Source organism: Phacochoerus africanus, chromosome 5 (genome assembly GCF_016906955.1).
Source record: "Phacochoerus africanus isolate WHEZ1 chromosome 5, ROS_Pafr_v1, whole genome shotgun sequence".
NCBI lineage: Eukaryota > Metazoa > Chordata > Mammalia > Artiodactyla > Suidae > Phacochoerus > Phacochoerus africanus.
In genome coordinates this window covers 112032486-112176664 of record NC_062548.1, presented here as the reverse complement: position 1 = coordinate 112176664, position 144179 = coordinate 112032486, and the positions used below count along the sequence as shown (strand labels likewise).

The 144179-nt window shown below is 37.8% G+C and overlaps 3 protein-coding genes and 1 long non-coding RNA gene across 6 annotated transcripts in view; 1 reads left to right on the top strand and 3 right to left on the bottom strand.

The window, feature by feature from the left end:
• Positions 1-22605: 22605 nt before the first annotated feature.
• Positions 22606-24058, bottom strand: LOC125126857 (uncharacterized). Its single transcript, XR_007134808.1, has 2 exons — positions 23782-24058; positions 22606-22979 (listed from the first exon to the last, which is right to left on the bottom strand). It is a non-coding gene; the product is annotated as an uncharacterized LOC125126857 (long non-coding RNA).
• Positions 24059-26232: 2174 nt separating this feature from the next.
• On the bottom strand, positions 26233-135861 carry MEMO1 (mediator of cell motility 1). Of its 2 annotated transcripts, XM_047782335.1 has the most exons (10): positions 135799-135861; positions 135028-135105; positions 95259-95340; positions 82601-82669; positions 73025-73137; positions 69324-69435; positions 46715-46857; positions 37977-38053; positions 27948-28052; positions 26233-26901 (listed from the first exon to the last, which is right to left on the bottom strand). In XM_047782335.1, exons 2-10 carry the CDS (start codon positions 135086-135088, stop codon positions 26770-26772), a joined length of 894 nt encoding a protein of 297 aa, XP_047638291.1. In that variant the 5' UTR covers positions 135089-135105; positions 135799-135861; the 3' UTR covers positions 26233-26769. The 2 variants fall into 2 exon arrangements, with proteins under 2 accessions (XP_047638291.1, XP_047638293.1); XM_047782337.1 differs by lacking the exons at positions 69324-69435; positions 73025-73137; positions 135799-135861 and having other exon boundaries at positions 135028-135239.
• Positions 135121-136063, top strand: LOC125128487 (proline-rich protein HaeIII subfamily 1-like). Its single transcript, XM_047782816.1, has 2 exons — positions 135121-135235; positions 135294-136063. Exons 1-2 carry the CDS (start codon positions 135121-135123, stop codon positions 136061-136063), a joined length of 885 nt encoding a protein of 294 aa, XP_047638772.1.
• An 8070-nt stretch (positions 136064-144133) lies between these two features.
• DPY30 (dpy-30 histone methyltransferase complex regulatory subunit) overlaps positions 144134-144179 on the bottom strand; it is a 12734-nt gene continuing 12688 nt past the window's right edge. For both annotated transcript variants that reach the window (XM_047782334.1, XM_047782333.1), the window contains exon 5: positions 144134-144179. This exon is cut by the window's right edge and continues 291 nt beyond it. The gene's annotated coding sequence lies outside the window, so the exon portion shown is untranslated.

Below are 144179 nucleotides of genomic sequence, written 5' to 3'. Positions count from 1 at the left end.
CTCTGGGATATAATGTATACCATGGTGACTATAGTTAATAGTAGTATGTTATATACTTAAAAGGTGCTAAGGAATTAGATCCTAAATGTTCTCACCAGCCTACGCCACAGTCGCAGCAGCACAGAATCTGAGCAACCTCCACCATGGTTCATGGCAATGCCAGATCTTTAACCCACTGAGCAAGGCCAGGGATCAAATCCAAGCCCTCAGGGACACCAGTTGGGTTCGTTGCCGCTGAGCCACAACAGGAACGCCTCCTTTTTGTTTCATCATAGACAGTCTTGTCTATAAGCTAGTGTTTAATCTGATGTTAACCCCATTTAGTGTATTTTTCATTTCAGATACTGTTTTTCATTTCTAGAAGTTCCGGTTTGGTCTTTTTTGTATCTCCCACTTCACTCATCATGCTGTTTCCTCTGCCGCCTTGACCACATGGAGCATTATTTCTGAGCAGTTTTAATGAACTTGTCTGCTAGCTCTAACGCCTCTGGTATTCTGGGTCTCTTATTGACTGATTTGTCCTACCTGGTGATGGATCATATTTTCCTGCCTCTTTGCATACCTGATTTTATTGGAATGTTGAAAATTCCAAATCTTGCATTAGTGGATACTGGATTTTATTTAATTACTTTAAATATAATTGAATTTTATTCTGGCATGGTTATCTGGGGTCAGGTGGACTCTTTGAGTCTTGCTCTTAAACATTTTAAGGACAGGTACAGAGCAGAGCTCTAACCTAGGGCTAATTTACCTTTCTGAGGATTCTTCCCACATAATGTCTTTCTACTCTGTCTGATTACTCCCAGTCCAGTCAGCTCTGGAAACCATTACGCCTACTCTTTTACAGTCTTTCTTTTCCTAGCCTCAGATCTTTTCCTTTCAAGCCTGCACAGGTTAGTGCTTCCCTGAAGACCAGTGGGACCCCTCTACAGATCAAGTCTTTTGGGCTTTCTGAAAACTCTCTTGTTTCCCCAAACTCTTCCTCATCTATTGTGTTGTCTGAGTTACCTTCACAACGCTGAGACTTGGAAAGTGACTCCAGGCAGGAATCTGGCCCAATATTTTGGTTGAACTTGTTTGTTTCCCTGAACTTATGAGACCTGGTTCTGCGTTGTTGTTCAATATATGTTATTATATTTTATCCAGTTTCCTAGCTGTTTAAAGTATAAGGGGAAAGCCAGTCCCTACGACTCTTCTTCACTGGAAGAGGAAGTCAGGATAGTAATTTTGGTTTTTTCTGTTTTGTTTTGTTTTTTCGTCTTTTTGCCATTTCTTGGGCCACTCCCACAGCATATGGAGGTTCCCAGGCTAGGGGTCGAATCGGAGCTGTAGCCACCGGCCTACACCAGAGCCACAGCAACGCGGGATCTGAGCCGCATCTGCGACCTACACCACAGCTCACGGCAATGCCGGATCATTAACCCACTGAGCAAGAGCAGGAATCGGACCCGCAACCTCATGGTTCCTAGTCAGATTCGTTAACCACTGAGCCACGATGGGAACTCCCAGGATAGTAGTTTTGAAGGAGGCCCTTGACTATCATAGAGGACTAGAATTTTCCATGTATCATTCAATATATGTAGTAAAAATATTCCAAGAACTTAACAACTTGGAAACATGGTGACTATCGGTAACAGTGTTGTACTGTATATTCACAAGCTGCTATGAAAGTAGAGCTTTAATGTCCTCAACATAACAAAAAATAAAATGTGAGGTGGAAGGTCACGTTAACTAACCTTCCTGTGATAAACACTCTGCACTATATACATGTATCAAATCACCACACACTGTACACCTTAAACTTACAGTGTTTTACGTCAATTATATCTCAATAAAGCTGTAGGGGAAAAACCCTGAAACGGTTAATTCCATTTCTAAAAATCTGTCCCAAGGAATAAACCAGAGGTGGCGACGTCTATGTAAAGGGATCAAAGCACTGTTAAGACACTGAAAAAAGGAAACCACCTAAATATCCAATAGGAAAAGTGTTAACTTACGACACTTCATATGATCCATAATGAAAGATGAAATATTATCTAATGTATCTTCTTCCCCTTTTACTTGCCTGGCAGAACAAAGACAAACAAAACAAGAGCATCATCATGAACTTCCTGGCTATTTAATTCAAAAGCCATAATTTAGACACAAAAGAGGAAATATCTGGAAGATGTAATCAGGTAGAACCTATGTCCCCAATCCAGTGGCTAGATAAATTCCTTCAGAATGGGGAAGAGGAGAGAGGCAGAATTGTAAACGGGAAACACAGCAGGTGGGTCAGACACAGACATGAGGAAGGCAGGTCAGTACCATGCAACACTACCCCTCACTCCCTCAGACCTATCCCTAGTGGAAGCTATAAAATACCTTTATAAGCTTGGGGTTCCTCAAATAGAGCGAGCATTAGTTTGTTTTCCTAAGAAAAGTAAGTTATGGAGAGAAGCCCCCATGTCCAGCATAGTGCCAAGGAAATGGACTAGGCATCCAGATACAGAAGCTCACCCAATTCAGTGCAGTAAGGCATGAGCAGAAGCTGACTTAGAGCTGGCAGTTAATCCAAGGTCCAAAAAGATATAGAGGAATGTGCAACATATATAAATGACAATCTAAATGCAGCAGATGGAAAGACAAATATCTCAGCAGAGGTCTGCAGAAAGGAGTGATAGCCAATGTCCAGCTAGGGGACACACAAGGAACCAGACATACTCATGTCAAGCTATCGTGTAAGTTGCAATTATACTCATACACTAAATAGGATGAAGAATAAAAGGGAAAAACTGAGTTGATGGAAAATTTCCTTAAGTTGCCTAAAAAAACTTGGAATTGACTGTTTTTCAATCATAAGCTGATATCAAGATACCCCAGATTGAAACTGAGTTATAAAAAATGGTTATAGCTCAGACATAAAAAGGAATGAAGTAACGGCATTTGCAGCAACATGGATGGACCTAGAAATTATCATGCTAGGTTAGTCAGACAGTGAGACACAAAGGTCATATGCTGTCACTTATATGTATGTGGAATCTCAAAAAAAGGATACAATGAACTTCTTTACAGAACAGAAACTGACTTCAAAGACTGAAAAACCTGTGGTTATCAAAGGAGACAGGACATGTCGGGGAGGGGACGGGCTAGGCCTTTGGGTTGTGATGATGGTTGTACAACTATAAATGTAATAAAATCCATTGAGTTAAAAAAAATGGTAGGAGGAGTTCCCGTCGTGGCGCAGTGGTTAACGAATCCGACTAGGAACCATGAGGTTGCGGGTTTGGTACCTGCCCTTGCTCAGTGGGTTAATGATCCGGCGTTGCCATGAGCTGTGGTGTAGGTTGCAGATGCGGCTCGGATCCTGCGTCGCTGTGGCTGTGGCGTAGGCCGGTGGCTACAGCTCCGATTCGACCCCTAGCCTGGGAACCTCCATATGCCGCAGGAGCGGCCCAAGAAATAGCAAAAAGACCCCCCCCAAAAAAAAATGGTAGGAGTTCCCATCATGGCCAGCAGCTACAGGTTCGATTCAACCCCTAGCCTGGGAACCTCCATATGCCACAGGTATAGCCCCAAAAAACCAAAAAACAAAACCAAGGAAAGTTACAACATGGTATTCTCATACCATGGTATTCTCCTCCTTATATATTCAATGAAATATTATACAGCTATAAACACATGTGGCTGTTGCACAGGCTTCAGCTGCAGCTCCAATTAGACCCCTAGCCTGGGAATTTCCATATGCTGAAGGTTCGGCCATAAAAAGGAAAAAAAAAATGAGAATGTTTATTTACTTTGTAAATGATTACTTTGGGGAATAACTCTTGCAGCTTGTCAGTATACTGTAGCAAATATTAAGATTTGTAAAGGGTATATGACACAAACTAATGAGGAAAAGAGAATCAGGAAGGTGAAACCAATTTTAAGATAACACTTGAGAAAAAGGCAGAGGTCAAAAAATAGGTTCTCTTAACTATGATCATAGGAAGAAAAAAAAAGAGGCAAAGACCTTCAGTCTGAAAAATATGCTTTATATTTAGTATACATTATGTAACATAGTTATAATTTACATATTTAGATTATATACTTAGATATATGACTGTATGTGTACTATTTAATTTAATGCATACACACACACACACCTATACCTATATATCTATACCTAGTTTTCTAAATCTTTTCTAAGTGCCAGAGTCTCTTTTTCTCAAAAGAAGGCTGTTCAAACTAAAGGGTACACCAAACATTATAGAAAAGGCACTGAAGAAAATCTGAATTACAAGGAAACATCCTGCTGATTTACTGTGGGCAGTTTTGGTGAAAAGGAAAAAATGACATGTTATCAGACCCTGGTCCCTGCAACACAATTCTTCACCAGGAATGCCTCTGAGATAAGACAGACAAGGCAAAGAACATGTAACAGGTGCAGAGAAGATTTTCCAGACATCATAAATGGCAGATGTAAAGTCACAGAAGCACTGAAGCGCAACTCTGGACAGTTAGAAGATGGAAGAAGCTACAGATTAGGCTGAACAACAAAGTTTTGAAGGGTTTTTTTTGGGGGGGGTTGTTTTTTGTTTGTTTGTTTGTTGTTGTTGTTGTTTTGCTTTTTAAGGACACACACTCACAATATATGGAAGTTCCCAGTCAAATTGGAACTACAGCTGCTGGGCTACACCACAGCCACAATGCAGGATCTGAGCTGTGTCTTCAACCTACGCCACAGCTCATGGCAACACCGAAATCCTTAACCCACTGAGCAAGGCCAGGGATTGAACCCAAGTCCCCATGGATATTAGCCAGTTTCTTTACCAATGAGCCATGACAGGAACTCCTCAACAACAAAGTTCTTTAAGAGCTTTGTAAAAGGATTTAGATTTTATCCCACAGATAATGACATAGCATTTCAAATTTTAAACAGTGGAGAAGCATAATCAAATTCTCCTATTAGATAATTCTAATGCTAGTGGAAATTAAGAGACTGGGGATAGGAAGAGACCCAGGTAGGGAAAATACCACAGAGGTCTTATCTATAAAATGTGGATAATAATAACTGCCTTGCCTTTTTCACTTAGGGTATTGTAAGATGATTAAATGAGAATAAGTGTGAAAGTGGTTTGAAAACATTTAAGTATTAAACAAATAGCTATTATATGGGTGAACAGTACATAAGATCTGATAGTTTGTACTGTTTCTAAAGAATCAGAGAAAGCAACAGAGATGACAAAAGGCCAGAAATACTCTTCGATTTTTCAAAAGTAGAAAAAGGTGCATTTCCAGAAATTTAGGACTGGTAAACCTGACCTCAGGCCCCATTCCTACTGAGAATCATCCCTGATTTTTTAAGACATTCACAGACATGGGATGGTCCAGGTTCTTCCAGCACAATTAAGTCTATTTAGTGGTTAATAAAAGGACACACCTTAAACGCTATGTGGAAGGCATCCTCTTATATGATCCACAATGATCTCTGCTTCTTAGTATTATGATGTTGTACATTCCCTTCCCCCTGAGTAACTTGCTTCTACCAACATTGAGAGGGTATTACTTCCATGATTAGATTACAAAAGATGCTGACTTTGTCTTGCTAGTAAACTTTCTCCCTTGCTGGCTTTGAAGTTGCCATGTTGGGAAAGCCCAAATGACAAGGAACTTCTGGCCTACAACTAGCTAGAGATCTGAGGCTTTGGTCCAACAACTCAAAAGGAATTTAATTCTGCCAACAAGCACATAAGTGAGCTTGGAAGCAGACCCTTCCTCAGACAAGCCCTCAGGTAAGATTCCAGCCCTGGTTGACACTATGAAGCCATGTGAGACACCCATGAGGCAGGTAACCAGCTAAGTTGTGCCCAGATATTCTAACTACTCAGAAACTGTGTGGCTTTAATTCACTACTTTTGTTGTAGTTTGTTATGCAGCAATAGGTAACCAATACATATTTACTAATATGTAGAACATTCAATTGAGCCAATGTTTTCCCAAAAAACAGCAACTGACTATAAGCCAGAATATTCTAGCAGTCTCTTGGGAAGACAAGTATTACGGTATGGTCATGGCAACATGATAAAGTGGCCTTATTTTAGGAGGCAAAAGATGAAAGCAGCTTGGCCCAGGACTTTATTATAATGTCAGGTTCCCATTATCAAAGGATGAAAAAGAATCAACCCACAAGGATCCAGCATTGCCCTGAGCTGTGGTGTAAGTCGCAGACATGGCTCAGATCTGGCACTGCTGTGGCTGTGGCATAGGCCGGTGGCTACAGCTCAAATTCGACCCCTAGCCTGGGAACCTCCATATGCCTCGGGTGCAGCCCTAAAAAGACAAAAATAAATAAAAATAAACAAACAAAAATAAGTTATTCTCCATAACTCAGTCAAGCTCTGTGCCTCAAGAATTAATTTAAAACACCACAAATCAATGATATCATAAGTTTACTCTGACTTGGCAAAAATATGGGAAGCAGCACTGAACAAGTACAGTGACATGCCCTGATGCTAATATAGAGAATATGGGCTAGCAAATGTAGGCATGCCTACCCAGAGGAGTATTAACTACTACTTTGACTATTGCTGGTATAATCTTTGGTTGCTTCACATATCTTAGAAAAATCAACGAATAGCATATACAGATTTAATATAAATTTAAATAGCACCCTCACGTTAACTTTACCAGAAAAGTACTAAAGGAAACTTGGGAATAAATAGTCACCACTCAACACTTTACTGTATCACTTCAAAGGGGTATGAAATATACTATGCCAGCAAAAATAAACTCAAAATGGCTGAAAGACTTAAATATAAGACAAGACACCATCAAACTCCTAGAAGAGAACATAGGCAAAACACTCTCTGACATCAACATCAGGAATATTTTCTCAGGTCAGTCTCCCAAAGCAACAGAAATAAGAGCAAAAATAAACCCATGGGACCTAATCAAACTGAAAAGCTTTTACACAGCAAAGGAAACCAAAAAGAAAACAAAAAGACAACTTGCAGAATGGGAGAAAATAGTTTCAAATGATGCAACAGACAAGGGCTTCATCTCTAGAATATACAAGCAACTTATACAACCCAACAGCAAAAAAGCCAATCAATCAATGGAAAAATGGGCAAAAGACCTGAATAGACTGTTCTCCAAAGAAGATATACAGATGGCCAACAAACACATGAAAAAATGCTCAACATCACTCATTATAAGAGAAATGCAAATCAAAACTACCATGAGATACCACTTCACACCAGTCAGAACGGCCATCATTAATAAGTCCACAAATAACAAATGCTGGAGGGGGTGTGGAGAAAAGGGAACCCTCCTGCACTGTTGGTGGGAATGTAAGCTGGTACAGCCACTATGAAGAACAGTATGGAGGTACCTTAGAAATCTATACATAGAACCACCATATGACCCAGCAGTCCCACTCTTGGGCATACACACACACACACACACACACACACATATATATATGGACAAAACTTTCCTTAAAAAAGATACATGCCCCTGCATGCTCATTGCAGCACTATTCACAACAGCCACGACATGGAAACAACCCAAATGTCCATCAACAGATGATTGGATTAGGAAGATGTAGTATATATACACAATGGAATACTATTCAGCCATAAAAAAGAACATAATGCCATTTGCAGTAACATGGATGGAACTAGAGACTCTCATCCTGAGTGAAATAAGTCAGAAAGAGAAAGACAAATACCGTATGATATCACTCATAACTGGAATCTAATATAGAGCCCAAGTGAATCTTTCCACAGAAAAAATCATGGACTTGGAGAATAGACTTGTGGCTTCCCCGGGGGGAGAAGGAGGGAGTGGGAGTGATCGGGAGCTTGGGGTTAATGGATGAAAACTATTGCTCTTGGAATGGGTTTACAATGAGATCCTGCTGTATAGCATTGAGAACTATGTCTAGATACTTACATTGCAACATGACAATGGGAGGAAAAAGTATGTATACATGTATGTGTAACTTGGTCCCCATGCTGTACAGTGGAAAAAAATTTTAAAAAAAAGAAATATAGTGTGCCAGGATACCAACAAATTATTACCGTATTAACCACATAACTGCACCAAATCATACCACTACAACGAGAACATGAAGAACCAGAATTTGACTTTTTACAAGAAGACTGAAGAACAGAAGGAAAAAAAAGCAGAAGCAAATACAACAGTGAAGTTGGATTCTTTAGTTTTTTACATTGTCTGGTTCCAGATAACACTTTTATTCCAGTTATGTCTCACAAAAAGAACTTTAACTCTTCAGAGTTCTGAGTAAATGAATAAAGAAAATAACTCTACAAGGTTTTTTAAATCTGTTCTTTTTTCTAGCCAGTTACCCCTTGGATAAGTTTTGACATAAAAGTGCCCTATGGGAGTTGACAAGTTGTCAGCAAGATGACAAAATAGGAAGCCCTGGCCCTTCCTTCCCCAACAAACACATCAACTCAACGACAACTCATGGATAACTTCCCTTGGTGAAAAATCCCAAACTAGTTAAGTAAGCTAAAATTCAAAACAGTGACAACACCAAATGCTGGGGAGGACATGGAGCAATTAGAGCTCTCGTTAGTTGCTGCTAAAAATGCAGAATAGTACAGCTGCTTTGGAAAACAGTTTGGCAATTTCTTACAAAACTAAACATACTCTTACCACACAACCCAAAAATCGCACTACTTGGTATTTACCCAAATGAGCTGATAACATATGTCCAGACAGAAACCTGCACAAAAATGTTTACAGCAGTTTTATTCCTAATTGCTGAAACTTAGAAACAACCAAAATGTCCTTCAGTAGGTGAATGAATGAGTGTACCCAGACGATGGAAATTTAGTGTGAAAAATAACTGAGTTATAAAGCCATAAAATGAGATGAAGGAATCTTAAATCCTTATCAGCAAGTCAAAGAAGCCAATCTGAAAATGTTACAGCAGCATTTGATCCCAAATATGATCCCAACTTTCTGGAAGAGGCAAAACTATGGAGACAGTAAGAAGATCAGTGGTTGCCAGGAGTATGGAGGGTGGTAGGATGAACAGGCAGGAGCACAGAAGATTTTTAGAGCAATGAAACTATTCTGTATGACACTACAATGGTGAATACATATCATTACAAATGTATAAAAACTCATATAAGGAACAATATGTAACGTTGTAAACTGTGGAGTTTGGGTGATAATGTGTCAGTGCAGGTTCATGAATTTTAACAAACACAGCACCTGGGTTTGTGCCACAACAGTGGGAACAGCTGTGCACATGTCAGGGAAGGGGATATATGGGAACTCTGTACTTTCTGCTCAATCTTTCAGTGAACCTAAAACTGCTCTTTAAAAAGTCTATTTTTAAAAAATCAAAGTAAACTAAACTTCAGAGGTACAGGTGATCCGACAAAAACCTAATTTCTTAAACATCCCAACATGCTTCCTGCCCTTCTTAAGGCTTAAAGTGATTATTGAGAATAACCAAAAAGAACATCTGGCAAGTTGCGAAGATAGTTATACAAAGAGCCAAAGTGTTGATAGGTGGTCAGCTACCCAAAGATACTGCCACAAGACACTGTCTTTATACATAAACTCTGGTAAATTGGTAGAAAAGTCTCTTTAATTGAAAGGCATCTCTTATACAAGAGGATCATCAGAGTATCCAAATCCTCTTTTACTGAAAATCTACTGTGTGTATACTGTTTAAATTATGTCATTATGCAGATTTTATCATGAACAGTACTTTCTGTAATGAAATTTGATCTATAATGTAGCCTCAAATTGGGTGAATATTACAAGGTTATGTATCATTTTCAATTGCTAGGTGTATCACATACTCATAATGCTCATCAAATGCTTTTACCAAAAGAAGAAAAAAAGATGTTAAATGTTATGTGACATTTTAAAAGAAATTTGAACAGTATGGCCATGAAAGAAAAATCATGTAAGCACATCACTATTTAAAAAGCAGTCAACAGTTTTTAAAATGACACAATTTCCCTGAGAATCAAAGTCCCAGATGCCTTGATTTATGTGCCAAATTAAAGACCCTCAGTTCATCACCGAAAAGTAAAACTGAAGGACTTTAATACAAACCTCTTAAATTTTTTTTTTTCTTTTTGTCCTTTTGTCTTTTCTAAGGCCGCACCCGCAGCATATGGAGGTTCCCAGGCTAGGGGTCAAATCAGAGTTGCTGCTGCAGGCCTATGCCACAGCCACAGCAATGCCAGATCCGAGCAGTGTCTGTGACCTACACCACAGCTCACGGCAACTCTGGATCCTTAACCCACTGAGCAAGGTCAGGGATCGAACCCGCAACCTCATGGTTCCTAGTCAGATTTGTTTCCACTGCACCATGACAGGAACTCCACATCTTTAAATTTTAATGAAGTTTTTTCTATATCTAAATCTCTAATTCAGAATTCCCCATTTTCACAGTGGTTCTAAGGGATTCTAATTTTTAACAACAACAAAAAAACCTTTAAACTTCTACATTTTCGATAACTGTATTTCCATATCACTTATCAATTTCCACTGAAATGTTTATGGGTTTCACATACATAACGTCTAAATATTTGAATAATTTCGGTTACGTTATATGGCCTAAAGACCATCCATCAAGTTTTGTTTTTTTTTACAGCTACACCTGAGGTATATGAAAGTTCCCAGGCCAAGGACCGAATCCAAGCCTCAGGTGCAGCAACGCCAGATCCTTTAACCCACTGTACCTGGACGGAAATCGAACCCATACCTCAGTAGTCAGATTATTAACCCACTTGGGCACTATGGTGGGAATGCATATGTTAAAATCTTGACTATCCTCATTGTAGAAGTAGATTTAAGGTAAAGCACTGATTTGAAAACTTTTGTTTTCATATATATTCTTTCTTGCTTCTTCTCATCCTACATTATAAGCCACACAAGAAGGCTTGTGACATTACCCTTAATAATGAATTCTACACTCTCTTCTTGAACTTAAAGAAATTTCACTTAATCTTTGAAACTTTGCCTGGGCAGAACCTTAACTAAAATCATTCTTGATGAAGTTACGTTCCCTCTTCTTCATCAAATCTTCTTACGATTGTATGCTCTGTTAGGCACCTGAAGCCACACAAGTTTTTCCCAGGGTCCAGTCTGATTTATGACTGTTTAAAACTAGTTATTAACTGAAATGCAGCTCATAATTCAGAACATGTTCCCAAAGATACAGTCAATCCCGACCTCTCTATTTACTATTCAAACATTAATTCTTCCTCCTAATCTATTTCTTCGAACTATGTGTGCCACTTACTCTAAATTTCTTTCTCTTTTTTCATGTGTCAAGTCCACAATCAAGCACAAAACTCTTAAAAATGTTGAGCAATGTGTAAAGACTTTGTAAAACACTGTTAGGATGGCCATTTTTCTCCCATGGTACGTATGATGCCATAAGTGGGCAGCAATAAGCAAAGTTTCTATTTCCCAAAGTTTTTGTTTCTCTTTTTCAATGGTTTTTATGAATGACAGTATATCATTGTCAGAGATAATCAACAAATCATTAGTATGTCAATGGTTTAGTAAATGCTGTTGGTCAACCAATCTAGACATCCAAATCATCCAAAAATAACATTTAGAAACCAATGAGGTGTTCCCATAGTGGCTCAGCAGAAACAAATCTGACTGGCATCCATAAGAACACAGGTTCAATCCCCCTGGCCTCGCTCAGTGGGTTAAGGATCCTGTGTTGCCATGGCTGTAGTGTAGGCCAGTGGCTACATCTCCAATTCAACCCCTAACCTAGGAACCTCCGTATGCCACAGGTGCAGCCCCAAAAAGACCAAAAAAAAAAAAAAAGAGAGAGAGAGGCAGTTCAAGTTCCTGAACTTACCTCCTCCCTTGAACACACTGAAACCACAGATACATAAGGAACAATTTCCTCTGAAGAAGACCTGAAAACTAGCCAAGCAATTCCCTCACATCAGGCAAATGAGAAAAAGGCCACATGGAAGTAGGCAGGAGATGCCAAGACCTAGTCTTACCATAAAGCCCACTGCCAGTGGGGCAACCCACAACTGGGAGCTGCCAAGCCTAGAGCTTCTTCATACCCCACACAAGGCACCTCAACTTTTATTTATTTATTTATTTTATTTTTGGTCGTTTTGTCTTTTCTAGGGCCGCACCTGAGGCATGTGGAGCTTCCCAGGCTAGGCGTCTAATCGGAGCTGTAGCCACCGGCCTACGCCATAGCCACGCCATCGCCAGATCCAAGCCGAGTCTGCAACCTACACCACAGCTCATGGCAACGCCAGATCCTCAACCCAATGAGCAAGGCCAGGGATCGAACCCGCAACCTCACGGCTTAACCACTGAGCCACAACAGAAACTCCATGCTTTTAAGACTTGTAACTGAAAGACAAACCTCTAAAACTTCTGGCTTTGAAAACCAATGGCTTGCAGCCAAAAACCCAAAGGGCTGTGGCAAACTGAGAAATGGCTTATTACAGGGCCCACAAGGCAAACTCACTCACCTCAGGGACCAGCGCAGAAAGAGCCTTTTAAAAGTGCCCAACTTCATGTGTTAATCTTAAAGCACTGGCTGGAGAGGTAGGGGCCTGCTGGGATACTCTGCTGGATGGAGACTGGCAAGCACCATCTTTGCTTACTATTGCACCTCACGTCTATTAGAATGGCTATTATCAAAAAGACAATAATTAGGAGTTCCCACTGTGGCAAAATAGAATCAGCAGTGTCTTGGGAGCACTTGGATGTAGGTTCGATCCCTGGCCCAGCACAGCAGGTTAAGGATCCACCATTGCAGCAGATGCTGCTTAGGTCACAACTGCCACTCAGATCTGATCCCTGGCTAGTAAGTGGTGAAAAGGCCCTGGAGAAAGGAGAACACGTGGGCACTATTGGTGGGAATGTAAATTGGTATAGGCACAATGGAAAACTGTGTGGAGATTCCTCAAAAAGTTTAAAACAGAACTACCAAATAATCCAATGATTTCACATTTGAGTATTCATCTAAAGAAAATGAAAAACACAAATTCAAAAAGATATATGCGCTTCCATGTTCATTGCAGCATTACTTAAAACAGCCAAGATATGAAAATAATCTAAGTGTCAACCAATGAAGAAAATGTGATCACATATGGATACACAATAGAATATTATTCAATCAGTATAAAATCTTACCATTTGCAACAATGTGGATGGATGCTGAGGACATTAAGCTAAGTGAAATAAGCCAGAGAAAGACAAATACCATATGATGTTACTTATACTTTATCTATCTTAAAAAAAAAAAAAAAACACAAACAAAATGAGGTTCACAGATACAGAGAACAGATCGGTGATTGTTAGAGGCAGGCAATAATGGGTGGATGAAATGGGTCAAATGGTACAAACTTCCAGTTATAAAATAAACAAATCACAGGGATGTAAGGTAAAGCATGATGACTACAGTTAATAACACTGTACTGCATATTTGAAAGTTGCTAAGAGAACAGATCTCAAATGACCTCATCACAAGGAAAAAAAATTGTATAACTATATGGTAACATGTTAATCAAACTTATTGTGGTGAACATTTTGCAATATATATTAATAAAATTATAATGTCAATTATGCTTTAATTTTTAAAAAAGAAAAATGACATTTTCATAGGTAAAGAAGAAAAAGAGACACTGGATGAAAAATGACCAAAAAAATAGAAAAAGCTGTATCCCTGCTGATGTCATGTGATAAACTCAGACTTCAGTGTTGTTTTAGGCTTGCAGAATTTGCCCCATACACACAAAGGAAGCCCATTCAAGAAATAACTAAAAAAAATCCACTTTTATTAATGATTTTTTAAGGTAACAAAAACAACATATTTACACACATGTTAACAAGTATTTGCATAAAATGATTTTTTTGTTGTTTTAAAGGATTTTTTTGCATCTGGCAAAAGATTAAAAAATTATTTACCATAAGCAATGAAACCTAGTAACTTTATAAATGGTTATTTCTTCCCTTCACCCTTTTCCTTATATTCAAAACATTTAAAGGCTACCTAAATTGACACTGACATTTAGAAGGACAATGAACCTAAAGCAGCATAAGGAATGGGAAGACTGCTCTGTTAGGAAATTAGGCTAAAGTTATAAGTGCTAATTAAGAATATGAAACATAGTAACTGCATACTTACAGGGTCTTAGTTTCCTTGATGTGTTTTAATGAAGGAAGAAGGCAAAACAGAAGAGTGAGAGGGAAGGGGGGCAAGAGGGAGACTGTTGGTGGAGGGTGGAAAGGTCCTTGGAGGGACTATAAAAAAGCAGTCAAGATCACTACCACAAGGGAGAATATGCCCACCACCACTCCTGCGTGCAAACATGGGGCTGCTAGGTATTATCTCCTGAGCTCCAGTTTCCATTAAAAAGTCACGGCTAAGGATACAAGAGAATGAATGGATCACTTACTATCAGAAGCCACAGGTCTTGAGCTATCTTGAAAAAGTTTCTCCCAAGTAAAAGCAGCCTTTTCAAGATTATAAAAATAGGCTGTTGTTGAGGTTGCTGCTGTTGTTAATGTATAAGTAAAAAATACAATAAAGAGGAAAGGAGGATGGACACAGATCACTATCTCTTCATACAGCATCTTTTATCTCAGAGCAATGTCTTTGTAAATGTTAGGAAATAATAAGCATTATAGAATTAAACCCGTAATATTACTATGGAATTACTTGTGTCAATTAAATAAAAGGGGGAAGAGAAGCAGATAAAATCTTGGCATTTACTTTTTTTTAAATTTTATGTCTGCACCTGCAGCATATGGAAATTTCTGGGCCAGAGATTAAATCTGAGCCTCGGTGGCAAACTACTCCACAGCTGCAGCCAAGACCAGATCCTTTAACCCACTATACCTGGCCAGGGATTGATCCCGCACCTCCACAAAGCCACTGAGGTCAGATTCTTAACCCATTGCACCATGATGGGAACTCCAATCTTGGCATTTACTTCTTTAGCTCCCAAAAACATAAAAGATAATTAAAACATACAGTATGCTTTTCGTAGGAATAACCAATTTAGTTTTCCAAAAAGAGTTTAGTTTATGTTTTCCATTTATAAACCTCACGGTCTTTATCTGAAAGACTATTATTTTTCAATGAACATGACAAAATCCCCATGCTCACTAATCTCAATATCCCTGTTTTGTTACACAATCCATTTGTTGCTTTCTTGAGGGTACTCCTAGGCTGATGTGCAAATGAGTACAAAATTTGATAAAGGTTCATTTTTTAAGAATACTAAGTGCTGGAGTTCCCATTGTGGCTCAGTGGTTAACAAATACGACTAGGAACCATGAGGTTGCGGGTTCGATCCCTGCCCTTGCTCAGTGGGTTAAGGATCCGGCGTTGCCGTGAGCTGTGGTGTAGGTTGCAGACGTGGCTCGGATCCCGAGTTGCTGTGGCTCTGGCGTAGGTCGGTGGCTACAGCTCCAATTCAACCCCTAGCCTGGGAACCTCCATATGCTGTGGGATCGGCCCTAGAAATGGCAAAAAGACAAAAAGACAAAAAAAAGAATACTAAGTGCTATAAACTCTGACAAGAAAAGGAAGTAAACTGTATCCCAGTATCACAGTACTGCCCATCTTGGACAGAAAGACTAAAACTCAGTGAAAGTAACTCCAACTTCAAAGAGCTAGTTCTTCTAAAATTGTAGAGCAGACACTGGCAACGTAGACATTTAAAAAAAAAAAAAAAAGAGGGGGAAATCGGATAGAAACTAGCAAGAAAGGCCAGTCTAACCAGATAACTTTTTGTTAACATACAGCATTGAAATTACTATAAAATTTTTGCTAAAAATCATTTTTTAATTCATTTTATATCGAGTAACTTCAACCATATATGAGTTGATCACAGAAATCTGAAGCTATTATGGACAGACATCACTTCAGTTGGTAAAATTTTAAGGAAAAACAAAGGAACGTGTAGTTGTACCACATAAGAGCTGTTATCACAGGTGTTCCCAATGTGGCGAGCAGAAATGAATCCGACTAGGAACCACGAGGTTGCAGGTTCAATCCCTGGCCTTGCTCAGTGGGTTAAGGATCCGGTGTTGCCGTGAGCTGTCGTGTAGGTCGCAGACACAGCTGGGATCTGGTGTTGCTATGGCTCTGGCATAGGCCAGTGGCTACGGCTCCAATTAGACCCCTAGCCTGGGAACCTCCCTCCATATGCCCCGGGTGCAGCCCTAAAAAGACAAGAGACAAAAAAAAAAAAAAAAAAAAAGCTGTTATCTCACACTGAACCATAAAGTTCCTTTCAAGTAATAAACCAGTAATTATTTATTTATTTATTTATTTTTGCTTTTTAGGGACAAACTCATGGCATATGGAGGTTCCCAGGCTAGAGGTCTAATCAAAGAAGCTACAGCTGCCAGCCTACGCCACAGCCACGCCAGATCCGAGCCCTGTTTGCGACCTCACAGCAACGCCACATCTTTAACCCACTGAGGGAGGCCAGGGACCGAACCTCCCAACTCATGGTTCCTAGTCAGACTTGTTTCCACCGTGCCATGACAGGAACTCCTAAACTAGTAATAATTTAAGTACTTCATACTTACTTATATTTCCATTATCTAGAAAAACTTTAATCTCCATTTTTAAAAGCCTTGATGAAGGTGGAAATTTAAAACAATACTTACTAATAATGCAGAATTGCCATTACATTTAAAAAGTAAACTGCAATCAAGCAATTTTGAATTTAATGCTAATTCTAACATCAATACCTGAGTAGAAACTGATAACCTCCAGATATTCAATCACAAACTCTATGCAAAACACCAGACCTAAATTTCAGCCTGTTGTAATACTAACAATTGGATCAATTTTCCTCATTCAGTAATGTGAACATTTTAGTTTAAAACTACTTCTGTTAAGAGATAATAAATGCGAAGTTTTTTTAACAGCAAAAAAAACAAATCAGGTACCACAAGGTACAATATTTTCCTACCACAAAAACAACTAATGGGAACTAGTAATTACAAAATTATCAGTGGCAATTATGGAGATCTGCTTTTTAAATAGAAATTTTAGAATATTTTAACTGTTAAAATATGCATCATTGTTTCAACTGAAGTTAATTTTCACTGACAACTGCAGCAAGTAAAACTTTCAGGAACAGACTAACCCTATAAAGACTCATCAAATTAACAAGCATCCATGAATATAATAACATTGTTACATACAAGTACTTAACATTAAGCAGGGAGTACTTTTCAAACCTTAAAAAGACCAGGCTGTACTTCAATATTTTGTAAGTACAGAGGTATTCCGTACGTAGCCTCCTGGTGATGGAAGATAAGTACACTTCTACAAGAGACAATCTTTCAAGCTTGTTTTACATCAAGTGATCATGAGATTGTTCATATTTAGCACAAGGAATGAGTTCCTAGCAAAGGCTGTAAAAAGATACTCCACATCATTAATCTAACATTCCTTACAGAAGGTATTTAGACTTCAGGCAACGGGACAGCCTTCTCTACCACATCGAGATATCTGAAGTACCAAATGTCTTGCTTGGATCTGATAATAAATTAAGTAGTTGTAACATGTCTAAAAGGTAAGAGTAATTTTTTGAAGTAACAGAACTTATATCTACACATGAACAGTTAAATAGACCATAATCTTATTCCAGTATGCCGCTGCAGAGATTTTGAGACATTTTCCACTTTTAGAGCAGCTTGATGTGTCCCAGGAGAAAGCCAGACTTATCCCTTTGTAACTATTTTCCCCTTAAAAAATATTATCCAATTTAATCACCCAGCTGACCTTTGAACATATCTAACAGACAAATGAAACCCCCAAGGTCAATAAATGCCCTTCCATAGATTGAAAAGAACATGGCAGAATCTGAAGGTACCACAGGTAAGTACATTAAAGGAAAATACTCTGTATACACTCTCTGGTATTTTTGTCTTTAAAAATACAGAAGTTTAAAGATGTTATTTTATAATAATTAAAATATATTCTTTAAATGTTTTATTTTTCCTATGGGAAACTATCTGTGCATGCTAATCTTAGGATGGCCTTACAAACAGAACTATAACTTGGTTAAATCCACGTATGTTTCATCACATAAACCAAATCAATAAAGAATACATTTCAGGAGTTCTCTTAGTGGCTCAGCAGTTAACAAACCCGAATAGGATCCATGAGGATGCGGGTTCAATCCCTGGCCTCGTTCAGTGGGTTAAGGATCCAGCATTGCCGTGAGCTGTGGTATAGGTTGCAGACACAGCTCGGATCTGATGTTGCTGTTGCTGTGGCCAGCAGCTGTAGCTCCCTAGCCTGGGAACCTCCATGTGCAGTGGGTGTGGTCCTAAAGTGGCAAAAAAAAAAAAAAAAAAAAGATAAGCAGGCCCTGATAAGAGACAAAGTTGGATCCGAGTAGAAAATAACCTTTACTTCTGGTTGAACCAAATTCCATGTTAATTCAATTTCTACCAAAATAGATAATCCATCATGTCCTTCTAAAGCATATGGCCTCCATATATATATATATATATATATTTTTTTTTTTTTTTTTTAAAGGACAAATAGAGCTGGTAGAAAGATTTCCTCTGAAGGTATTTATCCTGAATTTCTACTTTAGAGCTTTATCTTTGAATCTTTTCCTTTCTTAAGAAATGAAGCTAAGAAAAGTAATTTAAACATGGATGTGATTATGAGACTAACCAAAAGAATTAGGATATTAAAATACTTTCAATCTTGTTCAAAAACTGCTCTTAAAAAAAAATCTTTTGGAGTTCCCATCGTGACTCAGCGGAAATGAATCTAACTAGCATCTATGAGGACGCAGATTCAATCCCCGGCCTTGCTCAGTGGGTTAAGGATCCAGCATTACTGTGAGCTGTGGTGTAGGTCAGACATGGCTTGGGTCCTGCATTCCTGTGTCTGTGGTGTAGGCCAGGGGCTATAGCTCCAATTCAACCCCTAGCCCAGGAACCTCCATATGTCTAAAAAGACAAAAAAAAAATCTTTCATATCTAATAAGAACACTAGTAATGACTTATTTCTCAAATCAAACATGATTCAGTTTATCCCAGAAATAAACTCTGAAACCGGATTCAAAGATAAGAATCTCATTTGGGAGGTAATGTCAGGAAACACTGATAAGAAGTGGGAAGTGAGACAAAGAAGAGGAAGAAAATAAAGAACATATATTTAACAGTCTTCTGTTGCGGGCAATGAGGTCCAGTTCCACTGGAAACTCTAGGAAACAATATGAAACATGCCTCAGTATTACCAGAATGGCAAGGATTCTCATCAATCACAGGCTGAGGGATGTTCGCAGGGCATTATCTTCCTAGCATACTTCCAATCTGCCCTGTGTGCATGTGAGAAAATCCAAGGCAAAGTCACAGGTACTTGCGGGACACTTTTAATGCATGTTCTGGAATGGTGAGAGTCAAGTGTCTGCTGCAAAGTCTCACCATCAAAAAGATTCACAGATAACTTAAACTTCATTTTTTGTCTCTGTCTCACTAAAAATTAGTGCATTTTTAATGATACAAACAATAGAACAGAATTTTAAGGTTCAAAAGCAAATAACTAAGCAAAGAAAATAGAAGTCTGCAGTTATCAGGAGTATTTTAATCCACCAAAAGAAATCCAATTTTGCCTAAATTAATCAAGTAGACATTTACAGGAATGATTCTCATTTTTACTGAAGTTGTAAAACTTATTACTGTTTGAATACAGTATGATTATCTCAAAAAGCCAGCACCAAAAATAAAACATAGAATAATATGGTATAACATTTGTAACACACAGGAATGAAAATTAGAAGAGCCAAATTCTTGTGCTAGCTCTTGAAACTAACTAGCCATGTAAACTTATGTATGTCATGTTATTTGTATGGGCTTCAGACTCTCTTTCAGTAAAAACATAGTAATGTCTGAATTATGTGTTGTTGAGATTGAGAGGAAATAGAAAGTTACGAAACATTTTAAAATTAAAAGTACAATATTATTCAATATTATTTAATGGGGTACTTTTATCATTGTCATAAAAACTCAAAAGTGGAAAGGTCCTTATTCTATTTAGCTCTAGCACACATTAATAAAGAAATAAACTCCTCTCTAGGAAAGGGCAGTGATTTGTGCCAGCAAATCAGTAGCAATTCACTGGCAAAGCTGAAAATGGATTCTGGTTCAAAGCTTCTAGCATTCCATAGTATTTTTCTACTTGAGAGTTGGCTGGACATGTCACTGGGCAAAAAGCTAAAGCATATTTTAATTAATTGTTTTTAAAGCTTTACAACACTTTTAAATAATAGTAAACACCTTAGAGTATTGTAAAATATGAGCTAAGAATCATGGGCCAATGGTTTCAAATTTACCAAATCACTTTTATTACCATTTATTTCATTTAGCATCACGTGGAGCCTAGGCATATTATATTCTACCATCTTTTAAAATTAATAAGGAAGCTGGTTTCCACAATCAAAAACTGAAAATGGAAAAAGCGAATTAAAAATTGCTTCCAGTTAAAAGGTTTATGTTTTCCTGTCCTTTAGAAAACGCTTCATTTAAAGACCTCCTGTTGTTCTCCTTGCTTTAAAATTCATCAAAATTAAACAAACATCAACTGAAGTCTGCTATGTGCTAAACTCAAATGGATAAATTTTAAATGGGAAAAAAAAAACTTCTTAGAAAAAACTGCCATTTATAAAACTGTTAAAGGTAAACATACTTTTATTAAATCTAGTTCAACAGTCTTTTAAAACTCACAAAACTCAAGTCTGTCATTTATATGATGCCACTCATATATCATTCTAGTTTTGTTAGTTTTCATCTTGTTTTAAGAAATGTACTTAAATGTATATAACATCCCATTCAGTAAGTAATTCAGAGAATACTGTGGTCAAAAAAAAAAATAACTTCCAAAGTTTACATTACCAGACTTAAAGACCAGCATCAGGTCTTGCTCTAGTTGAATATACTTGGCGTTCAATAGCTTCTTAATAATGGTACTTATATTCTCTTTGGTTTCCTTATTGGGCAGACAGAAAATAAAGAGGACTATATCTAGGAAAGTTACAAACCTCACTTTACACAGTATGAAATATGTATTTAAATGTAATTTACAATTTATAATGAAAAACAAATTGTATTTTATTATGGCTTTCAAAATCAGAAGAGCTGGCTTTAAATTTTTTCCCACTGTTATTATAAGGTGATAGCCAATAGAATTAAATACACGCAAACACTGAAAATGTGATATGCCCTGGGTACGAATCACTCTGCGACCACTGGAGAACCCCTGAACAAATGACAAATCTAAAACTCTAAAGAGAACATAACAACAAACTCGCAGGCAAACTCCATCCACAACAGTGAATTTACAAAGGCAGAGGTCCAGTTAGCAGCATTAATTTTACCAAATGTATATATGTTGCATCATCAATGTGATAATGTGACATGATATTCAGCTATATTTACAGGGTTAGGAAAAGAATAAAAGGGCAGAAGAAACTTATCTGCCAGCTTCTCTTGGTACCCTGCCCAATATTTTGACATTGAAATAGCATAAAAAGAGCAAGCTCCATCAATACTCTTTTCTGCTATTGATATGGCTCTTTTTTTAAAGATTATTTTTTTTCTATTACATTTGTTTTACAATGTTCTCTCAATTTCTGCTGTACAGCAAAGTGACCCAGTCATACATACATTTATACATTCTTTTTCTCACATTATCCCCCATTGTGTTCCATCACAGATGACTAGATACAGTTCCCTGTGCTATACAGCAGGATCTCACTGCTTATCCACTCTAAATGCAATACTTTGCATTTACTAACCCCAAACTCCCAGTCCGTCCCACTCTCTCCCCCTCCCTCTTGACAACCACCAGTCTGTTCTCCAAGTCCATGAATTTGTTTCTTTTCTGTAGATAGGTTCATCTATGCCATATATTAGATTCCAGATATAAGTGACATCATATGGTATGGCTCTATTTTAGATTCAAGAAGCACCTCTGTTCAGCAAAGTGGTCACTTTCACTAACAATTAAGTAACCATCGTCAATTTATAATTTCTGTTGAAAGTATTAAATGATCAAAAGCAGTTTTTATTTTTAAATGATCTTTAAAAATTTTATACAAATGAAGTAAGTGCCATCTTATTTGCATTAATTCTATCAGCTTTTTCAGCGTGGTGATCCAAAATTTTAGATCTACCCAGGTAATACACCCAAGTGATGCTGATGCTGATAGTACAGGGATCCCACTTTGAGAACCACTAATCTGGCTTTTGTTAGAATACTCCCAATGATTTTATGAGGACAGAGCTGACTTTCATTTAGAAATTCTCATACAGAACATTATATGTGGAACCAGAAACTTCCATTTCTTATAGTTAACTTTCCCACCTAGAACAAGACAGAACAATTATATTCCTTCTTACACATGGCAGTCCTCAAATATCTGAAGAAAATTCCCTCTCTTTAAATTTATTTTCTGCAAAATAAGTATCACCAATTTCTTTGCATCCTACTCTTCATACCACTCAGGCCTTCAGCATTCCGGCTGCCTCCAAGAGACACATGGTTCATAATACCCCTCTTGATGTTTAACACAACGAACAAATAAATATAAAATTTTAGATTGAATATCAGAATGCATGCTGTTTATTACATCTGCTAATCAACAATAATTTTATAACTACATTAGGTCTTTGAACAACTGTATCACAGCACTTTCCATCGGCCAGTCTATGGACTGGTACTGTTCCTTCATGAAGTTTTCAGTGATCCAGAGCAAATGAGAAAAGAACAGTGTAGTACTTTTTCCATCAATTTTAAGGTCATTCAAGTTAAGTAACTCTCTTTTATTCTAAGTTATGTCCTTCCTAAGTTTGGGGGGAGCTTGAGGGGATCTAAAATAAAGTGATGGTGACGGAAGATGGTAGTTTTTCCAGAAGTCATTCTTTACATGGCCAAATAAAGTCTTACATTTCACAACTTCTCTTAAATCTGGTCTCGTGTCCTAGAATACATTCAGGTAAAAAGGCTCACTTCTTCCATCCTCTACTACCATTTAGGTAGCCAAGTGCTTAAAGTAATTTATATAATTTGCAAAAACCAGTAACAACCTCCACTCATCACTCTTGATTGATTTATAGCTACAAAGCAAACCTCCCAAAAGACTCCAGCAAATAAAAGGGCTTCAAAATGCTTTAACACTAGGTTTCCAAGAGTTTCTAATTTCCCTTGCCCACTTCCCACTTACCTTTATAATCCTAAATAACACTCGAACTCAGCCAAATAGACTATGTCAAGTTAAGAGAGGTTGGGATGGCAAAAACTGATAACCACTTGTTGCAATTTAAATTACTAGCCAGTAATGTGAACTAAGAGTGAATTATACCATCTAAGGACAGGGGACAGCAAATTATGGCCTGTGGACCAAATCCAGCTGGCCAATTTTTTGTGTAAATAATGTGTGAATGAAATACAGCCACACTCACTCATTTACACATTGTCTATTGCTGCTTTTGTGTTACAATGGCAAAGGTGAATGGCTGGGGAGAGACCATTTGCCCTAAAACACCCAAAATATTTACTATCTGGACCTTTTTACAAAACATTTACCAACCTCTAATCTAGGATAATGAGCTATTTACTATAAAGAAAAATTTGAGATCTGCAATAATAACGATTAACTATCTCAGGACAGCTACAATCTGTATTGGAATATCTAAATATAAACACTGCAATCTGAACAGTCCTTTATCCCTTACTCTGTATAAAGATCTGTTGCCCACCCAAGACAGAGAGCATTTACTTACCTGCTCACTGAGCTAATCTTTAACTTAGATTTCTCAAGGACTCACTAGCAGAATAGTGAAGAATCCATGAATATAATGCTCTGTGCAATCTAAGGTTAAAAAAAAAAGTTGCTGCAAATTACTCAAAAAGTATATCATAAAAGAGAAACTGTGCAGAACTACATAAAATTTCCTTTACATTTTATATTCCAAATAAAAACACTGTTAAAGGCACTTAAAGTAGGAAAGCTTAAGTTCAACAATTTAGGTAATATTAACTGCATTAGGTAATGCAAATTAATTTTCCTTTTGTGTTCAAAAAATTGACTTTCATGTATATAGAATGAAATAAAAATACTTCTAATCTAATTCAATCATGTAATTTTTTAAACATAAGGGACATCAAAATCTCTAAAGAGCTAAGTCACAACATCAAAGTACTTTGAAACTGAAAAGTGTTTAAGAGGGTACCTCTATGTTTTATAGTTAAAGGCTCAATACAACATGAAATATTTATAGTGCAACAACTAATTAGTGGCAGAAGCAGAACCAGAACCCAACACTTAACCATCAGTTTGGAATTCATTCTACTTTATGACTGAGTAAGAAAGATATGTTCATATTCCAGGAAAGGGTGGAGTGATGCTGAAGCACATTAGAGCTTTAAATGTACAGCAAACATCCTCAGAGGGCTAAAACCCACTCAAACCTACGCAACCCTCTTATGCTTTTTATTAATCAACCAACTATAAAATAACAGAAGAGAAAAAATAATTCACTGTTAAGCCACTCTAACAACAACCAAGTATTTGTTAACATTCAACAATTAGAAAAAATAATAATAGTGGAAAAGGGGCAGTATGATGACTATTAATATACTGCTAATTTGGAACAATCTTTCTGAAGGGTAACTTGGTCATATTTTAAAAAGCTTAAAAAACTCTCACCACCTAAACCAATTATCCCATTCCCATGAATATAACCTAAGAAATTAGTCTAATATAGAATTAAAATTTCACATACAAAGATGTCCATCCCACTATTATTTATAATTGTGAAATATTAGAAATAATCTAATATCCAAAGAGAGAACTGGTTCAATTATGGTATATTCATACAACAGAGTATTAGGCAGCCATTTTAAAAAATCACATTTTTCAAAGACATGGGGAAATACTTATGATGGTAAGTTATAAAAAAGTAGGGTATACAACTATATGGTCAGTATAATCTCAATTTTGTTATAATGCACACACACAAACACATGTACACACTCATACATATAAATAGCATAGACAAAGATTGAAAGGAAATACAAAAAATATTAACAGTGTTATCTCTGAATAGTGAGACTGCAGATGATTTTTTTCTCCTGTTTATATGTATCAGTATCTTCTAAATTTTCTATAATAGTCATGTATTAGTTTTATACCCAGAAAACATTAAAAATCCACTTTGTAGTCAATTTTGAAATTTTTATAAGTCTATATAATAAATAAGGAATAAATATTTACAGTACTCAAAAGCTTATCTGAATGATGGGAAATAAATCACTAATATGTAAGAATATAATTTCCACACATATATACAGGTGGGTAATACTAAATTCAAAAGATTACATAATTTATCTCAGTTCTTGAGTATATAAAGTTGGTATTTAGTGAATAAAATGTAAATTTTTAAATAAAATTGGTGCAAGGCATCTAAAAATTGTGCTATTTTGGCATAACACTGAAGATATAAATGTTCTCCAATGTAATATAAATACCCAGTGTTAGATTAAAATAGGTATAATCTAGTACATACATGATGGCCAAAAATTAACTAGTTGAATTACTTTTTTTTTTTTTTGCCAAAGTGACTAGAATTAGTCTATACTAAAGAAAGAAATACAACACCATACCATTATTTTAGTTGGAAGAGCCGCACCAAAAATCATGACAAAAAAACCCCCACAGAACTGTAGGAAAATCCAGTGGTTTTTTTTGTTGTTACTGTTAATGATTTCTTGCTAAAAATTCAAGTAAGAGAGTCAAATTGCTTAGAGCACTAAAAAAGCATAGCAGCAGTGTATGGTCTGCAATGATCTGAAAAACACTAAGAACGTTCTTCAATGTTTCCTCATTTGCAGACTACTGCCTATCAAACACCATCTCTGAATTTTACAGGACTACGTCTATGTTCTTGTTACCAATCTTGAATTTATATTGTATTATAATACAGTAATGACACAAAGTGATGTCACACACAAAAAGGCAAACTACGTAATTTTAAAAGCTAACTTTAAAATATGATTCTAATATCTGTGATTAAAAAAATCACATAAATATGTAAAATATAAAAATACATCCTTAACATACTTTAACATAAGAGCTAAAGTTTACCACTTCTTAACATAAAAATTCTGAAATGGAATTAATAAAAAAAACAATTTTCATATGTACCACAGAGCAATAAGTTTAAATCAGACTATTTTGAGTTGTGTAGCCCTTTATTAGCAACTAAAATAGAAGGTATCTGTTGTACAACATGGGTAGTAATTGACTATAACTGGAGATTTATTATTTTCTAATACAGATCATTTATAAATGCAATTTCTTTATTAAAAAGCTTCCACCCTTTTTGTTTGTGTACAATTTTGCAAAACTATTCTGAAAGCGGAGTATATGTGCACAAGTCTGCAAAGAGTGCAAATTTAGGATATGGTAAATGCTTTACAAGTTACTTTCAAAAAACTGACTGCCACAACTGGGCCTTTACATTGCCTCTTTTTTTGATCGAAATATTTTGATGCCAGCCTTCCTTCCACTGCTCTAAACTATAAAGCATTTTTTTAATGAGTTGAAATTAAGGAAGGACTACACCTACTAAAAAAGAAGAGAAGAAAGTTCTATTAGTTTGAGGTTTCGGAATCCCCCCAAACCAGGACCAGTATCTTGGTAAGGGTTAGGCTGGGACCCTGGACAGAGTATGAGTATGTGCAGGTGGCATCCCTGAGGATTCAGAGCTTCAGTGAACCGTGAGTGCTCCAGCTGCATAACTCACTGAACTGTCTTGCCAGTTTCTACACTGGCTTGACTGGGCATAATTCAAAAAGGAAAAGCTCATGTTCATTCCATTCTTCTGTAGCTCTGTGATAGCCTAGAAAAAGAAAAAACTGGTTATAATAAGCCGCTGCAGTGACAACAATAGATCCTTAACCCACTGTATCACAAAAGAACTCCCAGGATTTTTACTTTGTGAATTGGTTCATCATTTTACTAAAATTTTATTTGATCCAATTCAAACTTCAGTAAATTAGTATAGCTTATGCTAGTTTAAATTTCAGAAATCAGTGTAAGTCCTTAACAGGCTTTTCTTCCAGTCAATCGATAGTGCTCAAAAGAAAATCTTTCCTAATAATCTATAATATATTATCTTTTAATCTCAATAAAGTAATACTGGACCTTTAGGTTCCAACCCTGGACTATTCTAGACTACATTACCATCTCCAGTATTTCTCTGCCTCTCCAAGCAAAAAACCCATTATTACTTCCTCCTTCCATTCCTAAGTATACAGTTTCTTCTTTTTTAAAGAGTCTTGCATTTTCTTTCAATGTCAGGGTTTTTTTAAACTAGTGGGAAAATTAATGCTATTATCTTTTTAGAAAATACAGCTAACCAAAACTTCTGCCCCTTTACCAGTCTTTAAATGAAGTATTATTGTTTTTGCTGTAAGGAGAAAAACATATACTTGTCATCTACTTTGCTTTATTAAATTACAAATACCTAAAATTCATGATCATAATCTTCCATTTGAGAGGTTTACTTTGGTTTTTATTTGTAAAAAGCATATTGGAATTGGCTCAGAGTGAAAGAAGAATGAGTTTCTATTCTGAATAACTTTCTATATTTAAAACAAAGTATTGACCTAACAGTGACAAATAACTTTGTTTTAAATATAGACAGTTATTCATATTTAAAGTTGTACTTAAAATTATTTATATTTAAGTTATAAAGTATAAAAGTACAGTGAGAAATAACTTTAAGTAACCAAAACAATAGAAATTTAAATTATATTAAAGGTACTAGAAAATTATATATACCTAAAACCAAGCTAATAAACTATCACAGATGATAACAATTAAGATATTTTGAAACATCATAGGATCAAATATTAAAAATCAAGACTTACTAAGGATACTCACATTTAATAACACCCCAATGGGATGTCTTCCACATATAGTATTATGGTATTTCTTCAAGTAATTGCTAAAAGATACAGGGTCTAATTGTTCTATAATACTCATACCCTAAAAAAAAAAAAAGAGGAAGAAGAGAAAAATAAAAGAAAAAGAAAAAAGGACAATTTATTACTTCCTAATTACATTTTTAAAGCTGTTACTTAGAGCTAATGATCATAATTTTTCAACTAAGGAGAAGTAAAGAAAAAACATCAAACTTTGTGAAATATCAAGCTCATTCATCAAAGGTAATCTCATTGTAATACATACACTTTATTAATAAAAACATTTAATCCCAAGTTCAGTTCTCTCTGACCTCCTAGTATGTTTCTACACCACCTTCCCCAGTTGTTACTTAGCTCACTATCCTCAAACATTTCACGATTTCATATTTTCACATGTATGAAAATGAAAAAATATAAAACTGTAAAATGAGTATATGTATTTTAAAAAGTAAACCTGTCATGAAAAGTTTTATATGAAATATAAAATTAAATTCGATATATGGCTCTTTTTCCCATTCCCATTATATTTCTCATATCATTGGCAAAAACAATCAAGAGCTGGTTATAATTTAATTATTTCTGTAATATATACTTAAATATCAACAGTGTGCAAGACATTTTGAATTATCAGTAATTATTTAAGTATGTGGTAAAAAGATACCACAAACTAAGAAAATAGTTAATGTATTTTTAATCGATTTAAAGCTCATAAAAGACAGATAAAAGCTTAAGCAAAATAAGTCCTTACAAACAAATTTTAAAAATAAACTTTCAATCTCTTTATACTTTAAACAAGAATGCTTTACTTTTCAAGATTTTAATCAAGGATCAAAATGTTTAGAATACTATTGAAACAACCACTATGACATTTGTTTACACTTATGCTTTACCCTACAAAGGCACTCAAATGATGTGTTCATCATATATTAATACAGAGCAACTTTAACTCATCTAAATCAAGCAGATAAATTAATGATTCTAACTCATCCATTAGCCAACTACCTTACCTTGTTTTCTTATTCATGTAAAATACTTCACATTTGCGTTCAACAAACTGATTTATTACCCTCTGGGAGAAATATAAATGGTGTTTTACCTAAGGGATTAGCTGATATATTTTGTATGTGGTTTTTTAAATTGTATTCCAACATGTTTTAACAAGCAGAGTGTAAAAACACCTATAATAATCACATAAACACTTATTTAAGAAAATGATGGCAATCAGTATGTGACATAGTACAAATTTCAGTGGCAGCATCAAAATTTTATTGTATAAAGAAACTTTCTTCAGAATATCCAAGTGTTTCATAAACATTATATTTTTCTACAAATAGCTAAGGATATGTGAGTATAGTCAACTTTCAATTGCCTGCACATCAGTTAGCCACTCTCAGATTAATGCACAACCAGTGTTTAATGCTAAGTTGGTTTTCTCCTGCCAACTAGGAGGCTTCCAGGTCAACATTCTCCACTGACATCTGGTGCAAATCCAGAGAAACATGAACTAATTTAAAAGTTAAACCTAAGATAAACAATTAGTATTATAATTTTGGTCATAGAAAATCACTCGAAATATTTCTATAACAAGTAGTAATGCAGAAATAGATATAAATCTCTTTCATAAACATGGATAATCAAGGCATAACTCTCTAAAGATGAAGAAACAAAGGCATAAAAAAAGTTCAAAAAATTTCTAATCCTAGACTCCTTATTGACTTTGTTTCATGTAATGAGACACACCAACAATCCTTTAATATTCTCACATAGCTACAATTGGTGTTCGTACTGTAAAAGAACTTCTGATGCTCCTGGATAAAGCCTAGGACAGCTTATCTCAAACAGAATTCCACTCACTAATAAATTATACAACACTGAGGTCCCAATGTGTGTATTAATATTAAATCTCAAAGCACAATGGCAAATATGCTTTTGAATATATTTATGTTTTCATGCTAACAATTTTGAAATGACTATTATCAAAAATTCAAGATGAAAATGCAGCTTGATACTACTGCCCAAATTCTAAGAAGATGAAATACAAAAGTGCTTCCCAAATATGCCTAAATAACTTTTATATTCCTTAAAACACTGGAAGATATGATCAGTAAATCTAAAGTCCAAACAATGGAAAGCTTGCCTGGAGCCTGGTATATTGAGAATCTGAACACATGAACTTAACCTAACAGGAAGCAGTGAAGTGGGTCACTACCCATTCAGCTCTAAGATACAAAGCAGAATTATAAACACCATCGTGGTTTCTGAGGAATTTAGCAGCTTCAGCAAAAAATCCTCAGAATGAAAGTCAACTCCCTACCTTGAGAACAAGAGTGAAGGGACTCTATCATTGTGCTGACTCTCCAAGGAATGACTGCAGCTCATAGTGTCAAATCCTAAGTGGCAATACTAAACTGAATAGGTAATTTAAACTGGCAGAGCTACAAATTCAGGATTCCAAAAAGGAACAAAAATCTTTCCTTCTAAAAATTTTAACTATCTATACAATTATGTAATTTAAATTGTATTTAATTTTAAATATCACCATTTAGAAATAATCTCCCACTAAAGTAACAAACAAAAAAAGAGTAACAAAAAATTTTTAGAAACCTTTGAGAAATAAGAGCTAGAATCATGTTGTTCAATTATGAACACATAATCAATAACACACTATCAAATCATTAGGACTGTGGTCTTGTTTTTTAAAGTAAGGACATACATTTATATTGAAGAGATGAGTACACATTTAAAGAGATGAGGTAGAAAAAAGGAAATATTCTAGTTTCTTTAAGGGGCATCAAGATACATCTTGTAATGAAAGAAATTTTATGGAAAAAAAACCATCCTAAATACAGCCGTGCCAAGAATTAATGTACCAATAAATAGATATTTTAAAGATGATGCTGTAAAACCTATTAAAAAGATGACTACAGAAACTACTGGCCTAAGTTCAAGAGAAAGTATGAATGTAAAAAAAAAAAATGTGAACAATTTCACTTTCAAAAGAAAAAAAGGAAGAAAAGTAGCTGAAATTCAAAGTAAATGAAGTGACTGCTAATAACTCTGGAAAGAAAAGAAGTTACAAAGATGACTACAATGTTTTCAGATTCTCTCTGCCAAATCATAAATAACATACCAATGGCCATAAGGAAACACTGGTCTACATCAAAAGTGGTACAGAAAAAAAAAAGCTATGATCGTGTAATATACATAAAATACATACAAAATGGCTAATCTTTCAAGTATGTAATCTAAAAGGCTCATGAAAATTAGTCTTAAAATACGTTCTGCTTTGGTCACTGTAATGACTGAAATTGCAGAGTACTAATTACCAAAATACATGGCCAGTAGTCAATATTATAAGACTTTCAGAATCAACATCTCTTACAACTAGTTACTCCCCTGCCCACAAAACTACAACATTTGGAAGATCCAGTTTATTTTCCTATTAATTTTTCTTCCTTATGTTTTCCTCACATAATTAATTTCTAAGATATCCAAATGCTAAACATAAAAAATTTGCAAAACAAAAAATTAGAAATTTTTTTTTTGTTTATGGAACCTAAAGTTTATTTCCTAGCAATTTAATAAGACTTTTCTGATAACAAAAAGGACTTAACACAATAATCTTCAAAATATTAAATATAAAATTTTATACTTAAAAATAATCTTTTCACTCTATCAATCCTTCCAAAAGTATAATTACTGCAATTCAGAACTGCTAACCTTTTTGCAATACTTGTATAGAGAAGCAAGCATCCTACTACCTTTTGCTTGAAGAGATTGTACATGAAACAAAGATATTAATTCTGAAATGGAAGAAATTATTTACAACATAAAATGACATTTGAGAAAAGAAATATAAAGGAGTTCCTGCTGTGGCTCAGCAGTAATGAACCCAACTAGTATTCATGAGGATGCAGGTTGGATTTCTGGCCCTGCTAAGTGGGTTAAGGATCCAGCTGTGGTGTCGAGTGCATACACAGCTCGGATCCTGCGTTGCTGTGGCTGTGGCCTAGGCTGACATCTGCAGCTCCAATTAGATCCCTAACCTGGGAACTTCCACATGCTATGGGAGTGGCCCTAAAAAAGATGAAAGGAAGGAAAGAAAGAAAGGAGAGGAGAAGAGGGGAGGGGAGGGGAGAGGAGAGGAGAGGAGAGGAATATACAGTGGGATATTCACCATCTGGTTATATAAATTAAGAAAACATTGTATAAGAGTCTAACAATGAGTATACTTATATACATATATGTGTAAAGTTATACATAAATGAGTATATGTATAGAGCTAACCACTATTTTAATTCATTTATTCTAACTCCCAGAATTGACTTAAAAATTGAATTAAAAGCATGCTAATAAAAGAACAGAACACTTAAGAGCCCTTTAAAAATTCTGTATAAGTAGGAATATTTCAGTAAATGGACCACAAAAATCAAGTCCAAGTCAAATGTTAAATTCTAGCATATTAACATGAAGAAAATACTCACTATTTATTCTGAAACTGTATTCTAGCCTATTTAAATAAAATTTTTAAAGTTAAGCTCTGGTAATTTCAGACATGTAAGTAAATCAGATGCAGATTTAGAAGTCAACCTAAAGCTTACTGGTTATACTTAGAATTTCTGAACAAAAATTTCTAGTTTCAAAGCCTTAGAACTAAGCAGAAGAGGCAAAAATTCCAGAAGTAATGAGAATCATGCCAATGGATAAACGCTACTCCTTCTGCTCTGCCTCAAAGTAAGAAATGAAGGTCTATATACCAACTGATCATATACATCAAGAAAGACAAATAAAGCTAGTCCTTTTAATATAACCTAACAAAACACAGTTAGAAGGTTAAAAGAATTATTAAGTATGGATTTTTACACATAACACACACAGAATAACAAATAATATTATTTAAACGTGTCCACAATTTTAGGAAGTTCCAAGGGATGCTATTATGTTCAGTAACTTCAGATCACCAGGTAAACCAATGTTTTGGGGAAACATTTCCCTTGTGCTAAAAGTATTATCAATTCATCGATTTACAAATTCTTACATTTGCAAAATTAACTGTTGCTTAATTAAAGTTTACAAATGATTTAAAGAGCTGAAGAGAAAACAAGGGGGAAAAGATGAATAGGAAATTTCGTTCAACAGATCAGAGGCCACAGTAGGCCAGTTCATACTCACCTACAAAGCTAGTTTAGGAATAAAGTCATTGGGACTTTCAAATTACTGAAAGAGGATCTCCTGGGGTGGGTATGGGCAAGTTTATTTTGAAAAAGTTCCACAAATGATTTTGGTTGTAAACATGGGGTTGAGGATCACTAAAGTAGACAATCTTATCTCTGCCCTGGCTTTCATTACTATCTACATTTTGAGAACTCCCAAATTTAGTCCAGGCCTATTCTCTGAGCTCCAAACCAATACAGTCAACTCATTAGCAAACCTTTGCTGACTATGAGATCTCAAACCTATGAACTTCTTTTTTTCCATCTCCACAAACACCACCCCAGTCCAAATTACTAACATCCCTCCCTTAAACTCCTGCCAATGCCCACTGTTACTGTTCCTGGCTCTCTTGTAGTATCCATTCTCTTCACAACCACCAGACTGACCTTTAAAATAATCATTCCACTTCTCACTTTATTCACATAAACTTCTTACCCTGCAATATAAAGCCTTACATTATCTGATCCCTACTTGGCTCTCCTACCACAGCTATACAACTCTTTCCCCTACCTACTATACTCCCACAACCTCAGCCTTTTCTCTTTTCTTCTAACACATTAGCCTCTTTCCTATCATAATGTTTTTTTTTTCCAGTTACACATGTAAAATATTTAATGGTTTCTTTATCATCAAATTAAAGTCAGTGTTAAAATAAACTTTGTGGAATACAGATACAGTTGGGTCCACACATTGCAATTAACTGCAGCCCATTGCCATCTGTCCTATCTAAGGTCTTTGCAATGGTAGTTCTGTCTATCTAGAATGCTCTGCCTGCTGATCTTTACTTGGTTTACTTCTTCTTACCATTTATATCTCAGTTTAATATCCTCCCCAGGGAGTCTTTCTCCAACCACTCAATCTAAAGCATCCTAGAATTATATACTATTTCAAAACCCTTTCGATATTTTCTGTATCACACACATCACTGTTAGAAATGAATTTACACACTACATCCTTAACTTTAAAAAAATGTGTACCTTCTCTCATTAGAGTAAAATTTCTGTGAAAGACAGTCAGCTTGTTTACTGCCATACCTCTACCAGTTCCTAGAACTGTAAATGCACTCAAAAATAAATAGTGAAGAATTACTGCTGTGGCATAGTGGGTTAAGAATCTGACTGCAGCAGCTCAGGTCATTGCAGAGGTGCAGAATTTGATCCTGGCCTGGGGCAGTGGGTTAAAGGACCCAGTACTGCTGCTGCACTAGGCTTCGAATTAGTCCCTGGCCCAGGAACTTCTATATGCTGCAGGGCAGCCAAAAAAGAAAAACCTGGTAAAATAAAAACCCAAATGCTTACTCAGTTGACATCTCCAGTTGGATTCCTTAAAGGCAACTGCAAATATAACATTTGTCTAATAGGATTTATGATCACCCTATGTCCTAAAAAATCAAGTCCTATCTTCTTATGCTAAGTGATCAGAACCAAGACCTAACCAGCAACATAAGCCAGGTATTCAGGAAGTATCTTTTTTCTTTTTTTAAAAATGTATTTTTAAATACAACTTTTAAAGGCTACATTCCATTTTACAAGTATTACAAAATACTGGCTATACCTCACGTTGTACAATACACCCTTGTAGCCCACCTTATACCCAAGAGTTTGTGTCTGCCACTCCATCCCATGCTGCCCTACACACACACACACACACACAGAGGTAACCACTAGCTTGTTCTCTATATCTGTGAGTCTGTTTCTTTTTTGTTACATTCACTAGTTTGCTGCATTTTTTAGAAGTAATCATTCCTGATACTTCTTTCTCCTCCAAGTTCAATGGATATCCAAGTTCTATCACTAATTTGTCTCTATAAAATACACTGGACACATCCACTCCATCCCTCTCTTCCACCATCACCAATCCATCCACTGTCTAAGTTACCATTTCTTGCCTGGATTACCAAAGTAGTCTACTCATTTCTCCTCTAGGTCCCCTCCAACCCACTTGCTGCACTGCAGCTCTATGATCTTTTCAAATACAATCTAATTTTATCATTTTCCAATTTGGAATCCTTTAAACAGACTATTCTAGATTCTTTATCTCACTTTTCACCATTCCCCCATGCATTCATCCACGGATTCAACAAACAGAAATACTGAGTACCACTGACAGGCTGATACAAAATGGACAAAGATCTTGATCTTATACAGCTTATAATCTAACAGAGGAAGTTACTATCAACAAATCAACAAATACTAAGTCACACAGTAATAGGTACTAACAAGAAAAATAAAGCAGGATAAGGTCATAGAATAACTGTTCACCACAGAGGCACAATGTAAAATTATGGGCACATTTCTAGGTCGTCCCAATAACTAAAGGCTATTGGGAGATTTAGTGGGTGGAATCCAAGAATGCTGACTGTCCTGCAATACAGGACAGTCCCACACTCAAAGAGCTGTTCTTATCCTATAACACTTTCGCATGCCCATGTATGTGGAAAAACATGCTTAAAATTATCTATACCCCAACTCCATTCTACATATAAACACAAATAAGTTTTGCATGATTTTAATATACAGATTTCCCAGAAACAGAATTATCATATAAAGTAAGGAAAGGAGTTCCTGCTGTGGAGCAGCGGGATCAGCAGTGTCTCCGCAGCACCAGGACTTAGGTTCAATCACTGGTCCAGCACAGTGGGTTAAAGGATCTGGTGTTGCTGCACTTGCAGCATAGGCTGCAACTGCGGCTCAAATATGACCCCTGGCCCAGGAATTCCACATGCCATCGAGCAACCAAAAGGGTGATAGGGGCAAGGAGGGAAGACTGTATTTTGTTTAGTTTTCAACTTTGATAAGAACTATTAACCATTTTGGAAAATCAGGCCACCCAGCAATGTAACTTGGTAATGAGTCATAAACAGAAAATAACTATTTAAGTTTGTATGTTGCTATTACATTAATGAGACTATGTCTAAGCATTTAACTACTTCGCCTCTTCTAACATAGTTGGGGCTTGGGTACTTACATTATTAAATATATCTTAATTTCTTATGAATTACTTTCCTTGTATTTCTTTCTCAGATTACAATTAGGGTATTCATTTAATTTAATTATGTATACAGGAAGATTATATTCACTAATTCATTTATTTGAAAAGTATTTGCTTAGTACCTACTTATGTTCCAATTGCTATTCTAAGCACTCTGGATACATTAGTGAACAAAACAAATATCTTCATCTAACGAATAAGTTAGAAAAGAAAAAGTGGAACACTGTAGGGTAATGTGAATTAGGAATGCTGAAAAGATGAAGTGTAAGATGTAAAAGTAAATAAAGTGGTCAGTAGGCCTCACTGGGAAGGTGAAAACTGACCAAAGCCATAAAGTGAGCCAGTCTGGGGCAAAAAGGGCAAAAGCCCTAAGCTAGGCACAAATATGGCATATCAAGGAACAGTAAGAAGACCAGTGTGTCCACGCTGCCTCCTAAACATCTCACATCTCTGCACTGTAATAGCTTCTTTCTAAGTCTGTTCAATCTATAAGATCCATTAAGTCAGAGACCATGTTTCTCTTCTTAGTATCTTCAGCACTTCACGGTATCAGACACACAGTAGATATTCATTAATCATCTGCTATATGAAGAAAATAAATGATACAGAATCAAAAAAGTTTTCTGAGACAACTGAGAACTAAACCTCAGAAAAACAAGATTAGAAATAGTGGCCAGAAAAGAAATCAATTGATTGAAAATGACAACACAACAAAACCAAAGGAAAAGTTAGCGAATTAAAACCCAAACAAAATTCTGAAGGTAAAAGTACTAGGCCATAATTAAATTTAAAGTAACAAGATAAATTTAAATATGATAAAATCTCCTAGGTATCTAAATTTGCATTCATTCCATTTGGCTTTCAATAAAATATGCTACTCAATATAATTTACTTATAGTTTCAGATCCAGATGCCTTACTAAAATTTTTTATCTGTTTTAAACCAAAAACTCTCACACTAAAACATATAAACCTTTTCACACTGGTAAAGTTGACTTTGACAGATCACAGACTTAAACGCTGACAGTTTAAAGACAATTTAGAGATCAAGTTTCTCCAAATTTCTTATCTCAGAGGTGACAAATAGAGGATAAGAAAATTGAAATGACTGGTTAAAGATCAGAGCAAGTTAGCGATATATCTGCTAGATTTAATATTCTGTTTATAAGTAGATTCCAAAATTATTTGTATGGCCTTAAAATATTAAACATTACTTAAAATATTAAATAGTAAATATCAAAAGAGGTAGTGACTACCATACTACCTCAAGGAATATGACAGCAGAATCCATGTCTACTGTACTCCTGGGCTACTTAAGAATACAATCATATTTTTAAATTCTTATTTAAAACTAATTCAAATTCCATTTAAGAAAAATCCAAATGGCCAAAAAATAGAATTAAATAATAAAATAAACTAGGAATTTGCTATGGTTGTTTCTGCTTAACTGTAACTAATGACATTAGTATCTTGTTGTCCTAAAGCTAAGAAGACATTCTCCCACATGGTATCTAAAATGTGTATCTAATTATTCAAAGTATAATTAATCAAATAAAATTAAGATGAAGGAAATTTCTACTAATAGAACAGGGATTATTTTTATTATCAATATTCATGATTACTTTTATATGTATAAAAAAAGCATTTCAAACATTTAGTTAAAGATAGGGAAAGAGGGATATTATTAGCCCATTATATATGTCAACATATTGTCTTGAATCACTAATCTGAAATTAAAGGAAAAAAATCTTAGAGCATTAAAACCCCACACCTGAAGGACTTACCATTTTATCTAGATGTTCAATGGATCTATAAATCTCCCCCTGGGATTCATCATAGTAACTGTAACGGAACCTTTGACCTTGAAACAAATATCATGTACAAAATAAAATAGGGAAAAATTAGAAGCTAAAAAGAAAGCAAGCGCTTACCAAATAATTTCAGTTCTCATGGAAGGCAAAGCACAGCTTAAGCCTCTGAGAAAATCATTCCCAAGAGCCCTCATACATGAAAATAAAAGGCATATTTGGGAAGGTAGTAATAAAGAAATGATTTATCATCAGTGTTTTATGATGTTAAAAATTATTTCAAACTGTAAAACCTTAAAGTCACAAGCAATACAAAAGACTAAGGAAACAAAACAGCTTAAAAGTTAGAAGCATTGTTAAACATATTATATCTGTCTATAATGGAAAGTAACCCAAAGAATATGATCCAAGAAAATCTGGCTTTAGGAAATGATCTCAATGTAACAAATCAATGAAAGCTTAGCTTCTGTTGCACAAGTGCAAAGATTTAATCTCTACTACAGAAAAAAACAAAACAAAACATGTAGATCAGAGATATATGTGGCTTCTATGATTTTTATGACCTTGATAAAAAATTTAACTGATTTTTGCACAACTTTCTACTTGGAAAAGGATCCACACAAGTGCCTTTAAGTAGGATACACAAAAGTATAAATACAACAAACATTCCAACTCTGACAATATCTCAATAAAGATACAAGCACAGAACATTCAATGTTTAGCTATTCTCTGAAGAACAGAGAAGGTAAAATGGAAGAAGCTTAAAAAGAGGTAGAAAACAAAAGGCTCAGGAAATAAATTTTGCTTCCTACCATAGTCATATAAAAGCCAGAAGTTAAATATATTCACAATTAATTGCAGGTTATTATTCAACTGACTATGTTGTATTTCAAATATATCTAAAACCTATTTTTCAGGAATGCCTTTATTTCCGAGAACTCATTAGTTTAATAGACCTTAAAGATTCACCAAAACACAATTCTAAAGGTATCAGAGTACATTAATCGTGTACATACACACTATGCATCTTGTACTTCAATTTTAGAGCAAAGTGCACATATCCAATTATTATCCTCACACCTGAGGACAAAGGTTTCTTTGGCTGGACAATTATGGTTTGTAAGTTTTCTATTTACCTTTACTAAAAAATATTATCTTATAAATAATGAGCCATGCAACATTATAAACCCTTTTGATGTTCTTTTTCAGAAAAACCACACATCATAGTTCTTAACATTTCATTAACTTGTTGATGCTAATCATCTCTGATGGTCACTTTTCTACAATTTACCATATTTCCTTAACTTTCACATGTTAATATTTTTTACATACACTATTAATGCGGCAGCTTATTCCCCCCCCAAGCTATTATTATATCAATGTCACATCTTGATATGATACCCTGGAATCAAGCAATAGGGTACTGAGACAATTACCTGCATTCTGAAAAATAACAAGCTTTTTATGTAAACATTGAAGATTACTATATGTTGCCATAACTATGAGATACATTACAGTCCTTGCACTAAAAAAATTCTTAAATAATAAAATTTCTGACCAGACCAAAAGTTGTAAAGGATGTACTGTGACCAGAATGCAGCTGGTATACACTCTGGAAAATAGTTTGATATTATGTAATAATGTTCAAGATACAGATAAAAAGTTCTTAACCAGTGACGATTCATCACTCAGCGCCCCTATATTAAATAATTCACCAGACACTTCTTTCAAAATTTAGAGTTAGGTATAGTTTTTCCTTAAAGTATGTACTTCCTCCTACCTAACAATGAGAATTATGTAATTCACCCTAGTTTTCCTATTTGCCAGGTGGCTATCAGAAGGCTCAAAGCCATATCACAATAACTTAGTCAATTCACTGGTACTAAACTTCTATTTCAAAGTTCCTTTGATAAAGCTGCCCAAAATCTTCTGTGAAATAATCTTGGGCAAGAAAATTCAAACTCACTGTCACTGTAGTTAAGAATAATACCCTTGGAAGAAATCAGGACGAATATTCTTAAACTTGAAATGCCTCACGTTTATACTAAGACATTCTTTTTTTCTTGCTTCTGGTGATAACTGCTAGTTTTAGTTGTCAATAATCTCTGTGACTACAACATACTTGTCGTATCTGAAGACTACTACTCTCAGGTGTAGAGCAAAATCCACGTACTTTGTGATATTTGCTACTCAAAAGTCTTTTCTACTTATTTCCAAGTTCAGAAAAGCTATTTCAAATGGCTAAAGTAGGTCAAACCTGCCTTAAACATAAGTCAAAAGTATACCTATATTTTAAAATGCTGTCTTGTTCATATGGACCATTTTCAATATAACTTTCACTTAAAAACTACTTATGAAGTAAGAGAGAAGTACACAGAATGTTTAAAATACTGAATGTGATTTAATAAAAATGACAAAATACACAGAAAATCAATAAGCAGATGTTTAATATTTTGCTATCTACTTTTTAATATTTTGCTATCTACTTTTTACTTTTTACTATCTACTTTTTAGTTGCCACCTCGCATTTAGTAGCTGAAGAAATGAGTAGAAATATCTGGTACAGTCTAAAGAATGTATCAGTTAAGAAGCTATTTCCGTACTCATATAGCTATAAAACTGAAAAAATGTAACAGCTCAAATTGCCCCACAATTTTTTTTAATTATAGAAGTATTTCAAAATTACTTGAGTAATTCATTCTGGTCCCTTATACTTAAAGAAAGCATCTAATTTAAATAGTTACCATCATCCTAGCCTAAATGTATATACATATGTATGAATATGTGTGTGTGCACATGAGTACACACACACAAAAAAAAGTTCAGTTAAACATTACTTTGAATTTGAGTTCAAAAAATCTTTTTTGTTTCCAATTATGAAAAAAATAAAAAATAGTTTTAATAAAGATTTTATTTAATAAGAAATAAAAGAAATGACAACAAACACAATATACTGATCATAAATGCACCTTTAAATAGTTATTGTTCATTTAAAATATATGATTATTTCATGTATCTCATGAGCAGACATATTTTGTTTTACAATATTTCTAACATTCAGTAAAGTGTATGCATCTAAACTGAACAGATACAGTTGCCTGTGTACCTGGAGAACTGGACTTTTATACGTATGAAAAAAGCATATCACATAGTAAGAGAAAATTACTTACCTGAAACTTATCCTTTCAGAAGGTACACTGGGAAAATGGATTCTTTGAGCCCCTGTTTCAACTCCAAGTATGAGCTTTCTAGCTTTAAGAGCCATTGACACTGCCCTTAGGGGCAGGCACAAGCTTTGGAACTCCCCTAGTGAGTATGTCAGTAGTTTCTTCAGGTGCCTTCCCTCAGTTCTTTTCAAATTCAAAAGATGAGAGGAAAAATAACCCAAGAACAAAAAATCCTGTAAAGCAGAAACCTTACTCTTTGAGGGAAGGAGGGTAGCTCATTTGTGAATCCATTCCAGAGCACGCTTTCTGAGAAAAAGAAATACAGGTAAGTAATTTTCCCATCTCCAAAGGTGACTGGTGATTAATGAGTGGATTCACAGAGTGTGGAGAATAAGCTCCAGGGATGTCTGTTTAACACACAACAATCAACTAATGAGGACAAACGTAACAAATGAATGGTACAAGAACCAACACTACTTTCGAAATACCAAAAAAAAGGGGAAAAAATTAGATACCTCAACATTAAGCTATATACTAGCTAGCAGAAATAAACAATAGCTTGGAAAGTTGTTCTATAAAGCCCCCAAAAGATCAGTAAGGCAGACTCTTGAGATGTAATGTCCAGTAACAATTGTACTGTTATACATTTTATCACTTTATGTTTACATGTTAAAATGTTTTCAAATATTTGAGTTAAACCTCACAACAAACTGTGAGATAAATTATCAGGCCACTCTGCACTAAGGACCTAAACTGGGGAACATTCATTATTGAAATCACTACCAAGGAATGAATAAATGTATTTCATTTTAAAAATTATCTAAGAAGCATAAAATATGAGTCATTTTTATAAGCAAAATACTATAGTCCTTTCATTCTCAAGTCTTAGTTCTATTGGCTTTATCTCAAACTTGCAAAAGATCAAAAACCTAAAGATGTAAAATCAGCATGTACCAATATTTGACAAATACGAAAGCCTGAATAAGATATATTTTAGGAATGAGCTAATTTACACTCAAACTGATTTAAATATGTAGAAAATAGTTATACCCTCATACTCAAGAGACTAACAACAGAAAGGAAGAAGAGTATGCATGAATAATCATTTATTAATATATATTAACTAGAAATCTGAATAAAGATATAAATTGTGTAAGTATTAAAGGAGAATGCCAATTTTAATAGTGGCACATATTTATAAAAGGAAATTATGTAAACCCAGACAAATGTTAAAGTTTATAGATAAAAATCCAAAATTGCTGAATTGACTGTAGTATAAACTTTATACATATTTTAACAAACTAATATATCATTAACGTTTACCAAATAAATGTATCAAAACTGTCTGGAACTCAAAATCACCATTTAAAAGGATAATTTAAAAGAAGCCTGATCCACTTTTAAAGAATTAATTTCTGTTAGATCCAGTTTCATTTAGAAACTTCTCAGAAGTTAACTGAAAATTATATTAATGAAAGTTGTCAATAATCTAAATTTGAAAGTAAAATTTCAGAGAGCTAAGGAAAATACAAATATTAACGGTATATATGGAGAAGGGCAAAAATGAAATACAGGAAATAGAATCAAAATTTTACTAATCAGAAAAACTAAAATAGGCCCAGACAAAATTTTCTTCTATGAATCTATCCTATAGGATGTGGAACTTGGTAAGTACACAAAGAATATGGACATTACTTAACCATCGTAAAACTCAAACACTCGCAGTAAACGTCCTTTTCACTTATGTCACTCTTCCTGATAAAGCAGCAAAGATGAAAAGAGGTAGGATCATAAAAACATTACCAAGAAAACATCATTTAACTTGGGGAGAGGCACAATAAAATCCAGGCTCCTAACTCTCCCTTTGCTTATCCCACTCAAAAAGAGAAACTGAGTGTTTTAAACTTTCTATTTTTTACCTCTAATATCTCCTTCAAGTCTAAATAAGAGCTCAATAGGATCTGAAAGATGAGTATCTTTAAAACAAAATATTCTTAAAAAAAAAAGTCATCATTCTTATAATGGACATGGGTTAATAATAATAATCTTGACAAGGCAAGATTCTTCCAATAACGCACGTATAAATCTCCCAACTGTCTCTATTACCAAGTTTCTCCCTTCATTCTTCACAGAAGCTGGATATTATATAAAAAGAAACAACCACTAGAAATGAAAGATGTCAATACTGTCAGTATTCTATATTATCCAACAAAACCAAAAGAAAATTCCACTGTATATATCTGAGTAATTTGTCAACTGTACCATAATCACTTAAGTGATTTTTCTTCAAAACCCAGCTATTCAGAAATGTGGGATGTGTTAAGAACCTAACTCAATAAAACTTTTAAGATCTCCAAGTACTTGAGAAATTGAAACCTTCCTGTGAAATGATTTAGAATTCAGTGTTATCATTACTTTGGCATGGTAAAATCAAAACAAGTATAGCATCTTTAAAACAAGAAGAAACTACTAAGCATCATCTTCGTGAGAAAAAGCTAGACTTCTGAGATGGAAATATAGCACTCATTAATTTAGAAAAGATGATCAACGTCACGAGAGCATGAATTTGAAAAATATGAAACAATTTCTTTCTTTTTTTTTTTTGTCTTTTTGCCTTTTTGCCTTTTCTAGGGCTGCTTCCTGCAGCATATGGAGGTTCCCAGGCTAGGGGTAGAATTGGAGCTGTAGCCACCGGCCTACACCAGAGCCATAGCAACTCAGGATCCGAGCTGCACGTCTGCGACCTACACCACACCTCATGGCAACGCCAGATCCTTAACCCACTGAGCAAGGCCAGGGATCGAACCTGCAACCTCATGGTTCCTAGTCGAATTCGTTAACCACTGAGCCACGACGGGGAACTCCTGAAACAATTTCTAAGTAAAGACAGTTTAACCTATAACTAGCCAATGATTCATAATATTTCAATAGGAATGTAAAATAGAAAATGAAGCTTACTTTATTTACAAGAATGACAGTTACTATTACTATTGTAGAAAGAAGTCTACCAGTTTAGAAATAGTGTCTGTGTAACTCTTTCCACTTACCCCCAAACTTCCATCCAATTTCCTAACAAGAATTAGTAGAGCACTTTCCTTAAGTACAATGTAAGCACTTAAATGAGTATTGCTAGTGATACTGATACTTAAAATTAAACACTTGGGAAAGTTCTATTACTTAACCAAAAAACATAAATGTAAATATGTTTTAGTCCCTAAATGATTCCCATAACTAATATTTATCAACCTTTGGATTTTTTTTTTTTTTTTTGGTCTTTTTGCCTTTTCTAGGGCCGCTCCTGTGGCATACGGAAGTTCCCAGGCTGGAGATCTAATCAGAGCTGTAACCACCGGCTCACGCCAGAGCCACAGCAATGCGGTATCTGAGCTGCGTCTGCAACCTACATCACAGCTCACAGCAACTCCAGATCCTTAACCCACTGAGCAAGGCCAGGGATCGAACCCACAACCTTATAGTTCCTAGTTGGAATCGTTAACCACTGAGCCATGATGGGAACGCCAACCTTTGGAAATTTTGAGTTCTTTTTTGTAATTATTACCAAAAAAATCCTATCTTGCTATTTAAATTTTAAAATTTTCAAGAAATCAGGAGATCAAATGGCCTAAATCTCTGAGGATCTAGCTAGACTATGAAGTAAAATATATTTTTCTCTTTCAACACTGTACTTATATAGTAGTGGAAGAGGATTTGTTTGCTTTATAACCATCAATGAGGTAAAACGCAAAAGTCCACATAAAAGAGCAATATTAAAACATCTCATGTTTTATGTAGATTTATGTTGTGGTTGCACATGATGCCAACCTAAAAGAAGAGTCTAGACCCTGAGAACAATATCAGAAGAATAAATTATTTAAATTATAAAGTGATTTCAAATGATTCATAAGAGCCTTAAAAGTGACGAGGGGACACATGCTTCAAGACATGTTTTTCTAAAACATATGGACATGCTTTATTAGCAACACACATTCATAATACTAAGAAAAATAGATTTTTCCCAATAATGATACTCCCTAGTTTTATTACTAAACTTCAAAATTCCCAAGAAAAGAACTTTTCAAGAACCTACCTACCCAGATCTAAATAATACATTTACATACATAAAAAATAATTTCTACCAAAGGTAGCGAACCAACTAGCAAATGAAATTTTTTATTAAAGACCTCTGAGAGCCTCGTAAGGAGTTTGGCAAGGTAGCACAGCTACCTGCATGCCCTAAATCAGGGCTTCCGAACCCAAGCACTATTGACATTTTGGGCAGGGTAACTCTTTGATGTGGGAGGCTGACCTGTACATTGTAGGATGCTTATTTTACAGCTTTCCTGGACTCTACTCATCAGATGCCAATAACATCCCCACCTCCTGCTCCACCCCAGCTGTGATGACCAAAAAATGTCTCCAGGCATTTCCAAATGTCTCCTGGGGGACAGTGAGCCCCAAATGAGAAATTGGTGCCTTAGACAGAAATTCTTACCTACACCATTAGGGGGGATGTTATTTGGAACTGAAGTTTCAAGTCCATACATAGCACGGCATGAGGTAAGAGAAGAAGAAACCAGACTAATCAGGCCTGATAAATGTTGAATCAACTCTGGCAATCACTAAGACATGTAAAAGCCAGGGTTTCCTATATCTCATTAAGGATGTTTTTCTGGCCATCCTAGCAATGTTATCTTAAAATTTATGGTCTTATGCCTTATGTTTTCACTATAATCAAAGAAATAACTAAAGAATGAATAGATACGGGTTGGCAACCTTAAACCAGTAAATAAATGAGTCAAAGAGATGTCCTAAAAAGAACAGAGTTCAGAAATATTCTACAACAGTCATGGATAAATGAGAGCAAATTGTATCCAAAGAATTAAAAAAAAAAAAAAAGGTAAAAGAAGGATCCATACATGTCTCACTTCCTTTATGATCTATGCACTGTGAAGCTTCCTTATTCTTTTAATTCACAATGATAAGAAAAATCTCTTAGAAGTCCTTATCCTTATAAACCATTGCCAATGAAGATTACGATACTAATAGCTAACACGTTACAACCTTTGGAGGGTAGCTCTAAACTGACGGCAACTGTGGGCAAAAATTAAGCACCAAAGGAAAAAAAGAAAGAAAGATAGGAAATGTGGAAAAGGACTGGCATAGCACACAGTGCTCTTCTACATTCTAAAGAACATTTGTTTTACCCACCAAAAAAACTAACTCATAGACTCTATCACACCCCTCTACCTGGAACTGGGATTAAAAGATCTTAACTCCCACTAGCCTAAGTGTCTAAGCAAGGATGCCCTCACAGTGTGAATCCAATTATACCAGTCGCCTTTGGAAATGTATCCATAATCCTCTATTACAATCTCATCCTTTTTCAATGATCAAAAGACTTTTTTATTCACCTTTAAACACTGCTGCTAAAAGTAAAACTTTCCGAGGAAAGTGATAAAGAACTGAAAATCAGAACTTAGAATGAAAAGATACCTTTAACCACAAGTATATAATATCTACCATGATATGTTAAAATCTAAAACTTACCCCAATGGCAGAAATCAGAAGAAACCACAAAGAGATTACTAGGATCCGCTAGATATTTACTGAAGAGTTTTCCGAATTCCTGTTCTTTTGACTCACTCAGAGCTCCAACCAATACAGGAATAATGGTAAACTCATCCTTATGGCTTAAAGAAAACAGAAAAAAAAAAAGAAGAAGTCATTTAAGAAGTATAAGAATAAGAATAGTTTTCCAATGTGTTGGCACTAAAAAGTGGAACATTTATTAATAGTGATATGGATAATACACACATAATATTCGTGAATTCTTAAAAATCTATAAACTAATGTTTAAAGAATACCATTTAAAAATATGACAGGTACAGAATACTAAAAATATCTATTTAAATTACAGAAATGTACAACACATCTTTAGGTAAACAAAGCTATGTTTTACTACCAGGCATAACAATATCCTCAAATATAAAAATAAGCCCATCAGATTAACACCAAGTCAAGTCTTCTTAACTACCTATAAAAGCTGCAATTATCTGCCCAATGCTTTGCAATTTTAAGAGAGCATTAAATTCTTCCTCACTTATTTTAATTCTATCCCATTATAAATACCACCATTTCTGGCACTTGTTCTATAAACCTGCCAAGTGAGACCTACAAAGCTTATCTAGACTCCCATAAGATTCACCAAGTACACCTTACACCTGTACTAATAAACAGATACAGGACGCTCTGGAGATACAACTCAAATTTCACTGGCATCTAAGGTGGTCATAGAATTCAAGAAAAGTAGGTATTAATTTCTAGCAGCAAGAAAAAGACACCACGCCCATCCACAATGTTTATGGCATATCCACAAGTCCCTTTTTCACTCTACAGATTGAAAGATTTATGGAAAAGGAACAGAGCAGATTAATTAAGAATAACTGTGACGGGCTAAATAAACAGACTTATTAAATGTTTCATTGTAGTAAAATTTTACTTACATATATTCAGTATTATTTATATTCTAAATGATCCCACATTTGGAATTTTAGAAGCATGAATCATGTTTGTCTCAGTTGCTCTGAACAGGACTTTTTAAAAAAAAATCACCATTTTAATAAATGCTTTCTAACATCATAAATTGATGTAGGACAAACAAAATTCATAAAGGGTCTTTAAAAATACGAAATTTAAGTTATACCAAAATAAATGTTAGCCCAGCTTCAGAAAGCTAAATTCAGGGCACCCAAGCGCCTCCCCCAAAAAGGCCCCCTTACCCTTGTCAATTGCGAAATAAACAGATCTTACAGATCTCCAGTCCCTCTGCAATGCAGGGGCTTCTTGGGCAGAATCTGCATCTATGGAGTAAGAAAAAAAGAGGAAGCTGGCAGAGGAAGCTGCCGTGGGATATCTCTTTCTCTGATTCTTACCAGTTTGCTTAACAACTGCATGAATGAATAGGGGCTCTTCAATAAGTTAAGAGTGATTATCATTTGAAAGAAAAGAATTTGAGCTCTAGTAAAAATGCTAGAAGTCGGTTATGAACTGTTCTAACTTCAGGTACCACCTACAAAAATAAATACACTAAGATTATCAAAGAGTCTGAAAGTAATTGTGACCACAGTAGAGAAGCAATTATCCAAAGTATAAAAAACAAGAGTCAGAAGAAATAGGGTCAAGTACTATATCACATACAAATAAATGTTGGGAGCATGGGTAAGTCACTAACCTAAAAATGTATTTCCTTATTTGTAAAATGATCACAATTTAACACCTATTTTATAAAACTGTTATGAAGTGAGGAATACTATAAAAAAGTACTTTGTCAACAATAGTTGGTTACTCTAAAAAAAATAACACATCTACTCTTCACAAAAGCCACCAAATCACTCAATTAACCTCAGTTTGAGCTATCTACACACATGTAAAAGTCTTATATTACTTAGAAATCTAAGCTTTGAAACAAGATTCGTCCAACCACTTCTTTTTTAGAAATTACTTGTTGTTCTCTATCCCCAAAAGAACAAATTACAGATTGGCTCTGAAATGTAATATTCCTAAATTTCAGAATCCAAGCTGTGAAGGAGTTGTTACTTGGTAAAGGAATATAAAATCTTGCCCTCGAAAAACAATTCTAAAACTGGATAAAGCTGTTCAAAAAACAAACATTTTGTGTTCTGGAAATCAACCAAAGGTAAAAAACACAATGAGGAGAGTTTATTCATGAAAAAGAAATTGAACTTCTTGGGAAAAACAGTGGAAGCCTGGCATCTTACCAGAAACTGCCTCTATCCCCTCCCCCTGCTCCACCAATGTTATGGTACAAGCAAGGTAAGGTCAGCTGTGATAATCAGCAGATTCACTCCTAAAGGGAGCTGACTTTAATTTGGAGCAGTGAGCAGAATACCCACACCCATCAGGAAACAGAAAATCTTAAAGATTTTGTAGCTTCAGATTACCATACCAACTGAGGCAAGCCACAAACCTGAGGACTCCCTAGAAATATAACAAGATCTTGAAAAGGAGAAAGCCATAAGGGATTTGATAAATTCACATATTCTGATGAGGGGACTGATGCCCTCCATATAACCTGGGCTGACTAGGAGGCAGCGCATATGTATAGGGGAGGTCCACAAGGCCCTAAGCTCCCCCAAAATGCCAGGTGACTGGCACGGTGACAGCAAGCACAAGGAAAAGTAGAGACCTGAAAGATAGCAAGCTCTCAAACATCCCCAGCTAACTGGAACCCTGCACACATGCACAAGGAGACCAGAGAAGACCTAATAGAAAGTAAAGGAAGCAAACTTAATAACAGCCTCAACTTTGAATGTGCTCACCAAATGCACACAATTTACTAGCAGGGTAAAAGCTTTACTGTCTCAAGGTGTCTAAGCACAACCTCCAGATAACCATTAGCTAAGCACTAAGCAATAGACACAGGAGTGAACTCTAGTAAGCCAGGGTAAAAATATATATGAATTTTAAAAGCTGAGGAGATACATCAATAGCCATAAACTCTGGCAAAGACAAATTCTGCAGAAAGAGTCCACAAAAGTTACTTTACAAAAGATTGAATGGGGGTTCCCTGGTGGCAAAGTGGTTAAAGAGCCAGCATTGTCACTCTTGTGGCTCAAGTTCAATCCCTGGCCCAGGAATTTCTGCATGCCATAGGGATGGCCAAAAAAAAAAAAAAAAGAATGAATGAAACAACTACCACTACCACCCCTGCAGAAAAATTAATAAAATTAGAATATACTTGCTATACTATGTAAAATGTTCACAATCAAAAAAAAATTGTCTGGAGTTCCCATCATGGCTCAGTGGTTAACAAATCTGACTAGGAACCATGAGGTTGCAGGTTGGATCCCTGGCCTTGCTCAGTGGGTTAAGGATCTGGCATTGCCATGAGCTATGGTGTAGGTTGCAGACATGGCTCGGATCCCGAATTGCTGTGGCTCTGGCGTAGGCTGGAGGCTACAGCTCTGATTAGACCCCTAGCCTGGGAACCTCGATATGCTGTGGGAGCAGCCCTAGAAATGGCAGAAAGACAAAAAAAAAAAAAATGTGAGCCAAAGAAATAAGAAACTGTGACCCATTCTCAGGGGGTAGGAAGGGCATCCAGTAGATGTGTCCAAGAGGGACCACATATTATTAGATTAAGCAGGCAAAGATTTTAAAAGTTATTAGAAGATCAAAGAAACAAAGGAAACTATGCTTAAGAAGTTTAATATAATACATATGTATAGCAACAATGACTACAGTATATATCACCAAAGAAATGTAAGCCTTTAAAAAAGAACCAAAGGGAAATTTCGAGCTGAAAAGTATAAGTGAAATGAAAGTTACTAGACGGTTTGAAGAAGAGATTCAATATTACATAAAGAATCAGTAAAATTAAAGATAACATATACAATCTGAAGAACAGAGGAAAAAAGACTGAAGAAAAATGAAGAGTGCACTGGAAACATGTAAACAACATCAAACATACCAGGATTCACACAATGGGAGTTCCAGAAAAGTTACAGTAAAATTAAAAAATAATGGCTTAAAACTTTCCAAGTTTCATAAAAAATATTAATCTACAGATCTAAGAAACTCAACAAACCAAAGTAACATGAGTATAAAGAAATCCTCATACAGGGAAAGAATCTGAAAAAGAATGAATATGTGTGTATGTACAACTGAATCACTTTCTTGTACAGCAGTAATTATCACATCATAAATGAACCATACTTCAAGAAAACTTTAAAAATTAAAATTAAAAAAAAGAAAAATTGGATGGAGTTCCTGTCGTGGCACAGTGGTTAACGAATCCAACTAGGAACCATGAGGTTGCGAGTTCCACCCCTGGCCTCACTCAGGCGGTTGAGGATCCCGTGTTGCTGTGAGCTGTGGTGTAGGTTGCAGATGTGGCTCAGATCCCACGTTGCTGTGGCTCTGGTGTAGGCCAGTGGCTACGGCTCCAATTAGACCCCTAGCCTGGGAATCTCCATATGCTATGGAAGCGGCCCTAGAAAAGGCAAAAAGACAAAAAAGAAAAGAAAAGAAAAGAAAGAAAAATTGGAAAGGAAAAAAAAAAAGATCCCCAACCTAGATATATCATAACGAAACTGACAAAAACCAAAAACAAAGAGAAAATCCTAAAAGCAGGAAAAGGAATATGACTCATTACTTTACAGGACAGCCTTTTCAACAAATGGTACTGTACAAACAAAAGAAATAAAAGGTATCTTAATGGGAAGAGAAGAAGTAAAAGTGTCACTCTATGCAGATGACATGATTTTACATACAGAAAACCCTAAGGACGCCACACAAAACCTATTCAAACTGATCAACGAATTCAGCAAAGCAGCAGGATACAAGATTAATATTCGAAAATCAGTTGTCTTTCTGTATACTAAGAATGAAGTATTAAAAAAGGAATATAAAAAAATACAATAATTTTTAAAATCGCACCCCAAAAAATTAAATACTTAGGAATAAAGCTGACCAAGGAGGTGAAAGATTTATATGCTGAGAACTATAAAACATTAATCAAGGAAATTAAAGAGGATTCAAAGAAATGGAAAGATATTCCATGCTCCTGGGTTGGAAAAATTAATATCATAAAAATAGCCATACTGCCAAAGCAATCTACAGATTAAATGCAATCCCTATCAAATTACCCATAACATTTTCCACAGAACTAGAAAGAACAATCCAAAAATTTATATGGAACCATAAAAGACCCAGAATTGTCAAAGCAATCCTAAAGAAAAACAAAAAAACTAAGCAGGAGGCATAACTCTCCCAAACTTCAGACACTATTACAAAGCTACAATAATCGACAGTGTGGTATTGGAACCAAAAGAGACATATAGACCAATGGAACAGAAGAGAGAACCCAGAAACAAACCCAGACACCTATGGTCAATTAATCTTCAACAAAGAAGGCAAGTACATAAAATGGGAAAAAGACAGTCCTTTCATGAAGTGGTGCTGTGAAAACTGGACAGCCACATGTAAGTCAATGAAACTGGAACACACCCTCACACCATGCACAAAAAATTAATTCAAAATGGCGTAAAGACTTAAATGTTAAGACAAGACACCATCAAACTCCTAGAAGAGAACATAGGCAAAACAATCTCTGACATCAACAGTACAAATGTTTTCTCAGGTCAGTCTCCCAAGGCAACAGAAATGAAAGCAAAAATAAACCAATGGAACCTAATCAAACTGACAAATGGAACCTAATCAAACCGACAAACTTTCACACAGCAAAGGAAACCATTTAAAAAAAAAAAAAAAAGACAATCTATGGAATGGGAGAAAAGAGTTTCAAACAAACAAAAACAAACAAAAACCAAAAGCTGGAGAGGGTGTGGAGAAAAGGGAACCCTCCTACACTGCTGGAATATAAATTGGTACAACCACTATGGAAAACAATATGGAGGTACCTTAGAAAACTAAATATAGAACTACCACATGACCCAGCAATCCCACTCTTGGGCATATATCCCAACAAAGCTTTCCTTGAAAAAGACGCATGCACCCATATGTTCACTGCAGCACTATTAACAATAGCCAAGACATGGAAACAACCTAAATGTCCACTGACAGACGAATGGATTAAGATATATTATATATACACAATGGAAAAATACTCAGCCATGAAAAAGAACAAAATGATGCCATTTGCAGCAACACGGATGGAACTAGAGACTCTCACAGTTAAGTCAGTTAGTCAGAGAGAGGAAAACAAACGCCATATATCACTTATATCTGGAATTTAATATATGGCACAAATGAACCTTTCCACAGAAAAGAAACTCATGGACTTGGACTTGTGGTTTCCAAGGAGAAGGGGGAAATAGTGGGATGGACTGGGTGTTTGGGGTTAGTAGATGCAAACTATTGGCATTTGGAATGGATAAGCAATGAGCTTCTGCTGTATAACACAGGGAACTATATCTAGTCACTTGTGATGGAATATGATGGAGGATAATGTAAGAAAAAGAATATATATGTATGTATGACTGGGTCACATTCTTATAGTAGAAACTGACAGAACACAGTAAATCAACTATAATAGAAAAAAATAAAAATCTTTTTAAAAATGGTACCGGGATAAAAAAAGTGAACTCAGATCTTTATACCACACACAAACTAGATCATAGACACAACTATAAACTAAAACTGTAACACTTCTAAAACAGGGTTCAGCAAACATCTTTTGAAATGGGCCATACTTTAGGTTTGCTGGGCCACACAATCTCTGTAGCAACTACTACTCAACTGTCAATATAGAGAGAAAGTAGTCACAGACCATATGTAAATGAACGGATGTGGCTATGTTCCAATCAAACACTACAACAACAAGCTGTGGGCCAGGTGTGGTCTACAGGCTGGGTTGGTTAATCCTGCTCAAGAAGAAAAAAATCTATGTGGCCCTGGATTAGGCAAATATTTCTTAAATACATTAAAAGCAAAAATCCTTAAAAGAAAAAAGATAAACTGAATTCATCAAAAACATTTGCTCCTGGAGTTCCCGTCGTGGCGCAGTGGTTAACGAATCCGACTAGGAACCATGAGGTTGTGGGTTCGGTCCCTGCCCTTGCTCAGTGGGTTAACGATCTGGCGTTGCCATGAGCTGTGGTGTAGGTTGCAGACGCGGCTCGGATCCTGCGTTGCTGTGGCTCTGGCATAGGCCAGTGGCTGCAGCTCCGATTCGACCCCTAGCCTGGGAACCTCCATATGCCGTGGGAGCGGCCCAAGAAATAGCTAAAACAAAAACAAAAACAAAAAAAAACCAAACATTTGCTCTTCAACGGACATCAAGAAAACAGAAAGACCATTAAGAAAAAGAAACAGGAAATCTTTCTATATCGTATATACGAATAAAGACTCTATATCCAAAAGTTCTCTTGTGGTACAGCAGGTTAAGGATCTGGTGTTGTCACTAGAGAGGCTTGAGTCTCTGCTGTGGTGTAGGTTCAATTCCTTGGCCCAGGAACTTCCAAGAAAAAAAGAACCTGTATGTAAAATCCCTTACGAAAGATAAATTATCAACTTAAAACGAGGGCAAAACATGAATAGACATTTCACAAAAGAAGATATACAAATGACTAATAATCATATGAAAAGTTGTTCAACTTCATGAGTCACCAGATTGTGAGAATGTCTACACAACTCTATAAATTTACTAAAAATCATTGTGCTCTACTCTTACAAGGATGAACTTTACAGAATATAAATCATACTTCCAACTTCAATAAAACTGTTTAAAAAAAGAAAATCCATCTTCGCCACTCGCAAACTGTGCTACCTGCAGCAGGTTATTTAAACTACCCGAAGCCTCTCAACGATCATCAGAAAAAAAAGAATTAATAAAACCTACCTTACAAAACTATTGTGAGCACTTGAATCATGTAGAGCAAAGTTTTACCCTTTCTTTCTGTCCCATACCTTAATGCACACTGCAGAAAATTACTAAACCCAAGATGTGTAACAGGCAAAAGAACTGAAATCCCAGAACCAATAGTGAAGCACTCTCTTTAAATACAAACAATATCACTGCATCACCAGCTCTTAATGGTATAGGACACAAAATGTCTAAATTCTAATGTAGAATTTCTGATATAAAAATATGACACTGTAGCTAAGATAGTTCTATAGTTATTGGTGTAGGACACAAAAAGTCTAAATTCTAAGCAAAATTTCTAATATAAAAATGTGAAACTGTAGCTAATATAGTTCTATAGTTAATAATACTTTACTGCATAACCGAAATTGCTAAGAGTAGATCTTAAAAGTATTCATCACAAGGAAAATAATGTGAATTCTAATATAAATATTTTAAGTGATAAACAATTTAAACAGCAGTGTTTTTACTTAGAGGTATATAAATAACTGAAATTTTTAAATTGATGAATTTTAAACTAGTAAAATATTGCATATAAATAATTATTTGCTTATTCTTTCTATGGCATCAATTTGAATACTTCTCCCCTGAACAACTTTGAGGAACAGGACAATTTTCTTTTCTATACAAATTCTTCCCAATTTCCCAGAGATTTTAGAAACAGTCCAGAGCATCTCAAGTGAAAGCTTAAAAAAACTATAACTGGATTTCCGTTGTGGCACAGCGGGTTAAGGATCTGGCATTGTCACTGCAGCAGCTTGGGTCACTGCTGTGGCGCAGATTGGATCCCTGGCCTAGGAACTTCCACATGCTGCAGATGCAGCCAAAATAAATAAATAAGCCAGTCAGAAGAAAAATTCTTATCCCTAAGGTGCTGAGGATGTTGCCACAACAATATGACTATATAATTTACTCTCCTCTTTTAGACAAAAAATATTCATGGGGAGAAAAGAGGGCAAAACATACTTAGGTAAATAAAAAAATATATCTTTACTCTGATAAAAATAAAATATATCCCAATCTTCTAAAATGACTTATGCTACGTATTGCTCATCCTTTCCATGGTGAGAGAAACTAAAATTGTTCCACACAACCAACAAACAATTTTTACTTATTCCAGAGATCCTTCATGTTCTGTAATTCTAAAAAATGCTCTCTTCCTGATGTACAGGTTAATTCTTAAAAAAGAATGTATGTTTATGAAAAAGAGAAACCGAGCAAAATATAAAGAAAAACCTCTTTACTCTAAAATCTCAGTAAATGACAACAAAAAAGACGAGACATGCAAAAATACACAAATAACTGGAAGTATAATAACAGTCGCATGGTAAGAACACATTTGAAAATGGCACTGGTCTTGTGGCTGTCATTTCAGCCGGACAGGGGTGAAAATCTCAGGCTTCTGGGTCCACAGACAAGCCATTCCACTCCATGAAAGAGTTATTATACAAGAGTATATCTTACTTTTCCTCTGACAATTTTTAATACTTGAAGACCCTGATTGAGGCCACAATCAGAAAGGGAAGGAATATCTTCAGATCTAGTACAAACTTAAGCTATATTAAAAGTTAAGATGGTATTAAATGAGTCTAAAATTCAGAAAGTTGCAACGGCAATATGGCAGCCTAGAACTGCAAAAGAGGAATGGGAATTCTGCAGGGGAGTTAACATGGTAGATTTGCTACTGAAGTCTTTAGAAGGGCCTGCTTGTAAGACTGGCACCTAGGAACTTCACTTCTGCAATGCTCCTAAGATTGATTAAGGCTGTTTTACCCAGTTGGGATATGGTACCAGCTTGCCTAGCTTGCTTAGAAATTATATGATTATGGCAAACACTTGCTTTCCTTCGAGGAGTCTGGAATTTCAATAGCTGTAAAGAGTTATGCAGGAAGAGAGTGCTTCTATGACTAGCTCCCAATAAAAATCCTGGATTTGGAATCTTAAAGCAGGCTTTGCTGGCCAGAAACAATGTACAAGTGTTAACAGTGCTGGAGAAACTGTTCTATTCAGCCCACTCCTATGGGAGGGATGATGCTGGAAACCTGCGCTTGGATTCCTCTAGATTCTGACTGACATATCTTTTTCCCTTGATAGTCCTGTTGTGTATCATACAATTTCTAATAAACCGTAACCATGAATACAGCTGTGAGTTATCCTAGTGAGTCTTCAAACGTGAGGCTGGTTGTGGAACCCTCAAAAGAAGTGTTAACGCACTACCATATACAAAATTAACTGATGACAAGGACCTACTATATAGCTTGGGGAAATCCATTCAATACTCTGTGACAGCCTCTATGGGTAAAGAATCTGAAAAAGAACAGATTTATACGTATGCCTGATTCACTGTGCTGTACACCTGAAACTAATACAACAATATAAGTCACCTATATGCCAATAAAATTTATTTTTTAAAAAGATATTAAACGCACAATGACATAAAAGAATCATAAATGCAGAGTTTTACAGAGCTCTATAAGAAGAATTCCTCTCATCTTTTCCTCTTAATCAAATTCACCTTCAACCATAGGGACATGCATACAGATTTTATGCAGAATACTCTAATTGTGAGAAAGAATAAACTAAAAAGATCCAGAAAACATCAGGTGGAGCTAAAGAACTAGGGAAAGGAAAGAAGTAGAGAGGGAAAAGGGAGAAGGCAAACTAGCTCTCAGTGCCAACTAAAATTAACATTTAAATCATTATAAATCAGAGTTCCTATCGTGGCTTAGCAGAAACGGATCTGACTGGCATCCATGAGGATGCAGGTTCAACCCCTGGCTTTGCTCAGTGGGTTAAGGATCCAGCATTGCCATGAGCTGTGGTGTAGGTCGCAGACCCAGCTGGGATCTGGTGTTGCTATGGCTGTGGCATAGGCCAGCAGCTGTAGCTCGGGTTCAACCCTTAGCCTGGGAACCTCCATATGCCATGGGTGCAGCCCTAAAAAAAGACAAAAAAATAAAAAATAAAATCGTGGTAAAATATTCATGACATAACATTTTAAAAAAACATAAATCATTATAAATCTTTACTGTTTAATCAGTTAAGTGAATTTAATGAGATTATCAAAATTAATTTCAAAGGTTATATCTTTCTGAATTTCCATTACAGTAGAAATACTACTAAGAAAGGTTTTACAAGAGCAGGCATATGTCAGGTACTAGAGAGCAGTACTAAACTCATTTTGGAAACTCAACTATTTGAAGCAGAAGAGTCCAGTGATAACTGGGCCCTAGTCTGCTATCAGAATTATAAAGAAATTCCAGTATTTTGATAGAAGACAAGACAACATTTCCATGTCCTATGTTCTCCTAAAATTATACCTGGTTTACAGCTAAAACTTAACAGCTTTACCACCCCTCTGATAATTGCATACTATTAGGCCTTAAACTTTTGCACTATCTTAAAATTACCTTACTCTCCCACAGAGAAACACTTACCAAGATTTATTCATTCTAACCTTTAAACGTCTCCCAAAACCTGTCAAGCTTGCTACCCCTGTCCACTACACCTTAGTTCAAAGACCCGATGATTTCTCTCTTTTTGTCTTTTGTCTTTTTAGGGCCGAACCTGCGGCATATGTAGGTTCCCAGGCTAGGGGTCCTAATCGGATCTATAGCTGCTGGCCTACGCTACAGCCACAGCAACGCCAGATCCGAGCCATGTCTTCGACCCACACCACAGCTCACAGGCAACGCCAGATCCTTAACCCACTGAGCAAGGTCAGGGATCGAACCTGCAACCACATGCATGTGCCACAATGGGAACTCCAAGACCCGATGATTTCTAAACTATTTCTATCAACTTCTTCCAACTCTAACCCATCCTTCACAGAAGGATGGCCACATCATGCCATCAAAGAGTAGTATACTCTTATATTCAAGTTCTAATCATCTCCCTATTTTGCTAGAGAATTTTTACTAGTGCTATACCAATCATGGAATAAAATACAAATATCTTAAAATGACATTCAACACCCTTGATAAACTAGTCCCAATCTAACTGTTGCAACTAATTCTGGCCCTTACTCTACAAGGTCACCTATTCAAATGTACCGAGCACCAGGTTAGTACCATACATGTGTGAAAAGTCAGATAGGGTATAAGATAACAGGAAATATCAAGACTAATACCCAACTAAAAACACTCATAGATGTGAAAAAACTTTTTCCCAACTCTAAGGGACAAACAAAAAAAAAATCCACAGACAGACCTCAGTTATTACCCAGCCTTTTGTAACTCCCACAAGCCAAGTCAAATAGTTTTCTGCTCTTAAAATAAGCCCTGGGGTTTCTTACTCCTATACTTTGTATTCACAGTATTCTGTATCACACAAAAAATTCTGCCCCATTCTGTGACAATTATGGCCATCTTCAAGGTCTGTTCAAATACCATCCTCTCTGGAGTTCTCACTGTGGTGCTGTGGGTTAAGAATCTGATCGCAGTGGCTCAGGTCACAGCAGAGGCAGGAATCTGAAACCTGAAGTGGCTTTAACGGGTCCAGCATAGCAGCAGCTGCAGTGTAGATTGCAGCTGTAGCGCGGATTCAATCCCTGGCCCAGGAACTTCCATATGCTATAGGTGTGGCCATAAAGACAAAAACAAACAAGGAAAAAAAACATCTTCTCCACAAAGTCTTTTCTGTACTCCCCTAATTCAACTATTATCTAGGTCCTCTTTTTCTATTCTTATAAACTCTTCAACTGCACCTATTACATTTTGAATTATATTACATTTATTTATATACAGATCTTATCTCTCCTATGTTACATACTGAGGAAACACCAAACATTTGCTAATTTTTGCATCACCTCTCATTCCTGGCAAAATCAGGCAATTCTAGTGATACCTGAAAAATTCGAATTAACCAAAATTTTTAAATTTTGAAAGTAAATGTCATCTTAAAAACAACCAAACCTATACATCAATAACTAGTAAAAGTGAAGGGGGAAATTACCATTGGGGGTAATTTAATTTAATTTAGCCTACTTAATTACTCCCTGTGTATAAAATACATTATTTTTAATTTGTGATTAACAGAAACATTGAAATAGGAGTCTCTTCTGTATTCCTGAAGAGGTGATAAAAGTAAATGAAAAGAAATCTGTTTTCCAACCCAAAATAAGAAGTCTTTTTTTTTTTTTTTTCTTTTTATGTCTGCACCTACAGCACATGGAAGTGTCCAGGCTAGGGGTTGAATCTGAGCCACAGCTGCAGGACTATGCCATAGCCATGGCAACACTGGATCTGAGCCACATCTGCGACGTACACTGCAACTTGCAGCAATGCAAAATCTTTAACCCACTGAGGGAGGCCAGGGATGGAACCCGCATTCTCGGAGAGAGAGCATCAGGTTCTTAACCCACTAAGCCACAACAGGAACTCTGACAAGTTTTAAATAATAAAATAAAAGCTATAAACTAGTAAAAAGTCCTTCAAAGAGAAGGAAAAATGAGATAGGTCATAAAATCAGATCTACATAAAAGAAAGGAAGTACTTTAGAGAGGAATAAAAAAAAGGTAAAGTAGTATCTTTGGTTTACTTCATTTTATTTTTCTTACTCTTAATTGATCTAGCAGATAATGATTTGTTCAAAATAATTATACCAATAATGTGTTTGGTAATTATCACTTATGAGTACTAATGTTATATGGGACAGGAAGGCAAAATTTGGAATACTCTGTTATAAGATATTTTTACTACTGAAAGCATTACAGTGTTATTTGATTTTTAGTTTTTTTAAGTTACCCTTTTTTTTTTTATTTCTATGGCTGCACCCAAAGCATATGGAAGTTCCCAGGTCAGGGACTGAATCTGAGGCACAGTTGCAACTCTAGATCCTTTAACCTACTGAGCCAGGCCAGGGATTGAACTCACACCTCCATAGCAACCCAAGCCGCTGCAGCTGGATTCTTAACCCACTGTGCCACAGCAGAAACTCCAAGTACAGTGCTATTTGAAAGCATTCTTGTATCAGTTGCAAAACACATGTTGTAAATTTAGGGCAACCACTTAAAGAAATAAAAAGTATATGCTAGGAGAAGAAAGAAAATAAAAATCATTTTAAATGGTCAACTAAAACCAGAGAAAGAAGAAAAAGAGGGGAAGAAATAAAGAACAAGAGCAATGAACAGAAAATGCTAACAAATACAGCAGGTATTAATCCAGCTACATGGATAATCTTTTAACAGGTGACTGGATACACTGTGACAGACCCATAAAGGGACTATTATTCAACAATAAAGAGAAATCAGCCATCAAGCCATAAAAAGATGCTGAGGAATGTGAAAACATATACACTAAGTTAAAGAAGCCAATCTGAAAAGGCTATACACTGCCTGACTCCAACTATATGATATTCCAGAAACTAAATGACTATGTAGACAGTAAAAAGATTAGTAGTTACCAGGAGTTGGATGGTGGTGGAGAGGCGGGAGAAGATGAATAGGTAAAACACAGAAGTTTTTTAAGGCAGTGAAACTACTTTATATGGTACAATAATAATTGTAGATACATGACATGAGGCATTTGGCAAAAACTATAAACTATAACACAAAGAGTGAACCCTAAATAAGCTGAATTTTAGTCAATAATAATGTATCAGTATTGGTTCATCAATTGTAACAAATGTATTACACTAATATAAGATGTGGAGTTCCCATCCTGGCTCAGCGGAAACAAATCTGACTAGTATCCATGAGGATGCAGGTTTGAAACCTGGCCTTGATCAGTAGGTTAAGGATCCAGGGTTGCTGTGAGCTGTTGTGTAGGTCACAGACCCAGCTCGGATCTGGTGTTGCTATACACGGGCCAGCAGCTACAGCTCCAATTTGACCCCTAGCCTAGGAACCCCTATATGCCGAGGGTGTGGCCCTAAAAAGCCAAAAAAAAAAAAGAACAAGAAAAACTATTCAGTTAATAGTATTTAATACTATCCAAGGCATCTGATAGTAGTGTTCTCACTCAGGGAACATAGAAATATAATCAGTATGAAAAAACATATGAATTACAAGAGTCAGGTTTAATGATTTGCATAAACTACATAAAATCAAGATTTTTTTTTTTAATTTTTGGCCATACCTGCAGCATGAAGTTTCCAGGCCAGGATCATTAATAAGTCTACAAATAAAAAATGCTAGGCAGGTTATGGAGAAGAGGGAACCCTCCTACACTGCTGGTGGGAACTACTATGGAACACAATATGGAGATTCCTCAGAAAACTAAATATAGAACTACCATATGATCCAGCAATCACGCGCCTGGGCATATATCTGGACAAAACTGTAATTCAAAAAGATACATGCACTCCCATGTTCAATGCAGCACTATTCACCACAGCCAAGACATGGAAACAACCTAAATGTCCATCAACAGATGAATGGATTAAGAAGATGTGGTATATTTATACAATGTAATACTATCAGCCAAAAAAAAAAGAACGAAATACTGCCACTTGCAGCAACATGGATACAACTAGAGGCTGTCATACTGGGTGAGGTTAAATCAGAAAGAGAAAGACAAATGCCATATGATATCACTTATGTATGGAACCTAAAATATGGTACAGGAGGTCCTATTGTGGCTCAGCAGGTTAAGAACCCAACATAGTGTCCATAAGGGTGCAGGATCAAGCTCTGGTCTCACTCAGAGGGTTAAGGATCCAGCCTTGCCACAAGCTACAGGGTAGGCAAGTCACAGATGAGGCTCAGATCTGGAGTTGCTGAGGCTATGGCAAAGGCCAACAGCTGCAGCTCTGATTTGACACTGGGAACTTCCATATGCTGGAGTGCAGCCATGAAAAGAAAAAAATAATGGCACAGGTGAACCTATCTACAAAACAGAAACAAACTCACAGACATATAGAACAGACTTGTAATTGCCGAGGGGGAGGGGGAGGGAGTGGGATGGACTAGGAGTATGGAGTTAATAGATGCAAACTATTACATTTAGAATAAATAATCAATGAGATCCTACTGTACAGCACAGGGAACTACATCTAGTCTCTTGGGATAGACCATGATGGAAGATAATATAAGAAAAAGGAATGTATATATGTGTGTGACTGGGTCACTTTGTTGTAGAGCAGAAATTGGCACAAATTGTGAATCAACTATACTCTAATTAAAAAAAAAAAAAAAAGGTAAAAAAAAGAAGTTCCCAGGCCAGGGTTCGAACGGGAGCCATAGCAATGACAACACTAAATCCTTAACCACTAGGCCACTAGGGAACTCCCTGTTTTATATACAATGGTCTAACTACTAAGAGTGATCAAATCCTAACCACACTGAATTTCTAAGATTGGCTAGAACCTAAAACATAAGATAGAACAGATTTGTATAAACTGTATTGTGCTTTCAAGTTGCCCATGTTCCAAAACACCTGTAGTAACAGTATTATATGGCTAAAAAGATAATAATGATTATTTTTACAGTCAACATGAACATTTTTACAGGGCCACATTTCTCAAACATTTTGAAAATTGGGGCAAAGGAATTCTCTATCTTGACCATGCTGGATAGTTCACAGATTTTTATGCCATAAAAAGTAAATTATATAGTATGTAAATTATCCCCAAAATCAATTAAAATTTTAAACTGTAAACAAAGAGTAAATAAAGATGATACAGAGAAAGGAATAAAAGGGGGGAAGGTAACTGAACAGAGTAAAATGCAAAGAAAATGAGAGGTGGGATCCAATTCTGTTAATTTTTTTTTTTTTGTCTTTTGTCTTTTTGTTGTTGTTGTTGCTATTTCTTGGGCCGCTCCTGAGGCATATGGAGGTTCCCAGGCTAGGGGTCGAATCGGAGCTGCAGCCACCGGCCTACACCAGAGCCACAGCAACGCGGGATCCGAGCCGCGTCTGCGACCTACACCACAGCTCACGGCAACGCCGGATCCCTAACCCACTGAGCAAGGGCAGGGACTGAACCCGCAACCTCATGGTTCCTAGTCGGATTCGTTAACCACTGCGCCACGACGGGAACTCCAATTCTGTTAATTTTAAGAGTAAACCGTTTTTTCAACGTAGACGATTTCTACATATCCTAACTTTCTCGAATGAAATTATATGCAATAGCAAAAATTATGAATTTCAACAGCTAATATATGGAAAAAACGATCAGAATAAAGGACTTGAGATATGATCTCCTGTTTAAATGTTTTAATTTACACAAAAAAAGTATACACATAAACCTTATATATATATATGCACACACATATATATGCATACTGTGTTAACATATCCATAATAATTTTTACTGTCAGTAAACACTGGTAGAAGAGAAGGAGAGAGGCTTTCCCTGCTCATTTTGTACTTCTTGATGCTCTCTGCATTTTTAAACCATGTACATACATTTGTTTTTGGTCACACCCTTGGCAATCAGAAGTTCCAAGGCCAGGGACTGAACCCACACCATTGCAGTGACCCAAGCCTCAGCAGTGACAGTGGTGGATCCTTAACCCACTGAGCCACTAGGCAACTCCTATACATCCACTTTTAAAATGTCAACAGAATTAAATGAGCAAGGGGATTATGGGTTATGTTTTCTCCTCTATATTACTATTTTTTAAATGCTCTAATGAATACCATTTTTAAATGTTTAAAATAACACATAAAATTATTAATAATATCTTAGATATTTAATTTTTAAACCTGCAATAAACTTTATAATAACGAAAAATGAGGGAAAAGTTTAAAATTAAATGGTCAATTGAAGTATTACATAGACACATACTAGAAAGTCCAACGCATACTCAATAAAAAAAAAAAAAAGTTTAAAAAAAATCACATGGAAATAGGCTCACAATAGGAAAAATCAGTTAAAAATTTTTGATCTCATTTTTGGAAAAATGTTTAATGAAAGTACGGAAATAGAAAGACTGTTATTAATTTATTCAATAATTAATTACTGCGATCCTTTTGTACACCAGGTACTGAGATGGGCACAGAAGACAGAGAATAGACTAGCTGCCCTGGAGTAGGGAATAAGTTAGAGAGGAGGGAAAAAGGTATATCTATATTCTCAGAAACAGGTATTTAACTGAAGTAGTAGACTGTCTACAAATATAATCACCAAAATTCTCCCCACCTTTGAATGCTCATGCCATTCCTCCTATTAGGTACAGAATTAACTTCTCCCTCCCCTTGAACCTAGCCATCCAACTTGCTTTAATGGAATGCAGCATTAAGTGATACTGTGCCAGTTCCAAGCCTGAATATTGAGACTTGAAAGTTACTACCTGCTTTCTTACTACCTTCAACTGCCATGTACTTCATGATAGTCCAACAGGAAAGGGAAACCATGTGTAGAGAAAGACCCTGAAGAAAGAGAAACAGCAAATGGAGACAGCACCAAGATGAGAACTAAAGTGCCTAGTAGACAACCTGCACCAAAGGCCCAGACAGGAAGTGAGAGCATCTTGGAACCTTCTGCCTAAGTCAGCCTGTCTCAACTGGCACCAGATGAAACAGATGAGTGGTCACCACTTACCCCCTGACCAAATTTCTACCCAAAAAATCATAAGAAAAAAAAAAAAAAAGGCGCTCTAAGGTGATATGTCAGGCTGCAGCAGATAACTGTGACTAAAAAATGGTACCTTGAAAGGGCACTACCACAAGAGAAACCTAAACTCCGTAATATTTGCTTTTGGAATACAGAGACAGGTAGAACCTGGAAGGGTGACAAGAAGACTGGAAATTGAATGGACAGTAAGGAAACTACTATAGGAGGCAGAAGAAGGGTGATCCATATCATTTACAGGCAGAACAATTAACATAACTGTCACATGAAGTAGCTCAGAAGTTTAAAAATACACCTAATGAACCTATAGATCCAGCTAAGATTTCCAGGCAATATATTCAAAGTGTCAATGACTTCTTTATAGCCAAATATAAAAAGGTACGAGAAGAAAAACATGAGCTAAAGAATTATAAGCAGAATTTCAAATAAACATTTCTTCATTTTTTCTTTCTTTCTTTTTTTAGGGCTGCACCCATGCCATATGGAGATTCCCAGGCTAGGGGTCCAATCGGAGCTACAGCTGCTGGCCAATGCCACAGTCACAGCAATGCATGATCCAAGCTGTGTCTGCGACCTACAGCACAGCTCACAGCAACACCGGATCCATAACCCACTGAGCAAGGCCAGGGATCGAACCTGCAACCTCATGGATCCTAGTCGGATTTGTTTCTGCTATACCATGGTAGGAACTCCTGAAAGAAGTATTTCTAACAAGGAGTTTCTTGGTTAGGAAATAACTTTCTTGTGACCAGCCTCTTCAGATAAGCTGAAGAAACAGCCTAAGGACAAAGACCAAATCCAGAATGATAACAAGAACCTGGGCTCACAATCATCAAATCAAAACCACATTTGTAAAACCCTTTGGTAAGACCTCAAGAAGAATTAAGACAGGCAGGTAATAGCGCTTCTAAGAATCTATAGGCCCCCAACTTAGGAACCAAAGTAGAGAGAACCCTGTCTCAGAAACAACTGTGGATGTGACTTTTGTCTGACAGAATGCACTTACAAGCTGATATATAGAACATCCACAAAATGTTTAATGGAGTTCTATCAGTTTGGACTAAAAAACAAGACAAAACACTGAAATGAAATGAAAAGAGGCCTTAGGCTCTTAAACAGTCCCATACATGAAGCAGACTAAAACTGCTAATCAGATGCAAACAAGGCCCATTTCTTATGGAAAAGTAAGACAGAGAATAGAACAAAGAATCTAAAGAACTCAGCAAAGAGCTGAGAATAATACAGCATTCCATGACTTAACAATGGGGTTAAGTCTTAATAAACCCATCATAAGTTGAAAATATATTTAATATACCCAACCTACTAAACATTATAGCTTAGCCTAGCCTACCTTAAATGTGCTTAGAGAATTTACAATTAGCCTACAGTTGGGCAAAATCATCTAACACGGAGCCTATTTTAGAATAAAGCATTGAATCGCTCTCATAATTTACTGAATATTGTACTGAAAATGAAAAACAGAATGTTTGTATGGGTACAGAAGGACTGTAAGAGTATTATAGGCTGATGGCCCTCATGATCATGTGGCTGACTAGAAGCTGCAGCTTGCTGCCACAGCCCAGAAACACCAGAGAGGATCGTATTTCATACTGCTAGCCTGAGAAAAGATCAAACTCAAAATCCAAAGTACAGTTTCTACTATATATCACTTTCACACCATCAAAAAGCTAAAAATCCCAAGTGGTGCTATCATAAGTCAGGAACTATCTATAATGAATTATGAAGCCACAACCAGAAGGCAGAACTAAGCCATAATCAAGGATATTTTCGGTTTTCTGGTTAGATTTCAGAACTGCTTTGGACCAGACACTACTACATACGTCCCATTCTTTCACTCTCCAATGGAAGTAACTACTGTGGTTAACTGTCCCTGTTTCAAAACTGTACATTGAATATAGTGGGGGCCAGGAGGAAGACTTGTCTTCTTAGTTCACAGGATCCAAATCAAAAACAGCTACACCCAAGGAGCCTCATCTACACCCCAACCTAATGCAGATCATAAGATATTGGATTTTGAACCTGAGGTGGTAAATGGATGAGATTTCTGAGCATCTTAGGAGAGCTGGATGTGTCTTCCATGTTGGAGAAAGGGAAACTGTCCACCACAGGAAGAAGTGTGGTAGTCCATCTGCAAAGACAGCTGCCAACAATGCCACCTACTCCTGTACACATATGCTACTCCTCCCATCAAGAGGTAAAATCTATTTCTCCTTTGAAAAATAAAATGCAGTGGAAATGATATTATGTAGTTTCAGGCCTAGGCCTTAAAGGGCCACAAAACTTCTGTTTTTGTTCTCTTGTTATCTGAAATCACTATGTATAGAAATCCAGGCTATCTTTCTATAAAGAGGCCAAGAAAACAGAAAAGTCCTGGCTGATAAATAAACAGTATTTCTATAGAACAAATAAGGTATCTCAGGTAAAAAGCCAACACTAAGGCCATACTGGATCCTCAAGGCCCACACAGCTTTCTCAGTCAGTATCTTGTGGACCAGAGCAAGATGATATCCAAACTACTGACACAAAAATTGTGAGCAATAAAATAGCTGTGATTTTAAGTCACTAAGTTTTGAGGCAATGTGTTACTCAGTAATGGATAACTGATACAGGAGCACAACAAAGACTACAAAAGAAAAGTACTGGCTACTTTCCAAGAGTTAGTATCAGCAATCCTAACGTAATATCCCTGGACTTGCTCAGTGGGTAAAGGATCTGGCGTTGCCATGAGCTGCGGTGTAGGTGGCCATAGCAATGCCCAGACCCGTCTAGGCATTGCTATGGCCATGGCACAGACCAGCAATTACAATTACAATTCGATCCTACCCTGGGAACTTCCATATGCTGCAGGTGTGGTCCTAAAAAGACAAAAAAATTTAAAAATCCAAAAAATAAAGTTTATATTGGTTTAATAATTTCCAAAGAGTTAGAATGTATTAAAACAATTACCTAAAATTATATTGCTTATAATTTAATACCACAGTATTTTTGGAAACTTCGTCAGGTTTATGTAATTCCTCATAGTTATCATTGTGAAGAGATGAGGATAACCTAAGACTAAGAGGAGCAAATAATACTTTGATAACAGAAATAAGAATGGAAATGATGCCTCAAACTGCAATAATGGAATAAAACCAACATGAAAAAGAGAAGAGAACTTAACTGAGACATAAATAAAGAGAAGAGACATAAATATTTAGGTTTAAAATATTTAGGGTTAAAAAGAAATCAACCACAAAAGTACAAGGAGGAGGAAATAATCCGGCTTAACAATATGAAAAAGCCTTGGGGTCTGAACTGACCGCAAGCACGTCAGACATAAGCAAGCCCTACCAGCAAAAAAACTGTTCATGTAATTTCAGATTTCATTAATGTACTTAATGAATAAACATTTACTGAGAACCTAAAGTGCACCAGAGAATAATACAGTGATGAGGACCAGAGAAGGAATAATCTCACCACATTTAGAACTAGTCAAACTTTATATGGAATATTAAGTCCATATAAAGGAAATGGTTGAAAAAATTAGAGAAATGTGACCTACAACAGGAAGACGTTCTAGTCTGAATATTGCCCTAAAGAAGAAACCAAGTGCTTAAAGCAATTCTTTCATTTTACTAAAATAAATCAACGACTACCATGTGACAGGTATTGTACGAAGCACTGGGGTCTAAGTGGAGAACAAAACAGATGTTGTCCCTATCCTCACTCTACTTATTGTTTAGCAAGCACGCTATCACTGAAATAACTTTAAATAGGTACCAAATAATAATCTGTCAATATACTATGAAAGAGATTCATGTACTTTGACTAAGGCTGAAATAAATTAGCTCCAAAGTTACTTCCAAATCTAAAATGTTAGATTACTTACTTATAGCACTGAACCATGAAAGAATGTAATTGTTATTATGAGATAAATAAATGTATAATGAATAAGGTAACAGGCAAATCAAAACACACAAACACACACACACAAAGGTTCATTTTTATATTTCCACCTAATAAAACAACCATGTCAGTTCATATGTTTAGCTTTCATAGGCAAACTACTCAAAGCCAACTCAATCCACATTCAGAAAAATCCAATCTCAAATTTTTAATTTCAACAAAAAATTTTTAATCTCTTTACCCTAATGATTATCTTACCCTAGTTAAAATAATTCCAAAGATATTAAATATCCATGATTTCTCTAGGATTTCTTATATTAATTAATATACCTTTCCATGGCTTTAGCTGTATAAGGCAAATGCATTTCAATACTGTGTTCATCTTCATCTGTCTGCAGAGACATGCGTTCAAACATTCCTGTCTTCCATAGTTCTCCGTAAACTAGAGATTTCAAAATATAGTAAAACAAATATATTAATGTATATCCTTATCCTGTTAGACTCCACCCAGTAACACAAAACTACATGCTTTGGCAAAAGCCATTTTTAGTTTTAAAAAAGGAGAAAAAAACTAGCTTCTTACATACCAGACAAAACAGTAAGACATGAAATGATTTACTCAGCATTTTTGTATGTTATGTAGCTGCATAAAAATAATAATTCAGATTTTTCATCAGTTCCTTTCACTTATACCTAACATCACTTCTAAGCTTTTTCTTGACCTTAGTTTGTCAGCAGATACTAAAAAGAACATAGTTGATTAGAACTCCTACTAAAACACAGAAAAACCCCTGTCTACCTACTCATAAGGTTAATAATATAGTTTCTGAGTTTTGTTTTGTTTTTAATAAAATGTATAGGATTATCATTTTATACCTCTGGTTCCTGTCAAACTAACAGAAAATTCCTACTAAAAATGCTATTTTCTTCAAAATTAAAAATTAAACTCATGGGATAGACTGGAATATCAATTTACCACAGTAGCATGCCTTAGATGATCTTAAAATTTTTAAATGATTTAGTAATTCACACCCTTTTGATGAATCATACTTAAAACTAGATGTTAAATAGCAAAAAAGTAATGAAACTTAATGTGTAAAAAAAGACAGGAATTTTTTTTATCATTGAACAGAGGCAGCATTTTTATAATTACACCCATATAAGTTTACCAAAATCAAAGAAACAAACAAATAATGGGATGACTTTTTTTTCTATAAAATTATACCTAATTAAAAATCCTTGAAGTTCCCTTCATGGCACAGTGAAAACAAATCCAATTAGGAATCACGAGGCTGTGGGTTCGATCAATCACTGGTCTCACTCACTGAGTTAAGGATCCAGTGTTGCCATGAGCTGTGTGGTGTAGGTCACAGATGTGGCTCAGATCCTGCGTAGCTGTGGCATAAGGCCGGCAGCTGTAGCTCTGTTTAGACCCCTAACCTAGGAACTTCCATATGCCTTGGGTGCAGCCCTAAAAAGCAAAAAAAAAAAAAAATCCTCCACTCCTTCACTGGCAGGTTATCCAAAACCAAAATTTTCTGAATGCTCCAATAAGGATTTAAAAATAAAGTGTAGCGTTCCCATCGTGGCACAGTGGTTAACAAATCCAACTAGGAACCATGAGGTTGAGGGTTCGATCCCTGCCCTTGCTCAGTGGGTTAATGATCCAGCGTTGCCGTGAGCGGTGGTGTACGTAGGTCGCAGACGCGGCTCGGATCCCGAGTTGCTGCAGCTCTGGCGTAGGCCGGTGGCTACAGCTCCGATTCAACCCCTAGCCTGGGAACCTCCACATGCTGCAGGAGCAGCCCAAGAAATGGCAAAAAGACCAAAAAAATAAAAATAAATTAAAAAAATAAAAATAAAGTGTGTCCCAGAGGGGAAGGAGAATTGAATGAAAATAGTAAAAAGGTACAAACTTCCAGTAATATGATAAATACGTACTAGGGATCTAATGAAAAATATGATAAATATAATGAACACTGCTGCGTGTTAAATAAAGTTGTTGAGAGTAAATCCTAAGAGTTCTCATCACAAGGGAAAAAAAGTATTTTTTTCTATTTCTTCAAGTTTTTATTTATAAGAGATGATGGCTACTCTAACTTAATGTGGTAATATCATGATGCATGTAAAGTTAAATCACTCTGTTGTACACTTTAAACTTATACAGTGCTCTATGTCAATTATATCTCAATAAAACTGGAAGAAAAAATAAATAAAATTTTTAAAAGCAGTTTATTAACAAGATGTTAGCCCCAGATAGCTATGGTGCATATCAAAGGAATGATTTCAGTGAGCCCACACCTTGCATCTTCCCATACAGCAAAAAGCACTAAATTCCTTAACTTGGAGATATCTAGTTTTCTGTTATTAGCAGTAATCTTTTGTTCCTACTACCTGCCCCTTGTTGTGATGCAAAACTCATGTGCATTCTAGCTCCCCCTGTGCCTCCTCAGAGTAATTTTCTCAGAGTTTCTTAAGTCCTCATTTTGCCCCAATATAAAACTTAACACTCAACTTTAAAAAAAAAAGAGCATGGAATTTCCATTGTGGATCAGCAAGTTAAGAATCTGACTAGTGTCCACGAGGATGTGGGTTCGATCCCTGGCCTCGCTCAGAGGCTTAAGGATCTGGCATTGCCAAAAGTGGTTTTTAGGTCACAAATGTGACTCAGATTAGCCCCCTAGCCCGGCAACTTCCATATGCCCTACAAATAAAAAATAAAATAAAATAAAATAAGCATTTTAAAGAGTTCCCACTGTGGTACAATGGGTTAATAATTCAACTGCAGAGGCTTGGGTCACTGCAGAGGCGCAGGTTCAATCCCCGGCAGGGCACAGTGTATTAAAAGATCCTGCGTTGCTGCAGCTGTGCATAGGTCACAGCTGCTGCTCCGATTCAATCCTTGGCCTGGGAACAGGCCCAGGAACTCCCATTCCAAAGAGGGTACAGCCATTGAAAAAAAGAAAAAAAAAAAGTTTAAAAGTGAAAAAGGTGTGCCCAAAGCCATTCCAGGGAGTAAGACTAGTAATATTCCAGTTTCATTAATAAGATATACCCTAACAAAAAAACTGCTAATACTCTATAATATTTAAGATTCCAATTTATGAAAATCTATACCTAAAAATTAAAGAAAAAGAGGTGATCATTTCCTTTGAAATGGCCTCTTTTCATTCAACAGAAGAATGTGCTGCAAAAATTCTCGAAACAATAAACACTCAACATACTTAAAATGTAATTTGACGAACTGGAAGGACACATCAAGTTCATGAATCTGGTTACTTTGGGGAATGTAAATTGAGTTCAGATGAGGGGAAATTCTGAGTCAAGTGTGGATGAAAGAATGTGAGTATTTGTTATTATGGTCACTGTATTATTCCCTATTTTTAAATTTAGGTTCACCCATTCCTCCAAAAATACTATTATAAAGTCAAAAGACTTTATACACATTCAATGTACAAACTAAGACATAAATAAATAAAAAATGTGATATCTGAAACCTTATTAAAAAAATCAAAATAGTAGACATGTTTTTAAGATAAAATATATTTAAGATTTATGCAGCACCCTCTTGCAGAGTTTCACAACTACAGACTCATCTTTTTTCCTATAAAAACAATACAGGAGGAAATAAAGTTATTATCGCCATTATCCACTTACAGTGAGGGAACTATTAATACACAGAGGTAGATTAACATGTCCAGAATCTTCCACCAAGTTGCTATGGGTACATATTTCCTGTTTAATGGTACAGTGAGTATATGATACTTCCCAGATTATGAAGGTAACCACTACAGTCTAGAGACTAGTGGATCTAAAAGATTTTTGTGGCTAGCAGAAAATCTATAGTTGTCTCTTAGGCATATGGAAGATTTCCTTTCTTTGTTTTTGTTTTTTGCAGGTTAGTTACAACAAATTTTACTTTTTAAAATTAAAATATTACTTATGATGTATTTTTAATTTTAAAGAAACTTTTAATTCCTATTTTTAAAAACTTTAGCTGTTTATAAGCTGTAAGATTTCTATATACTTACTCTTTTGGTCAATACGAAGGTCATACAGAGGTGTCCTATATATATCCACACTGGAAAGTGCACATCGAGAAAGGGGCACATGATGAGAAGGCCCAAGGATGAAAATTCTCCGGCTAGGAGATATACGACAAAAAACACAGAACAATTGCACTTCTACAAAAACCTTATTATTATTATAAAAGGGAAAAAATAAGTAATTTTTTTAAGTTACATATAATACTGTTTTCCTTCTTGAATGCTTTCATTACCTACTGTTACATGCTATATTGTGTTCCCTTGAAATCTTATGTTGAAGTTCCAACCCCAGTACCTCAGAATGCAACTTATTTGGAGATAAGGTCTTAAAGAGGTGATTAAGTTAAAATGAGGCAATGAGGCCATTAGAGTCAGGCCTGAATTCAATAAGACATGAGTCCTTATAAGAAGAGACACCAGGGGTGCACAAGCACAGAGAGGTGACCATGTGAAGAGGCATCAAGAGGACAGCCATCTGCAAGCCAAGGAAGAGGCCTCAGAAGAAACCAACCCTGCAAAAACCTTCATCTTGGGAGTTTTCCAGCAACCAGAATGGTGAGAAAATAAATTTCTGTTGTTTCAGTCATCTAGTTGATGCTATTTTTGTTAAAGCAACACTAGCAAACTAATATAACTACAATTGTCTTGATCCTCTTGTTAATTAAGTTCAATTACTTATCTTTGTCTTTTTGTTGGAAAGCCTTTAAAAGAACTATGTTCAACAACTGGAAATACCAGTTACTGATTATCTACAGTAAACCAACCACCTATGTTTCAAATTACCTCTGTATTCACTATGGCTAGGATACGAAAGATTACCAATAGCTATATTAATTGAATTTTAAACATTACTTCAGCTACTAAATAAAATCTCAAAATTATGACACATTCTAAACTTTCCTACAACTTTAATAAAAATATGTAAGAGTATAATTTCTAAAAATCCAAAATATCATTACAAAGGAACATTCTGATAAAGCTATTTCCACATTTCTTCCAAGGGAGAGAAAAAAAAGGCATCTTGTTGAGAAGAATTCTGTGTAATAAGCTTTCTCTGTTCCCAGTCAAGTAGAAGTCATTCTCAAAAACAAAGAAACTTGATTATGTGTTATTTGCACTGTAGGCTGAAGAAAAGAACTGGGCTATACTGTAGCTTAAATCTTAACAATCCCTTTATCTTCACATCAAGTAAAATTAACTTATTCTCATTTTATCTCAAACATCTCTACAACCTAAATTCCAAAGCTATCCATTTTCTCTGTTCTCCCAGATTCATAATAAAATTTTCTCCACCACACATACACAAACACACACACATACATACACAAACTTACAGATTCCCAAAGAACCAAAACTATAAGAACAATATGAATATGTGAAAGCTATGTACCCAGAAAAGTAAGTACCACTTATTTTTCAATGAGTGGATAAAGATGCAAAGACTGACACATGGAGCTAAAGCTCTTCCACATCAAAAACTGTGCAGGCCAAGGAATGTGCGCTTCAGCAATATATTTATTTTGATAAAGTCCTCTTAAAGCTAAGAGAATTAGCATGCTGTCCACTATAACTTACTTGCTATTAGGGGAGGTAAATAAAATAAAAAGATAAAAAAGATGTGGGTAAGGAAAACATAATTCTCAGTTTAGTCTCCAAATCTCCTCAAGATGTTGCAATCTTCAGGATGTTACCCAGAGCACATATGAAGGACTTCACCCACAGACCGTTTCTACTCAGAAACATAATCTCTCTTCCCTTTCCCCTGCTAATACTCACTTCATGTTATCGCAATAATCAACATAATAACCATTTAAGGAAAAAAGTCAAATCTATACATTCCAAAATGAACAAGAGATACCACTATGTTCTCCTAGCTTAATCAACAGTACATAAACTTCACCATGATTTCTAAAATTAAGTCTAATGTGTAACACAGATAACGGTAACTCCGAATATTTAGGAGACTTGCCTAAGGACATGTATTACATGAATCAAGAATCAAGGAAGAGTTCCCATTGTGAGGAGTTCCCATCGTAGCTCAGTGGCTAATGAATCTGACTAGGAACCATGAGGTTGCGGGTTCAATCCCTGGCCTCACTCAGTGGGTTAAAGATCCAGCGTTGCCGTGAGCTGTGGTGTAGGTCGCAGATGCAGTTCAGATCTGGCCTTGCTGTGACTGTGGTGTAGGACGGCAGCTGCAGCTCCAATTCAACCCCTAGCATGGGAACTTGCATATGCCCCAGGTGTACTCCTAAAAAAAAAAAAAAAAAAACCAAGTAAGAAGGGAATTCTCCTTGTGGCTTAGTGGATTAAGAACCTGATACAGTCACAAGTTCATAAATCCAAGGCCTTGCTCAGTGGGTTATGGATCTAGTGTTACTATGAGCTGTGGGGCAGGTTGCAGAAGTGGCCAGCAGCTGCAACTCCAATTCGACCCCTAGCCTGGGAACTTCCATATGCCATGGGTACAGCCCTAAAAAGAAAAAAAAAAAGAAGTAAGAAAAAAGGCATTTTTAATGACTGAGGAATGTATTTCTATGAAAAGAGAGAGGGACAGAATATTTAAACTCAGAACACTCCTGGGAAATCCGGAATATATAATTAAAATATGAAAGGATTTTTAAAATATTGATCTAGGCATAGATATATTTCATAGCTAAGTGTGACAAGGTTGTTCTAACAGTGGCTAAAAGATGAGCACTACTATGGAAATAAACATCCAGGGTGGGCTTCAAAAGCCTAACTGCCTCCTCTAATACTCAACCATTCACTCTGCTTGCCTTTTTGTCAGACCCAACCTAGATGAAAAGATAGAGACTGGTGATGAAAAGAGCCCCTACCAGTCTCAATTATCCAATTGTGTACTCAAATAGTTCTTTACAGTTTGGCAGAAACTCCCCCGAAAGCAACATAATGAAGTTCCACATTTAGTTAAGAGAGAAAATAGGAAAAAAAGAGATTTAGATCCCATCAGTACAGAAAGCTTAAAAGCGATATACCCAAAAACAAACCAAAAAAGGCTATGTTATCACAGAAAAGAATAAAAAAGAAAATAAACATTAAATGAATAATAACCTCAGAATGGATCTCTGTGTTAGCTACATGCAAACAAAAAGAAAACTAATAGTGTAACTAAAAGATAATATATTTTCTTTAGATTGCTAGAGCCATAAACTCCAAGGCCAGACATATTTTGGAGAGAAGTAAGTCACGTAGGCACTGGAAGTAACGCCACTATCTCTCCCTTTAATTAATTAATTGCTCTTTTACTTTGTCTTAACAGAGTAACTTTCAAATATTAGCACACAATCACTGTTGCCACACATGTAAAAGAAACCTGTAATATGAAAAAAGGAAAAAAATCAGTAGAAATTTTCTCAGAAATACAGTTCACATAGAATAATACCTCCAGAGAATTGACATTTGTGGAGTTACTTACTATGAGGAGCGTACTCTGTGCAAACAAAACTTGAGATACCGTCTGTTCTCATAAAAATTCAACTATCTGGAGTTCCCGTCATGGCTCAGTGGTTAACAAATCTGTCTAGGAACCATGAGGTTGCAGGTTCGATCCCTGGACTTGCTCAGGGGGTTAGGGATCCGGTGTTGCTGTGAGCTGTGGTGTAGGTTGCAGACGTGGCTCGGATCCCTAGTTGCTGTGGCTGTGGTGTAGGCCGGTGGCTATAGCTCCAAGTCAACCCCTATCCTGGGAACCTCCATATGCCTCGGGAGCAGCCCTAGGAATGGCAAAAAAGATTTTAAAAAAATTTTTTTCAACTATTTATACTAAATAGAATGCAGGTAATTTTTTTTTAAGTGTTTCATGGCAAGTGGAGATATTTTAACTAAAGAATAAAATGTCACGTGGCCCCAAAGAAGATTCCCTTTTGTTCTCTTTTTCTGCTCTGAAAGGTTATCTAAACGATATGAATGAAAATTAAGTTACTATCTAAGTAATAACCTGAGTTCTGGTTTTTAATTAAAGTTTCAGTAATAGAAAAAGACTCTGCAACTATAAATATGGGAAAGAACTTAATTAAATGTATCAAATTCCTTAAACAGCCAGAGCATTCTCTCTAAAACATGAATCAGATCATATTCCTGTTTTTGTTTGTTTGTTTGTTTGTTTTTCAGTCTTTCAATGGCTTTTCACAGTCAGAGGATAAAATTCAAAATCCTTAAAATGCCTTCTAAAGTCTCAAATGAACTGGCCCCTTCTTGTGTTATTCTTCACTCCTTGGATCACAGCACTTTATGCACACAGTCTTCTTGCAGTTCTTTATGACAAGAACATCCTGGCCTATTTCAAAGCTTACATGTGCTATTGCTCTTTCTGTGTGGCTTAAAAATCGTTTCCTCAAAGATGCCTCCTCCAATACCTTATCCTCAATCTAAATCCAATCACCCTGAATCACAGCATTTCCTGAATTACAGTGTGAACTGTGGATTCCTCGGGACCCTTTCAAGGAGTCCACAAAAATCAAAACTATCTTCATAATAATACAAAGAATGAAAAGGTTCCAATGTGTTAACACTTGCACTTGTGGTACAAAAGTGAGGCTGAATAAACTGCTGGCGCATTAGAACTACAATCAAGGTAAAAGAATCAAAATGTACTAGTAGTCATGTATTCCTCACCTTCATCCACGCCTTTTTTTTTTTTTTTAAGACAGTTTCACTTAATTCCATTAAATCTTGAATTTTGAGTACAGGTTTTTTTAATATTCTGTATAACAAAATACACGCAACTTTTTTTTTTTAAGGGCCACATCTGCAGCATATGAAGTTCCCAGCCTAAGGGTGGAATCCAAGCTGTAGCTGCTGGCCTTCGCCACAGCCACCGCAATGGCAGATCTATCCATTCAACCTATAGTGATAAACACACAAAGCATTTCTGCTACATACAGAAGTATGTCTCAAGGAAAAAGCATTTGTACGATTTTGAGTTGTGAGCTACACTAGACTTTTCCCACGGAATATAATTTTTACTTCAAAAAGTGACTGTAGACAAATTATGGTTTTCCAATTTAGGTGTTTGGCAGAAATTTTCTATAAAATGAACAAAATGAGCCTGATACTTCAAAGATAACATTAGACATATTTGTTGCCAGTGACAAAATTGAAGTTTTTAAGTGAAAATTAGAATTCTGCAAAACTTACATCAATGTGAGATTGATTACTTCCCAATAATTAAAGATTTTTCTGATGAAACTGATGCTGATATTAACAGATGTGATTTTTTGACATTGTATGATGTTAACATTTGAAAGATCTGCATAACTCAATGAATAAATATTTTCCAAATGTTCATAAAAGATGTTACAAAACCATGTAAAAGTAAAAGATCCATTCAAAGTGCAAGACAGTACAAAATATGATCCTGGTTAACATGTAGAAAATGGGAAAGTAAAAATGGAAGCTAGTGGTATCACATTAACCCTTCTCTCTTGGACTGTTACTTCTCTCTACACTTATCATTCCCTAAAGTATGTTTTCTCTATTTTCTCAAAGGACTCTAAAGACTATGGAAATCTCAGGGAGGGCCACTTTCAAGAGAATACAACCTGGGAGTTCCCATCGTGGTGCAGTGGTTAACGAATTCGACTAGGAACCATGAGGTTGCGGGTTCGATCCCTGCCCTTGCTCAGTGGGTTAACGATCCGGCGTTGCCGTGAGCTGTGGTGTAGGTCACAGACACAGCTCGGATCCTGCGTTGTTGTGGCTCTGACCTAGGCTGGTGGCTACAGCTCTGATTAGACCCCTAGCCTGGGAACCTCCCATATGCCTCGGGAGCGGCCCAAGAAATGGCAAAAAGACAAAAAAAAAAAGAGAATACAACCATGACTGTCAATGATTATTTTTAACCTGAGACTTTCGAATGTTTGTATTCAGAATTCAATTACTATATACTAATTATGAAAATAAGCTGATCGTATATATCATCATCAACTATTTGCCATTCTTTTTACTAATCTCCTTTATCATCTTAAGTCCTTGACTCTCTTCCCTTTTTATTACTTTTTTGCTTCCACTCCCACTGTCCATCAACTTATTTAATACAATTTCCACTTCTATCAATATCAGCTCTATATCTCTACATAAATTCCTAAACCAAATTTAATTCAGAGGTACCCTTCCAGCACATTATCATCATCAATAAAAATTCTGCCAAACAGAAAAATATTTGGAAAAGGCTATTATATAAACCAGCCTTGATTATAGCTGGTTTTCATGTGCAGGGAGTCATATAAAGGAAGTTTCTGAAAATCTTTACGATCTAATTTCTATTTTGCTTTATTCATTAAATAAGTTAAAATTATACATTAAATATGTCTTAAGAAATATTTGTGGGTTGTTCTGGCCACTCCAAAGACATGCAGAAATTCCTGAGCCAGGGATCAGATCTGCACCCCAGTAGTGATCCAATCTACAGCAGTGACAACGCCAGATCCTTAACTGCTAGGCTACCAGGGAACTCCAAGAAATATTTGTTAAAGATGCTCCTCAAAATATCATAAAAGAGGAGTTCCAGTCGTCGCACAGTGGTTAACGATTCCAACTAGGAACCATGAGGTTGTGGATTCGATCCCTGGCCTTACTCAGTGGGTTAAGGATCCGGCATTGGCAGCCATGAGCTGTAGTGTAGGTCGCAGACGCGGCTCGGATCCCACATTGCTGTGGTTGTGGTGTAGGCCGGCGGCTACAGCTCCGATTAGACCCCTAGCCTGGGAACCTCCATGTGCCGCGGGTGCGGCCCTAGAAAGGACAAAAAAAAAAAAACCATAAAAGAGGCAGGGCTAACCCAAACCTCATCAATCTGGCAAATTATCTTATTTATTACTAAAAGCTTCCTAAAAATAATTTTCAATAAAGGTATGATAAAACATGCAGAGTATACCTAAAAACAAGAGAAAGCAACTTTTTTGCTTTAACGATCTGAGCAAATTGCTCAAAGGCCAAGGAAAAGAGTATAGGTGAGATTTTCTTTTTATACTCATGGCTGTATGTGTTACTTCTGAATGATTGTACTTCATCCCTTCTAGTATGGGTCTAACCTAACAATCAACATTTGACAGATAAAAACAATCAATTTCACTCATTCAGGAGTTCCCACCGTGGTGCAGCAGAAACAAATTCAACTAGGAACCGTGAGGTTGCAGGTTCGATCCCTGGGCTTGCTCAGTGGGTTAAACATCTGGCATTGCCATGAGCTGTGGTATAGGTCTCAGATGTGGCTCAGATCCCGCATTGCTGTGGCTGTGGCGTAGCCAGCAACTGTCACTCTGATTGGATCCCTAGCCTGGGAATCTCCATATGCTGCAGGAGCGGCCCTAAAAAAACAAAGCAAAAAAAAAAAAAGTTCATTCATTCACACACTGTATGTACAACTGGCAATACAGACTAGAACCCGATACTGATTCACATATAGTGAATTAACTATTTAAATATAATGCTGGTCAGCAAATTAAGTACTTTGGGTGGTTATTTGCAGCAGAAGCTTTTAAATTTCACAGGCTTCTTATTTTAAAGAGTGGTATACTAAGCTTTTACAGTTCACAAGTTTCTCATTTTAGAGAGTAGTATACAATTCAGTCTCAATTTGCCAGAAAGATCTCTTTTAAAGCTATTTCAGAACTGTCATTAAGTTATTAAGAGCTAATATACTTCAACCACCGTATTAAATTCACTGTCAGACTCTAAAATAATTCAAGTAACTTACCCTGTCAATGAGAAATTATTCTTCATTCACTAAACACAACTTAACAAGTACAATAAAGAATTTTAAATTACAAAGTGATTAAACCAGAAAAAAGGGCTTTGCATTTTTCTTAAAAATGTTCATCTCCAAGTTTTCAAAGAAAATTTTAAAAACCAAAATATTTAACTGTTAGTGTTCCTGGACCCAGTCCCACTGTGTGTACTCTTTTTTGGTGGAGTGAGGGGTAGTGGGTAGGAGCGGGGCGGGGCGGGGGAAGCGGGGGGGGCACATTTTCTACAAGCAATGTTTGGACACCAGCAAGGTGACCAAGAATTCCACTCAATTCTGACACTGTCTCCATCAGATTCCACAGGTTAAGGGTTCGGTCCTACAAGAATGTCCATGCACTCATACCCATCCCCCACTTCCGATGCCAGTCACAAGCCCAGGTTGTCACCTATATTTCTGACCAACCGGTTACAGCTTAGAGATTCTAACAACCATCTCCTTGAACTTCAGTTCAGATGCTAATCACAACTCTAGATTGTTATCTATACTTCTGAAAGACTGAAAGCAAATTAGAGGTTTCCATGACCCCCCACTTTCATTCAATAAATTTGCTAGAGCAGCTCACAAAACTCAGAAAAACATTCCACCTACTAGATCACCAGCTTATTATTAAAAAAAAAAAACAAAACTAAGCAACAGCCAGATGGAAGAAATGCATAGGGCAAGGTAAGGGGAAAGGGTCAGGACATTCCGTGCCCCTCCAGGCATACCACTCTCCCCAAATCTCCATGTGGTTCACTAATCTGGAAGCTCCCCAAACCATGCCCTTTTGGGGGTTTATGGGGGCTTTATTACATAGTCAAGTTAACAACGGATTCAACATCCACATCCTCTACCCTCCCCAGAAGAGGTTGGAGAGTAGGAAGGAAAATTCCAACCCTCTAATCACAAGGCTGATTATCCTGGGAACCTGACCCTGGCATATCCTTAGGTGGGGTCCAAAAGTCATCTCATTAACACACAAGAGACATCTTTGTCACTCTCACCACTTAAGAAATTCCAAGGGTTTGGGGAATTGTGAGCCAGAAACTATGGAAGACCAAGTATGTACGTGAAATAAGATGACCAAATACATATTTATTTTGCCCCCTCCCCTTTGGCCTCACAGGCAGCATATGGATGTTCCTGGGCCAGGGATCAAACCCAGAGCCACAGCTGTAACCAGAGCCACAGCAGTGACAACACAGGATCCTTAACCTGCTGAGCCACGAGGGAACTCCCAAACATATACTTCTTACAAATTACAATATTGCATTAACTTTCTAACATTTCCAGAACTAAACATTTTACAAAGCAAAGCAAAGGTATGGGAGTTCCTGTCGTGGCTCAGTGGTTAACGAATCCGACTAGGAACCATGGGGTTGCAGGTTCAATCCCTGGCCTTGCTCAGACGGGTTAAGGATCCAGCATTGCCGTGAGCTGTGGCAAAGGTCGCGGACGCAGCTCGGATTCCAAGTTGTTGTGTCTCTGGCATAGGGTGGTGGCTACAGCTCCAACTGGACCCCTAGCCTGGGAACTTCCATATGCCAGGAGCGGCCCTAGAAATGGCAAAAAGACCAAAAAAAAAAAAAAGGCAAAGCAAAGGTGAAAACTAAATGTTTCAACAGTGAAAAGTAGTATTAAAGCTTTTTATAACCTACATAAGGTATAAGCAAATTCATAAAAAGTCAAATTCTCAATGAAATCAAGTATATAATAAGTATATAACAAATTATTTCAGTGACAAAGCAATTATGACACAATTCCCAACTATCCCCCGTCTAATCAAAACGATATCTAACTATATTACTTACGTAATAGATGGATCCACTTGTTTGTAAGCATGAGCAGCACAAGACCCACAGTACGTATATCCAGCATGGCTACAAAACAAAAAAAAACATTTAACTTAATCATCAGATTAAGATCAGATTCAAAAGCAAGTTATTCTGAAAAAAAAAAAAAACCTTTTGAAAGAAATAATAACAATTACAGTAAACATAACAGAATTGTGTGTAGATTAAAAAGTAACGTAGGAGTTCCCATCAGGGCACAGTGGAAACGAATCCAACTAGGAACCATGAGGTTGTGGGTTAGATCCCTGGCCTTGCTCAGTGGGTTAACGATCCAGAGTTGCCATGAGCTGTGGTGTAGGTCACAGATGCGGCTAGGACCTGTCATTGCTGTGGCTCTGTCATAGGTCAGCGGCATCAGCTCCGATTAGACCCCTAGCCTGGGAACCTCCATATGCTGCAGGTACGGCCCTAAAAAGACAAAAGACAAAAAAAAGTAATGTAGCTAATAATGCAACTTCTAGAAAATAACAGGGAACACATTTGTATTATGTTCCAAATTAAATGTTAAAAAGTATTTTGTAGGAGCTCCCTGGTGGCCTAGTGGTTAAAGATTCAGCGTTGCCATTCCTGTGGCTAGATACTGATCTGTGGTCCAGGAACTTTCACATTAGCATGAATACAGCCAAAAAAAAAAAAAAAAAGAACAACCAAAAAAACAAAAAACGTATTTTGTAATCTGTTTTGGTCTGAAGGAAAATCACATATGGAGATATTCAAAGTTTACTTGAAGTTACTTATGTAACATTCATATGAGTTTTTTATATTCCTCTTCAATACCATTAACAGACTATTACATACACAAAAATAAGACCAAGAGAAATTCAAATCAAATACTCTTCAAGAAACAACTCACCTCCCTCTGTGTCTTTTGTTTGTTTAGTTGGTTTGGTTTGCTTTGTTTGTTTTTTTGGCCACACCCGCGGCATGCCCAAGTTCCTAGGCCAGGGATAAAACCTGAGCCACGCAGACAGTGTCATATCCTTAACCTGCTGAGCCACCAGGGAATTCTCCATTTGTGTCTTCAGTGGTAAGAAAGCTGACTTGGCCTTCTGTTTATTATGCCTTTCATGTTCTCCATTACTCACCCCATCATTTAAATCCTCTGGTCTCAGCACTACATTGGTTCTCTGACCACCCATACAAAGTCCTTCTTTCAGAACCTCATCTTTCTTTTTTTTTCTTTTTTTTTTGTCTTTGTTTATTTTTGTTTTTTGTTTTTTGTTTTTTTGTCTTTTTGCCATTTCTTGGGCCATTCCTGCGGCATATGGAGGTTCCCAGGCTAGGGGTCAAATCGGAGCTGTAGCCGCCTGTCTACACCAGAGCCTCAGCAACGCAGGATCCGAGCCACATCTGTGACCTACACCACAGCTCACGGCAACACCGGATCGTTAACCCACTGAGCAAGGGCAGGGATCGAACCCGCAACCTCATGGTTCCTAGTCGGATTCGTTAACCACTGCGCCACGACAGGAACTCCAGAACCTCATTTTTCTTTCTTGACCCAAGTTATGTGAGTCTAGAAACATTTCTCTTAATGTGGCCAGAAAATATTTAACAAATGGCTCTGCAGGAAAAAAAAATGTACACATATCCTATGTATATGAGCTTATTATAAACTTTACTGAAACAAAAGGTTACTGTATCACACAATTTACAAACAATGAAAAATGTTTAATACTCTTCACTGCAAATTCCACACAGGCAATTGATTGTTTCAGAATGCTTTCACTGATTTAGATGAACTCTTTTACCCATAGCCAAGCGATGTTTATAAATGATAAGACTGAAACAATGTAGACATATGCCTGAATTTCACTTATTCCACAATAACTTGAGTGACTTCTTTGCTTATTAGACAATTTTCCAAATACTGGAAAGCATATTTCCTTCCTCACTTTTTTGTGCTTTTCACAATGTAAAGGTTACAGATACAACATAATTTTTAGGTTTAATGTGCACTATTAACCTTTCCCAATTACTTTTCTTAAGTATAAATAAACAACAAAAAATATTGATTTGTAGCAGTATGCCTATTAATGTAGAGTAAGTCATTCCCATCATGGCCAATTTCAAGATGCACAGTTGGAGTTCCCATCGTGGGTCAGCAGTTAATGAACCTAACTAGTATCCACAAGGACAAAGGTTCAATCCCCGGCCTCAATCAGTGAATTAAGGATCAGGCATTGCCATGAGCTGAGATGTAGGCTGCAGACACGGCTTGAATATGGCACTGCTGTGGCTGTGGCAGCTCCAACTCCAATCAACCCCTCGCCTGGGAACTTCCATATGCCACGGATATGGCCCTAAAAATGCCAAAAATAAATAAATTAAAAAAAAAAAAAAGACAGATGGGAGTTCCCGTCATGGCTCAGTGGTTAACAAATCCAACTAGGAACCATGAGGTTGTGGGTTTAATCCCTGGCCTTGCTCAGTGGGTTAAGGATCTGGCATTGCCGTGAGTTGTGGTGTAGGTCACAGACACAGCTGGGATCCTGAGTTGCTATGGCTCTGGTGTAGGCTGGCGGCTACAGCTCTGTTTGACCCCTAGCCTGGGAACCTCCATATGCCTCGGGAGTGGCCCTAGAAATGGCAAAAAAAAATAAAAATAAAAAGATAAAATAAAAAAAGACGCACAGTTAAGGGGAGTTCCCATCAAGGAGCAACAGAAACAAATCCAGCTAGGAATTGCAATTTCGATCCCTGGCCTCGCTCAGTGGGTTAAGGATCTGGCATTGCCATGACCTGTGGTGTAGGTCACAGACAGCTCGGATCCCACATTGCTTTGGTTGTGGCGTAGGCTGGCAGTTATATCTCCGATTTGACCCCTAGCCTGGGAATCTCCGTATGCCACCAGTACAGCCCTAAAAAAATAAAAAAATTTAAAAAAAAAAAAAAGAATGCACTGAAATAGCAAAAAGCTCTTTCAAGAAGGCTCCACATCAGTTAGACATTAAGGAGAAGCAAATTAAAACTACAATAAACACCCACTAGAATAAGCTAAAATTAAAATGAGTGACCATACCAAGTGTGGCAAGGACGCAGAAATGAAACTCAATCTGTACTTTTGGAAATGTATAATAGTACAACTACTTTAGAAAACAGTATGGGAGTTCCCGTCGTGGCGCAGTGGCTAACGAATCCGACTAGCAACCATGAGGTTGTGGGTTCGGTCCCTGCCCTTGCTCAGTGGGTTAACGATCCGGCGTTGCCGTGAGCTGTGGTGTAGGTTGCAGACACGGCTTGGATCCTGCGTTGCTGTGGCTCTGGCATAGGCCGGTGGCTGCAGCTCCGATTCAACCCCTAGCCTGGGAACCTCCATATGCCGCAGGAATGGCCCAAGAAATAGCAAAAAGACAAAAAAAAAAAAAATAGAAAACAGTATGACAGTATGGCAATTTCTTTTAAAAAGTTAAACATACTTCTGTCATTTAATTCCTGCCAGCTATGCCATGCTTAAAAAAAAAAATTTAAGCATTATGTGCACATGAAGATTTGTACACAGATACTCATCCAAGTCTTACTTACAACAGCCAAAAAGTGGAAATGGCCAAATGTCCCTGAAAAGGTGAATGAATAAACAAATTGAAATATATCCATACAATGAAATACTCTTCAGCAATAGAAAGGAATGAACTACTGACACACTCAAAATAATTATGCTAAAAAAATGAATGTAAAAACTAAAAAAAAAAAAAAAAAAATGCTGAGTGAGAGAAGCCAGACAAGAAGAGTTCATTCCATTTAAATAACTCTAGAAAACAGGAGCTCTCCTGTGGCACAGTGAGTTAAGGCTCTAGCTAGCATTGTCACTGTCATGACACAGGTTCAATCCCTGGTCTGGGAACTTCCAAATATCACAGGCAAAGCCAAAAGAAAAAAAAAAAAAAAAAAAAAAAAAACAGAAAGAAAGAAAGAAAAAACTCTAAGAGTTCTCATTGTGGCTCCATGGGTTAAGGACCTAATGTTGTCTCTGTGAGAATCCAGGTTGGATCTCTAGCCTCACTCAGTGGGTTAAGAATCCAACATGCTGCAAGCTGCTGTGCAGGTGGCAGATGCAGCTTGGATCCAGTGTTACCATGGCTGTGGTGTAGGCCTTAGCTGCAGCTCTGATTCAATCCCTGCCCAGGGAACTTTTACATGCTGCAGTGCAGCCATAAAAAGAAAAAGAGAAAGAAAAAAAAAAACTCTAATACAAAATAAAAACTAATCTATAGTGACAGTAAGTAAATCAGTAAGAGGGTGGGGTGGAGCAGAGAGGTATAGAAGGAAAGAATTACAGAAGGGCACAAGGAAAACTGATGATGATGACGATGAATATATTGACTATCTTTTTTTCCTTTGCTTTTTTTTAGGGCCACAGCCATGGCATATAGAAGTACCCAGGCAAGGGGTCGAATCACAGCTGCAGCTGCCGGCCCACGCCACAGCTACAGAACACCAGATCCAGGCTGCACCAGCTCACAGAAATGCCGGATCCTTAACCTGCTGAGTGGAGCCAGTATCGAACCCATGTCCTCATGGATGCTGGTCAGGTTTGTTATCACTGAGCCATAATGGGAACTCCTATTCACCATCTTAATTGTGATAATGATTTCACAGGTATGTATGTATTTCAAATTTATCAAATTGTACACATCATATGCAGCTGAATGTTAACCATATCCCAATAAAGTTCTATTTTTAAAAGGATACTCAACTATCATGCTAAGTGAAGTCAGCCATACAATGAGACACCAACATCAAATGCTTTCTCTGACATGTGGAATCTGAAAAAAGGACAGACGGAACTTCTTTGCAGAACAGATACTGACTCACAGACATTGAAAAACTTATGGTCTCCGGAGGAGACAGTTTGGGGGGTGGGGGGATGTGCTTGGGCTGTGGGATGGAAATCCTGTGAAATCAGATTGTTATGATCATTATACAACTACAGATGTGATAAATTCATTTGAGTAATAAAAAAAAATCCAAAAAAAAATAAATTAAAAAAAAATAAAAGGATACTCATCTGAACTAACTTAAGATGTGAATACAGAAAAAGAGATGCACATTAAGTCAATCACAGCCACCATGATAGTAGTGTGCTTAATTAGGAATAAAGTAACATGGCACATAGGCTAAGCACACTGAAGTCACTGAGGGCTTTATTGGTCAGATTAACAGTAGTCACTCCATCCTTACACCTCTGGCAAGGGAGCCTATCAAGCTGCTTCAATATAGGAATAGTCTCACAACACAGTTCTAATCTTAGCCAGAAGGTAATATAAGCTGTTCCATGGCTCAGCAAATTCAGTTTTGCTGTTATCCTGTAGTGATCCTGATACTCTGGCATAAAAGCTGAAGGAAGAATATGAGCAAATGTCTAAGTGTGTGATGTCAATGAGAAAATGTGAAGTTGGCCTGAACAAGAAAAGTAATGCTAAGCCAGAGACAGATAGATGAGTTTGGGCCTGATAAAAACAAGTTACTGAAAAACTGCTGTATGTTCTTGAGCAGGGGAGTGACAATAAGAAACCTGTTATTACATACTGAGAAACAAAGGCACAAAGGACATATTATTAGAGGCAGGAGGTGCCAAGTGAAGCTCTCTTGGAAACTAAGGCATGAGGTAGTAATGTCATGGTCTGGAATGATGTCAGTGCCAGTAGGAAATGAGAAATCAATGCTCTGGAGTCTAAAAAGAAAAACTGACATATCTGGGGACCAAGCTGGGGGGCGGGGGGACAGTTATGACAATGGGGATAACTAATATTTTCTAAGTACTTACTGCATGTCAAGCACTATTCTACAAAACTCAAAGCATTACTCATTAATCCCAACAACTCTATGAGATAGGAATTCTTATTTTTCTCATTTTACAGATGAAGAAACTAAAGCAGAAAGGTTAAGAAACTTGCTCAAGGTCATACACATAAGTGGCACACCAGGATTTAAAGCTATGCAGTAGGGCTCTAGAACCCATTCTTAACCATCCTAAGAGATTTTTACATATTTGAAGGAAGAAGGGAAGGAGTCCATGGAGTAAAAAAGGCAACAAGTCTAACAACTGGAACTTTACTAATAGAATCATCTATCCTGTAAGACTACAAAGAAGTATGAAAGTTCTGAAAACACAATTACCTGAAGTAAATTTGTTTTATAATAAAACCCAGACTTCATGGTTTCAGTCATTTCTGAAGCTGAAAACTTAAAAGTCTGCTTGAAGGAAAGACAAAATAGCTGCAAAAAGAGAGGGAGAGTCCTAACTCGAATAGAGAATACATTGCAGTGTATTTTTTTTTTAAATCATTAGGTATAAAATCCCTCTTAACCTCCATGGTGAGGAACTCTACTTCATCAAAGGACCAAGATCACAGTCAAAAAGAATTTCTAATACTTTCCTTTATCCCTGCCCAGATATATGGTAATGAACAAAGCCATAGTAATTATCATCAAGTCTAACCACTGATCCTCTGTTCCTACACTCTTCTCTGATTAGTAGAATCTGTGACTACATGCATGTGGAAATAGGTTCCATTAAGGGATCACTCATAATAAAGGAGGCTTTACTAAGGGAACAACCAAGTTATGTGCGTGTGCAAGAAGGGCAATGAAAATTTGAGATCTGCAGATTTGAATACGCATCATCAAAGTGTGTCCAAGTCAGTTGTTTAAAAGTTAAAATCCTTAATGTACAGTCATCCCTGCTAGTTGTTCCAGGCTCTAGATCTCCATGTAAAATAGAAACAAATAGAAAATTATACTTTAATATCTATAATTAGTCATTTGGCTAAAACTATGCCTCTAAAAACTGATCTTTCTTTTAACACAGAGTAGTTTTGCTTCTCCCTTTACTCCTACACAACAGACCCTTTATATGAGCAAGTTCAGTTCCTAACCTACCAGAATCTCTGTGCCCTTAACAGAGCTGCAAGTAAATGAGGATACAGGGCCACTGTCCACAATCATTCACTGATTAAGTGACAGTTTTCCATACAGCAACTGTGTGGTACGGTATAATTTAAATTCTTACACCAGAAAAATTACTAATCACTATATGACATGGACTCTTCACCTGTTTATTCTGAGACCCTCAAGGTTATATATCAACTATGAATGCCAAGAGTCTACTAAACATACCATGAAAGACTTTTCTTCAAAGAGGTTACAGAGAATAATAAAAGAACACTTACTTGAATTCAACAAAGTCAGATTCTTACAGAAAAAAAATGCAAAATAACAAGACTGGACTAGAGGAAATAAGAAGACTGGAACAGATGAAATGACATCTCCTCTAGCTACAAATTTATATCCTTAAGTTCGAGTATGATCGACAAAGCTAGAAACTAAATTTAAAAACCTATAAACACATGGGATCAACCTGAATAACAACTGGCTCCAAACATTTTACAGAAGCAGCAATTTCTCTTAATTTTATTTTGCTGCACCTAGCTTTTTATTCTTTCCTTTCACAGGTATTGCTCAAGGCCTTTAAGAATCCTGCTTCAATAAAAAATATTAGTGAATGATTATATCTAAAAAATGTCCAAGACAGTCATTATTCAGAATATTTTACTTTTATAAAATGTAATCTCACAAATATTAAGTAAACAATATTATGAACTAAAAAGTCAAATAGCAACAAATAACCACAAAATTGCTACTGAGATTTTTTTTTTACTGCTAGAATAGAATTTGAGATACTGCCATGAATAACCTACAGCTAGATATAAATACAGATGAGAAAAAGACAAGTCCTCAATATCCAGTAACTTACGAAGATTCATTGTCTCATGATATACACTGGTAGAGCTCCACAGGTATGCTTTACCATACACTGGTCCTCTATATAAATGTTTCTTATTTTTTAAACTAGTTTTTATATTAAAAGTAATATATGCACACAGTAAAAAAATCAGTAATAAAAATAGGTACACAGTGAAAAGTGGAAGTATCCTTTATTCCATACTCTTCCTACTAGATTAACCACTAACAATCAAACTCTAAATGTATGGGAAGGGGTTCAAAATTCATAGTTTGTGCTTTACAGTAAGAATTAATTTCATCATGTAAATTAAGCCCCTTCAACACTTATCTGTTTATATTTTTACATTCAATAAAAAGTTTCTTAATTGATGAATACCTGCACAGCTCCATTCTAAGGTTTGCTGAAATACTCCTGCATACTGCAAGATAAACAACAATTCTGGCATCAAGGTATCTGGCAGTCATGGTAGAAAGGCTTTTGGAACTCCTATTTCATGAGATCATTTCAGTATATATCCCTGAGACACATTCTGTCTCCTGTGCCTCAAGATAAGGCAGTTTTAAATTCAACCCACAGATATTTTTTAGTCAAATTAAATTCTTTTGAATCCCTCTCTCAAATATGCCTGCCTATATGTCACATAAATTAGACTTCATTAAGATTGATCAACAGTTAGTTTATGGGTCAATATTTATTCTTTAATGACATTCTACTTAATCTACATCAATATAAAAATGAGCAATCTGTTTAAGCATTTTCCAAAGTGTGCTATCTAGGTACTAAGTTCTTTTTTTTTTTTTTTTTCAGTTCCCCTTTTATGATTTATTTCTATGGAAGAAAAAGCCTAAGAAAAGATAGTCCCAGAGAACTAAAATTTACAAAATTTAAAGTATGCTTTTGATTGGATATAAAAGTAGAAGTCTTCAAATTTTAAGTTGTCTAATTACCATATAAGCATGGTCTTAAAAAGACACTTTTGGGAGTTCCCGTTGTGGCGCAGTGGGTTAACGAATCCGACTAGGAACCATGAGGTTGCGGGTTCGGTCCCTGCCCTTGCTCAGTGGGTTAACGATCGAGGCTCGGATCCTGCATTGCTGTGGCTCTGGCCTAGGCCAGCAGCTACAGCTCCGATTCTACCCCTAGCCTGGGAACCTCCATATGCCATGGGAGCGGCCCAAGAAATGGCAAAAAAAAAAAAGACGCTTTTATGCCTATGTAACAATAAAAATATTTGTTGCTTTTCTACCTCAAAAAAAAAAAAAGGTAACTGCAGAGGAAAATAATTACCTCTGGAAACCATGTAATAAGATGAACTTGACTATACTTAAACTTTTCATTATTAACAAAATAGAAAGTGCCTATATGTACATATGTACATAAACATAACTACAAAGTCACTATATAGCAGAAAGATGCACACCAAAGCCAAAACTGTTTTCAAATATTCATTTTAAAACCTAAAGTAACATGGAAATCTTTTACAAATCAAAGTATTTATAACTTAGACTCAAACATTTCATTTCCCAGGCAACTTCCAATGATTTCAATTTAAAACTAACTACAAGAAGTAACAAATCTAGCTACTTTTTCACAAATAACTAACCTCAATTTCATTCTGTTTCTGCCTCTCCATCTCCACCCCCTCCCAAGCCTGTCTGCACCTGTGCTTTCTCCACACCTATCTTCTCTCTCTTCTCTCTTAATAAACACTTATTCGCCTCACTTAAAAAAAAAAAAAAAGTTGATTCAGCTCAGCTCCCCCATTTAGAACGAGTTTTAACTAGGAAGGCAGTATACTATGACAGTCAAACACTAACAAAGTAATGGGAATGACAATAGACCATATCTCATGACGTACTATAAAGAGATGATTATTAATTATTTCTCACCCAACCAAGGATCTCACTTATACAAACTTTCCATCTTGCATCAATTTTTCTTTCTTTATTGGATCATATCATCATGAGAAACACCTTAATATCTCCCACCTTATATAAAAATTATCTGGACACCATATTCCCATTGCCCAACTTCCTTGATTTATAGCAAAATTCCTAAAAACACTATCAATACTCACTATCTTCACTTCCCTCCTTGATTCATTCTTTTTTTTTCCCCGACCCTGCTTAGCTACCAAGATCGGGTGTGTTCAGAGTGGTATGGCTGTAGACCTTGATTCATTCTTAAACCCACTCCAATTGTGCTTTCATCCCCACCACTCCAGGAAAACTGTTCTTATTGAAATAACCAGAAGGAGTTCCCGTTGGGGCTCAGTGGTTAACGAATCCGACTAGGAACCATGAGGTCACGGGTTCAATCCCTGGCCTTGCTCAGTGGGTTAAGGATGCGGCATTGCCGTGAGCTGTGGTGTAGGTCGCAGACGCGGCTTGGATGCCACGTTGCTGCAGCTCTGGTGTAGGCCGGCGGCTATAGCTCCAATTAGACCACCAGCCTAGGAACCGCTATGTGCCGCGGGAACAGCCCAAGAAATGGCAAAAAAGATAAATAAATAAATAAATAAAATAACCAGCAATCGCCACAGTATCTAATTATCAATTATCAGTTCTCATCTTATTTGACTATTGGCAAAATTTGACACAGCTAATCATTTTCTCCTCCCTGACACATTTTTATCTTTTTACCTCACAGAGCCATTGCTCACTCTTGGTTTTCCTCTTTCCTCACTGGTCCTTCTTCAGAATCTTATTTGCAAATAATCATCTTAATCCTGACCTCTAAATAAAGTTGGCCTGCCTAAGGACCTAGTCTTTGACCAGATTCTCTTCTTTATCTTTATTTACCCCCTAGGCAACCATATTCTGATTAGACTTTTAAGTGTAATAAGTTACACACTTAACTGTGTACATGTGACATGCCAACACAGCCTAGCCCTTCTTCCCTGTACTCCAGACTCATATATCTAGCTGCCCATTTGAAATTTCCACCTGTATAACAAATAGGTATCTCAATATTAAGAGAGGAAAAATAAAATCTATATAAACATCTCAAATTGCACTCTCCATCTCCACCTTTGTTCTTTACTTAATGAGTACAAACGAAATTCCACTCTTCCAGTTTCACAAGCCAAAAGTTCAGAGTTATCCTTGACATTTCTTCTATTTTATTGGTCCTACCTTCAAAATATATCCAGAATATACTGCTTCTCATCACCTCCACCACTAGCTCCCAAAGCCATTATGTCATCTCTTTCCTGTACCACTGGAGTAAGCCTCCTAAACTGGACTCTTTCTCCCACAAAACAGAAAGACCATACAGCAGCAAGCACAATCCTTTCCAAGCCTAAGTCAGATCATGTTTTTTCTGCTCAAACCTTCTCATTACTTATCCTATCACTTGGAATAAACACCAAAGTTTCTATGACCACCTACAAAGCCTCTCAAGGCTCTATCTCAACCACAATTCTTCCTCACACACAGGCCACTCCAGCTACACTGGTCTCCTTGCTTTCCTCAAACACACCAAGCCTATCCTGCCCTAGAGCTTTTGTCCTTGCTGTGCCTCAAAATAAATCCCCCTTTCCCTAGGTATCTACCTAACTTTTCTCTCACATCATTTAGGATCAAACGTTACCTTATCAGGGAGACCTCTTCTTACTATCCTAAATAAACTAACAACTCCCTGTCCATACCATCACTCTCAATCCTCTTATCTGCTTTATTTTTCTAAACACCCATCAGCACCTGACACAGAATATAATTACTAGTTTACTGGGGGGTTTTTTGTGTTTTTTTTTGTTTTTTTTTTGTGTTTTTTCATCTTTTTGCCTTTTCTAGGGCCACTTCCCATGGCATATGGAGGTTCCCAGGCTAGGAGTCAAATCGGAACTGTAGATACCGGCCTACGCCAGAGTCACAGCAACACAGGGTTCGAGCCACGTCTGCAACCTACACCACAGCTCACAGCAATGACGGATCCTTAACCCACTGAGCAAGGCCAGGGATCAAACCCTCGACCTCATGGTTCCTAGTCGGATTCGTTAACCACCGCGCCACGATGGGAACTCCAACTAGTTTACTGTTTGTCTTCCCCAAATATTAAAAGGCATGAGAGTAGCGATTTTGATTTATTCAAAGAGCAGCACACTTTGGCACAGCAGAGGAAACCATAAAACAAAAAAACAAAAAGACAACCTATGGAATGAGAGAAAATAGTTTCAAATGATGCAACTGACAAGAGCTTAATCTCCGAAATATACAAACAACTTATACAACTCCGATTCGACCCCTAGCCTGGGAACCTCCATATGCCCCAGGAGCAGTCCTAGAAAAGGCAAAAAGACAAAAAAAAAGACAAAAAAAAAGAATCCACCATTGCCGCAAGCCACAGATATGGCTCAGATCCGGTACTGCGGTGGCTGTGGTGAAGGCCTCAGCTGCAGCTCTGATTCAATTTCTGGCCCAGGAACTTCCATATGCCAGTAAAAAGGAAAAAAAAAATTTAATAAAAAAAATTACCCCTCCCCCCAAAAATCTGGCTGCTACTCCATATTGCACCATACACAATCTTTTGCATTTCAAAATAGACCTTTTTAATGTTGAAAATAGAACTTAGTCATCTTCCAAAATACTACTGAAATCGCCAACTTCACCTAGTGTAAACCATTCTCTGCTTAAAAATCAGCTTTAGCACCAAAAATAAATTTCAAATTACTGTATCTGAAAAAATAAAGTAGCAAATTCCTTCATCCTTGAGTTACAGTGAAAGCCAAAGGAATCATGAAATTTAGTGAATGTAACTTCTTTAGTTCAACACAGAATTTGGTTTTTAATTTTTAGTTCAATCCGTAGATACTCATTTTTTATTAATAATTAACATGAAGGATTCTGGGTAAAGACCCTTAAAACTTACGGTGCAATAATGGCTCTAGCAGGTCTTTTTGTAGACTGTACTTGTGAAAGCCAACCTTCTAGCTGTGCGTTCAGCTGCGGTCCTATAAAAGCAAAAATAAGGAAACAAGTTAGCAAAGCCATGTAGTACACATAACCTTACATGACACAAAGTCCTCACTGAACCTATGTGGGACTAAAATAGCTTAAAGGGCAGTGGATCATCATTTTGGATGTTATTGTTTGATACTTAACCAACTACAAAGTTTCCAGTAGCAAGCTCTAAGTACAAGCACTGATTAAACAAAATTTGCTTTTGTTCATTACTTATTTACAACCATCATCATTCAAGAATAACTACAACACAATCTACAATTCGAGGCAGGGATCAAACAAAACAAAACAAGAAACAGAAAACTGCTTGTATATGAAAAGAAAATAATGGAACAAGTACTTTTTAGAGCATCAAAACCCACCTTAATCACTAAAATAACATCCACGGAGTGATCATTCTCACCGATAACCTTTTCTGTCATTCACTCCAGCCCCCTATTCCCATCACCATATCAAAAACTCGTAACTATGCCACCTCAAAAATCTCAATTTTGGAGTTCCCATTGTGGCTCAGAGGTAACAAACTCAACTTTTATCCATGAGGACATGGGTTCAATCCTGGCTTTGTTCTGTGGGTTAAAGATGCAGCACTGCAGTGAGCTGCGGTGTAGGTCAGAGACGCAGCTTGGATCTGGTGGTACTGCTGATGTGGCAGAGGCCCACAGCTGCAGCTCCAATTCAACCCCTAGCCTAGGAACTTCCATGTGCCACAGATGTGGCCCTAAAAAGACAAAAAATAATAATAATCTCAATTCTGGGGAGTTCCTTGGTCACCTAGTAGTTAAGGATTCTGTCATTGTCACTCCCATGGCTTGGGTTACTGCTGTGACTTGGCTTTGACACCTAGTCCCACTTCTGCTTCCATAGGTGTGGCTAAAAAAAAAAAAAGACCTCAGTCTCGAGCATCCCACTCTCTTCACTTCCTAACATTTCCGTTCACTTCTAGAAACCTATTGGAAACATAGGCCCTGAATGAAGCATTAAACCAGATGGACTTAATAGATATTTATAGGACATTTCATCCAAAAGCAACAGAATACACATTCTTCTCAAATGCACATGGAACATTCTCTAAGATTGACCATATCCTGGGCTACAAATCCAACCTCAGTAACTTTAAGAAATTTGAAATCATATCAAGCATCTTTTCCGACCACAATGCTATACGACTGGAAATCAACAACAAGAAAAAAACTGCAAAAAACATACAAACACATGGAGACTCAACAACATGCTACTAAACAACCAATGGATCACTGAAGAAATCAAAGAGGCAATTTAAAAATACCTAGCAGCAAATGACAACGAAGATACGACACTCCAAAACCTATGGAATGCAGCAAAAGCCGTTCTAAGAGGAAAGTTTAGAGCAATACAAGCCCACCTCAGGAAACAAGAAAAAGGCCAAATAAACAAGCTACTTTACATCTAAAGCAGCTTGAGAGAGAAGAACAGACAAGACCTAAAGTTAGTAGAAGGAAAGAAATCATAAAGATCAGAGCAGAAATCAATGAAATAGAAACAAGGAAAACCAGAGAAAAGATCAATGAAATGAAAAGCTGGTTCTTTGAATAGAAACCTGTTGGAGTCACTTTTCCAGCTGCCCTTCATCCTCTCTATACCATCCTGAGGTCAGATGATCCATCACTATAATCATTCCCTTGCCTCTGGTCTCCCTCCTTTTCTCCTCTCCTCCTCCACCATAGCCAAATCACAGTTAAAAACCAACTTTCCACTCAAACACAGTACCTTCACCTAAACGGGTGAAAGAGGCTGTAAAGAAATTACAAAATTTCAGCAATCTCTTTGCAAACAAAACACAGAAATCACACCACAGGAATTCCTGTTGTGGCTGAGCAGGTTAAGAAACCAACATAGTGTCCATGAGGATGCAGGTTCCATCCCTAGCCTTACTCAGTGGGTTAAGGATCCAGCATTGCTGTAAGCTGCAGCAGAGGGCACAGATGCAGCTTGAATCTGGTGTTGCGGTGGCTGTGCTGGAGGCCTGAGTGGTCGCTCCAATTCAACCCCGAACGCAGAAACTTCCATATGCCACAGGTGCAGCCAAAAAAAGAAGAAAAATCATACTACAACAACCTAGTGAATTTGCTTCCCCATCTTTAAGATAGAAAATTACTTTGTACAGCTTCTCCTTTTACCTTAGACTGTCATCCCCTTCCCATTCCCAGCAGATGATCACGATTATCACTTGGTCAAGGAAAAACGCCCAAAAGCAGAACAGTCGAACACCCTGGTTTGCTCAGGACTTTCACAGTTTTAGCATGAAAAGTCCTGCATCCTGGGAAATCTCTCAGTTCCAGGCAAACCCAAATGTCAGTCACCCTAACTTCAAAAGTTTCCTTTCCTCTTCCCATTTCTTCTGCTTTCCCTCCTGTTTGAATAAATTGTCCTTACTCCTATCAAAAGCCAAGCAAATTACTTCTGCACTGGATTCCACTTTATTTTTCTCATTCACAGACTCTTCTTACAACTGTCCCAGTCTCCTGCACTAACTTGTTCCTTTTGAGCAGATCATTATCATCAGCATACAAATATGCATGCATGACTAGCGAACTGACTTCCCCCCAACTACCACCCCATTTCTCTGGCTCCCTTTTCTCTGGCTCTCTCTTTTTAAACTTTTAATCAGGAAATATTTAAACATACAAAACAACCTAGATAATAACATAACAAACAGATGTTAGATCTTAACATTCTCTCTTACTTGAGATCTTCTTTTATTAAGATATAAAATATCAGGAGTTCCCGTCATGGCTTAGTGGTTAACGAACCCAACTAGCATCCATAAGGACACGGGTGACCTCGCTCAGTGGTGTTAACCTCGCTCAGCGGGATTAAGGATCTGGCATTGCTGTGAGCTGTGGTGTATGTCACAGACAAGGCTTGGATACCATGTTGCTATGACTGCGGTGTAGACCAGCAACTACAGCTCTGATTAGCCCCCCGGCCTGGAAACCTCCATATGTTGTGGGTATGGGCCTAAAAAAGAAAAAAAGAAATAAAATATCAAAGATACAGTTGAATTCCTTGTTGATCCCATCATACATCTCCCTCCTAAAGTAACCAAAAGTAGCCACTTTCTGATTCTGGTGTTTAGTACTGCATTATTTATTTACTGATATATGTATCCATAAACAGTATGCATTATTTTGTCCTACATGGTTTTTTTTTTTGTCTTTTTGCCTTTTCTAGGGCCACTTTCCGGCATATAGAGATTCCCAGGCTAGGGGTCTAATCAGAGCTGTAGCCACCGGCCTACGCCAGAGCCACAGCAACGCGGGATCCAAGCCGCGTCTGCAACCTACACCACAGCTCACGGCAATGCCGGATCCTTAACCCACTGAGCAAGGCCAGGGATCGAATCCGTGACCTCATGGTTCCTAGTCAGATTCGTTAACCACTGCACCATGACGGGCACTCCAACATGTTTTTAAATGTTAATAAATATACTGTAATGTTCTTCTAAGCTTGTTTTAGTCAATTATTTTTAAGAAATTAATCACATTGATATTTGCAGCTTTAATTTATTCATTTTCAGTGCTATATAGTATTGTATGTATATACCAAAATTTATTTATTCATTCTCCTGTTCACAGACATTTTGGTTGTTTCCATTGTCTTACTGTCAATATACAATGCTACAAGTCTCTCATGTACTGTGTTTGCTAAATTGCCCGCTAAGGCAGGCAGCTCAATTTACTCACCAGTGTAAGGGCAAATAAAAAGGAGAGAGAGAGAGAGATTTAATTCTCCCTGTTAAAAATAGAAGAGACACCCCACATTTTTTTTAACTTGTAACTGTAAATTCTTTCTCTTCCAAATGTATATAAACTTTTAAAAAGCTAAATAAGTATCTAGCCAGGAACCCAGGACGATCTTTCTTAAGGACCCAGTAGCCACCTCTTTGAAATGTGATCATCAAGGGAGATAGCCCCTTTCTGTCAGTTTCTGTGAGAGGATAGGAGGCTAACTTGAGAGGGTCATCTAGCCATGCAAGCTATAAAATTACTCCGTCATAAAAACATGTAAGTTTATTTTTCTATTGGATAAAGCAATTAGCTAATATATATAGTCACCCCAATTACCAAATGAATTTAGGATAAACTGTGTGTAACAAATGTTACCAAGTTCTCTTACTTGAACACTACTTATAATTTATCTTGAGAAAATATCTTGAGAAGATGCACGTAATGGCCTGTATTTGCTCAGCTATATAAAAGGATGAGCTATCTTCAAGTCTTTTCAATCTCTTAGCAGACAGCCGGTGATATGAATCATATTCTAGCTAAATGTTTATTTAAAAATAAAATTGTTTTCTTTCTCTTCTACCTCTGAAGAGAGCTTTTCTGAGATGGCAGAAGGTTTGGGTTTAAATTATATTTCTCCAGCATCAGCAGTGATTCAAAATTCCAATTTCCCTGCATCCTCAACAATATTTGATACTGTCAGAATTTTTAATTTTTGCCAATTTGATGGGTAAGAAATGATATCCCTGCTTCTTTTTTTTTTTTTTTTGTCTTTTCTAAGGCCACACTCGCTGCATATGGAGATTCCCAGGCTAGGGGTCTAATAGGAGCTGTAGCCCCTGGCCTGTGCCAGAGCCACCACAACGCAGGAGCTGAGCCATGTCTACAACCTATACCACAGCTCACGGCAACGCCGGATCCTTAACCCACTGAGTGAGGCCAGGGATCAAACCTGCAACCTCATGGTTCCTAGCCAGATTCGTTAACCACTAAGCCACAATGGGAACTCCCTATTTTTTTTACTTTTTTTATTTTTTGTCTTTTGTCTTTTTAGGGCCGAACCCCGTGTATATGGAGGTTCCCAGGCTAGGGGTCTAATCCGAGCTATTGCTGCCAGCCTATGACAGAGCCACAGCAATGCAGAAGCTGAGCCGTGTCTGCAACATACACCACAGCTCATGGCAACGCTGGATTCTTAACCCACTGAGTGGGGCCAGGGATCGAACCCACAACCTCATGGTTCCTAGTCAGATTCACTTCCACTGCGCCACGACGGGAACTCCCCTCTGTTTCTTTGCCAAATAATCACTGAGATGAAGATTTTACTGATTTGGAAATCCTTCTGTTGAGGACTATATACCTAAACAAATCAAGTAATGGACAGCCCATCTGTAAGTTGCCAAAGTACAAAAAAAGGTCAACAATCAAAGGATACATTATTTTTAAAACTTAAGAACAATTACCAAAAATTTAAATAATCTCATTATCAATTCAAGGAAAATAGTTCCTAATTGCAAAGTAAATTAAATTTTTAGTTGCCTAATGAACTCCCTATAACCTTAAAATAAGTACTTCTGTATTACAGGATGTTTACAAAACAGAAATTTAAACAGATTAAAAACAAAATAATATCTCCCAATTTAGCCACCCTACTGCCATTAACTTCGCTGGTTTTAAGCCCTAAACCAAGCTTTCTTATCAGTCCTTAGGGTCCAAAGATAATCCGAAGGATCCTAAGATAAAAGTCAAACTCTAAGTTCCTTAATTTTTTTTTCTTTTCACAGCTGCACCTGTGACATACGGAAGTTCCCAGGCCAAGGGGTGAATCTGAGCTGAGGCTGTGGCCTATGCCACAGCCACAGCAACACCAGCTCCAAGCCACATCTGTTACCAACACCGCAGCTCACCACAACACAGGATCATCACCCCACTGAGCAAGGCCAGGGATCAAACCTGCATCCTCATGGATAGTGTTCAGGTTCTTAACTCATTAAGCCACGACAGGAACTCCCTCAAATTCTTTTAAATCTTCTGTTCTAGGCCAAAAATTCATGTGAATGTAATAAACTAAATGACAATACAATATCCATAGGAATTCCAAAACTCCCATGCCCCACTCCTATTTGCGATTTAAATGGAGACTTGAAGTAGATACACCACATTTATCCTCTAACAAAGGGTCAAGTACTCTAGTGAGGAAATAGAAACCTGGACCATAGAAAGCAACAACCTACAGTGGTACAAATGCTTAAAGTTGGGTCCACAATACTTCTTTAATGCATATCTAACTGGGAATCATTATCTTCTTCCAATTGCAGCTAACTTTTTTTTTTAATGTTTCTTTGGGTTACAACCAGCAAATTGATACTAGTGAATCCAGATAAAAGTGAGAAAAGAAGAAAATTAAGTACCATAAAGACAATTTAATTACTCTTAAGAAACTACACTTTTGATGATAAAAATACTGAAGCAAAGCCTTTTAAAGTAAAGCTTCGAAAAATAAGAATCTCAATGTATTTTTACCATTAAAAGAATCGTCAAAGGGCTTTTCTTCTTGGCAAGGATTTTTTTTAATTAAATTTTATTGGAGTTCAGTTGATTTACAATGTTGTGTTAGTTTCAGGTGTACAGCAAACTGAATCAGTTAAAGATATATATATCTCCATCCCTTTTCAGATTCTTTTCCCATATAGGTTATTAAACAGTACTGAGTAGATTTCTGTGCCATATGGTAGATCCTTGTTGATTACCTGTTTCATATATGGTAGTGTAGTATATGTTAATTCCAAACTCCTAAGTTATCCCTCCCTCAAGTTTCCCCTTTGGTAACCATAAATTTGGTTTCTAAATCTGTGAGTTTTTGCTTTGTGAAAAAGTTCTTTTCTATCATATTTATTAGATTCCACATATTAGTGATCTTATATGATATTTATCTTTCTCTGACTTACTTCACCTAATATCATAATTTCTAGGTCCATCCATGTTGCTACAAATGGCATTTCGTTCTTTTTTATGGCTGAGTAATATTCCATTGTATATACATACCACATCTTCTTTATACATTCTTTTGTTGGTAGACATTTAGGTTGCTACCATGTCTTGGCTATTGCAAACAATGCCACAATGAACACTTAGGTGCATGTATCTTTTTGAATTACATTTTCTCCAGATATATATGCCCAGGAGTGGGATTGCTAAATCATAAGTTATATATTTAGGTTTTTTAAGGAATCTCCATTTATTAATTGCCAACATTATTTATAAGATTTTACTCTTTTGACTTTGTTTAGGAGAATAAAGATTAGGGCTCCTTGAAAAACTGGTAGATTCCACACCTGAGACAGGAAATGTAAAATTAAGACTGTACTATACCAAATGCAATGGTTAATTTAGTAATATCATCTTGATTGAATCATGTGGTGCCAGACATTTGGTCAAATGCTATTCTGGATGCATCTGCGAGAGTGTTTCTAGGTGAGATTAACATTTGAATATGTAGACTGAGTAAAGCAGATTGCACTCCAGAATATGGGTGAGCCCCCATTCAATAAATTGAATGGAACAAAATGGCTGATGCTCCTACATGTAAGAGGGAATTCTGCATAACAGCTTTCAAGCTGCACAATGATTTTCCTCCTCCCTTTGTACTCTAACTAAAACAATGGCTCTTCCTGGGTCTCTAGCTTACTGGACTCTCAACTGGAACTACACCATCAGCCTTCCTAAGCCTCCAGTTTGCCAACTACAGATCTTGGGAATTGTCAGTCTCTAAAACTGTATGAACAAATTCATTGTAACAAATCTCTTTCTATATGTACATATCCTATTGGCTGTGTTTCTCTGGATAATACAGACTAATACACCAAAAAGCAAGAAATCCATCAAATACTATTTGGGCCATGTCAAAAAGACACAAGAGCCAGCTTAATGAGGCTTCCACTGGTTAAAGATGAGAAATCTGAGTATCTTTTAAATCTATGAGTTCACAATGACACTTGGAGAAAGAAATCTACCTGCTACCTTTGGATACTTCTAGGGAACTAACTCATTATTTTGATAACTGGTAAATAAAGGAAAATAATCAAGCATTACTTATCCTACTTTTTCTATATGAACTGTTCTTTCAGGTAACCAAAAAAATGCGGACAGAAGGTATCCCTTTTAAAAATTACTAGAGGATGGAGTTCCCATCGTGGCGCACTGGTTAACAAATCCAACTAGGAACCATGAGGTTTCGGGTTCGGTCCCTGCCCTTGCTCAGTGGGTTAACGATCCGGCGTTGCCGTGAGCTGTGGTGTAGGTTGCAGACGCGGCTCGGATCCCGCGTTGCTGTGGCTCTGGTGTAGGCCAGTGGCTACAGCTCTGATTGGACCCCTACCTGGGAACCTCCATGTGCCGTGGGAGCGGCCCAAAGAAATAGCAAAAAGACAAAAAAATAAATAAATAAATAAATAAATAAAAATTACTAGAGGAAGTTCCCTTCATGGCTCAGCAGTTAACAACCCAACTAGGATCCATGAGAATGCGGGTTTGATCCCTGGACTCACTCAGTGGGTTAAGATCCGACATTGCCATGAGCTCTGGTGTAGGTCACAGATGCAGCTTGAATCTGGCATTGCTGTGGCTGTGGCCTAGGCAGGCAGCTATAGCTCCAATTAGACCCCTAGCCTGGGAACTTCCATATACCACAGGTGCGGCCCTAAAAAACAAACACACAAATAAACAAAGTGTTAGAGGAGCTCCCACTGTGGCACAAAGGGTTTGTCGTCTTGGAAGCACTGGGACGCAGGTTCAATTCCCAGCCCCACACAGTGGGTTGAGGATCCGCATTGCCACAGCAGCAGCTTAATTCACGGCTGAGGCTAGAATCTGATCCCTGGCCAGGAGCTCCATATGCCACAGGGCAGTCAAAAATATTAATTAAATAAAAATAAAAATAAATTTAAAAATATTAGAGGTAGGCAATAAATGAAGAGAAATGATAAAAATATCACCACTTTACAAGGTTTAAGGAATTATTAGATCTAAACAGTGATCATTAAACCAACATCACCAAAAAGAGGCAACTAAACATTCCCTAATTCCTCAGAAAAAAGCAAAGAAACAAAACCCAAAACAAAAAACCAAAACTGATCAAGTCTCTAAACCTGTGCTAATCAATACAGGAGTCAGTAGGCACATGTGGCTATCAGGCACTTATAATACGGCTAACTTAATTGAGATGTTATATAATTGTAAACTACACACTAGATTTTGAGATATAATAGCAAAGCAATGTGAAATATCTCAATAATTATATTGGTTACAATTATAATTGTTATAATGACAACATTTTAGATATAATGGATTAAATGAGATATGTTAAAATCAATTTCACCGGTTTCTACTTTTTTTTTTTTTTGTCTATTTGTCCTTTTAGGGCTGCACCCACAGCATATGGAGGTTTCCAGGCTAGGGGTCTAATCAGACCTGTAGCTGCTGGCCTACACCAGAGCCACAGCAACACCAGATCCAAGCTGCCTCTGTAAAATACACCACAGCTCACGGCAACACCGGATCCTTAACCCACTGAATGAGGCCAGGGATCGAACCCACAATCTCATGGTTCCTAGTTGGATTCATTTCTGCTGTGCCACGACCGGAACTCCTACTTCTAATTTTTTAAAGTAGATGCCAGTAAAATTTCAAATAACTAATATGTGGATCAAATTTACAGCTTTCATTTTTTTATACTGCACAGTGCTGCTCTAGATCTAATTACCAATTTTTATAAAATACTGGGACAGAAAAAATATCTTGAACTCTACACAAAGAGGCAATTACCAAAATTCAGGTTATGGGCAGTACTAAAAATCGAAATATCCAGTTTCTTAAACAACACAATAACAAAACTGCAAGGAAAAAAAGAAAGACTAAGTAAGATAGAGGGAGAATCTATAGACTTAAAAAGACTTAATGTCCAGAACAAAGCAAGGGTGTCCCAATGTCCCCTCTCTCATCACTGCTTTTCAAATTGTAGTAGAAATTCTAATGTATGAAGATAAGAAAAGGAAATAAAAGTATAGAGATTGGAAAGGAAGAATAAAAATTGTTCTTCTAAGCAAACAGCATGATCACTTAGGGAGAAAATCCAAGAGTCAACAAAAAACTTCGGAAATTAAAATAGGATTATAGCAAGACTGCAGGATACAAGGTTAACATACAAAAGTTAATTGCATATATACCAACAACGAACAGATGGAATTTGAAGTTAAAAACACAATACTAGGGAGTTCCCATCATGGCTCAGTGGTTAAGGAATCCACCTAGGAACCATGAGGTTGTAGATTCGATCCCTTGCCTTGCTCAGCAGGTTAAGGATCTGGCCTTGCCATGAGCTGTGTTGTTGGTCGCAGACTCAGCTCGGATCTGGCGTTGCTGGGGCTCTAATGGGAGCTGGGCTGGAGGGCCAGTGGCTACAGCTCCCATTAGACCCCGAGCCTGGGAACCTCCATATGCCGTGGGTGTGGCCTCAGAGAAAGGCAAAAAAAAAAAACCCACAATACTATTTACAGTAGCACCAAAAAAAAAGAAGGAAAGAAGGAACCTAACAAAATATGTCTAAGACCTATATGTGGAAAACTACAAAAATGATGAATAAAATCAAAAAACTAAATAATGGAAAGCTATTCCATGTTCATAGATAAGACAGTATTGTCAAGATTTCAGTTTTTCCCAGCTAGACCTATAAATTCAATGCAAGCCCAATCAAAATTCCAGCAAGTTATTTCATGGCTATCAACAAACTGATTCTAAAGATTATATGAAGAGGCAAAAGACCCAGAAGAGCCAACACGATACTGCAGGAGAAAAACAAAGTTGGAGGACTAGGGACTGATACTACCCAACTTCAAAACCTAATATAAAGCTACAACAATCAAGACGGTGTAGTATTGGTGAAAGAACAGACAAACCAAGCAATGGAACAGAATGGAGAACCCAGAAAAGGACCCACATAATAGTCACCCAATCTTTGATAAAGGATCAAAGGCAATAGATCAGAGAAGAGATAATCTTTTCAACAAATGGTAGTAGAATGAATGAATATCCAGGAATTATATGGTAAATCTCTATGCCCTCTGCTCAATTTTGCTAGGAATCTAAACCTGCTCAAAACAAATAAAATCTATTTTTTAAATAATAATAATAATAGGAGTTCCTGCTGTGTAAAAACAGGATCAGCGGCTTCTTGGGAGCATTGGGACACAGGTTCAATCCCTGGCCTCGCTCAGCATGTTAAGGATCCAGCATTGCCCCAAACTGCAGTGTTAAGTCACAGATGCAACTCGGATCCCATGTTTCTGTGGCTGTGACAGAGACTGTCAGCTGCGGCTCCAATTCAACCCCTAGCCTGGGAACTTCCATGTGCCTCGGGTGCAGCACTAAAAAAAATAAAATAAAATAAAATAAAATATATATATATATATACACACAGAACTCAGTCACTATTATAATGTGAAATTAACACATTATAAATCAACTATACTTCAATTAAAAATGTTTAGGGGAGTTCCCCTCGTGGCGCAGTGGTTAACGAATCCGACTAGGAACCATGAGGTTGCGGGTTCGGTCCCCGCCCTTGCTCAGTGGGTTAACGATCTGGCGTTGCCGTGAGCTGTGGTGTAGGTTGCAGACGCGGCTCGGATCCCACGTTGCTGTGGCTCTGGCGTAGGCCGGTGGCTACAGCTCCGATTTAACCCCTAGCCTGGGAACCTCCATATGCCTCTGGAGCAGCCCAAGAAATAGCAACAACAACAACAAAAAAGAAAAAAGACAAAAAAATAAAATAAATAAAATAAAATAAATAAAAAAATTAAAATTTAAGTTAAAAATCTTTGGAAAGAACACTGCGTTTAGGCAAAGAAATCTAATTTAGTAAATGCTACGCATGTAAATGGTATAAAACCAATATTCTATGAGCAGTTATTTCTGGGGTGTCAAACTATGGTTACTTATTTAGATCATCTCTATACACTAACTTTTTCTCTAGTAACTATGTATTTTAGCAATGGGAAAAAAGGTTTGTATAACTATAGGATAATGCAGGACTTCATTTTATAAAGGAAGATGGAAAAAATGAATACTAAATTGTTTTATAGTTATAGGCATAATTTCATTATGAAACTGCTATATAAGAGATATTAATAAGTTTCAATCATTTGACAATCAACAGTAACTTTTTCAATAAAAATATGAATCTGTAATAATACTTGATAGTTTTTTAATTTTTACTGGGGTATAATTGACTTACAATATTATATTAATTTCAGGTATACAGCAAATTGATTCAGTTATACATATGGATAATATCCATTCTTTTTCCCCAAATAGGTAATTACAGAATATTGAGTAGATTTCCCTAGATAGTTTTTTGTTTGTTTCTATCCATACAGAAGTGACAATGCCAGATCCCTAACTTGCTGAGCCCCCAGGGAACCCCAATGTTTATTTTAAATATTACCCTATTTTTTTTTTAATTTGATTGAGTATAGTTATAGTTGACTGACTACCATACTCTCTTTTTAGACTCTCTTGTGGATGCCTGTTTGGTGCTGGGAAAAATAAACATGGCAGGTTCCCTGGTCCTCAGCCTTCTGTCCGCAGGCCCCAGCCCATCCAGTCCCAGACAGAGAAATGAGCATCAGGAGGACCTGGACAAGGCCATGAACCCAAGCCCAGCCATCCCAATGAGTCCATCCAGATCTCCCTGAATAGTTCTGTTGTTTATTTTGTTTAATTGTTTTATTAAAGTATAGTTGATTTACAATGTCCTGTTGGTTTATGCCTACAGCAAAGTGACCCCCTCACAAAGTATACATTCTTTTTCTCTTATTATCTTTCCTCATGTTCTATCACACATGAATGGATATAGTTCCCTGTACTATACAGTAGGACTTCATTGCTTATCCATTCTAAATGTAACGGTTTGCACCTACTAGTTTTTTTTGTTTGTTTGTTTGTTTGTTTTATCTTTTTGCCATTTCTAGGGCCGCTTCTGCGGCACATGGAGGTTCCCAGGCTAGGGGTTGAATCGGAGCTGTAGCCACCGGCCTACGCCAGAGCCACAGCAACTCAGGATCCAAGCCGCGTCTACAACCTACACCACAGCTCACGGCAACGCCGGATCATTAACCCACTGAGCAAGGCCGGGGACCAAACCCGCAACCTCATGGTTCCTAGTCGGATTGGTTAACCACTGCACCACGACGGGAACTCCTACTAGTTTTTTTTAATGTGTGTTACTGTTTAACAGAAGTTTTCTAAAATTTTTATTTGCTACTTAGGTATGTTCTGAAAAGTTACTATAAAATTACTGTTTTGACCTCTATTCTCAAATATATTTTGGAGAGCCACCTGAGGCCTCAGAAAATGAGGAATTAACCAGGATGATTAGATAATAGGAATCAAATTCACAAGGGCCTGCAAAAGTCAAGAATTCTGCCTGTGCATCTTAATTGTTCAAAAGCTTCATTCATGAGAACTTTTTTTTCCTTGCTTTTTAGGACCACACCCTCAGCATATGGAAGTTCCCAGGTCAGGGATCTAATAGGAGTTACAGCTGCCAGCCTACATCACAGCCACAGCAATGTGGGACCCGAGCCACATCATCAACCTACACTACAGCTCCCCTATACCACAGCTCGTGGCAACACTGGATCCCCTCGCATTGAGTGGAACCCACATCCTCATGGATACTACTAGCTTGATTTGTTTCCACTGCACCACAACAGGAACTCCACATTCATGAGAATTTCTGATATGCTTACTAAAAATTCAGACCCTCCCCCAAGCCTAATTCAAAAAGACTAAATCATAGTACACAGGAATGTTATCAAGCCTTAAACCTGGGAAATAAAAGTACTTCATTGAAGATTATTTTATTTCTTCCTATAATCTTTAAGTATCTTTTCCCAACCAATCCAGGAAACTACCTCAACTCATTTAAACAGTTCCAGGCATCTCATCTTGTGAAGTATCTGATTCTACCTCACTTGGCAAACAGGTTGCAACTGCAGACTCGAGATGTCTGGCTTCAATAAACACCACCAAGACTGGGCAGGACTGACTGCAAACAGCTTCTACCTTAGGATCACAAACTCCGCCCAGGAACTCTCATGCCGATCTGACCTGGAAGTCTCTGAATCTTGCACTACCTGCTACCCTAACAGTATTAGCAGATTTCCGTCTCCTGGTAGCCAAACCGTCTAGTTATTAGTTTCTGTTCTGTTGGTGATCAAACTGCAGAGTGATAAATCCTCCAAGTGTCTCAGATTAATTGCAAAGGAGCCTCCTCTTCTTTCACTTTTTACTTCCTTGATTATAAAACTACCCACCACTTCATATTCTTACATCCCAAATTCCATATTCCTCCCAAATTCCTGACATATAAACGAAGTGTTTTGTTTCACAATTTAATCTCTATTTGTGTTGGTTTTCATTCCTAATTTTATTGTCAATGCTGTCCATAATATACAGAATTTTGGATAGCAAATACATTTTCTCTCTAAACAGAACATTTCCATTCCACATTTTTAAGCTTTTCTCATAATCTAGAAAATACTAGGCCTGATTCAGTTTACAGTATATTCATAACAATAATTTCAAATTTTGGAGTTCCTGTCGTGGCTCAGTGGTTAACAAATCCGACTAGGAACCATGAGGTTACAGGTTCGATCCCTGGCCATGCTCAGTGGGTTAAGGATCTGGTGTTGCCGTGAGCTGTGGTGTAGGTTTGCAGACGCGGCTTAGATCCCGCATTGCTGTGGCTCTGGCATAGGCCAGCGGCTACAGCTTCGATTCGACCCCTAGCCTGGGAACCTCCATATGCCACGGGAGTGGCCCCAGAAAAGGCAAAAAGACCAAAAAAAAATTTTTTTTTAACTAGAAAACTGGAGAAATATGGGTTGATAAACTATTAAAATGTAAAATACCAAATAATCTGATGTGACCTCATGTGCGTGACATTTTTATTAATATTTACTAATGTTTATTTTAGATAAATGTTATGAACAATTCAATACTATCTACCTCTTATATAGGAAAAACGAGCTATTCATCTGGTTACCCATTTCAGACTATTAATTACACGGGAAACTTTCTGGCAGGATTCCTAACTCCCAATTTTTCAACAGAAAATTATACACGTTAGACTTATAGTTAAGGGCATACAGCAGCTTACAGAGCTATATAAATATGATCCCACTTTTACACATACATATGAAAAAAGCTAATTAAAAAGGTTATTTTAGGATGACAGATTATTTCAGCTTCATATTTATATTTTCTTAATTTTCTACAATGCACTGAATTACCTTTGAAATAAAAATAACACACAGGTTTGTTTTTCTTTTTCATAATTTCCAACAGCTCTCCCTCCAAAAAGAGGAACAATTCTCTTCCTAGGTCCTCACAACACTTTTACATTCAGTACAGTAGTCCTATTACTGTATTTGAAAATGTAGCTTGTTTCAAAGAGCTAACATCAGTATAGTTGATCTCAGGCTCTTTCATATTTTAGACCACCATTCAAGCAGTTTTATAGTTAGGTTCATTTTTACTGATTTATCCATTTAACCAAACACTCATTAAATAGCCATTTGATGCTACACAGTGTCACACAGCCTGGTTTCCCATCAAGTCTTAGGGCAACCTTCTGTTAATCATTTTTTCCCTTTTTTTTTTTTCTTTTTTGGCCATGCCCTCAGCATGCAGAAGTTCCCAGGCCACAGACTGAAGCTGAGCCACAGCAGTGACAATACCAGATCCTTAACTACTAGACCACCAGGGAACTTCTCCTGTCAACATTTTTCTTGGGAGTTCTCATTGTGGCTCAGCAGTAACTAACCCAACTAGTATCCCTGAGGATACAAGTTCGACCCCTGGCTACACTCTGTGAGTTAAGTATGGATCTGGAGTTGCCCTGAGCTGCAGTGTAGGTTGCAGATATGGCTCAGATCTAGCATTGCTGTGACTGTGGTGTAGGCCAGCAGCTACAACTTCAATTGGACCCCTGGCCTGGGAACATCCATATGCTGTGGGTGTGGCCCTAAAAAGACCAAAAAGGAAAAAAGAAACAGATTATACAAAATATACCTTTCTTTTTCCTTTCAGAGTTCCAACCTATGATTTCCTGATGAAATTAAACACCAAAAAAGAATATAAATTTTCAGCTTATAAACTTAAGATTAATACTAACAAGACAGGATGAAGAAAATTAAAACATTTATTAAAAAAATTACTGGGAGTTCCCATTGTGGCTCAGTGGTTAACAAATCCGACTAGGAACCATGAGGTTGCGGGTTCCATCTCTGGCCTTCCTCAGCGGGTTAGAGATCCAGTGTTGCCATGAGCTGTGGTGTAGGTCGAAGATTCGGCTTGGATCTCGCATTGTTGTGACTCTGGCGTATGCCAGCGGCTACAGCTCCGATTTGACCCCTAGCCTGGGAACCTCCATATGCCGTGGGTGCAGCCATAGAAAAGACAAAAAGAAAACAACAACAACAAAAATTACTGATACTTCTATACATATAGCTTTTCATCCTCTTTTTCACTAACAAACAACAATTTAGCTCCTTGTGTGTATAAGATACTAATTACAAAATGGTATCAGTAACAGCCATTTCCATCAAGAGGCTTATCTAGTTGGGGAAACAACAAAACAAGGTAGGATATGTACAATGCCTAATAAGGGACATGAGAGTTCTAAAGAAGGAAAAATGCTAGGAATAAAAATGGACTTTAAGTCTTAATGTAGAATCAGAGAAGATAGCAAGAGAAGGAAAGAAGTTATAAAGAAAAACACACAAGTGGAAATGACAATTCCAGTTGCATAAAACTTAAAAAGCCTGTGTAGTTAAGAAGGGGAGAGCTAAAGCGAACGACTCCTTAAGGTCTACACTAAGAAGTTTGCTTGTTTTCCATACAGATGGAAAATGGGTAGATACTAAAAATTCTTATGCTTGAAGAAGTGTTTTAATTATAAGAGCTTCACAATGAAAAATGGGTACTATACAATTTATGCAACAGGCATGCTTAACAACTTTACACTTTGTAATTTTTTAAAGACTATTTTGCTTATGGAGTTCTTGTAGTGGCTCGGTGGTTAACCAATCCGACTAGGAACCATGAGGTTGCGGGTTCAGTCCCTGCCCTTGCTCAGTGGGTTAAGGATCCAGCGTTGCTGTGAGCTACAGTGTAGGTTGCAGATGCGGCTCGGATCCCGAGTTGCGGTGGCTCTGGTGTAGGCCGGCGGCTACAGCTCCAGTTCGACCCCTAGCCTGGGAACCTCCATATGCTACAGGAGCAGCCCAAGAAATGGCAAAAACACAAAAAAGACAAAAAAAAAAAGATTACTTTTGCTTTTATTCATTTTACACCATGAAACTCCACAAAACTTGTTTTAAAAGTTAAATTTTTTCCTAATATCTTATTTTCAGGGGTGCATATACATTTAATAATCTAGGATACTCACTTATTAAAAACCTTGTATGGGAAGCAGTATGTAGAACCAACTGGTTGAACACACAAGCACAAACAATCACGACCTCAAACAACATAAGCCTCAGCTTTTTCATGTGCTTGTTGTATTAAAAGAGAAATGCAGGAGTTCCTGCTGTGGTGCAAAGGGATAAGCGGTATCTTGGGGGTGCTGGGACAGAGGTTCTATCCCTTGCCTGGCAGAGTGGTTAAGGATCCAGCATTGCCACAGCTGTAGCTTGAATCTGATTCCTGGCCATAATGCAGAACTCCATATGCCATACACAGGACAGCCAATCAAAGAAAAAAAAGAGAGAGAGAGAGAGGCAAATGCAAATGTCTGACATATAGAAAGGACTCAATAAACATTGGCTATGATTTGGAAACCCTACTATTAAATGTTGGCTCATCTGAAATTTGGCGAAGGATCATTTGCATTTATTTTCTAGTCTTCCAAATTCTTAGTGAAGTGCTGCCATGTATTTCAAAAAACTTATATGTAGAAACCAACCATTAATTACTACAACAGATGATGGACAAACTGGTAGACAGACTGTATCCAAGTCCATAACCCAAAATATCTTAACTCAGTTATTTAGAAATACTTTGAACTTTTAAAAGAATTGAAAAATGATGATTAAATTGTATTGATGTTAAAATCCCATTTTTGATGTGGTCTTTTCAGGGCCATACCCACAGCATAGAGAGGTTCCCAGGCTAGGGGTCAAATTGGAGCTACAGCTGCCGGCCTAGGCCACAGCCATAGCAATGCCAGATCAGAGCTGTGTCTTCAACCTACACCACAGCTCATGGCAGTGCCGGATCCTTAACCCACTAAGCAAGGCCAGGGATCAAACCCTCATCCTCGTGGATACTAGTTGGGTTCGTTAACCACTGAGCCACGAAGGGAACTCCTAAAGTCCCACTGTTAATGTGAATTAGCACATTCTACATTATCAATGTGATTTTGAAATATTTTAAGGACTTTTTGATTTTTTAAACACTATTCTATATTCAATGTTTGTTGTGTCACATTTTAATGCCCAATCTAAATTTTTTAAATTCTCTCTGCCATTTCACATGGATTCCCATTATAATTAGAATAAAGCCCAAACCATTTTACTAGCCCTGTCAGATTCTATATTATGAAGTCCTAGTCTCCAACATCCTTTACTGTATTTCAGACATATACACCCTCTAACTGGAAATCTTTCTCCTCAAAAAGTTCACACAGCATTTGGGATTTCAACTTAATTTCTACCTCCACAGAGAAGCCTCTTCTAATCTCCATTCATAGTTATTTATCCCCCTGCTTACTTCTGTATCACCTCTTCACCACAGTCAAATGCAGAAACGAGTAGTACCTAGTACAGTAACATAAGGCATAATACCAAATAACCCTTCCAATCTGGTCACAGCTGTCTAGAGCAGGAATCGGGGTGTGAACCCAAGAAGAGCCCACTTTTAGGCCAACAGCTGACAAAGTGGCCTCAGGTGTCAAAGATTTCAAAACGAAACAAATGGACACTAGATAACTGAACAGTCAGCTCCCTTCCTTGTACTTCTCACACTTTTTTTTTTTTTCCGGTCTTTTCTTGCTATTTCTTGGGCCGCTCCTGCGGCATATGGAGGTTCCCAGGCTAGGGGTCTAATCGGAGCTGTAGCCACCGGCCTACGCCAGAGCCACAGCAACGCGGGATCCGAGCCACGTCTGCAACCTACACCACAGCTCACGGCAACGCCGGATCGTTAACCCACTGAGCAAGGACAGGGACCGAACCCGCAACCTCATGGTTCCTAGTCGGATTCGTTAACCACTGTGCCACGAGGGGAACTCCCTCACACTTTATTTTTAATTGAACTACAGGTGATTTACAACATTGTGTTAGTTTCAGGTATAATGCAAGGCGATTCAGTTTTCTTTTCCTCAGATTATTTTCTATTATTTTCCATAGGTTATTATAAGATATTAAATATCACTACCTATGTTTTACAGTAAAATCTTATTGCTTATTCTTATTCTTATTATAGATAAGAATTTATGTATCTATTAATCCCATACTCCTAATTTATCCCTCTCCCTTGCCCCTTTCCCCTTTGGTGACAATAAGATTGTTTTTCATGTCTGTGAGTGTTAGTTTTGTATATAGACTCACTGATATTGTGTTTTAGATTCCACATATAAGTGACATATAAATTTGTCTTCGTCTGACTTACTGCAACTTAGAATAACACTCTCTAGGTTTAACGATGTGGCTTCAAATGGCAATACTGCATTCACTTTTATGTCTAATATTCTATCACACGCATGCTAGCGTCTTTTTTTTTTTTTGTCTTGTTTTTAGGGCCACACCCACTGCATATGTAAGTTTCCAGGCTAGGAGTCGAATCAGAGTTGTAGCTGCAAGCCTACACCACAGCCACAGCAGTGCCAGATCAGAGCCACGTCTGCGAGCTACATGGCAGCTAGTGGCAATGCCAGATCCCTTGGCCTACTGAGTGAGGCCACAGATCGAACCCACATCCTCATGGATACTAATAGCTGGGTTCTTAACCCACTGAGAGCCACAACAGGAACTCCCACAACAAATCTTAAATCAATGGTCCATTGATGGGCATTTGTGTTATTTATGTCTTAGCTACTGTAACTAGTAAACACTGGGGTTCCCGTATCCTTTCGAATTATTGAGTTGACACCAAAAAACTCCTGGAAGAGAAAACAGGCAAAACAATTCTCTGACATAAATCATACCAATGTTTTCTGAGGTCAGTCTCCCAAGGCAACAGAAATAAAAGCAAAAAGAAACAAATGGGACTTAAACTTAAAAGCTTTTGCGGAGCAAAGGAAACCATCAACAAAACAAGACAGCCTACAGAATGGGAGAAAATATTTGCAAACAATGCAACTGACAAGGGCTTAACTGACAAAATATGTAACATATTAAAAAAAATTTTTTTAATAAAAAAAAACAACTAGGAGTTTCTATGGTGGCTCAGCAGGTTAAGAACCCAATATAGTTTCCGTGAGGATATGGTTCAATTCAAGGATCTAGCATTACTGTAAGGTACAGCACAGGTTACAGATGCAGCTCAGATCTGGTATTGCTGTGACATAGGCCTGCAGCTGCAGCTCGGATTCACCCCCAGCCCAAGAACTTCCAAGTGCCGCAGGTGCAGCCCTAAAAAGAAAAAAAAAAAAAAATCCAATCAAGAAAGACCTAAATAGGAGTTTCCATTGTAGTTCAGTGGTAACAAACCCTACTAGTATCCATGAGGGTACACGTTCAATCCCTGACCCCGCTCAGTGGGTTAAGGATCTGGTGTTGCTGTAAGCTGTGGTGTAGGCTGGAAGCTGCAGCTCTAATTCAATCCCTAACCTGGGAACTTCAATATGCTGTGGGTGTGGCCCTAAAAAAATTTTTTTTAAATTTAAGTTCTAAAATATACTTGTAAAGTAGCACACTACAAAATAGGGAACTAGCATGATGGAGATAATGTGAGAAAAAGAATGTATATATGTACTGTGTGACTGGGTCACCTTGCTGTACAGTAGATAATTGACAGAACACTGTAAAACAGCTATAATGGAAAAAACAAAAATAATTTTAAAATATATATATATATATGATATATATTGAAGTACATAATTTAAGGCTAACTTTGTCATCATATATTTGGCAAGTTGGTGTCAGATAAATAACATAATAATCTAGTCAGATTAGTCGAGCACTCATAAAACATTTAGTGAGCTCCTGCTCTGTGCCAGACACTTCTCTGGGCACTAGAAATACAAAGATGATTGTGGTGATGTCACCTTCCACTCTGAGCAATAAATACAAAACTGATAATGGTGAGGTCATCTTCTACTCTCAGCAACCTAGTTTTCTTCCTAAGACTCACACAGTGGTTCTCTATGCTGTGTACTAGAACTGATTTTGGTGTGTGGTAAAAACTGCAGACATCTGAGTCCCACTTATCAGAAACTCTAAATCCAAAGGTTTCTGACAGTCCTTCACCACACTCTGAGAAACAGAGGTAAGGGAGGAATTTTATCAAAATCACTTACAATTTATAAATAACATCTCCCATTGTCTTCAAGCCACTGTTAATTAATACAAGGAATATGTGGAGTTCCCATCGTGACACAGTGGTTAACAAATCCGACTAGGAACCATGAGGTTGCAGGTTCGATCCCTGGCCTTGCTCAGTGGGTTAACGATCCGGCGTTGCCGTGAGCTGTGGTGTAGGTTGCATACGAGGCTCAGATCCAGCATTCTGTGGCTGTGGTGGGGGCCGGCAGCTACAGCTCTGATTAGACCCCTAGCCGGAAACCTCCATACTGTGGGAACAGCCCTAAAAAGGCAAAAAGACGAAAAAATAAAAAATACAAGGAATATGTAATATTGTGCAGGGTGTGCTGGGGAGGTGTGTATATGTGTGTGTGTGTAGAGAGAGAGAAACATTAACATTGATAACCACAATAAACTTCAGGAGCGGGTGGGGTGGGATGTTAATTACAATTGCAAAGGAAGTAGTAAGGATTTCTACAAACCAGCAGTTTTAAAACTAACATCTGCAGATTCCTGGGGATCCTCAAGACCCTTTCAGTGGATCTACCAGGTCAAAACAATTTTCACAATACTAAAATTGTAATAAAAAGCATTATTTGTTTCTTTCACTGTATTGGCACTGACTTGATGGCTCAAAAGTAACAGTGAAATGTTTTTGGAAGGTCTGCATAAACCAAGGAACAAATATTCCAAATGATTAATGCATGGTGTTAAAAAAAATCCTGCATGGTTGAAAGATGCATATAAAGTAAAGGACAGACCAATTGATCTTAATGAAAACAGAGTATAAAAACTTCATTACCATGATTTCAAATTCCTCACTGCAATTAAATCTTTCTGAAACTGCCTTTAGGAGTATACCATCTTGATTTCATTGATAGCTTCACAAATATAGTAAATACGTGTAACTTACTGTATGTCAACTACATGCCAGTAAAAGTTTAAAATAAGAAATAAGAAACTACCACTTGAGTTTTGGTATAGCATCAAATTGGAATATCCACAATTACCTGAAAAGTCTATTAAGATACTCTGCCCTTTCTAATTACCCATTTGAAATTATATGCTTCAAGTAAAATATATCACAAAAGAGTGATAGTAACAGATATAAGAATCCAACTTTTTTTCCATTAAGCTAGACATTAAATACATTTGCAAAAATGAAATAAATGCCAATCTCTAATATTTACCCTGTTTTGTAAGATAGTTATTTCCATTAAAAATGCTACTTATATTAATATAGAATGGGTTTATTACTGTTATTTTTGTCCTCTTTTTTTTTTGGCCACCCCAAAGCACATGCAGTTCCCAGCCCAAGCCATAGTTACAACCTATCCTTTCTTTTTTTTGCCTTTTCTAGGGCCGCTCCCGCAGCATATGGAGGTTCCCAGGCTAGGGGTCTAATCAGAGCTGTAGCTGCAGGCCTACGCCACAGCCACAGCAACACCGGATCCGAGCCACGTCTGCAACCTACACCACAGCTCACTCCAACACCAGATCCCTAACCCACTGAGCAAGCCCAAGGATTGAACCTCGTGGTTCCTAACCAGATTTGCTAACCACTAAGCCACATCAGGAACTCCCATAGTTACAACCTAAAGCTTCATCTGCAGTAAAGCTTCCTTAACCCCTGTGCTGGGTCAAGGATCGAACCTGAGTCCCAGTGCTCCCATGACACTGCAGATCCCAATGTAACACAGCGGGAACTCCTATTACTCTTATTTGTAAATAAATTAAACATAAATATTTCCAGGGAGGTCCATTGTGGCACAGCAGGTTAAGGAGCCACCACTGTCTCTGAGGAGGCTGGGGCCACTGCTATGATGCAGGTTAGATCCCTGGTCTGGGAACTCCCACATGCCACAGGTGTGGATTAAAAAAAATGTTTCTCAGTTTTAGCTTCTAATTTGATAGACATTAATGGACAATCTATAAAAACAAAAATTCTTCAAGATTATCAGTAATTCTGAAAAGTGTAAAGGGATTCTGAGACTGATAAATTTGAAAACAACTGCTGGAGTTCTAATGATACTTTATTTAGCTATCCACCTTGGATAACCTTACTGAATGCATCATAACCATCTTCCTTTGAAGAACCAAAATAAGCAATGACCAGAAAAAGAGATATGATAGTTAGAATGATGACTTTCTGTTAAAATATGAAAAGACCTTCACTTACTAAATGTTTTAGGTACAACTTCAAAGTTTCTGCACAGCAAAGGAAACCCTAAACAACACAAAAACACAACCCACAGAATGGGTTTGTCAGTCGATTCATCTTTGCAAATGAATCGACTGACAAGGGATTAATCTCCAAAATTTATAAACAACTTCTGCAGCTCCATACCAAAAAATCAAACAACCCCATCAAAAAATGGGCGGAAGATCTAAACAGACAGTTCTCCAAAGAAGACATACAGATGGCCAAAAAACACATGAAAAGATGTTCAACAGCACTCATTCTTAGAGAAATGCAAGTCAAAACCACGATGAGGTACCACCTTACACCACCCAGAATGGCCGTCATCCAAAAGTCTACAAACAATAAGTACTGGAGAGGGTGTGGAGAAAAAGGAACCCTAGTACACTGTTGGTGAGACTGCAAATGGGTGCAACCACTGTGGAAAGCAGTATGGAGTTTCCTCAGAAAACTAAACATAGAACTACCATTTGATCCAGCAATCCCACCCCTGGGCATCTATCCAGAGAAAACCACGACTCGCAAAGACACATGTACTCCAATGTTCATTGCAGCACTATTTACAATAGCCAAGACATGGAAACAACCTAAATGTCCATCGACAGAGGAGTGGATCCAGAAGATGTGGTACATATACACAATGGAATATGACTCAGCCATCAAAAAGAACGAAATACCAGCATTTTTAGCAACATGGATGGACCTAGAAACTATCATGCTAAGTGAAGTCAGCCATACAATGAGACACCAACATCAAGTGCTTTCACTGACATGTGGAATCTGAAAAAAGGACAGACGGAACTTCTTTGCAGAACAGATGCTGACTCACAGACATTGAAAAACTTACGGTCTCCAGAGGAAACAGTTTGGAGGGTGGGGGGATGTGCTTGGGCTGTGGGATGGAAATGATGTGAAATCAGATTGTTATGATCATTATACAACTACAGATGTGATAAATTCATTTGAATAATAAAAAAATGAAAAAATAAAAATAAATAAATGTTTTAGGTACAAAAAGAAAAGTATAAAACAAAAGGAAGTATGAGAGATTGGCATTTATTACTTTTCAGCTTCCAGTCGCTGAAAAGGGGAAGGATGACATATCCATACATCTTTACACATGAATAAAAAAACACTGGATAAAGTGACTCCTAAAAAAAAAAAAAGATACTGGGCACTCAAACTGATAAAGACAACTACCTATAAGGGAATGGGAATATAGAATACACAGAAGGGTACAGGAATGAGACATCTCAATGAATTATCTCTTAATTTTTAACAGACATATAAACAAACATAAAAAATGTATTCAAAACATACAAATGTATTCAATTTTTCAATTTAACATTTAATTTAATTTAAAAGAAAATAATCCTAAATCAACATTAAGCCATAACTCAAACGCATTTTCAATTTCTAGGTTGCTCTGATCTCGGAAAAACAAAAAATATACCATTCTTTTCAGCTCTGAAACAAAACAGTATTGCTAGCAACTAAATACTTAATGCCAGAAGAATAAGCACTAGTCAATCTATTTCTAGAACACAACAAGGAAATGTGTTTTTTAACCTATAAATAACATCAATCATCTTAATAAAATAGTAATAAAATAATAATTAAGAAAATATTCAGAGAAACCATGAAATCAGCAGTTATTTTAACTTTTTTTTTTTGTCTTTTTGCCATTTCTTGGGCAGCTCCTGCGGCACAAGGAAGTTCCCAGGCTAGTGGTCGAATCGGAGCTGTAGCCACTGGCCTACGCCAGAGGCATAGTAAGGCGGGATCCGAGCAGCGTCTGCGACCCACACCACAGCTCGCGGCAACGCCAGATCTTTAACCCACTGAGCAAGGCCAGGGATCGAACCTGCAACCTCATGGTTCCTAGTCAGATTCATTAACCACTGAGCCATGATGGGAACTCCTATTTTAACTCTTTTATACTTAAAAGATGTCATTGACAGAATTAAAAGCAAAATTACATACTGGCATGAGAAAAAAAAAATCAGTGAATTTAAAGACAAAGCAAAAGGAACTATCCAGAAGAAAGCAGAGGGAAAAAATAATTCTCAGTGACATGTGGGACAATGTTAAGCTATCCAGGTTTTATTTGGAGTCTAGAAAAGGAAGTGAAAAAGAAAACTATCTCAGGTGACAATGATGACTGTTTTTCCAAATTTGCTCCAAACTGCGACCCACGGATCCAAGAAATTTGACAAATCCCAAACAAGATTAAATTCAAAGAAAATTTTCAAAGGCACATGATAATAAAATAGCAGGAAAATGATAATTTTTTTTTTAAACCTTAAAAGCAACCAGAGGGCGAAAAAAAATGCCCTGGACTCAAAGGAAAAAACCATTTTTTTTTGTCTTTTTTGTCTTTTTTGTTGTTGTTGTTGTTGTTGTTGCTATTTCTTGGGCCGCTCCCGCGGCATATGGAGGTTCCCAGGCTAGGGGTTGAATCGGAGCTGTAGCCACCGGCCTACGCCAGAGCCACAGCAACGCGGGATCCGAGCCGCGTCCGCAACCTACACCACAGCTCACGGCAACGCCGGATCGTTAACCCACTGAGCAAGGGCAGGGACCAAACCCACAACCTCATGGTTCCTAGTCGGATTCGTTAACCACTGCGCCACGACGGGAACTCCCGGAAAAAACATTTTTTAAAATCACAGAATTCTCAGAAGCTGTACAAGCTAAAATACAAGAGAATATTTATAAAATACTAAGTAATGTCAACATACCCACCAAATTCAATACCTACTAAACTACCTTTCAAAAATGGGTAAAAAAGCTACAGAAATCAAAACAGTATGGTAGTGACAGGATAGACAGATACATAGACCAACGTAATAGGACTGAGAGTCTAGAAATAAACCCAAATATACATGATTTGAACATTCAATAAGAATAGCCTCTTCAACAAATGGTGCCAAGATAATTAAATACCCACATGCAAAAGAACAAAGCTGACCCCAACCCACTCCATATACAAAACTTAACTCAAAATGGTACAACAACCTAAACGTAAAAGCTAAAACTCTCAGAAGAAAATACAGAGGCAAATCTTCATAATTTTGGATTTGCCAATGATTTCTTAGATATAACACCAAAGCATGAGTAACAAAAGAAAAAACAGACAATATCAAATTTCCTTAAAATCAGAAAATGTGCATGAAAGAATACTGTCAAGAAAATAAAAAGACAATCTATAAGATGGGAGAAAATACTTGCATATCAAATATCTGATAAAAGACTTCTCTTCAGACTATATAAAGAACACTTACAACTCAGTAAGAAAAAAGCAAACAGGAGTTCCCGTCATGGCGCAGTGGTTAACAAATCTGACTAGGAACCATGAGGTTGCCGGTTCGTTCCCTGCCCACGCTCAGTGGGTTAAGGATCTGGTGTTGCCATGAGCTGTGGTGTAGGTCGCAGACACGGCTCAGATCCCGTGCTGCTGTGGCTCTGGCGTAGGCCAGCAGCTACAGCTCCGATTAGACTCCCTAGCCTGGGAACCTCCATATGCTGCAGGAGCAGCTCAAGAAAAACGCAAAAAAAAAAAAGAAAGAAAGAAAGAAAGAAAGAAAAAGCAAACAATCCAATTCAAAAATAGGCAAAGGGAGTTCCCATTGTGGTACAGTGGAAACGAATCTGACTAGGAACCATGAGGTTGCAGGTTTGATCTCTGGCCTCACTTAGTGGATTAAGGATCCAATCCAGCGTTGCCATGAGCTGTGGTATAGGTCTCAGACACAACTGGGATCCCACGTTGCTATGGCTCTGGCATAGGCCAGCAGCTACAGCTCCCATTAGACCCCTAACCTGGGAACCTCTACATGCCACAGGTGTGGCCCTAAAAGGACAAAAGACAGGGGAAAAAAAAAAAAAAAAAAACAGGCAAAGGACCTGAATAGGCATTTCTCCAAAGATGACAGAAGTAGCCAATAAGCACATGAAAAGGCATTAAACATAATTAGTCCTTAGAGAAATACAGTATCAACAGTGTAACTATAAAAATCCATACTCAGAGTTCCCAGTGTGGTACAGCAGGTTATTATCCATTTTGTCTCTGTAGAGGGGCTGGTTTGAACCCTCATCTGTCCCAGTGGGTTAAAGATCCAGTGTTGCTCCAGGTGTAACATAGGTCTCAGATCTGGCTCAGATTCGATCCCTGGCCTGGGAACTTTTGTTTGCCCCAGGTGCAGTCATTCAAGAAAGAAAGAAGGGAAGGAGAGGGGAGGGGTGGGGGAGGGAGGGAGGGAGGATAGTGGTTGCCAAGACTGGGGTGGGAGACAGGGGGAGGGATTCAGTGGTGAGTTAAGTGTTTAATGGGTACAGACTTTCCAGTCAGGAAAAATAAAACATTCTAGAGATGGATGCTGGGGATGGCTATAAATAATACAAATGTACTTATGTCAGAGAAGTATACACTTAGCAATTGGTAAAATGCTATATTTGCTATATATATTTTTACCACAACTTTTTTAAGTGTCTTTGTATACCTGGGACCTTGACACATAGTTTATGCCAACAATATGACTTATGGTGAATCCCTGTTTTTGGACTCCTATACCCTGGTCCAGGTTGTACCAGCGTGACATCTGAGGAAAAAGGAGGGCTGGAGACTGAGTAGCTAAAGTCAGTCACAAGGGTGCTCTGTACCTATATGATCGAACACCAATAAAAACCCTGGGTACCAAGGCCTAGGTGAGCTTCCCTGGTTGGCAATACTTCACACTTGTCACACATCACAGATGGGAGAATTAAGTGCCATTCAAACAATTCCACTGAGGACAACTAGACACTCACACCTGGCTTCTCTTGGACTCCAATGTACACAGCTTTTTCTCATTTTATTCTTTATCTGTAATAAACCCTATCTGTAAGTATGACAGCTTTTCTGAGTGCTGAGCCTTCTTACAAATCATCAAGTGTGAAGGTAGTCCTAGCGGCCCTAACATATATGGAAAAGAGCATACTATGTAAATATTAATCATGAGACTGTTGTATTGGCTTTATTAAAACAAGAACACTTCAGAGCAAGAACCATTACCAGATAGATACAAAGAGGAACATACAGAGTGATAGTCAATTCATCAAGAAAATGTAATTCCAGGAGTTCCCACTGCAGCACAGTGGGTTAAGAATCCAACTGCAGTGGCTCAGGTCACTGCGGAGGTGCGGTTCAATCCCCAGCCCAGTGCAGTAGGGTAAAAGATCCAGCATTGCCACAGCTGTGGCTCGGATTTGATCCCTGGCCAAGATTTCTGTATGCTGGAGTTCCCTTCGTGGTGCAGTGGTTAACGAATCCGACTAGGAACCATGAGGTTGTGGGTTCGATCCCTGGCCTTGCTTAGTGGGTTAAGGATCCAATGCTGCCGTGAGCTGTGGTGTAGGTCGCAGATGCGGCTCAGATCTGGCGTTGCTATGGCTCTGGTGTAGGCTGGTGGCTACAGCTCCGATTAGACCCTTAGCCTGGGAACCTCCATATGCCGAGGGAGCGGCCCTAGAAAAGGCAAAAAGACAAAAAAAAAAAAGATTTCTGTATGCTGCGGGTGCAGGGAAAACAAGTGAGGAAGGGAGGGAAGAAAGAAAGTAAAAGAGAGAGAGAGAGAGAAAAGAAGGAAGGAAGGGAAAGGAAATTTCAGAGTTCTGGTTATGGCACAGTGGAAACAAATCCAACTAGTATCCATGAGGATGCAGGTTTGATCCCTGGCCTCGCTCAGCGGGTTAAGGATCCGGCATTGCCATGAGCTGTGGTATAGGTCTCAGACGCAGCTTGGATCCTGCATTGCTGTGGCTGTGGCATAGGCCGGCGGCTACAGCTCTGATTAGACCCCCAGCCTGGGAACCTCCATATGCTGCCGGTGCGACCCTAAAAAGACAAAAAGACAAAAAAAAAAAAAAAGAAAGAAAAGAAATTTCAACACAGCTCTCAGAAATTGATGGGAGGGAAGGAAAATCAATCAATAGGAATGTAGAAGGTTTAAATACAATAACTCTACACTTAATTAACATTTAGAACATTCTACTCCACGACTGCAGAAAATATACATTATTTTCAAACAAACACAGAACATTCACCAAGACAGACTATGTAATGAGCCATAAAACAAGTCTATTGTTAGTTGCCTGGGCCCAAGGGAGAAAAACAGATGCAACATTTCCTAAACTTATTTGACCATAAACCCTTTCTGCAAAGACATCTTCGGGGACCACTGCTTCTCAGAACGCTTTGGGAAAAGCTATCCCATTCTAATATCTCTTCCTATTTCTCCTCTTAATCGTGACCAACAAAATAAGGGAAACAATAAACACATCCTTTCCTTAATTACCAAGCCAGGATAAGTCAATGTGCTAAAGTATATGCAAAAGTTCTAAGGGAAGAATAAGTCTGACAGAATGGCTGGAACAGAATAAGGTAAAGGACAAGATAGATGAAATCTAAAAGTGAGCAGCAAAGCATGTAAAACGTTCTAAGCCAGAGTTCCCGGCGTGGCTCAGTGGTTAACGAATTCAACTAGGAACCATGAGGTTGCAGGTTCGATCCCTGGCCTCACTCAGTGGGTTAAGGATCTGACCCGTTGCCGTGATCTGTGGTGTAGGTCGCAGACTCGGCTCCAATCTGGCGTTGCAGAAGCTGTGGCGTAGGCTGGTGGCTATAGCTCTGATTAAACCCCTAGCCTGGGAACCTCCATATGCTGCAGGAATGGCCCATATGCTGCAGGAGTGGCCCTAGAAAAGGCAGAAAGACAAAAAATAAAATAAAATAAAAAATAAAACGTTCTAAGCCTTGGCAAGGATTTTAAATGTGATTTTAAGTATGATAGGATTTTAAGATTGGAATATTATCTCATTTGCATTTTTATAAGATCTCTCAGGCTGCTGTATAAAGGTCAGAATGGAAACTAGGCAACCAGTTAGGAAGCTATGGCAGTAGCATAAAAGATCGCTAAGACCGAGTGGCGTAGACCAGACTTAAACGTGTTTATTAAAGAAAAAACAGAGAAAAATCTGTATAAACTGTGTTAAGATGTCTTAAAGCATTTTCTCTACTGGGGTCCCAGGACATATCATTCTCCTCCTCATGAGATGCTTAATCTATCTTCCTTACATATCCTCCTCCCTCACCTCCTCAACCTCTTCAAGATGGAAATATTCTAAGGCTCAGTCAGGAACCTCTTTTTTCTGGCTACCCTAATTCTTACAGTGATTTCACCTAGATAACTCAGTTTAAATATTATCTATACAATGATAATTCCAATATTGGATAATTTATATCTCCACCCTAAATGTCTCCCTTAAACTCCAGATTCGTGTAACCACTTAACTATATAATAAACATCTCAAGCTTAACAAACCAAAATTGAGCTTCTAACCTTCCCCTTCCAAACCTGTTTCTCTTAATTCTTCACTGTCTCTCAGATAATAGCAACTTCATTACTACAACTGCTCAGGAATATATTTTAAGAAATATCCATGACTCTTCTCTTTCTCTTAGATCCCACTGCAAGTATGTCAGCAAATCCTTTCAAATCTACCTTCAAAATACATCGTCATCAACCACTTCTTACCCTTCACAGCTATTACTTAATCTGAGCCATCATCATCTTTCACTTAGATGGCTGTTTTCATCTTAAGTGGTCTCCTTAGTTCTGCCCTTCCCACTGCCTTCACCACTGTAGTATACTTTGAACATGGTAGTCAAGTGATTCTAGTATGTCTAAATTAAATTAGATCATGTCACCAACTGCTCAAAACTTTCCAATGGCTATCTCATTCAAGTAAAAGTCCTTATGATAGTCTTCCAGACCTACTATCATCTGACCACAACACCTTTGTGTGTCTGCTCCAGCTATTTTTAACCTCCTATCAGACTACTCTGCCCCAGGTCATTTCATTCCAGTTACAATGCCCTCCTTGGATTCCTCAAAAATCCAGGCCTGCTCTAGCCACAGGACCTCTGAACTTGCTATACCCTAAAATTATCTCGAATGCAAGGCTTGTTCTTTTACCTACCTCAAGTCTTCACTCAAATGTTCAGTTCAGTGAAGTCTACCAGGTCCTTTCTATTTAAAACTGCAAACTTTTCTGGAGTTCCCATTGTGGCTCACTGGGTTACAAATCCAACTAGTATCCACAAGGATTCAGGTTTGATCCCTGGCCTTGCTCGGTGGGTTAAGGATCCAGAGTTGTCATGAGCTGCGGCATAGGTCATAGATGTAACTCAGACTCGACATTGCTGTTGTGGCTGTCGTATAGGCCAGCAGCTACAGCTCCAATTCAACCCCTAGCCTGAGAACTTCCATATGCTGCACATGTGGCCTTAAAAAGCAAGCAAGCAAGCAAGCAAACAAGAAAGAGAGGGAAAAATTGCAAATTTTGCTCCCATTCTTTAACATTCCTTATGGGCCAGCTCTGCTTTAGTTGCTTTCTAATACTACATAGCACTTTCCTCTATCTAACATGCTACATATGTTTCACTTAACTTATTTATTGTCTATCTCCCCCAACCAGAATATAAACTACAGGTATTCCTCTCTGTTTCATCTCCTGCTATGCACCTAGTCCCTAAATCAGTACCTTTTACACAGAACTGAGTTTGTCCAACACTGAATCAATGAATGTTAAATAAAGCCTCTGTAGTAGTGCCAAGTTTTGTTAGGCCCAATTCAAATCCTAGGACTAGACTAATTAAAATATACCAATTCCGGAGTTCCCATCATGGCACAGTGGCTAACAAATCCGACTAGGAACCATGAGGTTGCGGGTTCCATCCCTGGCCTTGCTCGGTGGGTTGGGGATCCAGCGTTGTTGTGAGCTGTGATGTAGGTTGCAGACGCAGCTTGGATCCTGTGATGCTGTGGCTGTGGTGTAGGCCGGTGGCTACAGCTCCGATTCAACCCCTAGCCTGGGAACCTCCATATGCCATGGGAGCAGCCCTAGAAAAGTCAAAAAGACAAAAAAATGGATAAATAAATAAAATATACCAATTCCTTTGTCAGTATTTTACTCTATGAATAATATTCAATATTCATAAATATTTGTTATATTTTTATTATTTATATTTTCTGACAATTATAGAGACACTGATTCCAAACAGTTCAACTTTTACTTACTCTGGCATCACTATATAAAATACTAAGCTTCAGATAGAAGTCCTAGGTTCAAATTCCAGCTCAACCATTTACTAGTCAGGCAATTTAGCTTCCTTCAAGTCTTAGTTTCTCATCAATGAAACAGCAAGGTGAGGATGGATTGAAAACCAGCCTGCCTTACCTATCCTATACCTAATTATAAGATTATTTTGAAAATCAAAAATGTATGAGAAACTGCTTTATAAACCTTAAATGATACGTAAGTGTGAATTAAATGTCTATACTGTAGTTTGGAAAAACCTGAATCGAACAGAAAAGTTCAGTGTTTGGGGCAGCAAATCTCCTCATACCTCCCTGCCTTTCCATTAAACTCTAGTTTTGAAGTCAAACTGGCTCTTCCACTCACTTGCTACACCTTAAACAAGTTACTCAACCTCTCTGAATCATTGTTTCCATATCCATAAAAGGAGATAATACCAACCTTGTATTGGCATTGGCCTTTTGAAGATTAGAGGTTACATACACAAACATGTAATACAAATATGGAATACACTTAACAAATGACTTTTTGAGAAGTGGGGGGAGCACTGCACCCATACTAAGTTCCTGGGCCAGGGATGCAACCCACCCCACAGCAGGAACACAAGCCACAGCAGTGACAATGCCAATTCCTTAAGCGATAGGCCACCAGGGAGTTCCACAAATGACAAATGGTCAAAAACTCAGAAGTAGATAACATAAACTACACTCTGCAGGTAGAGAAGAAGATTACTGACTTGGAAATGGCACGTGAAAGGATAGGAAAGAAAGTGAAAAAGAGGTAATCGAGCAATAATCTCAACAGTTTACCTATTAAGTTTGTTCTTTCCTTCTTGCCTTTCTCCAAGATTTAAAAAAAAAAGGATGAGATGCAAAGAAAAATCATCACACAGGAGTTCCTGTCATTGCACAGCAGAAAAACACATCCACACCACAGCTCATGGCAATGCCAGATCTTTAACCCACTGAGCGAGGCCAGGGATTGAACCCGCAACCCTCATGGTTCCTAGTCGGATTCGTTTCCGCTGTGCCATGATGGGAACTATTAGTCAGTTTTTAAATTTCTCAAATACCAAGATATATTTTGACACTCTAGAACTCAAAAGTACATGCCAAAAAAAAGTTGTGGTTTTTCCAACTATAGAACCTTAATATAATTTTATTACGCATATTTAGAAACATGACAGAATTAAACTTAAAAAGTAAAATTGCTATTAACATAGATATCATAAAACTATTTCAAGAATGCCTTAAGAAATCATTAGTTTTTTTATATTTACTCAGTGCTGTGATACTAGTAATCATAAGATGTAATGTCAATATAACAACCACTTTCTAAGGAAGGAAAAGCCCTCCCACATTAAATATACACTTAAGATATAAAATATACCAATTTCAGAAAACATTAAAATGTAATACGTCCCTCTGGAATTCTGAAAATGTTCTATCTCTTGGGAGAAAAGATACCACTTTTTTAACTTCATGCCATTAAGAACTGTGATTCGCTAAGACATCAAGATCCTGAAAAGGCTGCAGAAGATATCTAGAATACATATACCTAAAAAGACTATATCCAGAATATATAAAGAACTACAAATCAATATGAAAAAAAATAAATACTCTAGTAGAAAAAGAGCAAAAAACTTAACAGACACTTCACAAAAGCAGAAGTCAGAACAGCCAATAAACCCCTAATACGAAAAGGTGCTCAACTTCATTAGTTAGCAGGGAAATAAAATCAAAACAACACAGTACCACCACACACCCTCCCAGAATAACTAAAAATAAAAGACTGACAATACCAAGTGCCGACAAAGATGTAGAACAACTGGAATTCTTTCATATAACTGGTGGGAGTGTAAATTTGTATAAGCACTTGGCAAAACTTTAGCAAAATCACCTGAAACTAAATATACCATAGCCATAAGCATGACCTAATAATTCCACTTAAAATATATACCCCCAAAAAATGTACATATATGTTCATTAGGAAAAAGATTAAAAAAATGTTCAAAGCAGCAAAACTGTAAATAACCCAAATGTCCACCAAAAGAAGGGATAAACTGTTGTTTATTAACAGAATAAAACAACAAGACAAAACAAATCTCAATACAACATGGATTAATCTCATAAAGGTAATGTTGAGCAGAAGCTCAAACAAGTTATACTATTTGCTTCCACATATACAGAGTTCAAAAACAGATAAAATTGTTCTACAGTTTTAGGAAACAAGGAACACAGTGGGAGGAGTTGGGAATACCAGTAAGGACGTTTATTGAGCTGGGTGATGACTACATTGATATGATTATTTTGTAAAAATTCATCTAGCTGTATACTTTTATATGTATATTTATGTCTTACTTCTTTAAAAATCTTATATTAGGTGTTCCCACTGTGGCACAACAGGATTGGCTGCGTCTCTGCAGGGCCAGGACACAGGTTCAATCCCCAGTCCTGCACAGTAGGTTAAAGGATCCCTCATTGCCGCAGCTGTGGCACAGGTCGCAACTGCAGCTTGGATCTGATCCCTGGCCCGGGAACTTCCATATGCCATGGGGCAGCCAAAAGGGAAAAAAAAAAAAAAAAAAAAATCTTACATTAAATAAGGACTTCAACTAGGTCTGTTTCCTACCCCCCAGAAGATTCTTCACCTATACTACGCTCAGAGACTTAACTAGCAATGGTCCTGAATTGTCCCCAATGCTCTTAGAGATTTAAAAATTAATAACTCTGTCCAAGTCTACTATATGGCAAACACTTTAACATTCGCTTATTCGGATACTTACTGAATATCTACCATGAAAGTTCTCTGTGCTGAGAACTTCTGATACAAAAAGAAATGAGTAAGACATGGACCCTGGCTTCTAAGAATTCATAATCTTACAGAAGACCACATATACAGATAACAGGATATTATGGGAACAAAGAAGAATATCAAAAAACAGCCAGGGTTAGGCTTCCTGGAGGTTTTAACACCTGAGTCCTTAAAAGATGAGAAGGAGGTACCCTGGCAAAGTGCATTCCAACACAGGAAACAGCTTGAATAAAAACACAGTGATAAGAAACAGCACAGTGTATTTAAAGAAACAATGAACAGCTGCTAGACGTTGCTTAAGGATAGTAAAAGCAAGAAGTGGGATGGTGTTGGGGGAAATGGCCAAAGAGACAGAAAGATGCCAAGTCATGAAGGGACTTAGACCTTACACAACAGGCAAGATGGGTGAGGTTTATGCAAAGAAATTATGTGGTCAGACAGATTATTTAGGCAGCAATGCAGAAGATGGACTTAAGGGGGATAAGGCTGGCAGAAAGACAGTTAGGAGGCATTTATAACTAACTGCCCAGATGGAAGATGATAACGGCCTGAAATAATGAAATGAAAGATATTACAAGTCCAGAAAAAAATAGAGTAGAAACACATTATGCTGCTGGTCTAGAGTCACGTTTTGAGAACCACAAACATACATTATGAATCAACAAATTTTTTCTATAAAGGGCCAAATAGTAAATAGGCTTCACAGGCCATACATCATCTCTATTGCACTTTTTGGGTTTTGTTTTTTAAACCCTTTAAAAATTAAAAACCGGAAATTCCCATTGTGGCTCAGTGGGTTAAGAACCCAACACAGTGTCCCTGAGGACTCAGGTTAGATCCCTGGCCTCACTCAGTGGGTTAAGGATCTGATGCTGCTGCAAGCTTCGGTGTAGGTTACACATGTGGCTTGGATCTGGCACTGCTGTGGCTGTGGCATAGCCTGGCCTTTGCAGCTCCAATTCAACCCCTAAGCCAGTAACTTCCATATGCCGTGGGTACAGCCATGGAAAAATAAAAAAATAAAATAAAAAAACCATTCTTTGCTAGCAGAGTTTACGTAAATTAATTAATTAATTAAAGTTTAAAAAGACCTCAGGCTGGATTTAGGCTGCAGGCATAGTGTTTGCTGATCCCTGCTATATACCCGTAAATAAGCAAGGATTAACCTTCCTACAAGATTAATTTTCCTAAAATGCTACTCATATGTTAGTCCCCTACTCAGAAACTTCTGCACTGGTCCTGACTGTCTACTGAATAAGTCAAATCTCTATGATGTACAGCATTCATAGGCATCCATACTCTAGCTCAAACCAGGCTCATGAACTACAGCCCTGTGAGAACCTTCCATTCCTATTAAATTGACCTACTTACATTTACCTGCCTCTATCTTTGTGTGCTCCCCAATGTAATTTGTCCCTTTCCAAGACCACTCAAATACCCTTCCTTCAAAGCATAATTCAAACCCTTTTAAGTGATTCCACCCTCCTCCAAACTCCCAAAAAGCACTGCCTCAACACATGTGAAATTTATTTGCTGTCTTGAATTATTATTTACTTCAAACAAACTTCTTTGAGAGGAAGGAATACTTGATACCTCTATCAAGGGATCTAGCATATAACAAGGAAAAAATAAAAATGAAGATGTGTGTGTATATACATAACATATATGTATACATACACTTTTTTTTCTGAACTAGCTATATAATCCGAAGCAAATGTAATTTCACACTTTTATTAGTAGCTGAACACTAATTCTTTGGACACAATCTGAATGCTGCAGGAACTACAGAATGACAATCAAAAACACATCTCTCTCTCTCTGCTATTACGTGTTTTTAGGACTAGGTTAAGGGGGGAATGAATCATCACACAAGTAGAAATTTTCCTGTGGTCAATGTTATCAGTCTAGATACACTGATACAATGATATCAATCTAGAAGTTACCTGACCAAGTCAAAATTTACTTACCTATATTTTTACTCATTTTTAAAATACAAAATAAGCTTTTATAACTAAATCGCTTTAAATTCACCCTTTAAATTCACTCAAGTTAAAAGTCACATATAAACACAACACACACACAAGCCACAATCTGACTTTTTTTTTTTAAACACTAAGGTTCTCTATGACAATCCACATTACCAAAATAGCATTAATGATTTCATTCAGAATTTGGGGACTAATATACTTTAATAAAATTTTAAGAAAGCTGCACATTTTAGTTCCCTATTAATAGTTTTAATCACAGAATGTTTTGGGATGGATTAAAGGATTCTTCTTAGACTTGAGAAGACTAGTGAAGAATTTTCAAGTCCAGAAGTGTGAACTATGCCTTATTTTACTAGACAAAGAATGTTCAAGAACCTATAAAAATTCCTCCAGAATCATTTGCCCACATTTCAATTCAAACCACAAAAAAGTTTAAAACACTTTTGAAAAGTATAGAAAACAAAAACAAATTAACCAAAAGATGGCCATGAAAGTGAAAACTAAGATTTTAACGCTTCAAAACACAATGCACAAAAAAAGCTTAGTGATTTACAACCCTGAAAAGACTATTATTCATTGATAATTTTAATATTAATAATGCACTGATTGGAGAACAAACCCAGGAGCCACTGACTCCCATCACGCTTCAGCCACTCACTGGTTTGTACAGAGTCTTGGGAGCATGCCCATAAGCAGAAAAAGAAAAACTTAACTGACATTCTAAGGTTGTGAGAACTGATCAAATGTTTATGAAGTACTTTAGGACCATGAGGGAAGCCATGTAACTATTAAAAGTCATCTGCTTAATGCACAACTATAGCTACCTGTTAAGCTTGCAAGTCTATATCATCATAATTCTTTGTATCTTCTTAACACAGCAAATATTCAGTGAGTCAGTAAAGAGTTTGTATTTAATGAGTTTAGCAACCTCGGAGAAATGAATTTTCCTCCAAATCTTTGTTTTCTCACAAAACATGTCACTATCCAATCCAGCTAACTGCAAAAGGAAGCATGATCCCATCCGCATTAAAGAACTGGGTCTAGTTATTGACAGGCCAACTGCAAATGACTGAAAACTCAGGAATCACAGTACAACTTTGTCAACTTACCATAAATGTGACTCCTGAAAATAACCCCAGAAAACAGTCGTTCTAACAAGAGCTTTATTAAAGGGAAAGTCCCTACTCTCTCTTACATAAAGATCTCTAAAATGTTTTTGGACAGTGTCGACAGAAGACTATAAACTCTCTCAAAACCTGACCCAACCCAGGTAGTGCCAGCACCTACTCGGTGTTGAGCGACTAGAGACTGGAGAGGCTGCTCAGGAAAAGTGCTGATGCCATCTCCAGCTGCCCCTTTCGTGAATGACAGTAACAATGAAAACACTGACAAAAGAGCTGGGAGGCCACCCCAAGCCTCTGCTTAGTAATACTTCTACCCTACCCCCAACAGACAGAGCTGCAAATCCCAGAAAAGGGCCTCTGCTCGCAGATCCCACATGCCAAGACCTTGCCTCTGGTCTGGCAACGCCAACGAGTACTACCCTTCGCTCTTCTCCAGCCGGCTGAGCACCTGAACGCTGAGGGGGAAATGCGGCCTCCCTTTTAAACTGCCAAGACCGCCTGGCCAGAGACCGGCCGGCAGAAGCGGGCGTGCGCCCCGGGAGCCTGAGAACTCCCCGGTCGCGGGCAACGCTCGGAGCGCCGGCGGAGAGGAGAGGAAAGAAGACGGGAGAAGAGGAAGGAGCGTCCCTCCCGCGGCCGGAGGGCGGAGGGTCGCTCGGCCCCGTGCAAACCGTCCTGCCGGGGGTGGCTGCGGCCCGCCGCCCGCTTCCCAAGAGCCGGGGGAGACGATAAGTAGGCTCGGACCAGGAGCACATTCTTTCCTCGAGCCTGGTCCCGAGGGAGGGGGCAGGCTGCCCAGGCGGCAACTCTCCCCTCTCGCCCAACTCGGGGCAGAGCGTGAGGCCGGCCGACCCGGAGCTGCCCCGCGGGATGCCGCCCGGGTGGGGGAGGCGGCGAGGCCCGCCTCCGGCCCGCTCCCTCCCCACGCGGTCCGCGGCCGGCGGCCGTCCGCGCCCTCGTCCCTCCCGCTGCCGCGCGGGGCCGAGCCGCCGACCTCGGCCGGCCGGGCGCGGGGCCAGGCGGCAGCGGCGGCGGGCGGGCCGGCCGGCCTGGGGCCCTACCTGAGGCTGTGTACCAGCTCCCGGCGTGACTGGCTTCCCGGCAGACCACTCGGTTGGACATCTTGGTGCCTGTGCCGCCTATGGTGCACGAGGATGAATGAGGAGGCGGCGGCGGCGGCGGCGGCGGCGGCGGGAGCGGCTCCGCAAGGGGACGAGACACCGCGGGCCCAGCCCAGGAGGAGGCGGCAGCGGGGAGGGGATCAGCCCGGCCCAGGAGGAGGAGGAAGAAGAGGAGGCGGCGGCCCGGGAGGAGGAGGAGATGGCAGCCGGGGCGGTGGCGGCGGCGGCAACAATCACCACAAACTCGGGCGACCGCCGGAAGATGAGGCCCGCGGCGGCTTTACCCAAGCCGGGAAAGCCCTGGCCCCGGCCCCCGGAGTCGCCGCTGCTCCCCAGCCGGGGCAGGTTCCGCCGAGCCGCCCCCACGGCCCCCTCCCCTCCGGGTCGGCCTCCCGGAGCCAACGCCGGTGACCCCACCCCCGTGACTCCGCGCCCGCCCCCTCCCCCCACCCCCCGCGGGACTCCCCGCACCCACCCCTACCCCCAGCGGGGCCCTCCTGCCCGCCCGGCCGCGGGCCCGCCGGCCCCGCCCCGCGCCTCCTCCGGCCGCGCGGCGAGGTTAACGACGGACACCGGACAGGCCAGACGGCATCTGGGGTCGGGCGGCCCCGCGAGGAGGCAGCGGCGGCTGCAGCTCCGCGCACACAAAAGCCCAGGGCCGGGGCCTGAACCGGGGAAGGCAGACCCGGAGAAGAGCCAACGCTTCCTTACTCGCCACTCTAACGAGTCCTGCCCACTGAGCATGCCCAGCAGCCGCGGCCAGGCCTGCCGAGGATTCTCAACGTGCACGCTCCGCTCTCCGGGGTTTAGTGGCAGCAGAGGCTGGGAGGGGGAGGGCGTGCGGAGCAGGACGCAGCCGCAGGGCAAGCCCCCTCCCCCAGCCAACTTCCTTAAACGAAGAGCACAGAGGACACGCAGAGGCAGCTCTCCACGCGGAAAGTCGCCCCGGTTTCCCCACCATAACAGGAGTCCTTAGTGGATACTTACCCCGCAAGGTTTCACTCCTTGGCATGCGTGTTTGCGGCCACGTTGGGAAGTGCATTTGTAGAAGCAGGAGCATGGTAGTGTGCCTGTGATCCTGCAAATACTAGTTTTTGCTTCAGAGAGCCACTTTTACCACCTAACCATGGCTTTGACACCGTAAACAGTTACCTTGTTTCAAGTTATATTTATGTAACTGCATGTCTCAACTCTGTAACGACTGCAGTGTGATATAGCAGCCCTCAGTTATTCTCATCTCTAAAATAGGCATAACAGTACTCAAGGTGCGTCCCCAGGATAAAAATCAATAAATGTAAAGGGTCTGATAGAGTAGTCATACAACAAACATTATTTCCAACCCCCCGTTATCTTTTTTGTTTTGTTTGTTTGTTTTTTTTTTCTTTTGGTCTTTTCTATGGCCGCACACTCGGCGTATGGAGGTTCCCAGGCTAGGGGTCTATCTGGAGCTGTAGCCGACGGCCTACACCACAGCCACAGCAACGGAGGATCCCAGCCACATCTGCGACCTACACCACAACTCACAGCAACGCCGGATCCTTAACCCACTGAGCGAGGCCAGGGATTGAACCCACAACCTCATGGTTCCTAGTCGGATTCATTAACCACTGAGCCACGAGGGGAACTCCCTAACCTTCCATTGTCTTTTAAATCCCAATATTCCACCTAAGTATCAGGAACAAAGAATGACTTTAAAATTATACAAGAATCACAACTAAGTAGAATACCTTTGACCTCCGAGGAAATGTTGTTATGAAATACTTACAAAACTAGAAAGAGAGTAAGAAAGTTTCATACCCTCAATAAAAGACTTGGGGTTAAACCTTAAAATTGTTATATCTGAATTTCATATTAAACAGATTCCCCAGCAGAGTCCAAAGCAAACAACTGACTGCTTAATTTTCAAATTTTCCTAGTGTCATAATAATAGTTTGTTTTTGTTTCTTTTTTATTTTAAGGTAGTATCCTGTTTCTACCCCTCCTCCCACCTTTTTCGACTTTAAGGCCTAAGGATCTTGTGTAAGATGCCAGTCCTAAAACCTGGTCAACAGTGGAACTTCTGATTTTCACACCTTTTTTATACACTGTTTTTAAGCTAAAAAGAAAAAATCTCCAATCTATATAGTTCTTTTTTTTTTTTTTTTTTTCTGGCCTTGCTGGAGGCATGCAGTTCCCGGGCCAGGGATTGAACCTATGCCACAGCAACAACCAGACCCACAAGGATGATAACTCAGGTTCTGAAACCCGCTGAGCCATCAGGGAACTCTTTATTCAATTTTTGACCCTTTCACTTCATCACTAATCTGCCCAAATATTAGGATATTATGCTACACACACACACACACACACACAGGGCAAACAGTCAATTTAGGGATTAGAGAAAAAGAAGAGCTGAAGCTATTTCCCCCGTACTCTTCCTGGAGAACCAAAACTCACTGATAACTGCTGAAATGATAAACTTTTCATTGTAACTTTCAAGAAAAGGAAATTGATATGGTGTACAGACTTGATAGCTCTGTCACTCATGAACTAATATCTAGCCATTTAACCTTTTCAACCCACAGTTTTCTCATCTTTCAAATCCAAAGACGGTAATATCTAACTTACAGGATCACTGTGAGAATCATTAAGTAAGGTACTAGAAAACAACTTATAAACTGTTGTTTTAAATGTTTATCATTATCCCCTCCTCCTAGCAGTAAACCTAGGTTGCACTCCAAACTAATAGTCTCATCTAAAATTAAGCTCCCCTCCTATTAAAATGCTCAATTGGAATCTTTTTCCCCAAAAGATTTTTCTTACTGATCAAACTCAGCCAAAACCACAATACCAAGCAAAGTGAAAGATTAAAGGATTTTCTATTTCTAGGATGTTTTTAATATATCCCATCATTATTCTTCCTGTCCATCTTATTCTGGCTACATTATTCAAGGAAAGACTCTTGAAAAAAGTAAGTTGAAACTATTCACTTACCTACATCTCTCAAATTAAGGAAAATCCATATAATTCGAAATACATCATATCCCAGAAGAAGCCCATTGGGCAATACTGTACAATTCTCATGTTGTTAACAATTTCCATTATATCCACCAGGGATTGGGGCTTGACACTCCATAAATATCATCCATAGTAAGGGGCAAGGAGGAAATGTTCATTAAGAGAGTCCTTATGAAGCACAGACTTCAAAAACTAAGGCACCCATGGGGGAGGGAGTGGGTTGGATTGGGAGCTTGGGGTTAATAGATGCGAACTACTGCCTTTGGAATGGATTAGTAGTGAGATCCTGCTGTGTAGCACTGGGAACTATGTCTAGTCACTTATGATGGAGCATGATAATGTGAGAAAAAAGAATGTATACATGTATGTGTAACTGGGTCACCATGCTGTACAGTAGAAAAAAAATTGCACTGGGGAAATATCAATTAAAAAAAAAAAAACTAAGGCACCCAGAACCCAACATTAATAACATATCTTCTGGGTGTTCACTGGTGGCATAGTGGTTAAAGGATCCAGTGTTAGCACTGCTGTGGCACAGATTCAATCCCTGACCCAGGTGTGGTCAAACGAACAAAAAAATGAAAACAAAATAACTTCTGAAATAGCATGTCAAATAATCACTGCATCAGTCTGTACTAGCCAACAACTACAAACAACCAAAGTGTGCATCAATGAGACTTGTTAAATTAGGATATATCCATACATACACACCCATTAAAAAGAATAAGGTAGCACTATATACTAGTATGGGAAGAGCTAAAAAAAAAATGCAAAACCAAATTGCATAAAAATGTGTAAAATATGCTACCTTTTATACAAAAACACTTTTCTAGAAGGAAACAACAAACCAGTAAATCATTATTTGTGTGGATGAGGGACAATGATGAACAAAATATTTAACATTTTAATGTATATCTTTATGTATCTTTTGAATTTATACATATACATACACCACCTATACTGAAAATAATTCATTTATTATTTATTAAATAATTTATTAGGCTTGATTTTTGAGTCTATATGCCAATATTAAATTGACCATTTTTATTTTTATTCTTTTCATTCCTTTTCTTTTTTTTTTTTTTTTCCATTGGCTAACACCCACATGTGGAAGTTCCCAGGCCAGAGATCTAACTAGCATCACAGCCGTGACAAGACCAGATCCTTAACCCAGCAGGCCACCAGGAAACTACAAGTGGACCATTTTTAGATTTTACTTAAACACAACTGACAGCTTGAAGTGTTCTGTAATTATTGAAACTCCTTTAGAAAACATTCTAGAATGATACCACAAGGTTTTGAAAAAAATCAAGGTTGAGAGAAAAGCTTAGAATAAAGATGTTCTTTTGATTTCAGTTAACACTGGTATACTAACCTAGTATCAATCCACTTGTTTTCTGCTTTTTCCCCTTTTTTAGGGTGGCATCTATGGCATAAGGAAGTTTCCAGCTAGAGGTCAAAATTGGAGCTGCAGCTGCCAGCCTATACCACAGCCACACCAACATAGGATCTAAGCCACATCTGTGACCTATGCCAAATCCTTAACTCGCTGAGTGAAGCCAGGGATCAAACCCCCATCCTCATGAATACTAGTTGGGTTCTTAACCCAATGAGCCACAAACAGGAACTCCCTACTTTCCTAATTTAAATCCAGAGATTTTAAACAAGTGGATTCTCAGTGATAGAATTTACACATTTCATCTTTTTTTTTTTTTTTTTGGTCTTTTTGCCTTTTCTAGGGCTGCTCTGCGGCATATGGAGGTTCCCAGGCTAGGGCTTGAATCAGAGCTACAGCTGCTGGCCTATGCCACAGCCACAGCAACACAGGATCCAAGCCGTGTCTGCAACCTACACCACAGCTCAAGGCAACACTGGATCCTTAACCCACTGAGCAAGGCCAGAGATCGAACCTGTAACCTCATGGTTCCTAGTCAGATTCGCTAACCACCGCGCCACAACAGGAACTCCTACATATTCCATCTTTTATCCCTCGTTGCTACTATTTCACCCAATGTATCAAGCCTCCAATTTGTTAATGCCTTTTTGGAACCTACTCCAGGAAAATACTTTTTAAGGTTACAATATTTTATGCTATCCCTACAACCATTCAATTATGTTGCTAATAGGAAGTTATCAATCTTTTTTTTTTTTTTTTGGTCTTTTTTAGGGCTGCACCTGTGGCATATGGAGGTTCTCAGGCCAGGGGTCTAATCGGAGCTGTAGCTGCCAGCCTACGCCTAAGCCACAGCAAAGCAGGATCCAAGCCCTCTCTGCAACCTACACCACAGCTCACAGCAACGCCGGATCTTTAACCCACTGAGTGGGGCCAGGGATCGAACCCACAACCTCATGGTTCCTAGTCGGATTCATTAACCACTGAGCCATGACGGCAACTCCAGGAAGTTATCAATCTTAAAATTTCTATACTTATGCCTAAATGAGATTTAAACAAAGGTTCAATATTACTCCCATAGGTTCATCAGAATTAGAATTAGGTAATCTCCTATCCAAATTATTTTTGTTTTTCAATTCAAGGTTACTATATCCTTTGGGAATCTATTTTTTTTTATTTTATTTTATTTTATTTTTTGTTTTTTGTTTTTTAGGGCCACACTTGCAGCATATTGAAGTTCCCTAGGCTAGGGATCGAATAGGAGCTACAGCTGCCACTCGACACCACAACTACAGCAACGTGCAATCCAAGGAGCATCTTCGACCTACACTACAGCTCACTGCAGTTCTGGATCCCCAACTCACTGAGTGAAGCCAGAGATTGAATCTGAATCCTCATGGATACTATTTGGATTCATTTCTTGAATCTGAATCCTCATGGATACTATTTGGATTCATTTCTGCTTCGCCACGATGGGAACACCTAGGAATCTATCCTTGATTTACTTACTTTACTGGTCCTCCCATTTAGCCACCAACCAAACTTAAGAATTCAGAAGTTCCCTTTGGTGGCTCAGCAGAAACAAACCTGACTAGTATCCGTAAAGACACAGTTCAATCTCTGGCCTCACTCAGTGGGTTAAGGATCCCCGTTGCCGTGAGCTGTGGTATAGGTCGCAGATGCAACTTGGATATGGCGTGACTGTGGCATAGGCTAGCAGCTACAGCTCCAATTCGACCCCTAGCCTGGGAACTTCCATATGCCGCCACAAGGCAGCCCTAAAAAGATTTAAAAAAAAAAAAAAAAAGGAAAAGAAAAAGAAAGTATTCTATTTCCTGAGCTAGGGGAGTTAGTGTAGTGGATATTCATCAAAGTGTACACCCATTTTGTATATTTTTTCTATATGTACATTACCTAGCTCAAGAAACAGGAGTTCTCATTGTGGCACAGCGGAAACGAATCTGACTAGGAACCATGAGGCTGCAGGTTCAATCCCTGGCCTTGATCAGTGGGTTACAGATCCGGCATTGCCGTGAGCTGTGGTGTAGTTCGAAGACGTGGCTCAGATCCCGGGATGCTATAGCTGTGGCTATGGCGTAGGCTGGCAGCAACAGCTCCGATTGAACCCCTCACCTGGAAACCTCCGTAGGCTACCAGTGTGGTCCTCAAAAGATAAAAAAAAAAAAAAGAAAGAAAGAAATAGAATACTTTCTGTTTGTTTTAATGGCTGCACTTGTGGCAAATGGAAGTTCCTAGACTAGGGATCCATTCAGCCGCAGCTGCCCGCCAAAACCACGGCCACAGCAATACCAGATCCAAGCCACGTCTGTGACCTACATCACAGCTCATGGCAAAGCCAAATCCTTAACCCACTGAGCTGGGCCTGGGATGGAACCTGCATCCTCATGGTTACTAGCTGGGTTCATTACCACTGAGCCACAAGTGGAACTCCTAGATTAATAGTTTTAAGTTTTAAAAAAAGCTGTTCAGTGTCATTCATGATTGCTTACCATGGCTCACTATTTTCAGCTACCAGCTAGATAAGAGGGCTTCTACTATACACACATAAGGGCACTCTGATTTCTCCCCCAAAAGAAAAATTTTAAGCATACCTGAGAGCATCACAGCAAAAGGTACTACAGCATTAAGGAGAGGGAGATACGATAGCATTAAGCCAGGTTTGAATCCTGGCCCCAAACTTACTTCCCCTACAACCTTAAACAAGTTAACCAAATTCATGTCAAGTATTTACTATGGTGCTTGGCACATGGTAAATGTTCAGTGAGTAGGATGTGTACTACCAGCAAAAGACTTGCCTAGACTCAGCCCTTACTAAAAAAAAACTATCAATTTTAAGATTAACCTGGGGAGTTCCCGTCGTGGTTCAGCCGTTAATGAACCCGACTAGCATCCATGAGGACATGGGTTCCATCCCTGGCCTCAATCAGTGGTGTTAGGGTGAGCTGTGGTGTAGGTCGTAGATGTGGCTCGCATCCCATATTGCTGTGGCTCTGGTGCAGGCCGGCAGCTACAGCTCTGACTGGACTCCTAGCCTGAGAACCTCCTCATGCAATGGGTGCGGCCCTAGAAAGACAAAAAAAAAAAAGAGAGAGAGATTAATCTAAGCCTTATCTTGAAGATAATTCAATAGAACACTAGAAGTAATGCAGCACTCAGCAGAATACTGAGTTACTTCTAAGTGGTCAAACCCAAAGGTGGTGTCAGAATGTTTTAAGAGTTTTTGTCAAATTCAGAAGTCCAAACTATTTCAGTTGAATCAGGCTCTCCAGGGTCCAGACATGCACAGATACATAGATACAGATATAGATATATAATACAGGGATATAATTTATATACTATATATAGATATAGATATATATAGAAGTTCCCCAAGTTGTTCTGAAGTGAATCACTAGTGAAGAACTGTTAAGAAGGTAAAATTGTTGATGTTTTAATAAAAGACTGCCCAATTAGTACTTATTCAAATGTTAAAATATCACTAAAAAGACATGGGCAGATTAATGTATGATTTAACCAAATAACCAAGTGACAAAATAAATTTAATGAAATTAATACTCACAAAAACTCCCAATACTTCCAGGTTTTTCCTATTCAAACCTTTAGCTCATAGCATTAAATTTCTAAATTTGCCTTCACATGTTTAGCTTGGAGACATGTCTTTAATATGCTTCCAAAGGAGGGTTTCTCAACCTTAGCATTACTGACATTTTGAGCTGGATGATTTTGGGGATAATGGGATGGCAAGCAGTCCTGCGCATTGTTAAGATATTTAGCAGCATCCCTGGCCATCACCCACCACGAGTAAAACCCCACTTTGTATCAGTTGTGACAATCAAAATGGTTCTGGACATCACCAAATGTCCCTTGGGGAAAGGGGCTCAAAATCACTCCCAGTTGAGAAACCATTGCTCTAATGAATGTTTTTCCTTCCTGGCTCTCTTCAGACAATTTTCTCTTTTCTAGTGCATTATCTCAATTTCTTCATACAGGATAAATTAAGCAGACCCCCAAAAAGAACTGGCTGGTATTTTTTACTGCAAAAAAGAAGCAATATGTTAACCAGCACAAGTACTTCTCACTTAGCTACCAGCAACACACTGAACTAGTAGAATGAGACTTGGATGCCTGTTCAAATACCTACCAGCAGTGTGGTCTTGAGCAACTCACTTAACAGCTCCCAATCTGTTTCCTCATCTGCAAAATGGGAATAACATTATCGACTTTGCACAGTTGCTACATCAGAGATAATTTAAATAAAAAGTTGTGCCTGACACATAGCAGAATTACAATAAATGACAGCCATAAAGGGTGATACCATTGAAGGATATCAAATACCCTCTGCAATGCTTGTGATAGTACTCCAACTTTATTGTGCATTAGGATCACTGTGTTGTCTATTAAAAACTGAAGATGCACAAATCCCACTTCTAAGAGGTCTAAGGACAATGCTAGGAAAAAATGGCTGGGTTTTTTTTTTTTTTCTTCACATATTCTACTTGACTGGTGTATTTTCACACTGTGGTAGAACTGCAGCATTCTAAGACACTCTAAGCAATCTAATGAATCAGTAATACATGAAAACAATAAAACCATATAAAGCATTTGTCATACAAAATAAAAACTACTTTAAAATAATGATGTTTTAACAGTTTATTTTGAGGGTCATTTTAAAAACAAAGAT

Excerpts from the sequence above, each read along its gene's own strand:
- MEMO1 (XM_047782335.1), bottom strand. The coding sequence starts at position 135,088 with ATGTCCAACCGAGTGGTCTGCCGGGAAGCCAGTCACGCCGGGAGCTGG. Across the intron at positions 73,138-82,600 it reads CAAGTGGATCCATCTATTAC|CCGGAGAATTTTCATCCTTG; the intron begins GTAAGTAATATA and ends TATATCTCCTAG. Across the intron at positions 28,053-37,976 it reads TTGAACATCTAGATAAAATG|GGTATGAGTATTATAGAACA; the intron begins GTAAGTCCTTCA and ends TTTTTTTTTTAG.
- LOC125128487 (XM_047782816.1), top strand. The coding sequence starts at position 135,121 with ATGAATGAGGAGGCGGCGGCGGCGGCGGCGGCGGCGGCGGGAGCGGCT. Across the intron at positions 135,236-135,293 it reads GCGGGGAGGGGATCAGCCCG|CCGGGGCGGTGGCGGCGGCG; the intron begins GCCCAGGAGGAG and ends AGGAGATGGCAG.